The following is a 144,179-nucleotide window of genomic DNA, read 5'->3' on the forward strand; positions in this document are numbered from 1 at the left end:
TGTGAAATCAATTTTTGGCCTTCCTGCTATATTGTCCACTCACAGCCACCGATACCAACAGGCACGGAAAATTCCACCCCTTGTGTTTTTATGTTCTTATTATCCCTTTGAATTGGCACCAGATTTAAATTGCCATTGGGAAAGGGGAAACCATGCCACAGAGGTTGCTAGGTCATTGTAGCCAGCTTTCTTTGAGGTGAGCAGAAACTGACCACAAAATCCAGGCGGTTTTAGACTATTACCTAATGTCCGCCCTGTATGTTTAAACAGAGAAGAAACATCAGTGTTGAGGTGTGCTGGTACTGCTGCAATCGCCTGCTGTGCATGACCTAACTACATACCCACACAGGGACAGAGCAAAGCAACTAATCAGCAGGAAGAAACAACTTGCTTTGAAATAACTTCTAATAAAAGGTCCCAAGGCACTTTGGAGGAGCGTTATCAAACAAAGTTTAACATCAAGCCACATAAGGAGACCATTAACTTCTGAAAGAGCTATGTTTTAAGGAATGTCTTAAAAGAGGAGCAAGAGGTGGAGGGAAGGGTTAGGGAGAGAATTCCAGCACTTAAGGACCTGGCAACTTAAGGCATAGTTGCCAATGGCGCAGCAATAAAAACAAGGAATGAGCAAGAGTCAGAATTGAAGGACCAGACACGCCAGTGGGTTGTAGGGCTGAAGGAGGTTACAGAGAGAGATGGGGAGAGGCCATGAAGGGATTTGAAAGAGAACCAGATCACAGTCACATGGTTCAGACTGGCAGTGGTGACACACTGCAAACAGTTCACTCACTCACTATCTCAATTGCAGGACCTGCAACTTCAGTGTTTGTTTGGCGCAGTTAATACCAGTCTCATTTCGGAGGCAGAAAGCAGCGGGTTCACTCTCCAGGGCCTCAGCACATAATCTAGGCTCACGCTTCAGTACAGTACTGATGGAATTATCACCGCTACTTGATTTATTTCCTAGTTATAGCTCCCTTGCAACCTTGATGGTGTCCTTCACATTCAATCTAAAATATAGAGGCTGCTAAACTATACAGTTAACCACCATTGAATTCCTATACAAGTACACAGGGGACCTTAAACCATTAATCATGGACTGTAGTTGACAATAAACATGCTGTTTCTATTTACATACATATAAAAGTGTATTAACGGGGGATATGTAATTCAGAGAAAACATGATTTAGCTAGTTATTTTAATCTCCACATCGAGATTGTTATAAAGACCCTTCCTCAGGGCTCAAATTAGCACGTTTCAGGTTGGATTATAAATTGTCACTTGAAAATTCTCATTTCTCCAGGATAAACCTATCAGCACTGTGACAGGACAGCAACTAATCAACTAAAATCTTGTGGAGTCTGCTCGTTGTCGTCCTCAATTTACTAAAGCCTGAGATAACCGGAGTTTAGGACAAAGATATTTCCCAAAGACAGCCCAAAGGTTCCAAAACACAATGTTTTATTGGTATTTCTCACAGAAATTCATCAGTAAATTATTTTCACATGGCCCGAGCTCTGTATACAAATGATGAACGGCCTGGTCTGGAACACTGATGAGCTGTAACGTGAAGTAACAGGGCTTAGGGACAAGGTTATGATTTCCTACATAGGGATTTCCTGATCCCAGCCGTTTTATTAAACAGAGGTTACCAGGCACCATCCCAGAGGAAGGAAGTAAGATGGGGGTGAGGGAGAGTTGAATGAAAAAGAGTGAGAATTTATTCCCAGCCTACTCCTGCCTCCCAGCGACTGAGGCACTGGTGAGAGCTCAGAAGAAAGTCTTTAGTCAAGTCCCTAATAATACAAAAGCAAAAGACTTGTGGATGCCAGAAATCTAAAAGAAAAATAAAAAACGCTGGCAAAACTCAGCAGATCAGGCAGCGTCTGTGGAGTGACCTTTCATCAGAACTGAAGAAAGTCATTCTCCTTGGGAAGAATTGCAAAGATTTGCATCTTTCTCCGAAAAAAAAAAGAAATTAAGCTCAACAATAGGCACTATGATAATGTAAAACCACATTTACGGTAGCTTTGTCAAATAAGCAACAAAGTACAGCCAGGCAAGCAGCTTGACCTAGACTTCAGGGAATGAGTCCAGGGTTCAACATCCTCATGAAACAGCGCAGGATTAATGTGGCTTCCTACATGCACAGGCTGAACCACTGCTCATTGCTGACCCACACAGTACCCTACGCATTGCTTCTTGGAAAAGCTGATTCTCTCTCTCCCTCCATCAGTTTTAAGGCATCTTATTTTCTCCCCCTTCTGCACAGCGTTTGAATTTCACACCTTGTTTTGCATTTTCTCTATATACATGAGGTAGGAAACAGAATGATCATAGGTTCACAAGGGAGACAAGCTTCCTTTCGGTGAAGAAACGATGTGGCTGAGCTTTCGGGTCTTCAGTCTTCCTTTGAAAGTAGGACAGTACTGAAGGCGTATCCTTTGTGTTGTCATCCTCATCGTCATCCCTACAAAGATAAAGCAGGTTAAAAAGATGTACTCCAGAAAGCACAGTAGTTGAGGCTGCAGCTGGCATCAGAATCCCAGGATAGAGACTAGGAAGAAATGCTCGGGAGTTCTTGCTTCTGATCGTGACGTTGGAAAGTGCCGAGGACAAAGTTGGGCTTAATTAACACTTGGACGATGTGGGACATTAAATCGCTTGTTTTTCAAATCAGGCACAGGCTAAAGTTGGGATAAAAAAATTTATTTGGGCTGCAAGTGTCTTGTGTGAAATAAGTCTGGGCAATCTCAATCCAGTTCCTAGATGGCATAAGCCCATAACACAAAACTGTCCCTAAGCCTGAATTAACTTACAATCTAACTCAGAAGCCAAAGGATGGTGTTGGAAATGGAAAACATGTCAGGCTGGAGAAATAAAGGGCTGTTCATCTGGCACTGAAGCCGAGGCATGTTGTTGAGGCATATTTACTCCCTGTCTAGTTGTGCTACATCTGACCTGGGGAAGTTTGATTGCCAACAACGGATGCCTGAAGTGGGAAGAGCTCCATTCCTCAGCACTAACATCTGTCACCATGATCTTGCATTGCAGGATGCTGAAGGTATTCCAGTGACATGTTACCAGCAGGTATTTGCACCCACATGAGCATTTTTGTGAATAATTTCTGGTGTCTGATAAAAATAAATCTCTGTGGCGTAATTTTGTTAAGAAAAAACAAAGGCACTAGAAGACTTCAAGTGAAATAATTTCTTGTTGGTTTTATAGTCATTTGGTAGTTCAGAACTTTAGTATTGCTGGAAAAAAAGACATGCTGTCAAAGATTTTCATCTTTCACTCGTCAGGACAGATTCACAAGAATACCAATAGTAAAGGGAACAACTCTTCTTCTCATTCTTCTCCTCTCTTCTCAAGCAATATAAATTGTTGTTCTCTTTACAATTGGTATTCTTACGAATCTGTCCTGATGAGTGCAAGACAAAAAGCTTCAACAGCATGTCTGTTGGTTTTATCTTAGATTTATCTGAATATTTGATGCCACTCAGCACTTGGCCAGCAGCAACCTGTCCTTCACAATCATTCAAAACAAAGTGTTCAGTACAAACCCTTAAATTCAGCGATGAAAAATCTGCTGGACTGCAGGGTTGAAAAGGACACTCCAACTAACCGGAAAAATAAGGAGATGGAGTGCAGAGAAATCAATAACAACATAGAGGCTAATGCAAAACCAGCAAAGGAAGGACACCTAATATTTCATGAGTGGGAATATTGTGCACCTGAGGTCTTTTCATAATGGAAACGGAAGATGGCTAATCATACTGCCCTTTCCTACATCACTAGCAGGCCTGTATCACAGCTCGATTTGGCAAAGAAGGGAGAATTTAGAGGAAGCATCGTACACATTACACTGGAGTTCAAATTATTTGCTTCAGTGTTTTTTCTTGCAGACCCAAAGTTTGAATTGCATCCGAACTATGTTTGAGTTTCACATTTTTATGAACTGCCCTAACACTACACTATTGAAGTTTGCATTATACTGTGTTTAAAGTAACTCAAAATATCCCAAAGAGCTTCATATTCAATAAATTACAGTTCCTAAAAGAAATTTGGCAAACTAGTTGATTCTATAAAAAGCAATGAGATTAATAACAAGATAATCTGTTTTAGTGGTGCTGGCTGATCGATAGATATTGATCAAGATAGTGGGTGAACTCCTCTTTAAGTAAGTGGCACAAGTTCTTTACGTCCACCTCAGAGGGCAGATTGAGACTGGTTTAACATCTCATTCGAAAGATGGCAGCTCCCACAGTGCAGTGCTCCCTCAGTACTGCACTGAACGTGTCAGTGTGATCACATGCTCAATTCTTGTGAGCAGCTCAAAGATGAAAATGCTTCCAAAACCAATCCTGATGTCTAATTTGGATTAAGAATCAAAAAAAATAATAATTTAGGTGGGCACATGATCTGCAATGGAGTCGATGAATTTTAATCCTGCCATCTGCCCTAGATACTGGAGCTGTCCTTCTGTTCCACTATCCTTGCCCTCAATTCAAAAACTCAACTGTACTCCATATTAAATTTTATTTTCCATGGTGATAAGCAGTTGATGTAGAATTTCAACTGCAATCAACATTGTAGGTCGGTATTCATTTTTTAAAAGACATAATATTGCCCAGCTCAGAATCTGCATTATTAAATTTATGTACAGTAACTTTCAAATTGATAACAGGTCACTGGCAGCTTATCACTGTTATTGGGTACTAAATTAAAATATTTTCTACAATAACAGCTATGGTTCCATTTGTTTTTTTAACTAAAAGTTAGAACAGGGATCCACAGAGCTGTGTCAATATTTGCTGGGGGGGAGGGGGATGGTTTCATATTGAAATCATTCCAAATATGCATAGGTAGATAAACAATGTATAAGTTGGAATTGAAGAAACCATGACGCAATATTCTCAGTACGCTCTACATTGGGGAATATGGTAAATTGTGATGAGGGTTACGAAGGACAGCAAGAGTAAATGTATAAGCTAGAAGCACTGCCTGATAAGTGGCTGATGCAGGTTAGTGCAGAAAGGGGAAACAACATATTTTGAATGCAAGGAAGGAAAAGCATCTTAAATAGCAAGATTGTAAGGGGGAACTTGCTGTGCACATAGGCAGGTGATTAAGGGCTTAATATGAAAGTCTTAATTATACTACAGTTGATTTACTCTGCGTACATTCGGGCACTCCATTGATAGGAAAGTTATAAAAAATAAGGAAAATGTGCAACATAGATTCATCACACTATTACCAACAATCAGAAGTTATAATTATGAAGATAAAATTGAGAAGGTGGAGCTTCCCCCACACCCCTTTACTCTAAAGATGAGATATGCAAGGTGCTCATGGATATTAGGATTTGGCAAGTGATAAAATTATTTCCACTGTCAGCAAGGCAGTGACAAGAGTGTACAAATTTAATATAAGAATTAAATGGGAAGTTAGAAAATTCCTTGGCACAGAGGGTCGTTAGAATACAGACCTTTCTGCCACAAAACATTATTGAAGCAGAGTCCATAAATACTTTTAAAATGGTGTTAAAACTGTTCTTGAGAAAAGGCAAAATATTGAAGAGCATATGGAGTGCAAGGTGAGTGGGATTAAATTCATGGGTGGGTGTGGGGATGTATGCTGGTGCAGACCTGATGGGCCAAATAGTCTGAACAGTTATGAGTATAAGCTTAAGGTAGGGCCTTTCGCCTTACCCCCACAGGAGCTGAGAAGGGTAGGAGTGACCAGAATGATCAACATGTGTAACGGACTAATGGGCAGGGCAAGGGAGACTGAACTACAATCATTTAAGATGCCAGTTGCACTTAGGATTACTGGGATTTCATTTTGGCACAGAAATGGGTTACACTAAACAAGGCTTCAACTTATTTTTCACTTTACAAACAAACAGCAACAAGAGTCACCACTGTGAAGGTTAAAAATATGGAAGGTGACAGCAGCTTCCTTTTCTGAATGTTCACTCCTGCCAGGCAAAAAAAACACACACTGCCGGTTAGGAGCTGGGAGAGGGACACAAACAATAAATAAAATCAATGTGAATTACTTAGTGATTCCATCAGCCAGAGCATTTCATTTAATGAAGGGCAAGGTGGATATGGGGAGAACAGTTCATCTATCAGTCTGCTGACAGCAGAAATTGACTGGTCAAATCACACAAACTTCTTGTTCCTGGACAGTTAAAGAAAGCGCAACCCCATTTTTAAAAAAAAAGCTTTAATGTATAGTTTTCAACATACTGCCTATAAATGAAACTCCCTTCTCCAATGTCTGCTAGCACGTTTTGTTGAACAGCTCACCTTGCAACATTCCTCCCTCCCCTACTCTTCCCCCCCCATCATGTAATGCATTGAGTATCACCACAATGAACTACATTAAATTCAAACAAAATCTGAGGATGATGGGTGTCCAAAATGAAAGGAGAAATACTCAACAGGTCAGGCAGCATCTCCAGAGAGAGAAACAGCACTAATGTCTCAGGTCTGACAAAAGGTCTAAACTATTAACTCTGTTTCTCTCTCCACAGATGCTGCCTCACCTGCTGAGTATTTCCAGCATTTTCTATTTAATCATTCCAGAAAATGTAGATTTTTTTTTTGTTGAGAAGCATTGACAGGAAGCTGCAGAACGCATCACACACAAAATCAACAACAATGACAACCATGCTTCTTCGTGGTCAATAAAATGCTGGACTAGAAATTCCAGCTGTCAAGGTACGAGTGGTTCATAACTGGAAATGTATGACGGAACTACAGAAATAGGGTCAACTTCCTTTACAAATAGTGAGAAACTGTTCCCTTTGGTGCAAGGATCGAGAACCAGAGGGCACAGATTTAAGGTAATTGGCAAAAGAAGCAATGGCGACAAGGGGAAAAATTTTTTAAGCAACCAGCGGTTAGGATCTGGAATGTATAGCCTGAGGACTGCAATGTGGTGAAGGCGGATTCAATTGAGGCATAAAAGGGGGGTTTAGATTATTATCTGAAAAGGAGAATTTGCAGGGCTACAGGGAGAAAGCGGGGAGTGGCTCTCGGTGAATTGCTCCTTCAGAGGGTCAGCACAGTCACAACGGGCTGAATGGCCTTAATCTGTGCTGTAGCCATTCTACGATTCTATGAATTTAGTTGTCAAATAACTTCAAAACCAGGACTTGAGCACATAACTTAGGCCAATATTTCAGAACAATAACGAAGGGGCACTGTATTCGCAGAATTGCCTTCCTCCAAGTGAGAACAATCGAGGTCCCATCTGTCTAGTCAGGTAGGCATTAACGATCCCATGACAATTGGAGGGAATTTGCACCAACTTTATTCCCTTAAGCATGTACCACCATTAAAAAAATGCTCATGCACCTCATTGCTCTTAGTGCTATGTTCCTAACGCAACTGGCATTCTTGCCTACACACAAGCACTCCACTCCAAAAGCAATTCCTTACGGGGAGTTTCAATGCGATCAGCTCCTACATAAATGCAAGCATGTCTTTTTCTTCCTAAAATCCATGAAAAAAAGCAATTACACATCTTATAAATTCCACACTGTCTCTCATATGAAGATTTACCTATACCACTTTATTGTTTGCATTTGATCATTATGTAGCACACTGCTCGACTGCACGGCTCCTAATCACCAGAGCAACAGAGCCATCTGCTGAAATTTGGAATCACTACACAGTATAGTGCAGAGTGAGAATTTTCATGACACAAATATTATGAGCGCCTTTAGTAATTTAGTGCTGTGGCACAAAGACAAAGAAACAAAGGTCCCACATTTGATGCCAGGTCTATTCCCAATTAGCTGATAGCAGCCAGAGCAACATCTGAGATACCACAACCGGCCTTGGCACTTCTGGGTTACAGCACAGGCCAGGGTCATCAGTCAGAGTTATCTCTCCTGGTTTCTATTAAGTTAGCCTTAATAGAAAGTATGGGTGTAAACATCAGAGAAGAACAGGATTAAGCTTGGCAATGCTTTTCAAAGTGATGGATTGCCGAACCCTAATGCCAAAGGTTAAAAATGACAATATGCCACTGGGATGAGGTGCTGAGCAACAGACAGTATCTGGACAACTATATCCCAACAGATGTCTGTATTTACTGGACAGGAACAAAGAGAAAAAAATTGACATAGAACTAGTAATATTCACTATCTTTACATCTAGCACAACGACCGTCATTACATATTAGATAAATTAACTCGGAGCAGAAGTGTTACAAGTGATTCTGAGCTAAAGAGAAAAGCCAAAAATCCCCCTTAGAAAAGCTATCCAGTGATCACCTGCTGGAAAATATATACCTGAAGAGCCAGGTTTGAACAGAATTGGATGTGGCGATGATGCAGCTCAACATAAAGACTGGCAAACGACAGAACCATGTTCAGGGCAGAGGCAGTACATTCAGGTGACAGAAATAGGAAGAAAACTGGCAAACGTCAACTTCTAACAGGGCTTATAAACAGCAAGACGTATTCTAAAGAATTGTTACCCAATGATGAGATTCATCATGCAGGAGACAAGATTCTCTCCTTAAATTGAACTCTGTAACTTGTGGGCTAGCTAGTTATGTCATTTGCTACATACCAGTGCACAGGTACTGCCCGAGCGTCCAGAATCACTTGGGCTGTGCTCCAGCTAAAGCGCACAAACTGCGGAAACCCAAAAACAGGGTCTACCTGTTTTTCCAGCCAGTCCTTTGTTTTAGGGTCTGCAAGAAAATTACAAAAAGAAACAATTAAATCCTTGAAAACAAGGCAATACTCACAATAGCACCCTGATATAAATCCCCACTATGTAAGGGCATTGACAGATGCAGCCACTGTTTATGGTGCTGGACTTAGTTTAATGCTTAAATCTGTCAAAGCGTCCATCCCATTATTTGCACAGTACCATACTCTGGGTGGAAGGTGGCGATGAACTGCAAACCCTATAACATATTACAGGGGCAACCATCAAAAAGAATTACAAGATTAAATCTCTAAACAATTTACATCAAGAAAACCTAGCAATTAGATTAAACCCACCGGTTATTTGTTGCTGCAAATTAGATGTGAATAAATTATCCATTTTAATTAAACTAAAGTTTAAGAACAAGCATTTCATGCTTTCTGAAAATCCTGTAAACAGTGAATAAAGGCCAGTAAATTTTAGTTGGGGTTTTTCTTGTGCATCAATATATGAAACTCTAGGGATTCTTCAAAACAAAAGATCCCATTTTCCACTTTATTTGATTTCTTCCCAAGCAGCAAGGCTATGATCATCAATTCTGATGTGCTGAGAATCCTGGACACAAGTTCACATCCCATTGCTCTGACAACAATTCAATATGACTCAACAGAGTACATGGCTGTAGGCACAGGGAAAGCAAGAGTGGGGTAGGATCCATGCACTATTATGTGTGCACTTCACATCATTTGCAGCCAATATGAGAACTGACAATTAAAGGACATAGCATGAGATCTTTCCTTGGTGTAAAACCGTAATTTCTATCACACACAACACTCAACTGACTTTCAGACTCTGTGTACTACAGAATCTTGTATACTTGATCTTTATCGTGGATATAAAACCTCAATATTTACGCCTTGCCCATTAAGAGAGCAATATTTTTACTTCAACATGTCTGCTACTCAAAATGTATCATGCTCAGCACCAAAGGTAACCTAGTCAACATTCACGAGAAACCAGAGTATGACTTTCTAAATGCAATATCTGGCATTGTACAGTAACCAGTAGTGATCAAGGCACCTTACTTTTTAATATTTTTCTGGAGCTGAAAGAAGTTCTCTTGTTCTCTCCTAGTCTCCTAATTGAAGAATAAGCATTCTCTTCAACTCAGGGTATAAACAAGAGATCAAGTTCACTTGGGAAATAAAAAGTAGACAGTTGTATCAAGCCAAGACAGGAATCTGCACCAGCTCAGGCATAAATACAACACACAACGCTTAGGTAACTGCCTTTAATGCTAAACTTGGACCATTGTATGAAAAAGGTCGTTGTCTACCTGCCATAGGGTCTCTGTGAGCCATTTGCATAGAGCTGCAGTACACTGGTGCAAGAAATTTCAGTTTGGGTCAGTTGGCAACACTCTCATCTCCAAGTCAGAAGATTGTTGGTTCAGGTCCCTTTAACGATGTGAAAACAATCTCAGCTGATACTTTATCACTATTCTTACGGAGTGCTGTACTGTCGGAGGTACCGTAGTCAGGATTAAAACAAGGAACCTCTTGCCTGCTCAAAGTAGATGCAAAAGATCCCATGGTATTATTTAGGAGAAGAATAGGGTTTTGCCAGTGGTCAACATTTCTCTCTTCACCAACACCAGCAAGAACAGGTTATCTTGTCACTGATAGATTGGGTGTTTGTGGGACCTTGCTGTGCACTGCCATGTTTGCCTGACAGCAATAACTGCACTTTAGAAGTAATTTGTTATTTGTAACACATTTGGGGAATCTCAAGGACATTGTATAATGTCATATGAGTGAGCTGGGAGCACGCTGCACCATTTGAGGTTCAAAACTGAGTTACAGGAAATCAAGAGGGTTTGGTTTTGGGAAACTGGTGAGCAAAACTTATCAAACTAAAATATTGAATTCTTGATACTTGATCTCAGCTGATTTGCACGTGTTCTGTGAACTAACATTTGAGGTTTTTTTTTTTACTGTTCTATTATAAATTTGAATCAGTCATTCCTAATACATCAACAAGTTATTCCTATGGCCACTTTCAAAAGTGGGTCAGTTCTTCAAAAGGAGATCGTTTTAGAGGGGGGGATACGGGTCAAAGAAATGGAGGTGTCAGATGTCTTCAATCTCCCCGCAACCTCAAAATATACAAAATAATAAACCTAAGGTAGCTGAATTAACAGCACAAACAGATGTTAATGGGCGTGATATGATTGCAATTACGGAGACATGGCTACAGGGTGGCCAAGGCTGGAAACTGAATATCCAAGGGTATTCGCTATTTAGGAAGGATTAACAAAAGGAAAAGGAGGTGTGGTGCTGTTGTTAATTAAGGATGAAATCAGTGCAATAGTGAGAAAGGATACTGGCTCAAAGTCTAGATGTAGAGTCAGTCTGGGTGGAGCTAAGAAGCAACAAGGGCAGAAAACGTAGGAGATATCTATAGGCCTCCAAACAGTAGTGGTAAGGTAGGGGATGGCATTAAACAGGCAATTAGAGATGCATGTAACAAGGGTGCTACAATAATCATGGGTGACTTTAATCTACAAATACACTGGGCAAATCAAATTAGCAATGATACTGTGGCGGATGAATTCCCGGAGTGTGTACAAGGTGGTTTTTTAGGCCAGTATGTCAAGGAACCGATTAGGGAACAGGCTATCCTAGATTTGGTATTATGCAATGAGAAGGAGTTAATTAATAATCTTATTATGCGAGGTCCTTTTAGGAAACAGTGACCATAACATGATAGAATTAATCATTAGGATGGAAAGTGAAGTAGTCCAATCTGAAATTAAGGTCCTAAATCTAAACAAAAGAAACTACAAAGGTAAGAGGGGTGAGTTGGCTACAATAGATTGGGGAACTTCATTAAAAGGCATGACAGTGGATAAGCAATGGCTAATATTTAAGGAGCGAATGCATGTATTGCAACAGTTATACATTCCTTCCTGGGAAACAAAACAGGAACAGCCCAGCCATGGCTAACAAAATAAATTAAGGATAGTATTGGATCCAAAGAGGAGTCATAGAAAGTTGCTAGAAAAAGGAGCAAGCCTGAGGCTTGGGAGCAGTTTAGAATTCAGCAAAGGACGACCAAGAGATTAAGGGGGGGAAAAAATAGAATATGTGTAAACTTGCAAGGAAGATAAAAGTGGGCTATAAAAGCTTCTATGAGTATGTAAAAAGAGAAAGATTACTGAAGGCAAATGTGGGTCCCTTACAGTCCGAAATATGAGAATTTATAATAAAGAATAAGGAAATGGCAGAGCAATTAAACAACTACTTCAGTTCTGTCTTCAGGAAGAAGACACAAATAACTTCCCAGAAATGCTAGGGAACCAAGGGTCTAGTGAGAAGGAGGAATTGAAGGAAACTAGTATTACTAAAAAATGTGCTGGAGAAATTACTGGGACTGAAAGCCGATATCCCCAGGGCCTGATAATCTACATCCCAGGGTACTAAAGGAGGTGGCCATCGAAATAGTGGATGCGTTGGTTGTCAGCTTCCAAAATTCTATCAATTCTGGAACAGTCCCGGCAGATTGGAGGGTGGCAAATGTAATCCCATTATTTAAAAAAGGAGGGAGAAAACAGGGAATTACAGACCGGTTAGCTAACATCAGTAGTAGGGAAAATACTATACTCTATTATAAAGGATATGATAACAGGACATTTAGAAAATATCAACAGGATTAGACAAAGTCAACATGGATATATGAAAGGGAAATGATGTTTGACAAACCTCCTGGAGTTTTTTTGGGGAGGTAGCTAGCAGAATAGATAAGGGAGAACCAGTGGATGTGGTGTATTTGAATTTTCAGAAAGCTTTTGATAAAGTCCCACATAAAAGGTTAGTGTACAAAATTAAAGCACATGGGATTGGGGATAATATATTGGCATGGTTTGAGAATTGGTTAACAGGCAGGAATCAGAGAGTAGGAATAAATGGGTTTTTTTCGGAGTGGCAGGTGGTGGCTAGTGGGGTACTCACAGTTCAGGGCTTGGGCCCCAGCTATTCACAATATATATCAATGATTTGGATGAGGGAACCAAATTTAATATTTCCAAGTTTGCTGATGACCCAAAACTAGGTGGGAACGTGAACGGTGAGGAGGATGTTAAGAGGCTTCAAGGCGATTTAGATTAAATGGCCAAATACATGGCAGATGCAGTATAATGTGGATAAGTGTGAAGTTATCCACTTTGGTAGGAAAAACAGAATGGCAGAATATTATTTAAATTGTGATAGATTGGGAAATGTTGATGTACAAAGGGACTTGGGTGTCCTTGTACACCAGTCACTGAAAGCAAGCATGCAGGTGCAGCAAGCAGTTAGGAAGGCAAATTGTATGTTGGCCTTCCTTGCAAGAGGATTTGAGTACAGATGCAAGGATGTCTTACTGCGGCTGTACAGGGCCTTAGTGAGAACACACCTGGAGCATAGTGTGCAGTTTTGGTCTCCTTACCTAAGAAAGGATATACTTGCCATAGAGGGAGTGCAGTGAAGATTCACCAGGCTGATTCCTGGGATGGCAGGATTGTCGTATGAGGATAGATTGGGTCAACGAGGTCTGTATTCACTGGAGTTTAGAAGAATGAAAGGGGATCTCATTCAAATGTTTAAAATTCTGACACGGCAGGACAGACTGGCTGCAAGGATGATATTTCCTCTGGCTGGGGTGTCTAGAACAAGGGGTCACAGTCTTAGGTTCCGGGTAGGCCATTTAGGACGGAGATGAGGAGAGATTTCTTCACTCAGAGGGTGGTGAATTCTCTACCACAGAAGGCTGTGGAGGTCAAGTCACTGAATATATTTAAGAAGGAAATAAATAGATTTCTAGACTCAAATCGTCTAGGGGTATGGGGAGAGAGCAGGTGTATGGTGTTGAGATAGAGGGTCAGCCATGAACATAATGAATGGCGGGGCAGGCTTGAAGGGCTGAAAGCTCCTATTTTCTAGAGTTTCCATGTTTGCATAGACAAGATAAACCCAGATTATTATTTCACATTACTCCAAGAGAGTAATGCTGCAAATGGAAACAAATTGAAAGCAAATATGGAACAAAAGCATCAGGAGAAACAACATTACACAATGTGATGTTTGTGAAATGTTTGAGTAGGAAGGAATGGAGAGAATGCAATTACTCTCTATTCCTTCCCTAAGAAGATGCAGTGTAAACCTTAACTCTTCCTGCTAGCAAGAAGTCAATTAGCTCTCATTACTGCTGTACTGTGCCGACCACGTGACCCTCCTGCTACTAGTGATTCTTACCATTTGGATATCCCGAACCATAATCCATATTTACGTCGCCTAGATCTTCAACAAACTTCCACGACTGAACAACATGGTCTCTCGCAACCTGAAGAGGGTACATGAGTTAAGGGACTTGGTGAACGTGACTCATCAACCCTCTGAGGACTGCAGTTAAATTTCAATATTACATTCAAAAATATAACAAGGACATTCGCCTCATTTAATAAAGGTAATTAATGGCAAACCAGAATTTATTTAAATAAATGAGAAAATGTTATGTCTGAATCCCATTTCTCCCTTGAATATTTCAGTACTTTTAAAACGTTCACATATTGAATTATTTCATGAAAAAAAGCACCCTACATTTGACATTTGTTTTGGACTGAAAGACATTCTACACTCAATGCAATTTCATGAGATATCATAAACTGCAAGGATCAAGCATTAAATTCAAATAAATAATATACCTTTTTTAAAATTTGGACCACCCAATACTGCCACCCTAAGGCCATAGCTTTCCAGTCGAGCTTTTCCTATGCAACAGGAAGGTGCACTAGGAACCTAAGCCTAGCTCATTATGCATATGTTACCTGTCACAGAGAAAGTTTTAAAAATTAAAACTAACATGCCGATGACATTTCTATGTATACTGTAGTTTAGGGAATATATTTGACAGTCGATCATACAACTGACATGTTTGATCAGTTATTTCTGACTGTTGCACCTCAAGTGCCTAAATAATGCCATCTGATGGTATACAGTCAGATGGTTAAACAGACTGATGAAAAGCTGAAAGCTAGCATGGCACTGAACTAGTTATATCTATGCCATCTATGAATACATTAGTCAAATAATACATTTAAGGGGGTATAGTTCACCAGATATGGTGAACCTAGATGTCCTTGCAAATACTTCATATCGATTTCAAGTAGCACTTGACTTATTCCATGTGCTATGTTCCACATGGCCAAGTGCAGCAGGGCACTGCTGCCCACCAAGACCTTTCTCTTCATGCAATATCTGGGGCAGTGAAGCACACTGGGCTCATTGGCATACCCACTCCTGCTAATGGGGAGGTAACAGCGACTGGGTTAGGGGGCATGACTGTAATTATACCCAAAATACCTTTCTCTAAATGGTACTTTGTGGGAATAAGCGTGCAATGTGTGCAATACTTTGAAGAAAAATTCTGGAGTTAGTTTTTAAATTCTACTGAGATACAAAAACACATTTTACTCAGGGGAAACACAAAATGGCCAATTTTAGAAAGGGTGAAAATGAAAGATCATGGGGTTGCGCAAGTGGCTGAGTACTGTCTTGTGCCAACATGTTGAATGCAGGGCATAAGTTGTCCTCCGCAAATACTCCTCACGATTTCACCATGCGGTGAAGGTGCTCCCACAACTGGAAGAGAAAACACATTCCTAACAAACCAGCACTCACTTTAGCACAGATGCTGGCTGCACTGACTATCGGGAATAAGGAATCAGCCTTTGATCTGACTGTGACCTCCAGCCCTGGGAAACGTTCCTTCAGCTTCGCCTCATACTTTTCAGCAGGTCCCACTGTATCTACATAAACCTAAAGATAAGCAGAGGTTTGGCTATTAATGCAGCAATAGAAATTTCAAGGTTAATTGTTGTCTACTTACTTAATATAAATGGTAACTGTGGAATTCATGTAGCTAGGCAGAGAGATTCTACCACAAGAGCGACTGGAAACTGTGCCTTCAATATGCTTAAAAAATAGTTTGAAAACATGCAACTCAGTTAAGATTGGGAATGCACTGTGCATGGAAACACAGATGTGACCTACAATCTAATGCTCTGTATGTGTGAATACCTAAGTTGCTTTACAGAGAAGGAAAACAAATTTAAAAGACAATTTCATAGCAGCTGGAAATGAGTGCTGCATTAATGGATTTCGGATAAAAGCAACGGGGTTAATTTATTGTTGATATATATGGCAAAATGGTGATTCAATTCCAGCCATTAATGAAAACTCTCTAGGCTAATCATTCACATTGATTCACAGTTGAATCAATTCTTCACACTGCAGCTCAATGGGCCTCCATGACCCAGGTGTGAGCTAGAAGCAGAAAATGAAAAGTGGCCCAGGCTCTAACATGAAAAACCAGAGGGTTAATAAGTTGGTGTACTCCTGGATATTCAGATGGTCAAACCGTTCTCGAAGCAGCTACCATATGTTGCATCAGGAGACACAGTAAAGAATACTGCTTCCCAGTTGAAAGTAGTGTTGCAATGGTAAAGCGCCAAGGTATTTCGCCACTTTTATACAGAGGTGAGCAAGTATCCAGTTAGAGACTTGAAAGCATCACTGCATGCTCTAGTCTGGGTGCTAGAAATTTAATTCTGTAACCACGAGATAAAATTTATTTTAAAAAAAAAGCCATATTGATTGAGCTTAAACCTTAGATAGTGCTAAGACTAGAACACCGGAAACAGGTAGTTGCAGCAGCCAATGTGAAAGCAGAGTTTTCAGAACAGGATATTGCAAGAAACGAGACAAAGGAGTCTGCCCAAAACCCCCCATTGATTCACCAGCAGTCTGCAGACAGCAATAATGAGGATCAGGTTATTAGATTATAGCTATCTTTGACATCTATTCTAGTAATCATTCTTGTGAGCCACTAGAATTTTCTTTTTAAAAAGATTTCTTGTGTCTACCATGTAAGTTGTGCTCAATGTACTACTTTCTCAATCCTCCTCTCTTTAGTTACCCTGCCTATTACCACTAGGTGTCTGTATTTTAAACTCAGAAGCATTTTGGGTAGCTTTGGTGTAGTGAAGACATTACATAAATGCAAAAGTTTAAATGTGTGTTTTTTTGTCCTTTTTGAATACTGATCAAAAGTAGAAAGGAACCATGATAGCAAGCAACCCAACTGAATAACATCAACAAAAATCTATCTAACCACATCACAGGAAATTCTCCCACAGCACTAAGTAATTTTATAAAGAGTGCCATCATATAAAAATCAGTCCTGGCTCAAAGGCATCTTCCCTCTTCTTTGCAGACATCACATCGCTGCCTTTCACCATCTGATGAAAGCTCACTGACCCAAAACATTAACCCTGTTTCTCTCTCCACAGATGTTTCCTGACCTGCTGAGTATTTCCAGCATTCCGGACTCAAAAGTTTGGCCTTTCTCACACCTAACGTGAAGAATAAAACAATTGCAGCAAAAGAAGTATAAAATTAATTATTCAGAATGTACTCCATCTGCCTTAGTTTTATTCTCCTTCAGTTGTACACAGTGCATCATAATAACTCTGCAAAATGTGAACAGAATCATATATACATTACCTAAAGCAATGTTCAAGAATAAACAATACCTCAATTGGCCAACCACTAAAGCTAAACAATAAACCTACAGATCAATGTTTGTAAATCACAATTGATCAGCAATTGTCAGTAGAACAAAATCTAGGTTAGACAAAGACCAGATCAATTACAAGAGAATTAATTTCATTTTCTGCTGATAATTTTTTTTTATAGGCTTTACATGCATTTTAAAAACACCGTCCTTAATTGGCAAAAATCGAGCATTGGGATTCCAAGAGCAGCAGAAGATCAGAGAAAGACCACAGTATCCCAAGGAATGCGAAGCTCATTGATAGGGGAGAAGGCAGCATCCATAGGAGACTTGAGCAACAAGTCAGCATCTTTAAGAAATTTTAAAAGAGGAGTAGCACATCATTACTAGTTGCGAGACGGTTATCTCCTTCAGCGGAGTATCTGCAGAATATTTCTCCTACTCACCTCTTTCACTTGAACACCACTGTCCAGCGCATACTGAATGAGTCCGATGGCAGCATCATGAGACAATGCATTCAGGTTGTATTTTGTTCTGATTTGGGAACATGAAATGAGTTAACCTTGGTCAGTAATTAGTGGTTTCAACCTCAGCACTGGCTCAACTTGTGGAAGACTTTTGCCTTCCTTTTTGACTACTAGAAGGGAAAACTGTCCCCAATGCATTAACCTTGCCACAGCAACAAAGGGAGTTTCCTTATTTTTTAAATTCAAGTAACAACAAATCTTTAAAATCACAAAATGGCAGAGCAATCTGCGGGGTTGTCTCATATGGATACTGTGTAGAACTTTCAATGCTGCTGGACATTTTTTGAGCAGCCGTCGGGAGGTGAACAACTCCAAACAAAAAAGATAGCAGGGTTTCGAATAACATGAGGTGCTGCTGTTGCTGCAAAGTGAGAGTGCACTCCACTTCTCTTTTGAATTGCAAAATGAATGAACTGCCATTCATTTTGTTTCTGCATTTACTGCTGATACTGTTATAAAGGAAGGTTTTCATTCACACGAGTAGTGCATAGATTTCCACCGCATCAATTATAACTAGATTTATGAAAAGATGTGTGTGCAGCTAATTGCATTGTGCCTCCTTGTGGGGTATGATTTCATGTCCAAACTCATATACTGCAGCAGTGCTCAAACCTGTGGGAAGCTGTTAAAGCTCTAAAGAAAGGACAGGAAGATCAGAAAATCAGAAGGTGTACACACTCCAGAATGAAGTGATTTTAGCATCTTACCTATACAAATTGACAACATGCCTACTGTGTGATTCTACCCAGCTTAGATCTGTTCCTTCTGGTGTTAAACAGTGTGTGGGGCACCAACTGAAGTATAACTGTGACCAGTACAAAGCCTACATTTTAAACTCTGAAAGCTCAAGCATTCTGCTGAACTAAGGTTCGAATGACAGAAAAGAAGGCAATCCTGTCAGCTCTAACCTTAAAGATGTCACCAGTTGTTGAGGGGCCTGTAAACACAGCGCTGCTCTCCTTGTTTGGAGATCAGTAGAAAGGAGCAATATCACTCCTTTCTAGTCCACTTGCACTGTGGCCAGCACCTTGGCAGCAGCCTAGGTATTAATGTACCATAAAGTTCCCGATGATTTGCAGTAAGACTGCCAGATTCAGATGATCATTTTATTAGTCTTCCAATTGGTGTGGAAGCTTCTGTATAGCGATGAGGATTTGGGATTATGCATTAGCAATTGACACCTGACCTGACCAAGGAAAAAGATTAACGAATGGCCATCTGAATCTGGAGCCATTGAAAGCCAGCTGAAAGCTGGGCAAACCCTAATGTCATAACTGCCACATAGTTGGATATATGAATTAAGGCAGAATCTCAATTAATCATTTATAATTTCAGGTTGTCGACAAGAGAGCATTTCATTCATGATGGATTGGGAGGGGAGGAAGGAGGAGAGGGTATTCAACACCTTCACTGTAATATTCTTGCAATATCTCCAGCACCAGTCTACAAGGTAAACTGGCAAAATCAGCCCATTGCAACATCTATGTGATCAGTTGCCTTCACCTTATTGCAGCCTTGATGTACCTCAAAGCATCCCCTCCATGAAGTTAATATGATGAGAAGTACCTTTGTTGCATAGTGGTTGAGATTACATTGGGCGAAAGGACCTGCAGGGCCCAGCCAATAAAATCATTCGCTTCATCTAGTTTAGCAAACAGTTTCTCTCTCTCTTTCTCCGTCAGTGTCTTGGAGTCTGTAAGAGAGATAGAAAGGGAAATTAAATTAACCCACTGGAATCGGCATTTAGCTCGACAGCTAGAATATATCCTTCATGAGGTATGGGCGACAAAGAAAATTCTGAAACCAAATGTAACACACAGTAGTGGAACAGCAGACAAAGCATATTAGACACTGGGAAATCACAGGGCATGCTTGCAATTCCCACACAATGATGCTCTGCTGTCAGCTGGGTCACCTGAAGGAGGCATATCCCAGAGGGTAACAGTGAAACCAAGGTGAATGGCATAAAGTATCGGACACCACAAAAGACAAAAATAGATTAATCAGAAAGTGACAATTGGGTGGCTCCTAACCTTAGTTTTAAGTGCCTACACAGAAAAGGAAAAGCAAGTTTCTGGGACAGAATAAATTAGAGTTAGAGATGGTGCGACAAACTGTGATTTCAACACTGCGAGGCAAATACATGCATCCTTGGAGGTACAGCAACCTCAAGAGACCTTATCGCAAAGGCCCAGTTTATTCCAAGAAAATAATTCTGGGAAAGATAAAAAATCCCATCAGCTTGATTTCTGCTCTATTCCCAATCTAAACCACACCGAGCAAGGAGCCATCGAGATTATGGTATTGTTCTGGGGCAGGGAAAGAAAGTCAGAGATCACAAAACCAGGAGCTCTGGCCAGTTTGATTCGGGAGCTTTTTAGAAACAGCCCACATACCACTCCTTGGTTAAAAAAAAAGCTATGAAGGTCACGTGGACCTGAGGACAAGGGTAGCTTAGAGAGATAAAATTAAAAACAAAATAGTTAGTGAATCTTACAACACTTTTCCATCCCTGGGACATTGTGCAGACAAGATACTAGGGAACAGTGATGTTTCTCTAAAACTTTTGTAAACAGCAATGTGTCACCAATACTAAATATGTACATTTGATATATAATTCACAATAGAGATTTTGGATTAGTTCCAGCCATCATCAGAACTTTACTGAATAATCAGAAACACCATTACAAAATGCTGCAGCATCCTGGAGCCTGGGATGAGCACTGAGTATTGATACCATGCTAAAGAGCAAAGCTCATATCACGAAATTGTTTGTCATTTCTGCACTTGGGTTTTGGCGCCATTCGACAGTTTGATTGCACTATGAGCCGCATTTTGACTTTTCAAAACAAAAAAAATGTTTTGACTTCCATACCTGCAACCTTGAGCTCCTCAAGCTGCTGATGTTTAGAAAGCAGGCAATAGCAGATTCCATACACCATTGGCCCTGAGGACATAGCAAAACAATAAGTGTTAGGCACAACACTTAGTCCTGAACACTGAACACAGGTGAAGAAGTCAGTGTGTGATCCTCAGGACACACAGGGACGTATAAATAACTAAGTTGGAGACCATCACATGGTACTGAGATTCAAATGACAATAGTCATCTGGGGAGAGTACAGATTCCGCACATCACTGAACCAAGGTTCACAATTTTAGGTGTTGGAAACACTAGGCAAAACTAGTTATAGCTGTTTTAAAAGAAATCACATCCAGTAGAAATGTTTAGTAAAGATACTTAAGATTCTTTATCTGTCTAACATACACCATCACTTGGGAAAGTAGCTTGCAATAAGCCTTTACCAAGTAGATTCCCGTTTATCGAAACACAGCACACTAAGTAACCATTGTTGCTGGAATGCATCGGCCAGTTTTAAAAAGGTGCTTGGTTTCGTTCTGGGAGACCAGTGTCTATTTTGACTCCAGTCAATTCGGAGATTGTCTTCCAATCATTTGTGTCTCAGGTACAAATCACCGGCAATACAATGGCCATTAAATCATTCAAAACCCTGCCAATTGTCACAAGTTTCAAATAAACTGAAATGGTGCCATCACAGAATTGCAGATGTGGGGTTTCTACCCATAGCAATCTACCAAATAATGTTTCAAATGGAGCAATGCTAAAGCTCACGCTCACGTAATTTGCTCCTGTTCGTATAACCATGTTCCCCCCGATCTTAAACTTTACAGAGTATGTGCCACCTGTTGCCAGGCCTTTACTTGCATTGCTTGGAAAGTGACTGCTAGATGAGGAAATGGCTTTCTGTCCTTTCCTCCTTCAATAGACCACAGCAGGCCATTCACTACATCATTCCTGTTGCTGGCTCTTTGAAAGAACTATCCAATTAGTCCCACTCCCCTGCTGTTTTCCCATAACACTAAAAACATTACTTTTTCAGGTATTCAATTCCCTTTTGAAAGTACTAGTGACTCTGCTTTCACCACCATTTGAGGCAGCGCTACCCAGACCGTAACAACTTTTGCACAAAAGTATTGCTCCTCATCCCCATCTGGTTCTTTTGCCAATTATTTTAAATGCGTCCTCTGGCCGCCTGCCAGCAGAAAGGTTTCTCCTTAGTTCCTCAATCAAAACCTTACAATAGGCGTTAGTCTAAATTTTGCAACCAGCCCGAATGCATTTAAAATGAATTTAAAATGGTTAGACTGCACATGAACATAGCACCAATGAGAGACTGTGAAGTGCTCCCCTGCAATGAGAGAAAGAGGTTACGAGCTCTGTGGCGTTTCTAACCAGCCTGACAAGTTTTTAAAACTCTTTTTCTTCTATAAACAGAATGATTAAAAGTACTCTGCTTAGACTTTCCCTCACTTGTTAACAATCGTATTCTTGTTGACACTTTTGTGCACCCGCAGAACTGACCTGCAGCAGTTAACGTGCTTGAATGGTGAGGGAAGACAGTAGTAAGATAATTAACTTCAGAGTGCATCCATCATTTTATTCCATCTCCTGCACTGTCTGATTCAGTGAATGCATCAGTCAGGCAATGACTTTAGAAATTACAGCTTAAAGAACATCAGAGGAATTGTTCAAATGAGCACTATGTTGTGATTAATATTGTTAATTACTACTAGCCTCTTGTCTGTTCATTTTCATTTGGCAGGAAAGAATTTACTGGCTACAAAATAACAGGCAAACATTTCCACTTCATCAGCAGAGCACAAAACTGGAACTATCTTTTTAATGTTGTTAGCAACCATCAGAACTTCCTACCACAATTATTCTGTGACTCTGGAATTATTCACTCCAGAAATCAGTCGTTCTAATGGTCTGACCAATGCTACCAAATTAGCGGTCTGCTTTTGCCAGTAGCTGGTCAACTTGGAGGGGGCATTTTAAATGCTGTATTTAGTGGATCAATTGACATTCTAGGTACATGTCAAAAACTAGTTTGGGGACTTTTCAATGTATTTTAAATATTACCAAGTTCTTTTACTGACACCACACTGTCCCATTAACTGCCTTTTTCCATTTTCATCAATAAGGGATGGGGTTGGTGAGGAGAGATGGGGTTGGTGAGGAGAGAGGGGGCAGGATGAAGAAAAGAAAGGAGGGGGTAGTGTTGAGGGGAAAGGGCTTGGGAGGAGGTACAAAAGGAGGGAACTGGTTTAGAAAGGAGCAAGGGAGAGTGCAGGCTGGGATGGGACAGGTTAGGAGAAGGGAGAGAGGAGGAGCCAGGGTCAGGAGGAGGGGGCGGGGCCCCGGGGAAGGGAGAGGGGGCGGGGCCCCGGGGAAGGGAGAGGGGGCGGGGCCCCGGGGAAGGGAGAGGGGGCGGGGCCCCGGGGAAGGGAGAGGGGGCGGGGCCCCGGGGAAGGGAGAGGGGGCGGGGCCCCGGGGAAGGGAGAGGGGGCGGGGAGGGAGAGGGGGCGGGGAGGGAGAGGGGGAGGGAGGGGCTGTGGAAGGGGGAGGGGGCGGGGCCACGGCGAGGGAGAGGGGGCGGGCTCCGACGAGGGAGAGGGGGCGGGGGGAGGGGAGGGGCGGGGGCGGGGGGAGGGGAGGGGAGGGGGCGGGGGAAGGTGGAGGGAAGGGGGCGGGGGAAGGGAAGGGAAGGGGAAGGGAAGGGGGCGGGGCCCGGGGGGGGGCAGGGGGAGGGGGCGGCAGCAGAATTCTCGTTAGGGGCGGGACTACAAACCCGGGATCGCTCTTGCAAGTTACGGGATCCCGGGTCCCGGAGTCGGAGCCTCTATTACTCACCCAGCACCGGCCCCCTCCCGGCCTCATCGATGCCCAGGCAGCAATCTTCAGTCCGACAGGCGGCTGGAACCACAGACACCAGCCGGCAGCTGCTGCTACTGTCCCGCTCAAACTCACTAAGATCCATTGCTTTACCTCATATGCTTATTAAAGCAAACGAAAGAAATCTCAGGTTTAAAAAATGACCCAATCGGCGAACCGCGAGACCAACCGCCACACAATCTCTCCCGCGCCCAGTGATGACCCGCCCTCTGACCTTTGACACAGTCCTGAAGGCCACATCTTACAATTTGTTTTTTTAATTCATGGTGTACAGGGTTACAACAAGTTCAACGATGAAACTTTACAATAGTTTTTTTTTTAATTTAAGTTTGAATTTAATTTGAAGTTAATAGGGACGCGATGCCCATTATTGCGCATGCGCGGGTGTGCGAAATACCTTCTGGGAGTTGTAGTTTTCGAACCCCAGATTCACATTTTGTGCTAAATAGGAAAATTAGATGCAGTAATTCAACAATAAAGAAGCTTACAGGGCTCACAAATCATTCATTCGACGCATATATATGTATGAGCTATCTGATTTTTTATTTGCAGAATTTGCTTTATAAGGATTTAGCTCCTTATTAGCATAGCATATTGAGCTCTCTCTCAGCCTCAAAAGTTCTTATAAATTATTCCAGCTGAAATATTAGCCCAGATTTTTCTTTCAAATGCTGATAAGCCAGCTTTGCATTTCCGTTTCATTTCAGATTTCCAGCGTATGCTTTATTTTTATCTCTGCAATAAGATCAACTACCTCACAGTTACCATGGGAGCAACATGCCTGTTTAATCAGATGGATGTTGGCGAGAGTCTCTTGATGCTGTTCAAAGGAGAGCAGGAAATGAGACTCTCAGTGACTCAGCCAACATTTTTCCTTAAACTGTATACCAACAAAAAAACTGATTAACTGCTTGTGCATTTATATAATTGCTGCTTGTAACCCAAACTCTCCTGGCTGGTCTCCCACAACAAATTTATGTTGCTCTGCCGCCCAAATCCAGACCTACATCAAGTTGCATTCAGTCATTGATTTATATTGGTATATAGGGATCCCCAAGCATCCGGATATTAAAATTCTCGTCCTTGCGTTCACCTCCCTTCTGAATCTCTGTAATCGTCTTTAGACCGACAAACGCGTCCTCCAGTCCCTTCCCTCTCAATTCCTCTGACTCTTCCCATTGCTCCATCCTTGATACTTAGGCCCCATGCTCTGTAATTCCCTCCCTAATTCTCTCTGCCTCTTCACCTCTCTCCTTTAAGACACTCCTTAAAAGCTAGTCCTTTGACCAAGCTTTTGGTAACCTGACCTAATGTCTCCTATGAGGCTTGATGTCAATGCTTAGTCTGAATACACGCCAGTGAAGCATCTTGGGACATTTTACCACATTAATGGCACTATACAAACGAAAGCTTTTGTATGTCATTACCAGTACAAAATGACTGCCTACAGAATCAGGCTGCCTGCCAAAATTAATTAATTATGCAAAGTGTTTTGAGACTCCCCAAAGTCCCTGGCCTTCAATTGCCATAAACTTCCTACTGCATTGAAAGTGTGTCGGAAACAATTTAACAGTCAAATGGGACTTTCACTGCCCACAGTGGCAACTGGTTTGAGAAAATTCACGGCCTGTATTGCTCCTAAAAATTAGAGGTCAGAGAGCGCCACCAACTGGGGATCCATCATCAAAACTCTCCTTAATTTGATTAAAGGGGCAACTTTGGTTTTAGGAACGTCTCAACATAGCCTTCCAACACATGACACAGTGAGGGATGAGAGAACAAGCATTGCTTTGTTTGCATGTGACACCCCTGATCTTGACCATGAATAGGGGCATTATCAAATAATCTGTCTCTCAAGGTAAAGATAACCAGAAGAAAAATACCATGTAGTGTTGAGCAGAATTCCCATTTCCAGCATATCTAATCCTCCAGCATTACCTCTTGCACAGTGGATGGTAAATCCGAGCTGCTCAAATCCCAGAGGGAAACTTGAAACAGCTGCCAAAATGTTTTTTGCAATTTGTATAGTATGAGGAGCGGCTCTGAACTCAGGGAATTATGTCCGACTATTTGTGATGATTTTATAGTAAAGTAAACATTTATTAAAAGAATAAAGAAAAAAGCAAATAAAACACAATTAATTTAAACACACAAATGGCTTCACACAGTACTTTAAAACAGTTCCATGAATCTTAACTTAACTACCCTCAGGGCTAATCTTTCTTTGTTTAGCAGCTACCCTTATAGATTTTAGAATCCATAGAAGTCCATTAGGTTTTACCACACAGTGCTTTTACCGTGGGGTGTCCTCTGAGGCTGACAGCAACTGCCTCTTTCAGTCTGGCTTTGTTCACACTGTTTTCTGGGAGTTCTGACCAGCTGTCTACTGGGAGATCTAAGCAGGTACCCCCTCACGTAGGCATCAGTAATTCCTTAAATGCATTCCTTTCCTTTGATCTCTCTATTATCTCAACCAGTCTCTTCAGAAATGCCTCCTTCCCAGAATTGATTAAACTGTTCTTTACTTTAGCTCTTAGACAAAACAAACTCACCCTATCTTTACCTTAATTCCTTATATCTTTTTACAATATACATATACCCCCTTTGAACTAAAACAACTCAATTCAAAACTATTCTTGTTACTGCTCTATGTAAAACTCTGATTGAAGTTCCTCTTGGTTAACATATCAAAACTACTGTTGGGTTTAGACCCTTGCTGTCACTCTAGCTCTTACTCCAATTACAACCTGACTTCTAGTGCATAAGAAAATATGCCAGAGATAAAAACAAAAAACTACTGCGGATGCTGGAAATCCAAAACAAAAACAGAATTACCTGGAAAAACTCAGCAGGTCTGGCAGCATCGGCGGAGAAGAAAAGAGTTGACGTTTCGAGTCCTCATGACCCTTCAACACCCTTCAAGGGTCATGAGGACTCGAAACGTCAACTCTTTTCTTCTCCGCCGATGCTGCCAGACCTGCTGAGTTTTTCCAGGTAATTCTGAAAATATGCCAGGGTTATTACCAGAATAAAAATATTACAGTTTCTTGTTTTCTTGACACTCTGCAGCTCAGTGGTGAACACAATTGCCTCTTGAGTCAGAATATCCTGGTTTCAAGCCCCACTGCGGAGATTTAAACCCCTAATCCAAGCTAACATTCCAGGGAGTACTGAGGATGTGCTTCAATGTCACAGGTGCCATTTTAGAGATGCAATTTTAAACCAAGGCTTTGTCTGTCTTATCAGCTGACCATAAAAGATTCTATGGCACTATTTTGAAGAAGAGCAGGGTAGTGTCCTAGTCAATATTTATCCCTCAATTAACGTCACTAAAGACAGATTATTAAGTCATTATCACATTGCTACCTATGGCAGGTTACAGGTGAGTTGCTGTGGCAACACGCACTTTTATGCACATGTTGTAGTCTTGGTAGAGGCACCAATGTTCTTTCCATCACCAGGAATCTTTCCCACTTTTATCGCCTGTCATTGGTGTGTATGGAAGGATTTGCAGGTTGATAACCAACCATGTTTGACCATGTTATGAACACATCTCCTTGGCTTTGGGTGGGGACTTGAACCCAGAGCTTCTAGCTCAGAGGCAATGACTGTACCCGCTGCTCCACAAGATCTCATCCTTATAGGAGGTAAGTGCACAAATTGGCTGCCATATTTCCCTATATTACAACAGTGACTCCTCCTCCTTCAGGTATCATGCCCTAAGAAGGCGTTGGCGACCATGGACTTCCATTGAACTGGTCCATGATTGTATTTGGCAAAGTACTGTAGTGGCCATTTTACATGGGCGGGCCAATTAAGGCCCACCCAGCGTGACATCCACCAGGAAGCGCTATGCACTCCCTGAGCGGGTGGGGGGGTGGGGAATCCCTGAAATCGAGAGTGTGCTCTTTCGCGCATGCGCATGAAAGAGCGCACATCTCCCCGAGGCTAAGTGCTGCCTCAGGGAGATCGCCTGGACTTTGAAAAATATTAAGAATAAAAAATAAAAATTCCCGTACATGTCCCCTCATGTGACAATGTCATATGAGTTGGGACGTGGTCATAATTTACAGAACAACTTTATTACAATTTTTAAAACGCTGCATGAAACCTCATCCCGCCGCTGGATGAGGTTTCATGTTTTCTCTATTTACCGCCGGGGCTCCTGGCCGACCCGCCAACCTTAAGGTTGGACGGGCAGGTCCTTTAATTGTTTCGATGATCCTGTCAATGGTCTCAAGTGGCCATTGACAGGTCAGCAGGCCCGCAGCTGATTTGGCTGCGCCCCCGCCTTCCTGAAAATTTGAATGGGGCGGGGTGACGTTGGGGGTTCCGCCTGACATCATCCCGCGTCACTTTACGCATCGGCCAGCGGGCCCCGCCTCCTGCTCACCGACGGCAAAATTCTGCCCATTGACTCTGTCTTCCTCTCCGGTTTTCCAGCATTTTTTGTTTCTGTTTCAGATTTCCAGCATCCGCAGTATTTTGCTTTTATATTACTGCAGTGGTCTGCTCACCTCCTACAGTATGGCTGACCAGGAAACTCACAACAGAGACTACACTTCAAAAGTATAACTGTAAAGTGATTTGGGACATCCTGGGGTTGTGAAAAGTGCTATATTAAAGTAAGTTATTTCTTTAAGAAATAATTATAACTAAAGTTCCAGCCTTGGGTTAATGGGTGGACCTCTCACCTGTGTTTCAGGAGATTATATGTTCAAGGCCCACTCCAGAGCCATAAACTAGGCATTTTTCCAATCAAGAGAAGGCCCAATTTTTTAAGACTTTGCTTTCTCTTTAATTTAGTATTCCTTCACAGCACTAGTATGCCTCTTTGCAACAAGAAGGTTTACCCTATTTTCTCAGGTTCTCCTCGATTTTTGGACCTGTTATTTCTGAAGAGTTGCCACAGTTCATGTTCTCCAGTGAGGGTTCTGTCCATTGTCCCTGTGAAGCTACAGCTGACTCTATCTCCTTCAGCCATGCCACTAACAAACCAGCACAGACTCCTCAACCCCCACCTACGGCACCTCCCCATGCAAACGCAAAATATGCAACACCTGCCCCTTCACTTCCTCTCTCCTCACTGTCCAAGGGCCCAAACACTCCTTTCAAGTGAAGCAGCATTTCACTTGCACTTCCCTCAATTTAGTCTACTGCATTCGCTGCTCCCAATGCGGTTTCCTCTACATTGGAGAGACCAAACGCAGACTGGGTGACCGCTTTGCAGAACACCTTCGGTCTGTCCACAAGCATGACCCAGACCTCCCTGTCGCTTGCCATTTTAACACTCCACCCTGCTCTCTTGCCCACATGTCTGTCCTTGGCTTGCTGCATTGTTCCAGTGAAGCTCAACGCAAACTGGAGGAACAGCACCTCATCTTCCGACTAGGCACTTTACAGCCTTCCAGATTGAATATTGAGTTCAACAACTTTAGACTTTGAACTCCCTCCTCCATCCCCACCCCCTTTCCGTTTCCTCCCCCTCCCTTTTGTTTTTTCCAATAATTTACATAGATTTTTCTTTTCCCACCTATTTCCATTATTTTTAAATGTATTCCACACATTGTTTATTTCACCCCACCCCTACTAGAGCTACCTTGCTTGTCCTGCTCTCCACTCTTAATTAGCACATTCTTTTAGATAATATCACCACCTTCAACACCTCTTTGTTCTTTTGTCTGTGACATCTTTTGGTTATCTCCTCCTATCACTGCTTGCTTGTCCCAAAAACCCCCCCTTCCCTCCCCCCCACCCCCTTAAACCAGCTTATATTTCACCCCTTTCCTATTTCTACTTAGTTCTGTTGAAGGGTCATGAGGACTCGAAACGTCAGCTTTGCTCTTCTCCGCTGATGCTGCCAGACCTGCTGAGTTTTTCCAGGTGTTTCTGTTTCTGTTTTGGATTTCCAGCATCCGCAGTTTTTTGTTTTTATCAGTATGTTCCTTCATTTGCTCGTAACAGGCAGCAGACAGAGCGTACTCAACCAGCCCATGCTTGCAAAACCCAAAACAAAACGCCTACTGTTAGAGGTGATTCTGTGATGAGGCAGCAATTGCTGAACAACCGAGTGCACTAATAGCTACACAAACACCAATTTAAAATAATCAGTCAAGCTCATAACGTGGCTTAATTTTCACTTGCTAGAAACGATACACATTCATACGCAGGGACCCATTCTCAGCAAACAAAAGGAATATGTTCAAGTCTTGCAGCCTTTTTGAATTTCCCAGGAACATGGGGAGCCTATAGCCCCCTGTTGCTTTCTCTACAGCAACACCTCGGCCAATGAGAGTCGACTTGCCAACCAATCAGCACGTTTCCTGTTGTATAAATTGTTTTGATTGTTTGAAATTTGGCATCCTTGCATCTGTCCTGATAAGTGCAAGGTGAAGAACTTTTGGCAACTTTCAGCAATATTCAAATCAGCAGAAGTTTCAACTGATGGGGCAACCTGGGATGTGAAACCCAATCTTGCCTGTCATATGCAACTTGAAGTGCTGCCTGGATTGGGGTGAGCAACTGACCTCAGCAGGACTGCCAAAGGTACAGGGCTGGGCAACTGTTTGTACAACTGGGTAGAATACTGTGCTGAGGATATGGTTTGGAGGGACCGGGGCATGCATTAGAAACCGGAAGGAGTGAGCGGCTATGGTGAAAAGAAAACTGGGAATGTGGGAGCGATGCTCCCTCTCCATTACAGGTAGGAACCTGGTCAGCAACTCTCGCTGTTGCTGTACGTGGTGCAGGTCTGGCCCATTCCTCACTCCTGCGCAGTGGCCATCACCCGGGCCATCTTTCGCTTTATCTGGAGGTCGAAAATGGATCGTGTTCGCAGGGACATGATGTACAAGCCCCTAGATAAAGGGGGAAAAAACGTGCCCAACTTCGCCCTCATCCTGATGGCCACCTTTGTGTGCGGCTGCATCAAGCTGTGCGTAGATCTTCGGTACGCAAACACCAAGTGTCACTACGTGCTGAGGTTCTACCTGTCCCCGGTGTTGCGAAGGATGGGTCTGGCCACGCTGCCGTGGAACGCTCCAAGTAGTTGGACCGTGCCGTACCACCCGTCCCTCATGGAAAAATTTATGCAGAGAAACACCTTTGACCACAAGTCCATCAGGCAGTGGTCAGCACGTAACGTCCTAGAGACCCTGAGGGAAAAGGAGAGGGTGGATCCTGTGGGCTGGTTCCCCGGGCAGACTGTCAAAGTCATTTGGCAGAATGCCTCATTGTCAGAGCTTTCCAACAAGCACCAAGATGTAGCTTGGCTGGTGGTGAGAAAGGCCCTCCCCGTCAGATCCTTCCCACACGCCAGGAGTCTCACCCCCTCGGCATGTTGCCCTCGAGGTGGCTGTGGTGGGGAAGAGGCTGTTGTTCACCTCCTGGTGGATTTAGCCTTTGCAAAGAAGGTCTGGAGAGAGATGCAGTGGTTTCTGTCGAGGTTCATCCCGAGCAGTGCTGTGACACAGGACTCTGTGCTCTACGGGCTGTTCCCAGGGACACACACCGAGACAAACATCAACTGCAACTGGAGGATCCTCAACTCGGTGAAGGACGCTCTTCGGTCTGCCCGAAACTTGTTGGTCTTCCAGCGCAAAGAATTATCCCTGACCGAGTGTTGCAGACTGGCACATTCCAAGGTCCAGGATTACATGCTGAGGAGCGCATTAAAGCTTGGGGCAGCCGCCACAAAGGCGCAATGGGGAAGGGTCGCTGTCTAAGACCTTTCTGCCACTGTGCACCGAGGGGCTGGCAATTGTATAGACCCCTCGGGCTGTACGACTCACAATGAAGGTATGCAGTGAATACTAAATGTATCATAATTGCGTTGAATCACCTCAGAGTGCAACATGATCTATGTAGATAACTTGAATACCATTGCACTGTCTGACTGTCTGACTGTCTGTAATGATCATATTGAGATGTCTGTAATGTTCATTGATTGTATTGAAGCACCTCATGATCTATGTGGAAAAGTTGAATCCGATTGCACTTTTTGTGATGGCCAGCTTGAAATGTTTTGTAATGTTCTTTCAGATATTTTATGAATAAAGTATATTTTTCCAAAAGAAAAAATACACTGCTCCATCCCATACTTACCTGGCAGGGGAGAGACCTTGATCATGGTTGTCCTTTGATGTCAGTGTTTTTTTTGTGGGTTTTTTTTTAGGGGGCAGTGTTCAGCGAAGACTTTGGCCTTTTGCTCTTTGGTGTTGAAACTCCTCTGGGGTTGTTTGTTCTCCTTGAAGGGGCTTCAGTGCCTAACATCGGAATCTTAAAGATGTGATGGCTACAACCAATAGGGTCCCAAAACAAGGGGGTACGTCACCATTAGGGTGACGGTGAAAGACAATGAAGGAGGTGCACCCATTGACCATGCCTTCTTCATTAAGAGAATCCTTTTGGAGTCCTGTGGATTCGAAGTTATGGACATCTACAGTCTGCAGGACTTCCTCACTGATACTTTGACGTGATCTTCAAGAATGTTGCAGGGTGTTTGAGGAGAAGAGAAACCTGCCACAGTTGAGAATCGCTGTTTACTCTGCTGTCGCAGCAGGATTGTGTGTTGACTCTGCACCTCTACAACCCCCATGTTCCTGTCGTTGATGTGCTCACCTTCCTCGCCAGGTATGTCGACAAGTCTGGGAACTGCACTGAGGTCAAAGACGCCCTCAGGATTTGGAGCAGCAAACGCCAGGTCAAGGTGACTCTGAAGATGGATGGTAAGGGAGAAATCCTCCAGCCTCCCTCCAGTTTTGTTACCAAGGAAGCCGTGGCTACCTTGGCTACGCCAGGCAGCCCAAAGTTTGTCGTCTCTGCGGAAAACCTGGTCAACTGCAGCGCCGTCGTCTGCAAGAAATGCAAGTGGGAAGGGTATCAGACAAAAGACTGCAAGCAGACTAAGTGCTGCAACCTGTGTGGTGGGGATGGCCATCTCTACAAAACCTGCTCAAAATGCTGCCTCGGTTATGCACAGGTGACAAAGGAGGGGCAAGCCAACAGAATGGCGAACGTGACTACCACCAAGGAGACTTGCAACCACCAAGGCCTCAAGTGAGCAGAATGGGAGAAAGAACGACTCAGACTGAGACAAGACGAAGGAAAAGAGTGAGGCAGAAGATGGCCAAACACCAGCACTGCCCCCGAACCTCCTATTCCTCAGCAGACCGAATCAATGGAGGAGGAACCAGCAGAGGATCAACTGGGGGAGCAGCAGCTGGTGAAGAAGAACAAAAAGAAGAAGGGGCCAAGAAGGGACAAAGCCACTTTCCAGACTAGCAGCAAGAGGCAACTCCCATCCGACATAAACGGCAGGGCCTGCTGCACATCGGACGAGGAAGGTGAAGAGTGGCACCTACAGAAGAAGCGGTAAAGCTCAGGGAGCTGGAAGAGGAGACACCTGAGTTTCAAAACATTGGAGACAGCAAAGAGGCCAGTGCACCCCAACCACAAAGCGAAGATACCAGTGCACCCCAACCACAAAGCGAAGATACCAGTGCACCCCAACCACAAAGCGAAGATACCAGTGCACCCCAACCACAAAGCAAAGATACCAGTGCACCCCAACCACAAAGCGAAGATACCAGTGCACCCCAACCACAAAGCGAAGATACCAGTGCACCCCAACCACAAAGCGAAGATACCAGTGCACCCCAACCACAAAGCGAAGATACCAGTGCACCCCAACCACAAAGCGAAGATACCAGTGCATCCCAACCACAAAGCGAAGAGGCCAGTGCACCCCAACCACAAAGCGAAGAGGCCAGTTCACCCCAACCACAAAATGAAGAGGCCAGTGCACCCCAACCACAAAGCGAAGATACCAGTGCACCCCAACCACAAAATGAAGAGGCCAGTGCACCCCAACCACAAAGCGAAGAGGCCACTGCACCCCAACCACAAAGCGAAGAGGCCAGTGCACCCCAACCACAAAGCAAAGAGGCCAGTGCACCCCAACCACAAAGCGAAGAGGCCAGTGCACCCCAACCACAAAGCGAAGAGGCCAGTGCATCCCAACCACAAAGCGAAGAGGCCAGTGCATCCCAACCACAAAGCGAAGATACCAGTGCACCCCAACCACAAAGCGAAGAGGCCAGTGCACCCCAACCACAAAGCGAAGATACCAGTGCACCCCAACCACAAAATGAAGAGGCCAGTGCACCCCAACCACAAAGCGAAGATACCAGTGCACCCCAACCACAAAGTAAAGAGGCCAGTGCACTCCAACCACAAAGCGAAGAGGCCAGTGCACCCCAACCACAAAGCGAAGAGGCCAGTGCACCCCAACCACAAAGCGAAGAGGCCAGTGCACCCCAACCACAAAGCGAAGATGCCAGTGCACCCCAACCACAAAGCGAAGATGCCAGTGCACCCCAACCACAAAGCGAAGATGCCAGTGCACCCCTACCACAAAGCGAAGATACCAGTGCACCCCAACCACAAAGCGAAGATACCAGTGCACCCCAACCACAAAGCGAAGAGGCCAGTGCACCCCAACCACAAAGCGAAGAGGCCAGTGCACCCCAACCACAAAGCGAAGATACCAGTGCACCCCAACCACAAAGCGAGGAAACCAGTGCACCCCAACCACAAAGCGAGGAAACCAGTGCACCCCAACCACAAAGTGAAGATACCAGTGCACCCCAACCACAAAGTGAAGAGGCCAGTGCACCCCAACCACAAAGCGAAGAGGCCAGTGCATCCCAACCACAAAGCGAGGAAACCAGTGCACCCCAACCACAAAGCGAAGAGGCCAGTTCACCCCAACCACAAAGCGAAGATACCAGTGCACCCCAACCACAAAGCGAAGAGGCCAATGCACCCCAACCACAAAGCGAAGATACCAGTGCACCCCAACCACAAAGCGAGGAAACCAGTGCACCCCAACCACAAAGCGAGGAAACCAGTGCACCCCAACCACAAAGCGAGGAAACCAGTGCACCCCAACCACAAAGCGAAGAGGCCAGTGCACCCCAACCACAAAGCGAAGATACCAGTGCACCCCAACCACAAAGCAAAGATACCAGTGCACCCCAACCACAAAGCGAAGATACCAGTGCACCCCAACCACAAAGCGAAGATACCAGTGCACCCCAACCACAAAGCGAAGATACCAGTGCACCCCAACCACAAAGCGAAGATACCAGTGCACCCCAACCACAAAGCGAAGATACCAGTGCATCCCAACCACAAAGCGAAGAGGCCAGTGCACCCCAACCACAAAGCGAAGAGGCCAGTTCACCCCAACCACAAAATGAAGAGGCCAGTGCACCCCAACCACAAAGCGAAGATACCAGTGCACCCCAACCACAAAATGAAGAGGCCAGTGCACCCCAACCACAAAGCGAAGAGGCCACTGCACCCCAACCACAAAGCGAAGAGGCCAGTGCACCCCAACCACAAAGCAAAGAGGCCAGTGCACCCCAACCACAAAGCGAAGAGGCCAGTGCACCCCAACCACAAAGCGAAGAGGCCAGTGCATCCCAACCACAAAGCGAAGAGGCCAGTGCATCCCAACCACAAAGCGAAGATACCAGTGCACCCCAACCACAAAGCGAAGAGGCCAGTGCACCCCAACCACAAAGCGAAGATACCAGTGCACCCCAACCACAAAATGAAGAGGCCAGTGCACCCCAACCACAAAGCGAAGATACCAGTGCACCCCAACCACAAAGTAAAGAGGCCAGTGCACTCCAACCACAAAGCGAAGAGGCCAGTGCACCCCAACCACAAAGCGAAGAGGCCAGTGCACCCCAACCACAAAGCGAAGAGGCCAGTGCACCCCAACCACAAAGCGAAGATGCCAGTGCACCCCAACCACAAAGCGAAGATGCCAGTGCACCCCAACCACAAAGCGAAGATGCCAGTGCACCCCTACCACAAAGCGAAGATACCAGTGCACCCCAACCACAAAGCGAAGATACCAGTGCACCCCAACCACAAAGCGAAGAGGCCAGTGCACCCCAACCACAAAGCGAAGAGGCCAGTGCACCCCAACCACAAAGCGAAGATACCAGTGCACCCCAACCACAAAGCGAGGAAACCAGTGCACCCCAACCACAAAGCGAGGAAACCAGTGCACCCCAACCACAAAGTGAAGATACCAGTGCACCCCAACCACAAAGTGAAGAGGCCAGTGCACCCCAACCACAAAGCGAAGAGGCCAGTGCATCCCAACCACAAAGCGAGGAAACCAGTGCACCCCAACCACAAAGCGAAGAGGCCAGTTCACCCCAACCACAAAGCGAAGATACCAGTGCACCCCAACCACAAAGCGAAGAGGCCAATGCACCCCAACCACAAAGCGAAGATACCAGTGCACCCCAACCACAAAGCGAGGAAACCAGTGCACCCCAACCACAAAGCGAGGAAACCAGTGCACCCCAACCACAAAGCGAGGAAACCAGTGCACCCCAACCACAAAGCGAAGAGGCCAGTGCACCCCAACCACAAAGCGAAGAGGCCAGTGCACTCCAACCACAAAGCGAAGAGGCCAGTGCACCCCAACCACAAAGCGAAGATACCAGTGCACCCCAACCACAAAGCGAAGAGGCCAGTGCACCCCAACCACAAAGCGAAGAGGCCAGTTCACCCCAACCACAAAGCGAGGAAACCAGTGCACCCCAACCACAAAGTGAAGAGGCCAGTGCACCCCAGCTGCAGGAAGTCAGGAGCAGTGAAGCACTCGGCACACATGAGCTCCAGGAAACCGGGAGCAGCAATGCCCCCGAGGGGGAATGGATTGGAGAGACTTCTCCAACAAAGAACATTCCAAGCCTTGCTCCTTGCATGAACCCCACAATGTCACCCGGGCGGAGCATTTCCAATGGGGCGGAACAGGACGGTTTCCTCAGCCCATCACAAGTGAGACAATTTGTGAACACTATAGGTATGCAGGAGCAGACCCAAGGACTGGAACGGTCAAAGACAATGGGTCTGGTAAGCGACAAAACGCTTTAAAATGGGGATAAAGATTTTTTTCCATAACGTACGCAGTGTTAAATCAACAATGCAATGTGTCGCGATCTTGGCTTACCTTGTCAAGGTCGAAGCTGACCTGCTGTTTCTGCATGAATTTGCAATTCTGCACCTCAGCTCCTACGGGCAATGGTCGCGATGGTGGTCCACTGGGCCATCGATCTGGCTGGGAGGAAACAACTCACGTTCCTCCAGCCTGGATATTCTGCTGTGGGAAGGAAACTTCACCATCTCTGAAGTTAAGGAGGTGGTGGTTGGGCACCTCCGCGTAGCAGATGCATTGTACACGGATGGTCCACTCCGGTTAAGTAATGTGTATGCCCCGTCTCAAAACAGCCAGAAGAGTCCATCCGCTCCAGGGTAGACTTCCTGTTTGTGTCCCAAGCGTTCACGGTCAGATCCACAGACGTCAGGCCAGTGTTCTTCTCTGGCTACTGCCTCCTACTGGCTGACTGCCACCTAGAGGAAGACCAGAGGGTTGGCAGGGGGACAGGGAAGCTGAACTCGGAAGCCATTGATCCCAGAAAACATTGAGGAACTGAAAAGGGATTACAAAGGTTGGAGAACTGTGAAACCCCTTTTTGAGTCCCCGACGTACTAGTGGGAAGCGATCAAGGCAAACATCAAGAAGTTTTTCATCCTCAAAGGTGTTCAGAAGGCTAGAAAGGAACAGAGGGAAATGTCCAGACTCCAGAAAAACATGCAGAACCTGCTCCGGCTGCAGTCGTTGGGGGTCGATGTCAAGGAGGAACTCCAAGAGGTGAAGAGCCAGCAAGCCTCGCTCTTTGCCTCGGAGGCCTCCAAGATCATCTTCTGATCTAGAGTCCGCTCCGTGGAGCAGGATGAGACGTGCTCACGTTTCTTCTTCCAATAGGTACACAGAAAGAGATCTGTGATCAGCGACCTGAAGGAAGAAGACAGCTCAGTAAAGTCATCACAGTCTGACATTTTGAGGATCTGCAAATCCTTTTATGACAGATTTTATGACGTGAAGCCCACAGACAGCACAGCCTCCCAGACCTTCCTGTCCTCTATCTCGGAGGTCTCAGATGAAAGGCATCATCACCCTCATCAACTAGCGGAAGGGGGAAAGGGAGGAAATTAGAAATTTGTAACCCATTTCACTGTTGAGCTATAAAATTCTGTCAAAGGTCATCGCCAATTGGGTCAACTCTGCTCTGGAGTTGGTGATCCACCTTGACCAGACCTGCGCTGTGCCCGGCAGGAAGATCTCTGACAGCCTCGCGCTACTCAGGGATACGATTGCCTATGTACAGGACAGGGGTGTGGATACCTGCCTCATCAGCCTGGACCAGGAGTAGGCCTTTGACAGAATATCGCACACCTACATGGTGGATGTGCTCTCCCAAATGGGGTTTGGAGATGGAATCTGCAATTGGATCCAACTGCTCTACAGAAACATCTGTAGCCCAGTTGCAATCAATGGGTGGGAATCTAAAAGCTTTCCAATTATATCTGGAGTCAGGCAGGGCTGCACTCTCTCCCCTGTCCTGTTTGTGTGTTGTATAACCCGTTTGCTGAGTCCATCAGGAAGGATTCGGGCATTAGAGGAGTGATGATTCCTGGCAATGGAGCACTCTGGTCAAAGTCTTCCTGTACATGGATAATGTCACTGTCTTCTGCTCGGATCCGCTGTCAGTGCTTTGACTGAAAAGCATCTGTGACGAGTTTGAACTGGCCTCAGGAGCCAAGGTAAATAGCGGCAAGAGTGAGGCCATGTTCCTTGGGAACTGGGCTGACCGATCCTTTGTCCCCTTCACCGTCAGGTCAGACTACCTGAAGGTGCTTGGGATGTGATTCGGAAGGACTTGGGCATGCGCTAGAAACTGGAAGGAGCGAGTAGCTATAGTCAAACAAAACTGGGCATGTGGGAGTGATGCTCCCTCTCCATTCTGGGTAAGAACCTGATCCATCAGGTGTGAGGCACTCTCGGTGTTGTGTGCGCAGGTCTGGCCCATTCCTCACTCCTGTGCGGTGGTGATCACCCGAGCCAACATGCACTTTATCTGGAGGTTGAAAGCGGACTGTGTTCACGGGGACACAATATACAAACCTCTAGATAAAGGGGGAAAAAACGTACCCAACATCACCCCCATCCTGGTGGCCGCCTATGTGTGTGGCTGCATCAGGCTGTGCAAAGACCCTTGGTACGCAAACACCATTTTTACGGAAAATAAAAGCGCATGGTGTAGGAGGTAACGTATTAGCATGGATAGAAGATTGGCTGGCTGGCAGAAAGCAGAGAGTATGCATAAATGTGTCTTTTTTGGATTGGCAGGATGTGACGGGTGACACCCCACAGAGATCTGTACTGGGGCCTCAACTTTTTACGATTTACATCAATTACTTAGATGAGGGGAGAGAAGACATGGTAGCTAATTTTGCAGATGACACAAAGATAGGCAGGAAAGTATGTTGGGAAGGGGACATGAGGAGGTTGCAGATGGATATAGATAGGTTGAGTGAGTGGGCAAAGATCTGGCAAATGGAGTTTAATGTGGGAAAGTGTGAAGTTGTTCACTTTGGCAGGAAGAACAAAAAAGCAGAGTATTACTTCTGAGGTGCAGAGGGATCTAGGTGTTCTAGTACATGAGTCACAAAACGTTAGTATGCAGATACAGCAAGTAATAAGGCGGCTAATGGAATGTTATCCTTTATTACGAGAGGGATTGAACATAAAAGTAAGGATGTTATGTTTCAGTTTTACAGGGCATTGGTGAGACCATACCTTGAATACTGTGTGCAGTTTTGGTCTCTTTTTTTAAGGAAGGATGTAAATGCGTTGGAGGCGGTTCAAAGGAGGTTTACTAGATTGATACCTGGAATGAGTGAGTTATCTTAGGAGGAAAGGTTGGACAATCTGTGTCTTGTTTCCACTGGAGTTTAGAAGAGTGAGGTATACAAGATTGAAGTGATTGAAGTATACAAGATCCTGAACGGCCTTGACAAGGTGGACGTGGAAAGGATGTTTCCTCTTGTGGATGAGCCCAGAACTAGGGGGCACTGGTTTAAAATTAGGGGTCACCCTTTTATGACAGAGATAAGGAGAAATTGTTTCTCTCAGAGAGTTGTGCAACTTTGGAATTCTCTGCCTCAGAAGGAGGTGGAGGTGGGGGTCACTGAATATTTTTAAGGTGGAGGTAGATAGATTCTTGTTAGGCAAGGGAATCAAAGGTTATCGGGGTTAGAAGGGAATGTGGGAATCGAAACACAAGCAGATCAGCCATGATCTTATTGAATGGCAGAGCAGGCTCGAGGGGCCAAATGGTCTACTCCTGTTCCTATTTCTTAAGTTCTTAAGTGTCACTACGTGCTGAGGTTCTTCCTGTCCCCAGTGTTGCGAAGGCCACATTGTTGCAGAATGCTCCAAGTAGCTGGACTGTGCTGTACCACCTGGTCCTCGTGGAAGAATTTATGCAGAGAAATACCTTTGACTACACGTCCATCAGGCAGTAGTCTGCACGTAACATCCTAGAGGCCCTGCAGGAAAAGGAAATGGTGGATCCTGTCAGATGGTTCCCCGAGCAGACTGTCAAAAGTCATTTGGCAGAACGCCTCATTGCCAGAACTTTCCAACAAGCACCAAGACGTAGCTTGGCTGGTGGTGAGAAAGGCCCTCCCCATCAGATCCTTCCAACACGCTCGGAGTCTCACCCCCTCCACATGTTGCACTCCAGGTGGCTGTGGTGGGGGTTTCTGAAATGTGGCTTTGCAAAGAAGGTCTGGAGGGAGATGCAGTGGTTTTTCTTGAAGTTCATCCCGAGCAGCTGCATGACATAAAATTCTGTACTCCAAGGGCTGTTCCCAGGGACACACACCGAGACAAACATAAACTGCAGCTAGGGGACCATCAGTTCAGTGAAAGGTTGAATTCTATTGCACTTTTTGCAACATTCAATTTGAAATCTTTGGGAATGGAACTTTTACAAATTTTAAGAATAACGTGTATTCTTGGAAAAAAAAGAATGCTCTGCACCATCACCTGCACCTGCCTTCACAAATGTGAATGGCTCCCAAAGCCAGGGACTGTCAGAACCAGCTGCCTGACACTGTTAACCTTCAGAGGACTGATTGTCATTTGCAGCTTTCAGTGTGCCGTAAAACCCGGTGCATAAGTTGCACCTTCAGATCTGCTTTGACATTCTCGCAAAATAGAACAACTTGCAATTTTATATCGTGGCTTCTTTCGTCTCTCAGTAGCGTCCCGAGTCACTGCAGTTCGTGCAATGGATTGTTTCGAAATGCGGATACTGTAGCATTATATTGGTGTCACTTTTTTTTTAAAATGTATTCTTCCATGGGATGTGGGCGTCGCTGGCCAGGCCAGCATTTGTTGCCCATCCCCAATTGCCCTTGAACTGAATGGCTTGCTAGGCCATTTCAGAGGGCAGTTAAGAGGCTGTCGATCTGGAGTCACATATAGGCCAGACCAGGTAAGGATGGCAGATTTCCTTCCCTAAAGGGCCATTAGTGAACCAGATGGGTCTTTACGACCATCAATGATAGTTGTCATGGTCACTATTACTGAGACTAGTTTTCAATTCCAGATTTATTATTTGAGTTTAAATTCCACAAGCTGCCTGCCTATAAGATACCCAACCCTACTGATGGGTTTCTCAGTTCTCCTACTCAACCCTATTCTAGAAGCCATTGGTGAATATGAAAGATGCATTTATACAGCGAAATTCACAATTTCAAGACATAGAATCATAGAATGGTTGCAGCACAGAAGGAGGCCATTTGGCCCATCATGTCCGTGCTGGCTGTCTGCAAGAACAACTCAGCTAGCCCCATTCCTTTGCCCTTTCCCCGCTAAGTGTGCAATTTTTTTTCCTTCCGGTACTTATCCAGTTCCTTTTTGAAATCCACTATTGGATCTGCCTCCACCACACTCGTGGGCAGTGCATTCCAGATCCTAATCAATCGTTATATAAAACTTTTCGTCACGTTGCCATTGGTTCCTTTGCCATTCCCCTCATATACCTGTCCTCCGGTTCTCAACCCTTTCACCAATGGGAGCAGTTTCTCTCTGTGTACTACGTCTAGAACACTCATAATTTTGAACACGTCTATCAAATCCTGAAGTACGTCACGCCCAATGAGGTACTTTTGATGTATCATCATTGCTATGACTGTTGGATATTGTTGTAGGGAAATAGCAGCTAATAGGCACCCAGCAAGGTCCAAAAACAGCAGCCGGATTAATGACCAGATAATTTGACTTAGTAGATATTAGCTGAGGGGTAAAGGTAGCATTATGGGATCTTTACATCCACCTGAGAGAGCGTGTGGAACTTTAGTTTAATGTTTCAGCCCAAAGACGGCACTAGTGACAGTGCAGCAGTCCCTGAGAACTGTGCTGAAAGTGCTGGCCTTGATTATGCGCTCAAACACCTGGGGTGGGACTTCAACCCCATGCCCTTAACTGGAATCGTTGATGACTCACATTATGAAAGCCATGGATTGCAGTGAGTTCACTTTGCTTTCAAATCATGTGCTGGTTTCACATCCTCCCTCTTCAAGGCCTGCCAGAGATGTCAAGTTGATGGCACTTAAAAACCTTTGCTCAATGCAATAAACACATCTGCCCTGGCTGATCTGTATATCTTAAGAATAAACAGGGACCTCGCCAGTCCTGCTTTGGGAAGGTTCCCAGGCACTTGTGTTCACCTCTTTCATCATCTGTTCTGTTGAAACTGGGATGGTCTTCAACAAATTCTTTGCTGCTGTTTCCTCAAATAACCTGCTGTTTTTCCTCTCTCGGTCCTTGTGACTGTGCCAATCAGGTCATTGATATTATAACTGGCAATGGAGGTTTCAAAACCTCACTCGGCCCAATCCATTCAATCCGACACTGCATAGCTTTTCTTATTTATATATATTTTTTCAAGACAAAGGTAGGTTGAGGAGTGACCTAATAGAGCTCTTTAAGGTTATGAAGGGGTTTGATATAGAATAGGCTCAGAGAAAATGTTTCCACTCGTGGGTGAGATCACAACAAGAGGCCATAAATGTAACAATGAATCCAATAGGGAATTCAGGAGAAACATGTTTACAAAGCGTGATGAGAATGTGGAACTCATGTAGTAAGGGGTTGAGCGTAATCCTGGAACTCCCTTCCCAACAGCACAGTGGGTGAATCTACAGCACATGGACCACAGCGGTTCAAGAAGGTGACTCACCACCACCTTCTCAAGGGCAACTGGGGATGGGCAATAAATGCTGGCCCAGCCAGCGAAGCCCACATTCCGTGAATGAATGAAAAAATAATAATTGCATTTAAGGGGACACTGGCTAAACACATGAGGGAGAAAGTAATAGAAAGACATAGGGGAGAATTTTCTCCCCGTCAGTGGGGGAGCTGAGCGGGAGCGGGCAGGCGCACTGCCGATTGCCGCCTGCGAACGGCTGTGCACCACCATTTTACATGGGCGGGGCCAATTAAGGCCCGCCCAGTGTGATGCGCACCCGGAAGCGCTGAGCGCTCCCTGTGCGGGCCGGGGAGGGGGGAGGAGGGAGGGTTGGGGCCTGCGAAATCTCTCTGAGGCATGGAGAGCTGCCTCAGGGAGATTATTTTCATTATTAAAACTTCAAAAAAAAATGGGAAAAAATTATTCAGCCATGTCCCCTCCTGTGACAGTGTCACATGGAGCTGGGACTTGTCAGTAAATTTTAATAAAAAATTTTATTGGATTTATAAACACTTCATGAAACCTCAGCCCACCCGTGGATGAGGTTTCATGATAAATGCGAAGGCCGCCTGGGCTCTTCGCCTGCCCCCCCCCCGCCAACCTTAAGGTTGGATGGGCAGCCCAGACAATTAGTTCAATAATGACCTTAATAGGCCTTTGACAGTTCAGCGGGCGTGCGGAACTGAAGATCAGAATGACACGTGGTGACATCAGGACGCACGCCCGACAATAAGGTTAGATAAAACAGGATGGGAGAATGTTGGTGTGCAGCATATACCAGTATGGACCAGTTGAGCTGAATGGCCCATTTCTGTGCTATACATTCTATGTAATTCTAAGTAACCTCGCACATTATTCTGCTGCCCCACTACATTTCTGCCTGAAGATCTGAAGTATGAATGCTGCATCAATTTTGACTGCCCTTGAAACTTAGTAAGCCTGTTACAATCCAGCAGACACACCTTCTAGCCTCTTAACTTAAGGCATTGCTCAACAATTCGGTTAAACTGTTTCCCACCCCTTTCCATCCTGCTGGTTTATCTATTAGCTCTCATAACATAAAAGATGACATATTTTGCTTCCTCCAACTCTAGGTATGATGATCTTGACAAAACAAACACTCCTCCCTTTGAACCATTCTATTTTGCCAGCATGAACAATGTATAATATTAAACTTGGCAGTTTGTTGGCTTTTTTTTAATTCATTCACGGGATGTTTGCTTTGCTGGCTGGACCAGCATTTATTGCCCATCCCTAGTTGCCCTTGAGGAGGTGGTGGTGAGCTGCCTTCTTGAACCGCTGCAGTCCATGTGGTGTAGGCACACCCACAGTGCTGTCAGGGAGAGAGTTCCAGGATTTTGACCCAGCGACAGTGAAGGAATAAACCATAAAAATACCGTGGCTGCAAGAGCAGGTCAGAGGCTGGGAATTCTGTGGCGAGTTATTCATCTTCTGATTCCCCAAAGCCTATCCACCATCTACAAAGCACAAGCCAGGAGTGTGATGGAATATTCTCCACTTGCCTGGATAAGTGCAGCTCCAACAACACTCAACAGGCTCAACTCCATCCAGGACAAAGCAACCCACTTGACTGGCACCCCATCCACCACCATCAATAAGCATTTAGTTGGGGTTCCACATTAGTACACAAGGGAAAATTGTACTCAAAAGATGAATATTTAAATCCAAACATTTCAATGAGCACTGGGCATTTGAAACAAACTTAACTGTCCCTCTTTGTTTTCAGAAATGGGTGGCCTTTCAAAACAATGCCTGGTGACATGGAAAAGTTCAATGCAGAGTTCAGCCTTTTACCAAAATCATCACATTGAATCTCAGCAATATATATCAGCACCGGTCACAGTCATCCCAGTTGGTATTATTTGAACACCTTTTACCTCAGGCCTGAATGTGCATCGTTGACTCCCGACGCAGAACGTTTCAGAACTTCTGCACACTACCCAAGTACAAGGAAAGCACCAACGGATGCGACACGGTCAGCTGCCACTCCTCACAGTGAAACCAAATCAAAATTCAGTGGTGATGTAGTAAATTATCATAAGCAACACCCACGAGTAAATTCTACTTAATACAACACTGAGGCATGACTTCACAAGCAAGCCTTTTCGACTGCTCTCTAAAGAGGGGAAAATATATATGCATTTATATGGTGCCTTTTATGACCTTGGGATGTGCCAAAGCGCTTGACAGCTAATGAAATACTTTAATAGTGTAATCGTTATTGTAATGTAGGAACCGCAACAGCCAATTTGTGCACAGCAAGCTCCCAGAAACAGCAATCTGATAACGGCTAGATAACCTGTTTTTGTGATGTTGATCAAGGGATAAATATTGTCCCAGGACACCAGGGAGAACGATATATAGGATCCACAAGGAGGGTTTCCGTGACTGCCTGCCACTCTTCCCGAGCCTTGTGTACACCTAGCGACACTGGAGAGAGATCCACTGGCATGCACGAAGCCTCTCATGATTGATGGTGGACACGTTCAAAACCAAATCACAAGTTAATTGCAGACGTTTCATTTATACCAGCTGGCGCCTGCCTCAAAACTTGTAGTGGTATTTTGTCCTGCTGGCATTGAGTAAGCCCAGTGCTACTTTAATAGTCTAAAACTCAGAATAGACCTAAGTCCTGGTTCGATCAAGTCTTTATTCACTGTATTATCTTCCCTGCTCTCATCACTTTTTTAAAGGACGAAGTACAAATTACTCTTGGGTGTTAATGTATATGGTATCACGTTGGTTGCCTGTTATACTCACTGCAGCTCAGTTAGTAGCACTCTTGCTGCTGATTTCACAAGGTTCTAAGTTCAAGTCCTACTCCAGGACTTGAGCACAAAAATCAAGGCTGACAGTGCAGTGCAGTGTTGAGGGTGTGGTGCACTGTCAGGGGGTGCTGTCTTTCAGTTGAAACGTTAAACTGAGGCCTCCAGCAATGTGCTTGTGTGGATGAAAAAGATTTCATCGAATGGGGGAGTTCTCCCCAGTGCCCTGGCTAACATTTATCCCTCAGTCAACATCACAAAGAAACAGATTTTCCGGTCACTACCACTTTGCTGTTTGTGGGAGCTTGCTGTGCACAAATTGGCTGCAGCATTTGCTACATTACAACAGTGACTACATTTCAAAAGTACTTCATTGGCTGTAAAGCACTTTGAGACATCCAGTGGTCATGAAAAGTGCTATATCAATGCAAATCTTTCTTCCTTTTCCCCACATGAGGCTTTGTTTTGTCTTCATGGGCTTGGCAAACACATTATATAAACTTTTAACAGGTGCAGAGAGGTATGGCAGATCACAGTTAAAGAGCCTAAGTCCAACACTAATGTGGAAAAAACGGGACTTTCCTCCTCTCTGAAACCTGTTTGCCCAGTATTCCTTTTCGGGAAGCCAGCTCCCCTTTAAATGAAAATTAAATCAATACAAAGGAAAAAGATTGTGCACATAAAGGCTAATTGTTTTATGACTGTTTACCTTCAAAAGAAGCATTCTTGGTGAAACTTTGAAGGCTTAAGACAGATGCAATGAATTTACCATGTTATCTTGTGACAGATATACAGACACACCCTCGGGTGTTGTTCTACTACTATCAGTATATAGCTGTTCTTCCTTATTACAACATGCCAAGAATATGCCATTGCTCTTATCTATGGGACCCTGCAAGAGGTGTCATAAGTCAGGCTTAACTGAAACAGCACATTCAAACAAGACACCTTTATAAAAATATTGTATATTTAGCCTGTAATGCGGTTTTACAGGAGCTACAGGGAATTTTTGCAGGTACTTTACTGGTCCTGGGATATATTCCATGCATCCTTTGCAGCTCCAAAATGGAGCTAACAAATGGTCAACGTCATGACTGTTCATATTGGGTGGAATCTTCTGCTTTTAGGCTCTGTAGTGAGCCTGGACCATTTCCAGGTTCCAACCCTGCTCCGCCTGTCAGGGCGCCCACCCGCCACATCTTCCCAGAGACAGCCAGGTCCGCTGTCCTATTAAGGGTGGAAAGCGAGTTCCCTAAGGCTGCAGGCTCAATCAGAGGATATGAAGAATGGCAGCCCCACTGGCAGAGCCGCCACTACCGGAGTTGTGTGTCGGGGGGGGGGGGGATTGGAATGCGAGGTGCCTCCAACTCGAGGTGCCCTCTGAAGAAGGTTTCTGCTTCACTTAAATAAATGGTAGCCACAGCAGTAAGGCCACCTCAGTAAAGGGGGAATCCCTCCCTAGGATGGCTGACAGCAGCATTCTGCCAATGGCTGATGGAGGAGTTGGTGTTGGAGGCCTCATGAGCCCCCTCATGACCAGCCACCTCCAGGCACCTGCAAGGCCTAAGTTGGGGGACCGGATATGCCAGGAAAATCCTGGTGGCAGCCTCTGGCAACCCACAAATGGACAATTAATTATGTCGATTGGCTAACCAGTGCTGCCAGGCGGGTAGACCCTTCAGCTGCAGATTTCCCCGGGATAGGAAAGTGTCGGCCCACTGACCCAACCTGTATTTCTCATCAATTCCTCCCCATTGGGTTTAAGCAGGGATTTAAAGAAGGAGAGGAGTGCGCGCATTACTTGCACATTTCTAGCAGTGAGCCACACAAGACCCCTGTTCCACAGGTAAGGGTCTCCCTCTGGAACCTGGCTCAAGGCCTTTTTGACGTCCAGTGCAGTATTGAGGGAATGCTGGACTGTCAGGGGTACCACCTTTTGGATGAGACATTAAACCATCTGCCTGCTCAGAAGTGCAGGGGAGTTCTCCCCGGTGTCCTGGCCAACATTTATCCCTCAATCAACATCACTAAAAAAAAAACAGATTATCTGGTCATTATTACATTGTTGTTTGTTGGAACTTGCTTTATGCAAAATGGCTGCTGTGTTTCCAAATTACAACAGTGACTACACTTCAAAAGTACTTCATTGGCTTTGAGAAGTCTGATGATCATGAAAGACACTAATCAGTGCAAGTATTTCTTTTTTCATGTTTTCTCATGACAACATGTTCAATATTTGGCCACACTAGGGGAAAGTGAGACTCTTAGCCAAATATGACTATATCTTCATCCAACAGACACACACCACAATGGTGCAATAATAACAAACATAAACCCTGGCAGATAATTTCCCCTTTCTAACAGAGGCCATTTGTAGTGGTCCCCATCACCCTTCCAGCCAAGGTCTGCTAGTTCAGCAAATTCCAATAATTGAGTCTCAAGAGTTTTCTGGTTTGCATGGTTCAATATAAAAATAAAGGCTTTTGCTGTTTTTTTAAAAAAAAATAAGTATCTGATGTGAAACTTAGGTTTGAGAAGCTGAAAAAAATCTGCTGAGAACTATGTAGTACAAACACACTTAAAAAAACAAATACAGTCATTACAATTGGGAAACGTCATATAGTTTTTCCGCACCCAACAACACAACCTAGTCTGATTTTATCTGTATGTTACGGGAAGGAAAGACATAATGAAGAAAATCGCCCACTTATCCATGGGCAAGGCAGTGCAAATTTCTCATGTCAGATTGCTTGCCTCAGGTTTTCAAAGAACAAGGTTCAGGACTCCAAGTATGCGTAAGAGTATTTCTTCAGTTCTTTGCGTGAAGCCAGTCCCGGCCCACAGCACCACAGCTTCTACCATGGGTAGGGCAAGGAGGCAGATCCTGAATCCACCCCAGTTAAAATGGAGAATCAAACCTATGCTGTTGGCACCAACCTGACTCACACTGTTGCCTAGCCAACTGAGCCAACTGCACTCCACCTCGCCACCAACCTCCCCCTACCCCTACCCCTACCCCACCAAGGAGTCCAAGTTGCTGGGGCAACATACACTTTTATAAGCATGCTGTAGTCCAGAGCTATGAATAGTGATGGTAGAGCTCCAATTTTCTTTCTATCACACGGATGACCAGGAATCTCTTCTACTTTTACTGCCAGCCATTGGCGTGTGTTGGAAGGATTTTCAGGTTGGCACTCAAGCTGTGTCATAAATACACCTTCCTGACTTAGAGGCAGGGTTGCAACCCCCTGAGCCACAAGACTTCTCTGGAGTTTAATTATTTAAAATCAGTCTATTTACTAGTGGGTTCCCTGTTGTTCATTCAGCTTGGATCACACAGCCCATTAGGAGAAGAAATCCCACCACCTCATCCCCTATGTCGAGTCTATCTCTGCAGGTTCCATTAATAAACTAGGTTAGCTGTTCAATAGCACCATAGGATATTGTCTAGTCTATGAAAGCATGTTCTCAATTCCAATCTCTCCATTGTTAGATGATAACCTTGGAGACAAAGTGGCCCACAAGGACCCCGCTAGTGTCTCTCTCTCTCCCCTATCATCCATCTTCTCTGCCACTCTTTCCTCACTACCCACCTCCTGCTCTCTCCCTTCCCTCACTGCCCCCCTCCTTTTTCTCTCTGCCACCACCCACCCACTCTCTCTCTCTCCACCACCCTCTCATCACACTCTACCACCTTCTCCCTCTTGCTTCCCAGCTCTCTCTATCACCCACACTCTTTCTCTCCCATTCTCACGCCAGCATCCAACTCCCACACTCTCTTCACCTCCCTCCCCCACCGAGCCACTCTTCTCAGGAAGTGGCTAATTATTAAAGTACTAACTATTAAAGTTGCATCATGATGAATGGATCTTGAAACTCTAAAGTCATGCTGACGTTGTCCATACTGTGCCTGCCCCTTTAAATGGCTGGAGTGGGATTTTTTTTTTTTGCTGAGTCATTCTGGACGCAAGCTGCCTGAGATGTTTAAACCTCGCGAGTTCTGCTTCATTATAAAGAGAAGCGGCAAGGCGGAGTGAACAGTAGCTGCAGGAGCAAAGTGTGGAACCTGTGTAAGTATGGCAAAACATTTTTTTTTAAACAAAAGAGAGAGAGAGAGAGAGAGGGAGGTGCTTCTGTGCTGGAAGCAAACTTAGTAATGGGTTGTCTATTTCTGCTAGCGTGTAATTGCGTTTGCACGATTGTTTAATTTTTAAAGCTTTTGTTTTTAAAAGGTCGGTGGACTTGTTTCATTTTTGCAAAACAAAAAATAGTGTAATTACAGAGTCGAGCAGGGATCCTTTGTAAGTGCTGTGGCAGAGTTTGGAGTTTTGGTGGAGGGTGGGTTGAATGGTCTAGGAGCTGGAGCAAAAACACAAAGGACACTGTGTGTGTGTGTGACGCAAATCCTCTTTGTTAAAGACATGTCGAAGCTTTTGTTTCCCCCCCCCCCCCCCCAACTTGACTAGGGGGAAGGGAGCTAGACCCTAGCTCAATTTTTAATAACTTTAGTAACGTTTTTATAAATTTAAAATATGGATGATTTGGGTCTTAAAGTATCTGTCCTACAAGATCCACTGGTTATCGACAACACGTCCTCCATTCATTTAAAGCAACTTCAGTATTAATTAAGGTATCACCCTAATGTCTATGTATCCGTAGCGGCCGAGGTATACCACATGGATTTAAAGCTAGCCATCCTGCAACGTTTAACTTTAAATGTTGCCAAACGATTTTTTTTAAAAAAAAAGCAGTTCTGTCTGGAAGCTTAGCGATGGAAGCTCTTATATTGTTAAAAATCAGGTCCTGGAATGTTTCCCTTGGTTAATGTAACTTGCTGAATTGTTTCAATTCGTGTTAGCACGTGTTGACCTTTGTGCAATTTCACTCTTTCGTGTGTTTGTCGTTCTGGAGAGTTGAGAGGACATGATACTTCCTCTTCAAACTTCTGCAATAACTAAACCCATCACGGTGATGGAAATGATATCTTAAAATAACTTCGCTGGTCAGTATTTCCTTGAGCTAGTATCATTGGACTCGTGAGCACCCTCCCTCTGCAGTTTCAGGGGGGAAATGAGGCTGTTATAAACGCAAAGTAATTAAATGGCTGCCATTAATGTCAGTGCCTACCTGCAGTGCAAATGAGGGAGAGAACTTATTGGCAGTTATTCCAACGTCAGGGTATTATGATTAATCCCAAATCTTTCAGAGCCTCAAGATTTCAGCTGCTCACTAACAGGAGGGAATCTTGCTCTTGAACAAAATATAAGGATTGATTTTAAAATGACATTGAAGTAAATACACATTCTCTGGCAAGTGCTGCTGTAGTCAAACGTTTAACTTGCTTGCTTGTGTGTGTGTGTGTGTGTGTGTGTGTGTGTGTGGTCTTAAGTCTGGCTGCACCACTTCCAGTGGGAATTGAAGAACAGGTCTGATTTTTTTTCCCCCCTGCATACCAGTGTATGATGTTTACTTAGATAAAAGCAAAAAACTGTGGGTGCTGGAAATCCAAAACAAAAATACCTGGAAAAACTCAGCAGGTCTGACAGCATCTGCAGAGAGGAACACAGTTAACATTTTGAGTCTGTACGACTCTTCAACAGAACTAAGGAAAAATAAAGAGGTGAAATATAAGCTGGTAAAATATAATATAAAAATAAATATAAGCCTCCCCTTAAACCAGCTTATATTTCACCTCTTTTCTATTTTTCCTTAGTTCTGTTGAAGAGTCATACAGACTCAAAACGTCAACTGTGTTCCCCTCAGCAGATGCTGTCAGACCTGCTGAGTTTTTCCAGGTACTAATGTTTTTATGTTTACTTCACTGTTCCATGTCAATGATCCTAATCTCTAAGGGGGCTAATTTACATTTTTTTAGGTTACTGACAATGCTTTAACTAGGAGGTTGAATCTATTTGCTGGTTGGCCTTTTTTTTTTACCTACCTAGTAAAGTAAATGGGTGGTGATGAAGACTCCCTATGCCCAAGAACCATGGTTGTAGGAAATGCACAATAACTCTTTGTTGATCTAAAACAAGACCAGTGTACAAAACAAATTAGTTCTTCTGCAAATTTGAGCCTCAAACTGGGTGGGTTTATGTTTTGTAACTTCTGCCACTGACTCTGCTGACTTTTACCTGGAAAGGCAGCCCTGTAGTGCCTTCTGAGAGTAAGGCCAGATATGAGCATTGACAGGCTATCCTGCTGCAGAGGACACCAGAATTGGGTCAATGAACACCCTTGGAGCAGGGTTCATTGCATAGAATAGATTAGAAATCCTGGCAGTAGTCCCTGCATAAAGTCAACAATGTTTCCATTTCTGAGAATACTTGTTCCCAGCCCAGGCTGGGAGGCCAACTCCATGCTAAGTGTAAAGGAAGAAAATATTTTAACTATACTTCCTTGCATGTGACTTTTTTTAAAATTTGAGCATAGTCTGTTACTCAGAACTTAGCTGCTGCAGCATTTAGTATGAGGTTTGGATCTGTTGGACTTTGGGCCAGGTCCTCTTGGGTTACTTAAAGCTGTAAATGTGTAATCCGACCTATGGGGCACCATAAACTGGTATGAATTCTTTCATAAGATGTCCAGGAGTGCCTGTTACAGTAACTACTGTCCATCCCAGTGACTTAAATGCTGACTTTGCCTTGAATAACTCTCTCTCGCCTTCTCTTTTTCCCCATAAAGTAACTATTCAAAATGGCAGCTGGAAATGCTAAAATTGGTCACCCTGCACCTGATTTCACTGCCAAGGCAGTGATGCCAAATGGAGAATTCCAGGACCTGACCCTCTCCAGTTACAAAGGTAAAAACAATTGAGATACTGATTTATTTTTTTTTCTAGAGCCCCTTTTAAATGTTAACACTGTTTGCTGTATTGATTGTGGAGAAGTTTTTGCTTCAGTGTATTGAATTGCAGTAATCTCTGAACCTGAACAGTACTTTGTCCTAATGCTGGAATCTGTGCAGAACAACTTTGTAGTAAATTGAAATACAAAGTCTGCTTTGGCTCTGAAGGCTGTACAGATCAGGTTGCTATTCTTTCCAGTATATATGATTAAGGGTGATCTAATTGTTTAAAACTGAAGATTTTGATTGGGTAGAAACTTTTTTTTGTGTGGGTTGGGAAGGTGCTGGCAAAATTGCAGACGTACCTCATATGCAATAATGACAGTTATAAAACTGCTTCCCTCCTGGCTGTAGAGGGTGGGGACAGTTGCTGAGTGGTTAGTTCTGCCATGAAAGCCTAAGTGATGGTGTTAATGGTTTCTGGCCAGTCAGGTGTGCACCTTTCGTAGGATAAACAAAGTGGTAGGATAGAGCCAGAAGCAAAGAATGAAGCTCTCTAATGGAGTTAATTTTAGACTGTTCTGTTTGTATATTGCAGCAGAGGCCATTTTATTAATTGCACCTGCACCAACTCTTGAAGGAGCAATCCAATTAGACCTGCCTATCCCTGGCCTTGTCCCATAGGTTTTGCAAAACCACCTGCTTCCACCACCTTTTCAGATGGTGCACTCTGGATCACAGCTTTGTTAATTTATTTAAAATTAAACACTTCTTACTGGAGAGTATTGGGTATGACTCTAGGTTCTTTTGGCATAGTAGCCTGCACCTTGGGATGAGCAGGGCTGCAGGGAATCAGATCCCTCTTTCTTTCAGTACAGGAAACCATTTGGCCAATCTTGTACAAGTTAAGTTGGAGTAAAAACTGTATTTTCCCCATAGTCCTATGTCTTGGCACAATTTTCCAAGGTTGATGCTGTTTCAGTCACATGCTATGGTAAAGTATTCCATGTTTCCAATAAGATGTCTTGTCCCTCCCTTTTTTGCTAGAAATTGTAAATTGACTCTCCAATAAGAAGTGAGCATGGAAATTATTTTAACAACTAAACCTCCACTTGGCTTTCTCAAATTTTGTGGAATAAATTGTTTTAGATGGCCTTAATCAGTATCTGAAGCTTAAACTGATCTTTCTCTTTCGTCCTGTCTCAGTTTATAAAATCAAATTACAATTGACCATGAGGCTTTATTTACTTGGTGATTTTTGAGGCTTTTGATCCCTCTTTCAGTTCTCTTCCATGTTAAATTGCATTTGCCATCAATTTCATTTTTGATCACCTACCGAATATATTTTTAAGTTTTTGACAATTAGTTGTTTGGTAGTACAGAAGAGTATTGCTGAAGAGACACATCTAAGCTTTCTGGTACTCATCAGGACACTAGCAAGAATACTAATATAAAGGGGAAAGCCTTTTATATGGTGTGTGAAGTGATTGGTTGGCAAGTGGTATTGCCATGGAGAATGCACCACTGGTGACTGACAGTTAACTGCCAAGCCCATTGTTTGAAATTTAAACCAGGCAGCTTGGCCCTGATTGGTCAAGGCATTGATCTGAGGAATGAGTCAGCAAATGGCTGTCACTTTGAGCCTGTTTCAGCTAAACAAAATATGTACATGTTCCTTTCTGTGCAAAGAACAGGGCCCTGTGTATTAATATATGTAGTTTCCAGTACATGCAAATGCACCACACAGCAAGCCCAACTGGTAGTCTTAAATTGGTTGCCAGCATAATTCTTAGCACATTGGACAACATTTGCTAAATAACTCTGAATCGCATCTAATGGTGGAGGCTGTTTTGCAAGTATGGGCTGGTTGGGTACAGTCTGTGCCCAGACTGTGAACTGTGGCTGGAGCATTCTTTTTGATGCAATCTGCCAGTTTTTGGGATGTACAGCCTACACACCTAGCATTGCGCTGAAATTCATAGACCACATTACTCATGAGGCAGAACACCTTTTTTGGCTTGACAGCAGCATCCTGTTGGTGGTGACTGCCACTTGTGTTACTACTGCATATGAGCAGCATGGAACAGCTAGCTTCACCTGTTGCTCAAATTGGCAATACCTTGCCTTTCCAGGGTAATCTGAGGTGGTCTCAGCACTTTTCAAGGCTGAAAGTGATGGCCTTAAACCCATTTGAGTTTACATGATGATATACTGTGTGAAATGATTGGTTATCCTGCAGGATGCCTTTATGCCCTATTTTGGCATCAAGCTTGCGTGGTATGAAAATGGCTCGGCCTTATTTACAAAGGTCCCAATATTTAATCATTCATGGGATGTGGGTGTCATTGGCCAGGCCAGCATTTATTGCCCTTATTCAGAGGGCATTTAAGAGTCAACCACATGTAAGCCATACCAGGTAAGGACAGTAGATTTCCTTCCCTAAAGGACAGGTGGATTTTTACCATCTCATATATATTGACCAGTGAAGGTGGACCATGGTAGAGAATCCTCTGGCAGAATTCTCATTAATATGTCAAGGGAGGGGAGTTCATTTGACTGCTCCATTCATAAGTGAATTTGAGTGCAGGATGGAGCCCTTCAAGGCATGTAAGGAAAACTGTTACATGCAGCTGTGGTTTAAGCAAACATATCATCCACATATCAAGGGGTAGGAAGTTAGATGTCATTCCATCAAGGACACATTTCTCATGGAACCCAACAAAGATGTTTGCAAGAGCTGGGCATAGAGGGGATCCCATGGCAACACCATTTATTTGGGCATACATGGTATCATTAAAACTGAACTCCCTGCATGAGTTGCTGAGTTTATAGTTCAATAAATACTAATTCACACAATGGTGGTGGGTCTAGATCAGCATGATATAGTGCTGCAGTGCAACTATATCCTTGACTTCCTTAAGTGGAACAATGGCAATGTCAAATGAGCACATGGACACAGCATTGTTATTGATATGTAAGTTCTGTATGGCCTTTGCGAATGTGAAGGAGTCTTCACTGTTTGTGGGAAAACTTGATCAAACCTGGTTGTAACAATTCACCAACCATTTAGCCAATTTGTGTACAACCAGTCCTAGATAGGGTGTAGAGGGACATTTGTCTTGGGCAGCCCATACACATGCAGATGTATCAAGCAGAAGATGAACCCTGTCATATATATCTCTCAGTAACTCATTGCTCTTACACAAGTCCGGCAAGTGTTTTGGTTTACTTTCGAGCAAGGCTGTTCAGTCATGTTGAGTAGTAGGCCCAATGGATATGAATTTGGACTTGCCATTTAAAAAATCGTGTGCATTTTAATCCATCACCGCTTGTGGTTGTTACCCATTATCTTGTCCATTGATGACCCAAGGCTGCAACTAGCTGAGTGAATTGGGTAAAAATGCATGTCAATGTCGTCTTACCAACTTTTTCAAACTCTAGGAAAGTATGTCGTGTTTTTCTTCTACCCCCTGGATTTCACCTTTGTCTGCCCAACGGAGATCATTGCATTCAGTGACCGAGCTGCTGACTTTCGCAAGATCAACTGTGAAGTAATCGGTGCTTCCACAGATTCTCACTTCAGCCACTTTGCCTGGTAAGAATTCTGTACTTTCCATTGGCAATGGGGCTTCTTGATAGCAAGCAGTTTAAGACAGTATTTAAGACCAAACTCCCTTTGGCTTGTTGCTAGCTGTTGACATTATTTGATATTTCATGGTGAATGACTATTCCTGCCTGTCTCACAGTTTTTGCCCTCCTGCAGCTTTGTCCTGGGCTAATTATCTACTGGATACAGTACAGAACTTTTGGATCTAGAATAGATTGGCTGCTTAGGAAATTAAGTCTCCACACCTAGCACTGACATTTAAGATTACCAAATCATTATGGAGCTGAGTTATTAACTTGGTAATTTAGCAGTGGCACCTTTAAAACTTCAGATCACTTCTTCCTAGAAGGTGGGGAGTGGTAAATGAACTCCATTAGAACAATTAATAGACTTTTCTACTGAGCTCTATTCTTGAGTTGTGCTGAAAATCTTCTACTTGTAAAGAGATATTGTTTGGACTTGATTTTTGATTTAGGGTGGTGAGATTAATTGCCTTCTGCCAATAAAGGGAGAAACAACTCCTAGTTAAGTAAACTTGAGTTACAGCTGTACCTCCTCCACCTGTGGGACTGATCATCTTTTGGGCCCCAAATAGATCAACTGCTTTAAACTGGCCCTGCCAGTTTGTAGCCTGTGAATAGTATGTTAGCTGCCTGAGTATAAACCATTAACATCTAAAAGGAGGTTTCAAAAAAGCATAGTGCATGTTGTCTCTTAATGACCATGAGTTTGGTGAGTTTGCTTATTTGGGAATTGAGTATTCAATATATCCACATTTTCTTGAATGCAATGAAAGTAGCTTGGCAAAGTAAGCTGAAACCTGTTGACCGTAGTTGATCTGTTACACCTTTTTCAGGACCAAGACTCCTCGTAAACAGGGTGGTATTGGCCAAATGGATATCCCACTGGTTGCTGACCTGAATCAGTTAATTTCCAAAGACTATGGTATTCTGAAGGAGGATGAAGGAATTGCTTACAGGTTGGTACAGCACAGACTGGGATCTGGGGTCTCTAGGCTCCACATTACTTGTAAATTGCCCCCATTGATGTTCCTTGGGCTATTATCTGTTCAGAAACAGAAATGGTCAGTTCTGAAGATTACTGATTGGGATTTTAGTGAAGTGTAATAAGCCAGTAAGTTTTTTTTTCATGATGTGCAGAATATCCAAATGAAAAACCCTCCTGTCTTTCATATTTGGTGGTGGTCATACAGTTTGATTCCAGTGAGGTTTTAAAATGAGGGAAGATATCTCCATTGCCTCAATTCATGTTGAGAAATAGTGGCCAGTGGACTTGAGGGATATTCAAAATTGAACAGTATTTTTGGGGTGAGCTTTCAGATAAATAACCTAGTAACTTTGTTTCTTTCCCCTATTCAGAGGACTCTTTATTATTGATGATAAAGGAATCCTGCGGCAGATTACAATCAATGACCTTCCAGTTGGCCGTTCAGTGGATGAGACTCTAAGGCTGGTGCAGGCGTTTCAGTTCACTGACAAACATGGAGAAGGTGATTTGTATCCCATTACTTGTTCAGACTACTTCATATCACAGATGTTCCATCTTTAATGACTAAATGAAAACTACCAGTTGTACTAGCTGCTGTCTGGCCTTTGCCATCTCTGCATTTGTGAACTTCAAAAATTTCCACTTGCAAGAATAGTTGCTAGCCAGCTACCTTGCAATGCAACACCTTGCTGATGGTAGCTTTTGATAAAGTTGTACTTTGATCTAAAACTGGATGTTAATATTTAATTTAGCATGTTCTTGTAGTTGAATGACTTCTTGGCACCTATCATTTTAAGACCTGCTGAAGTGAAATTGGCCAGAAGGTTCATTTTTAAGGGTGTGGGTGCACATAAATTGATAAAGGGACCTTGGCTGGTAGCCTAGTGACAGTAGTAAGCAGACACTACTAGGCTTTGAAATGAAAGGGTCATTTTCATTGGATGAAACTAACATGTTCTCTTGTCATTTCTAGTTTGCCCTGCTGGTTGGAAGCCTGGCCAGGACACCATCAAACCTAATTTGAATGACAGCAAAAAGTTTTTCGAGAAACAGTCCTAGATGTTTGATCCAATCCTAGTTATGGAGGATTAAATAATGAAAACATTGTATTTTTGTTATGTGGGCACTTATGAAGACCTAATGTAGATTGCACACCAAGATGTTGAATTACCAGTATTTCTTCTGTGCTCAAAGTGACGAGGTCCAGTCATGTTCTTGTAAAATGTTTTTTTACTGTGCCAGAATAAAACTTGGGATTGAAGTGCAGAACTGCCTTTGGATCTAATGCTTGGCTCAATTGGAGCCTGGTTTGCAGGCAGCACCCTGTAGCTAATTGAATGTATTAAAATAATTACTTTAATGGCAGAGCCAATATTGGATCACTTATACCACCAGGTCACAGTACATATGTTGGAACTTAATCTTCCACACAAGCTAACAATTCTACATCAGCGATTGAGGCATTCTTGGGTACGCAGTGCCACAGTAGTGAGGACATGATGACTAGTGAAATTGAGCCAAGGTGGCTCTGCATTGACTTTCCCTAGAACTCGACCTAGATGAGCACTTGAAACACCATCAGCATTCAGGGCTACAGGCCAAATGCTGGAAAAAGGGATTAAAATAGCTGGCACAGACATGATGGGCTGAAGGGCCTGTTTCTGTGCTGTATGACTCTGGCTAACTCCAGGAAACTTGATCAGCCATCTTTAATGCAACTAAGGATAAAGTTCCTGGTGATCCTAAGTGTTCAGGAAAGACTCTACAGGTCCATCGGCAGCTAGAGGGTGGACATTTCAAGTCCAATATGCCTGAGTCTGAGGAGTCCTACTGGATTTGAAACATTCATTCTTTTCTCTCGCTCCAGCTCTGAAGTTCCTATGCTAGCAGCAGATAGCCCTGAAAGTCAATGCCTTGGTGCAAAGGTCAGCGACCTTTCAGAAGTGGTATGCTAAGTCTTCATTTATTCACTGTAAGGATTTTGCATGCCAGTAATAGACCTCAAATTTATACGGTCTCATCAAAACAAAGGGTGCCAATCTTGCCACAAATTAGCCAGGTTTGCTGTTGTGAAATACAATGTCATAAGCACTGCCCATCTCTTCTAGCAATCCTTAAAGCTGAGAGTCAAAGCAGATCGAGTAAGAAGGAAATTCACGTCACTGGATTCATTACATTAATTCTGAATTGAAATTTTAGCGCACAGGCTTTCTTAATAGATAGTCAAATTTGACTGTTGGGTTGCTGATTTTTGATCTTCAAGTAACTTTAAATCCCCTGATGGCAGGAGTACCATCTGGTGCCCCACACTTTCTGATATCAACACTTCATTCTTCAAAGTGGCTTAACAAAAGTTTCCACTGTATACTCCCACCCCCACCCTCCCCAAGCCCCCTTGTGCCATGCGAGAGTTTTGGGCAACGAACTTCCTTTTGGGCAACAAACTTCCTTTCATGAGAAGCACAATATTTTGCAACAGCTGTCAAACCTGGAATGTAATTTATATCCACGCTCTCATTACTAACCACAGTCTATTAACAGTTGTCTGCTTTTGTTAACGTTCTTGCCACTCCACTTAAGGGTGTCTCAATGGTTTTCAGATGGGCAGTTTTTATTCTCAGTATGATTGCCTTTATTTGGCAAATTATTCAATATAACCTCTTTCCTAACTGCTGAGGAAAGGCTTTTATAATTCCCCATCTGTAAATGGCTTTTTTGCTATGCAATGCACTGCAATTTTGTAATTTCCTTGTTTCCTTCTGTGACTTGGTTTTTTTTAAAAATTGCTTTGATCTTTTTGAATGATTCAGTCGTGTCCACTTCAAGAAAGGGTTTTTTTGTGCTTTGTTTGAAGGTAGTGCTGAACATTTGACATGCAACAAACAATCCTTTCGTGACAGACCGTCCTTATAAATAAATCCAAGTTTGTCTGAGAAGGCTGAAGTGAACAGACATCTAACTTTGCTTTCTTAGAAACTGATATTTTGTCAAATGTGCCCCTCCAATTTACAGTGGAAAGTTCACAACCAGTGACATCACAACATCAAACACACCACACTCCTCCTTGCTACACGATACTGATGTAAGCAGGAAATTGGGACTTTAAAATATCCCAGTAATGAATAAAACACAGCAATTACTATTTAAACTCTATACATCTTTTATCAATGCATATACCTTCTTGTGATGAGTAAATGACAATTAATTTTTAGAACTTTTTGTGTGCACTCCTTTAGTACATGTGCTGTAGATTGTGAGCCTCTGCCTTAATGGCTAGTTGATTCCAGCTACAAAAGTACTACAACCCCCCAGCTATGTACTTAATGTATAGCTCTGCTAGCCTCAACCTAACCTCCTTGGACCCATAAGTGGAGTGTTCAGTTTGTATTGCAGATACAGTTCTACAAGGGTAGGTTTACACCTTGAAAGTTTGGTGCCAGATTAAGTGAGTTCAATGTCGTGAGCACTCAACGCATTGAACGGTGCTCAACTTCTGAAATCCAGAATGCAGTGACAAAGAATAAGACGTTGGTCAGTTTTACTTCGTTACATTGGACATTTTGCCACCTGCAACTGAAAATGGGACACCATACCTTCAGTCATACTTAAGTAAGCATTAAAAATGCCATGAGAACTAGACTAGTAGGTAGGCATAGCTCAGTGCTATTGGGTGACCTTTTTCACAGGTGTAGACAACATTAACTAGTGGCAGGCAGTTTGCCAACAAGATTAAAACTTGGGAGCCTAAAGTCACTTGTGCCATCACTCCACTCAAGTAGGCAGTTACCTGTAGAGTTCTGTCAGGATAGAGATGGGGGGAGGGGAGAGAAGAAACAAGAAATTCCAGAGTTTGCTACACTTCAGTCTGGTTGGTCATCACCAGAGTTTTCTTGAAGGCAAGGCATCTTGTTTTCAATCAGATCACACGATAAGCAAGGCGGCTTTCGTGAATTTCAGCTGCTGTATGTAATATGCAAATAATTTCTATTGGAACACTGTTGCTATGGAAACAAATCTGTTCAAGGGATTGTTCAAAGATAAAAACAAAAAACTGCGGATGCTGGAAATCCAAAACAAAAACAGAAATAACTGGAAAAACTCTGCAGGTCTGACAGCATCGGCGGAGAAGAGCAAAGTTCTTCAACAGAACTAAGTAGAAATACTTAGGGGTGAAATATAAGCTGGTTTAAGGCGGGGGGGGGGAGAGAAGAGGGGGGTTGTTGGGACAAGCAAGCAGTGATAGGAGGAGATAACCAAAAGATGTCACAGACAAAAGAACAAAGGTGATGATATTATCTAAAAGAATGTGCTAATTAAGAGTGGAGAGCAGGACAAGCAAGGTAGCTCTAGTGGGGGTGGGGTGAAATAAACGATGGGTGGAATACATTTAAAAATAATGGAAATAGGTGGGAAAAGAAAAATCTATATAAATTATTGGAAAAAACAAAAAGGAGGGGGAAGAAACGGAAAGGGGGTAGGGATGGAGGAGGGAGTTCAAGATCTAAAGTTGTTGAACTCAATATTCAATCCGGAAGGCTCTAAAGTGCCTAGTCGGAAGATGAGGTGCTGTTCCTCCAGTTTGCGTTGAGCTTCACTGGAACAATGCAGCAAGCCAAGGACAGACATGTGGGCATGAGAGCAGGGTGGAGTGTTAAAATGGCAAGCGACAGGGAGGTCTGGGTAATGCTTGTGGACAGACCGAAGGTGTTCTGCAAAGCGGTCACTCAGTCTGCATTTGGTCTCTCCAATGTAGAGGAAACCGCATTGGGAGCAACGAATGCAGTAGACCAAGTTGGGGGAAATGCAAGTGAAATGCTGCTTCACTGGAAAGGAGAGTTTGGGCCCTTGGACAGTGAGGAGAGAGGAAGTGAAGGGGCAGGTGTTGCATATTCTGTGTTTGTATGGGGAGGTGCTGTAGGAGGGGGTTGAGGAGTAGGGGGTGATGGAGGAGTGGACCAGGGTGTCACGGAGGGAACGATCCCTACGGAATGCATTTCCCCCAACTTAGTCTACTGCATTCGCTGCTCCCAATGCGGTTTCCTTTACATTGGAGAGACCAAATGCAGACTGGGTGACCGCTTTGCAGAACACCTTCGGTCTGTCCGCAAGCATTATCCAGACCTCCCTGTCGCTTGCCATTTTAACACTCCACCCTGCTCTCTTGCCCACATGTCTGTCCTTGGCTTGCTGCATTGTTCCAGTGAAGCTCAACGCAAACTGGAGGAACAGCACCTCATCTTCCGACTAGGCACTTTACAGCCTTCCGGACTGAATATTGAGTTCAACAACTTTAGATCTTGAACTTCCTCCTCCATCCCCACCCCCTTTCCGTTCCTTCCCCCTCCTTTTTGTTTTTTCCAATAATTTATATAGATTTTTCTTTTCCCACCTATTTCCATTATTTTTAAATGTATTCCACCCATCGTTTATTTCACCCCACTCCCACTAGAGCTACCTTGCTTGTCCTGCTCTCCACTCTTAATTAGCACATTCTTTTAGATAATATCACCACCTTCAACACCTCTTTGTCCTTTTGTCTGTGACATCTTTTGGTTATCTCCTCCTATCACTGCTTGCTTGTCCCAACAACCCCCCACCCCCCTTCTCTTCCCCCATCCACCCCCCCCTCTTAAACCAGCTTATATTTCACCCTTTTCCTATTTCTACTTAGTTCTGTTGAAGGGTCATGAGGACTCGAAACGTCAACTTTGCTCTTCTCCGCCGATGCTGCCAGACCTGCTGAGTTTTTCCAGGTATTTCTGTTTTTGTAAGGGATTGTTCATGTCTGCTGGAGGAGATTTTATTTCTCCCTAAGCTATAGCTTTTTGAAACCAGGGTCTGAGGGGTTAAAAATATCAACTTTCTGTCTGTTATCTCCCATGCCCAGCCACTCCAATGCTCCCTTGGCTAACCTCCCACTTTTTAACCTCCATAAACTTGAGCTCATCCTAACACTCACCAAGTGCAATTCATCTATCACCCCTGTGCCCACTGATCTACATTTCCAATCCTCGTTTTGGAATCCCTCCATGGCCTCATCCCTCCCCATCTCTCTAATCTCCTACAGTCCTTGGATCTCTGGGCTCTCTTAGATCCCTGCTTCCAGAGTCTGCTTGAGCCTGAGCAAGTAGCCAGAGAAAGAGATAGAGTCTGTGACATGAGAGTGGAATTTGTGACAGGAGCCTTAAACATTTAACTGTTCACTTCCCAACATGCAGTTGGAGGAAAAGTGCAACAAAAAAAAAATAACTTGCATTTCCATAGCATCTTTCACATCCACAGGTTGTCCCAAAGCCCCTTACAGCCAAATAGCACATTTGAAATGTAGCCACTTACAGGTTTCATGGCAGCCAAATTGTGCACAACAAGCTCCCACAAACGATAATGACCAGATAATGTTTTTTGTGTTAAAAGCAAAAAAACTGCGGATGCTGGAAATCCAAAACAAAAATAAAAATACCTGGAAAAACTCAGCAGGTCTGACAGCATCTGCGGAGAGGAACACAGTTAACGTTTTGAGTCTGTGTGACTCTTCAACAGATTTTGTGTTGTTGGTTAAGGGCCAGGACACCAGGGAGAACTATCCTGTCTTCTTCAAAATAGTGCCATGGAATTGTTTATATTCATCAGAGAGGGCAGACGGGGCCACAGAAGCTGTGACCTAACCATGACTGACGGTGTGGAGGTGATTGTGGAGTCAAGGGAGGTGATGGTCAGGTTGAGTCAAGTGGTGCCATCACCGTATCAGTGGAAGCTGACTCTAGACCTAATGGATCAGTGGGTAGTGGCAGAGCCCAGAAGAAGAGGCTGCAGACGGTGCCAAACATGGGCCCGGGGGGGCTAGACGGGGCCAGGCTAGGTGTTACAATTGGGGTCCTCAAGTTTTGCACATGCAGCAGCCAGAGATGTAGACCTGGAAGACAGGGTTTAACAAAATATCGGAACTATCAGCCTGAAGGTTCGATTTTTTTAAAGCTGGTCTGTCAGGTCAGTTTCACTAGTTACTGCGTTGCTGCTTCTGATCTTTGTGCAGCTTTGCGGTTCCCTTTTTTTTTTTAGTTTTTGAAAAGCCCACCAGAAAACCACAAAGCTGCCTGTAGGTCATTAGCAGAGCAGCAACTGTCTGGAGAATGCTCTCAGTTAAAAAATGCTAAGTGAACTCCATTGTAATTTTACAACCAAATGGATGCTGTGTGTATGTGTGGGGTGGGGAGGAGAAGGTTGGGGGGAGGTTGAAGGGATGGAGGTTGGTGGGTGGGGGGATGGGGGTGGTTGAAGGGGGCGCAGGGGCGTTTGGAGGGGTTGCGGGAACTGAAAGGGGGCTATTGGGGGAGGTAGGAGGGCGTTTGGGGAGGTTGGAGGGGTTGCGGGGAGGTTAGAGGGGTGGAGTGGAGGTTGGGGGGGTCGGTGGGAGATTGAGGGGGGAGGGGGTGGGGGTAGGTTGGGGGAAGGGGGTAGGTGGTGGGGAAAGGTTGAGGTTTTGGGGGGAGGTTGGAGGGGAGTTGAGGGTGGGAGGGGGGGTTCACTTTTAAGGATTAGTGCCACAAAATTAAATACTGTACACTTCTCAAATGTTTCTTTCAAATTTAAACCAGCATATATACTGCAGTCTAAATTTTTACTATGCCCTAAAGTAGTCACAATTCTGATGAAATGCTGTGTTAATGTACCAGAGGCTTGAGAAGCTTGGGCCTCATCAAAATAAATGTAAGAAACTAAAATTTGGGAGCGATGCAAAACAGGGTGTTGACTGCCTGTCGCCCATTTTATTACTCTTGGAAAATTTGGGAATGAAATCCCTATTTATCACTAGGAGATTGCTTAAAGGAAGGTTTTTCAAATCTCTACTCCATTCTAGGTTCACCCCACCCTGCACCATTCTGTTTATAATCGAGCAGAAGGTGGTCACACTGTGGGACTAAAATTTCTCTTGGGGGGGTGGGGGGGCAAGGATTTCTGAGCATCCCTTGTAATTTTTGCAAAAAAAAAAATTCATTGAAGTCTCAGAGAAACAGCATGAAGGGCTTTTACCATAAGGGGTCTTTATAGAAACCCAATCCTATGACTTAAGTGCTTATAGAAATGTTTTCTCTCAGGATTTTGCTGTCACACTCTTTTTCTGCTGTTGGAGTTCCTTATTTACATTTACATTTGATTTTTAATTACATTTTTTCACTTAAATTGCCTGTTTCCCTCACACCTCAAACAATTAGAATTATTTTAAATGCTATTTGCACATTTATTTAACACAAATATAATTCAACATCATATGAAATCTGTGGATAGGCCATAAATTCACAGTGTACAGTGGGTTGGCACCAGAGAAGCCTGAATGGTAAGGTTGTATTATCTACAGAGTTGAATTGTTTCATAAATGTAGTGATTTCTTTGTAGCTACTTTCCTAACATCAGTTAATTGCTCTGTGATTAATTATCCCTTAGAGACTCAGCATTAGGCCTCCAATTTCACCATTTCTACAGTCACTCTGCCTACTTCATGTAGGTGTAATGAAAGAAATACAAAACCTACATTTATACAACACCTTTCACAATGTCCCAAATCGCATTACAGTCAATTAAGTACTTTTGAGTTGTAGTCACTGGTATAATGTAGGCAATGTTACCAAATGGCAGAGTAGGCTCGAGGCACCGAATGGCCTACTCCTCATCCAAACATGTATGTTTGTATGTCATTATGGGATGGATGAGATGAACTGGGTGAGATAGCCTTTGTCATCCATAATTATCTTGCGAACGGAGGATGGAATCATGGCTGGAGTTCTGTTTATTTTGTTGCTAATGGAAGCTCAGTGTGAGCGGGCTTTGTGGGGTGAAATTGCCAGGGCAGGAGTGCATAATGGGCTCATAGTGAATCAGTAACCTGTTTTACACTGCACATGATTCTCAAGAGTGTTTTTCATTAACTTCAATTTTGTCCTTTTGTCTACTTATCTATTATCCCACTCTATCTTGGTGCTTTTGTGAATTTTTTGATGTACTGAAATACCGTGATAAAGTTGAGTTGCATAAATTTGCAAATATATTGTAGTGAGAAGCAGCAATCAGCAGAGCCCTCAGACTTGCTGATCAAGAAAACACCAATACAACTGTGTACCATTCAGTCTTTGTCCTCTGGCCTCTTTTTTTTATTTTGTCATGGAACATGGATGTTACTGGTTAGGCCAGCATTTATTGTCCATCCCTAATTGCCCTTGAGAAGGTGGTGATGAGCTGCTTTCTTGAACCACTGCAGTCCATGTGGTGTAGGTACACCCACAGTGCTGTTTGGAAGGGAGTTCCAAGATTTTGTCCCAGCGACAGTGGAGGAACGGCAATATAGTTCCAAGTCAGGATGGTGTGTAGCATGGATGGGTACTTGAAGGTGGTGGTGTTCCCATGTATCTGCTGCCCATGTCAATATAGGTAGTAGAGGTTGCTGGTTTGGAAGGTGCTTTCGAAGGACCCTCGTTGAGTTGCTCCAGTGCATCTTGTAGATGGTACACACTGCTACCACTGTGTGTCAGTGGTGAAGAAAGTGGATGTTGAAGGTGGTGGATGAAGTACTAATCAAATGGGCTGCTTTGTCCTAGACAGTATCCAGTGTTGTTGGAGCTGCACTCATCCAGGCAAGTCAATGTGTTGTGTCACACAGAGACACCTGAGGGCTCCAGCACTTCTCGCTGATAGTGAAGACCTATGTTGTTCAATCATTCCACTCTGCTGCTCAGAAGTCATGTGATCTTTCTACCCTATTAGATTACTGATAAAATAGAATCCAACTGCACCCCTGTATGAAATAATTAGATTAAATAATATCATGCACCGAGGCAGAAGGAAGTCTTCTTCTACTTCTACAGAATGGAAAAGATCTTGTGCAGATTTTCTAGTTGCAAGTCTTGAATCTTTCCCCAAATATGAATTTACTGTCACTGTTTGCATATGGTGCAATGTACAGAACATGTTAATGAGGGCTGATACAGTCACTGAAATCAATGTTATCATCTGCACAGTGTTATAAATAAGCAGTGGGATATTTTCCTGTCAAATTAACAATATTGCATGATGCTGTTAAAGTAAAATTTGTATTCTCTGGTTTGTTTAATAGTCATGGTAGGACCATCTATAGGGTGCACCCAAACTAACACTGCATTGCATTGTTGCTGCTCTTAATATTAATGACCCATGTTGCATATGTATATTGGACGATATTTGTAACCAGGTGCCAACAATGGACGTTATCATTTTACCAGGACCTTTCTCTGATTGTTTGGTGAGTCTTGAAAGGGGAAAAAGTATCATGTATGATTACAGGGGATGGTTAAAGTTGTGGGGCGGGGGGGGTGGGGAATAAGGGGCCCGGAAACAGGAGAAGCACTGGGGCCCATGATTTCTCTCCTTGGCCCTGGGTAGTGATATTGTGCCTGGGCCATAAGGAACAAGATCCCAAATTCTATTCCTGTTTTGTGTTGCATCAATTGAGGGCAGTGGGAACACAAAAATGGCCTGAGTGTTCCTGGGCTAAGCAAAGAGCAAATTACCCAGGCTCTCAGCTGATTGTTATTCAGCGATCTGTGCTGGGAAGTAGATATTAGGTCAGGATAAAATTTGGTTCTCAGGGGCTCTTCCTACCCTAATTGTTAACATTAATGAGTTAATTAAAACTACCAAAGACCAGCAAAACATTTGCCATAAGATTAGTATCTTTTTTGCAAGGGTCCTTCCCATCCCATCACTCTCATGCCGTACCCATCCCATTCCTATCATCTCTCTCATATTCCCAGCCCATTTTTTCCCTTCTTCCTATGACATCCTTATCTCCCATGCCAACCTTCCCATGCCATCCCAAACTCATCTCCCATTCTATCCCTGCCATTCCACCGCTCCATGCTGCCCCCATCTTCTGCTGCCATCAGCCATTGGCAACCGGAGATGCGTCATGCACCCCAGTCCTCCGTGAGTCCCACATACACCGGACTCAGCCCACCAAATGAACCCACTGACCAATCAGGATCACACAATGGTTACAGCACAGAAGGAGGCCATTCAGCCCAATGTCCATGTCTGCTTTTTGCAACTGCCACTCAGCTAGTCCCGTTCTCTGCCTTTTTCTCGCAGCCCTGCAAGGTTATTTGTCTTCAGATAATTATCCAATTCCTTTTTGAAAGCCACAATTACACCGAAGTTATCTTGTCTCAACAATGCAGGCAAGATAAAATATTATCACAATAGATTATAATACATTTTTTCAGAAACACAGTGGATGAAACCACATGAAGAGCGGAAATCAATTAGGTTAATTCTTCCCCTCCTCTTCCTGAAAGCACTTCCTCATGCCAGGGCTGATCATCCTCACCACACTAGCATTCTTCATGTCTAAGTCTTAATGGTGAAGAATAAGAGGAATTGCTTGTATAAAGCACCCTTCATGCTACCAGTACCTGTCAAAGTGCTTCAAGCCAACAAGGTTCCTTTGAAGTATAGCCACTGTTTACTATTCACTGGCAGCAGCCAGCTTACAAACATCAATGAGATGAATGGGCAAGTAATTTGGCCAGAACATGTGGGGATAACTCCTCTGCTCTTTATCACATAGTTGCTGTGGGATCTTTGGCATCCATCTGAGGACAGATGAGGCTTTGGTTTAACATCTCTTCTGCGTTGTGAGAAAGATACATATCTTAACATTGAGAGCGGAGGTCAGGAAGTTCAACTCCCGATGAACCTTGGAGCTTTTGCGCATTTGCATATCAGGAGCGGGCTGCACATGCACAGATCAGCATTTTTACGTTCTTTGGTCTCAGAGTGCCTGTGCATAAAGAAAAAATGGTGCAAAAACCTGGGTCACGTGACCAAGAGCAGAGTGCCATGGAAGACTAGAGTTCCAATCAGGAGATAGGGAGAGGTCCTAAAGGGGAGAGGAGACAGGGAGAGGTCCCAAAGGGGAGAGGGGACAGTGAGAGGTCCCAAAGGGGAGAGGGGACAGGGAGAGGTCCCAAAGGGGAGAGGGGACAGGGAGAGGTCCCAAAGCGGAGCGAGGACAAGGAGACGTACTAAAGGGGAGAGGAGACAGTGAGAGGTCCCAAAGGGGAGAGGGGACAGGGAGAGGTCCCAAAGGGGAGAGGGGACAGGGAGAGGTCCCAAAGCGGAGCGAGGACAAGGAGACGTTCTAAAGGGGAGAGGGGACAGGGAAAGGTCCCCAAAGGAGGGAGAGGTCCTAAAGGGGAGAAGGGACAGGGAGAGATCCTAAAGGGGAGTGGGGACAGGGAGAGGTCCTAAAGGGGAGAGGGGACAGGGAGAGGTCCCAAAGGGGAGAGGGGACAGGGAGAGGTCCCAAAGCGGAGCGAGGACAAGGAGACGTTCTAAAGGGAAGAGGAGACAGTGAGAGGTCCCAAAGGGGAGAGGGGACAGGGAGAGGTCCCAAAGGGGAGAGGGGACAGGGAGAGGTCCCAAAGCGGAGCGAGGACAAGGAGACGTTCTAAAGGGGAGAGGGGACAGGGAAAGGTCCCCAAAGGAGGGAGAGGTCCTAAAGGGGAGAAGGGACAGGGAGAGATCCTAAAGGGGAGTGGGGACAGGGAGAGGTCCTAAAGGGGAGAGGGGACAGGGAGAGGTCCCAAAGGGGGGAGGGGACAGGGAAAGGTCCTAAAGGGAAGAGGGGACAGGGAGAGGTTCCAAAGCAGAGAGGGGACAAGGAGAGGTCCAAAAAAAGAGTCCCAGAGAGAGGATAGGGACAGGAAAAATGTCCCCGTTCAGTTAAAAAAGAGAGAAGGAGAGAAACAGGCTTCAAACAGGAAAATGGCTGCAGGAAGCAGGCCTTAGTGAAGAAGGCAGCCAAAGTTTGGTGATTCCATGCTGTGGGCCACTGGGGCAAAGGTACCTCTTTGGGCCAGTCGTGCTCTGCTTAGCCTGCCCAAAGAGCTGATGTTGTGCTTGTGGGTTGACGCTTGAGTGCACACTTGGGAATCCAGGGGAACAGAATCTCAGGAGAAGAGATTGAAACCTTGCAAGGTGGGCTGTTGTTGATGCTGTCCGGGTTGGAGCCACTTTTGGAGGGTATTCCCAGATCTTCAAAGGTGATGGCTGGAATTCCTCATGAGAGACACAGGGATTCCGTGAAATTGATCGACTCGCAGTGTTTACTGTCGTCTAGGTGGAGAAATCCATGGACTCTGCCTTGGTCGCATCTGCCACTTATTGTGTAGTGTGATGTATTTGACCACAGCTTTCTTGTTAATTCACATGTACCTCATATTGACCATGAATGTTGAGTATAAGATACATATTATAAATTGTTTTATCTTTCTGACCTTGGATAGTAAACTTTATTTTTGTTTGTTCAAAACCCATGCAATCTTGTGGCTTTATTCACTGAACAAGTGTCTTAAATCTCAAATGCTGTGCACTTTAAACAAAATGTTATTGGTCCCTAACCTAACCTTACCAAAACATTTGGGGTCTGGTCAAGGATCATAACAGCTGGAAGACAGCACCTCTGACAATGGAGCTCTTCCTCGTTACTGCCCTGGACTGTCATGTACAAATAGAAGTCCCTAATCCTTAATTTGTTGAGACTTCCAGTCATGTCCTATTCATCTTCCCCTTTTTTTCTACTAAACAGCACTTTGTAGTCCCCCAAATTGATGGCAGAGTTCAACACTATTGGGTTGAAAACATGGGAAAACAAATTGCAAGTGGCTCAAATGTTGTTCAAACCTCTCCCTGGACCATGACCCCACTACTGAACATCAAGCCATTGTTTCCAGGACTGTCACTGATCTCATCTCCTCTGGAGATCTTCCTTCCACAGCTTCCAACCTGATAGTCGCCCAACCTCGGACGGCCCGCTTCTACCTCCTACCCAAAATCCACAAACAGGACTGTCCCGGCAGACCGATCGTGTCAGCCTGTTCCTGTCCCACGGGACTCAGTTCTCGCTATCTTGACTCCCTTCTCTCTCCCCTTGTCCAGTCCCTTCCCACCTACATCCGTGATTCCTCTGACACCTTACGTCACATCAGCAATTTCCAGTTCGCTGGCCCCAACTGCCTCCTCTTCACCATGGACGTCCAATCCCTCTGCACCTCCATCCCCCACCGGGATGGTCTGAGGGCTCTCTGCTTCTTCCTTGAACAGAGGCCCGAACAATCCCCATCCACCACTACTCTCCTCCGTCTGGCTGAACTTGTTCTCACACTGAACAATTTCTCCTTTAACTCCTCTCACTTCCTCCAAATAAAAGGTGTGGCTATGGGTACCCGCATGGGCCCCAGTTATGCCTGTCTCTTTATGGGGTATGTGGAACATTCCTTGTTCCAGTCCTACTCCGGCCCCCTCTCACAACTCTTTCTCCGGTACATTGATGATTACTTCGGTGCTGCTTTATGCTCTCGTCGGGACCTGGAAAAATTTATTAATTTTGCTTCCAGTCTCCACCCCTCCATCATTTTCACATGGTCCATCTCTGACACTTCCTTTCCCTTCCTTGACCTCTCTGTCTCAATTTCTGGTGATAGACTGTCCACCAATATCCATTACAAGCCCACCAACTCCCACAGCTACCTCGACTACAGCTCCTCACACCCCGCTTCCTGTAAGGACTCCATCCCATTCTCTCAGTTCCTTCGCCTCCGTCGCATCTGTTCTGATGATGCCACTTTCAAAAACAGTTCCTCTGACATGTCCTCCTTCTTCCTTAACTGAGGTTTTCCACCCACGGTAGTGGACAGGGCCCTCAACCGTGTCCGGCCCATCTCCCGCGCATCCGCCCTCATGCCTTCTCCTCCCTCCCAGAAACATAATAGGGTCCCCCTTGTCCTCACTTATCACCCCACCAGCCTCCGCATTCAAAGGATCATCCTCCGCCATTTCCGCCAACTCCAGCATGATGCCACCACCAAACACATCTTCCCTTCACCCCCACTGGCAGCATTCCGTAGGGATCGTTCCCTCCGTGACACCCTGGTCCACTCCTCCATCACCCCCTACTCCTCCTCCCACGGCACCTCCCCATGCAAACGCAGAAGATGCAACACCCGCCCCTTCACTTCCTTTCTCCTCACCGTCCAAGGGCCCAAACACTCCTTTCAAGTGAAGCAGCATTTCACTTGCACTTCCCCCAACTTAGTCTACTGCATTCGTTGCTCCCAATGCGGTTTCCTCTACACTGGAGAGACCAAACGCAGACGGGGTGACCGCTTTGCAGAACACCTTCGGTCTATCCGCAAGCATGACCCAAACCTCCCTGTCGCTTGCCATTTCAACACTCCACCCTGCTCTCTTGCCCACATGTCTGTCCTTGGCTTGCTGCATTGTTCCAGTGAAGCTCAACGCAAACTGGAGGAACAGCACCTCATCTTCCGACTAGGCACTTTACAGCCTTCCGGACTGAATATTGAGTTCGACAATTTTAGATGTTGAACTCTCTCATCCATCCCCACCCCCTTCCCATTTCTTCCCCCTCCTTTTTATTTTTTCCAATAATTTATATAGATTTTTTCTTTTCCCACCCATTTCCATTATTTTTAAATGTATTTCCACCATTGTTTATTTCTACCTTTTAGTATTCCCCCACCCCCACTAGAGCTATCTGTACCTTATCTGTCCTGTCTTATACTCTTAATTAGCACATTCCTTTAGATAATATCACCACCTTCAGAGACCTCTTTGGTCTTTTGTCTGTGACAGCTTTTGGTTATCTCTTCCTATCACTGGCTGCTTGTCCCAACAAACCCCCCCCCCCTTAAACCAGCTTATATTTCACCCCTTTCCTATTTTTACTTAGTTCTGTTGAAGGGTCATGAGGACTCGAAACGTCATCTGTACTCTTCTCCGCCGATGCTGCCAGACCTGCTGAGTTTTTCCAGGTATTTCTGTTTCTGTTTTTGTTCAAATGTTGGGCTTGTTTTCAGACATGGAGGGACTGTGAACCTCAACCAGAAACAACTTTGAAGATCTATCTCATGCAGCAATCAGGAGACAGCAAATTCTCTTCTATCTTAACTGATGTAGCTGATGTAACTGGAGGGGGCGCATGGTGGGATGTTCTCAGCACTGATGTTTGACCTTTGACATTTGAGTCGTATTAATCTCATTCCACCTTTTTTAAAAAAATATTATTGCTCATCAGCCATCAGGGATGAATTTGTCAAGGAAACAGGCCCAGTAGTCAACAAAGCATAATTGAGACAGAAAATGCAGGAGGTTATTTACAGCAGGGAAATAGGACTGACTGGATTCCAAAGAGACCAGGCATGGGCTTGATGGGCTGATTGGCCACCTTCTGTGCCCTAATGACTCTAAGAGGTTCTGGCAACATTTATAAAGGGAAAAAGCAGGCTTTCAGTGTAGACTCATTATCTGAACTGAAATTGAGAAGAAGGCCCATCACTAACTGAGAGATTAGGACTTGCAAGCAACATCCACATCTGGACAATAAACCTAAAACCTAATCAACAAAACGGAGGAGGATGGGAAAGAACATCAATTGCCCAATTAAAGATAATATTTGACTTAAAGGCATGCAGCATCACATGTCTATTACTATGGTAACACTAAGCTTTTTTAAAGGTAGTATGGGCACTGACTCATGGTGAATAGGGTTTTATAGATTTGCACCTTCCAGGTTTGAGACTACACGTCGATCACCATTTTCACTAAATGACATTTGTATCAGTTGTGGCTCAGTGGTCAACACTTTACCTCTGAGTCTGAAGGCTGTGGGGAAGTGATGGTGTAGTGGTATTGTCGCTGGACTAGTAATCCAAGAGAACCAGGGTAATGCTCCAGGGACCTGGGTTCGAATCCTGCCACAGCAGATGGTGGGATTTGAATTCAATGAAAAATCTTGAATTAAAAGTCTAATGATGACCATGGAGCCATTGTTGACTGTTGTAAAAAAACCCATCTGGTTCACTAATGCCTTGTAGGGAAGGAAATCTGTGGTTCTTACCTACATATGACTCCACACCCACAGCAATGTGGTTGACCCTTGCAAGCCACTCAGTTGTAACAAACCACTATAAAGTCACAAAAAAGGAATGAAACTGGATGGACCCCTGGCATTGACCTAGGCACCAGAAATGACAATGGCAATCTCAGCCCTGTTGACCCTGCAAAGTCCTCCTTACATCTGGGGGCTAGTGCCAAAATTGGGAGAGCTGTCTCACAGACTAGTCAAGCAACAGCCTGATATAGTCACCCTCATACATTACAGATAATGTCCCAGAAACCACCATCACCATCCCTGGGTATGTCCAGGCCCAGCAGAGCTGGTGGCACAGTGGTATACAGTCAGGAGAGAGTTGCCCTGGGAGTCCTCAACATTGACTCTGGACTCCATGAAGTCTCATGGCATCTGGCCAAACATGGGCAAGGAAACCTCCTGCTGATTAACACCTACAGCCCTCCCTCAGCTGATGAATCAGTGCTCCTCCATGCTGAACACCACTTGGAGGAAGCACTGAGGGTGACCAGGACACAGAATGTACTCTGGGTGGGACTTCAATGTCCATCACCAAGAGTGGCTTGGTAGCACCACTACTGGCTGAGTCCTAACTGACATAGCTGCTAGACTGGGTTTGTGGCGGTGGTGAGGGAACCAAAAAGAGGGAAAAACATACTTGACCTCATCCTCACCAACCTGCCTGCTGCAGATGCATCTGCCCATGACAGTATTGATAGGAGGTCCTTGTGGAAATGAAGTCCCACTTTCACATTGAGGATACCCTCCATTGGCACTACCACTGTACTTTGAACAGATCTAGCAACTCCAGACTGGGCACCCATGAGGTGCTGTGGGCCATCAGCAGCAGCAGAATTGTACTCGAACACAATCTATAGCATCATGGCCCAGCAAATCCCTCACTCTACCATTACCATCAGCCTGCTTGATTGACACACACAAACATTCACTCCTCCACCACCGACGCACAGTAGCAGCAGTTTTTACCATCTGCAAGATGCACTGCAGGAATTCACCAAGGCTCCTTCGACAGAACCTTTCAAACCCATGACCACTACCATCTAGAAGGACAAGGGCAGCAGATAAATGGGAACACCATCACTTGGAAGTTCCCCTCCAAGTCACTCACCACCCTGACTTGGAAATATATTACTGTTCCTCCACTGTCACTGGGTCAAAATCCTGGAACTCCCTCCCTAACAGCACTGTGGGTGTACCTACACCACATGGACTGCAACGGCTCAAGAAGGCAGCTCACCATCACCTTCTCAAAGGCAACTAGGGATGGGCAATAAATGCTGGCCCAGTCGGTGAAGTCGTTAATCCCATGAATGAATAAAAAAAAAGTCCTACTTCATGAGATTTGAGCCTGTAATCCTGGATGGTACTCCAGTGCAGGACTGAGGGAGTGCTGCACAGTTTTTGTTTTTTATTATTCATTCACGGCTTGTGGGCGTTGCTGGCTAGACCAACCCTAATTGCCCTTGAGAAGGTGAGCTACCTTCTTGAATCATTGCAGTAGGTACACCCACAATGCTATAAAGAAGGAGTTCCAGGAATTTGACCCAGTAACAGCGAAGGAACGCAATATAGTTCCAAGTCAGGATGGTGTGCGGCTTGGAGGGAACTTGCAGGTGGTGGTATTCCAATGCATCTGCTGCCCTTGTCCTTCTAGCTGGTAGAGATCGCGGGTTTGGAAGGTGCTGTCGAAGGAACCTTGGAGAGCTGCTGCAGTGCATCTTGTAGATGGTGCACACTGCTGCCACTGTCCATCAGTGGTGGAGGGAGTGAATGTTGAAGATGATGAATAGGGTGCCAATCAAGCGGGCTGCTTTGTCCTGGATGGTGTCAAGCTTCTTGAGTATTGTGGGAGCTGCACTCATCCAGGCAAGTGGAGAGTATTCCATCACACTCTTGGCTTGTGCCTTGTAGATGGTGGACAGGCTTTGGGGAGTCTGGAGGTGAGTTACTCACTGTAGAATTCCCAACCTCTGACCTGCTCTTGTAGCCACAGTATTTATTTGGCTGGTCCAGTTCAGTTTCTGATCAATAGGATGTTGATAATGGGGGATTCAGTGATGGTATTGCCATTGAATGTCAAAGGGCGATGGTTAGATTCTCTCTTGCTGGAGATGGTCACTGCCTGGCGTTGGTGTCGCTTTTTAGATGAGATGTTAAACCAAGGCTCATCTACCTTCTCAGGACATGAAAAGCCATCTGGTCCCAGTCAATATTTATCTCTCAATCACCATCACTAAAACAGATGATCTGGACATGTATCCTGTTGCCTCTTGTCGGGCATTGCTGTGCATTAATTGGCTGCAGTGCTTCCTACATTCCAACAGGGACTATGGAAGCACTTAGCTGGCTGTAAAGTCCTTTGGTACATCTTATGGTTGTGAAAGGCGCTATATAAATACAATCTTAATTTAGAAAGTGAATGCATCCAAAGAGTACAGGAACCATGAGGAGTCCATTCCCTCCCTCACCATGTATCCCAGTAGGGGGCACTGGTCAACAAGGCTGAACGTTTGGTCTATCTTCATACTTCTGTAGCCCTGGGGTGCAGAAGCTGATTAGAAAGCCGCACAAGTCATAGAATCACATAATTGTTACAGGGCAGATTGAGGTCATTTGGCCCATTGTGTTGGCACCGGCTCTCCGAATGATTGGATGTTGAACCTGGAACCTTGAAATGAATAGTGTGAAATACCGGGAACATAGACAGCAACAGATGTAATGTTCGCATTCTTTGATTTAACCTGCAAGAGGTGCTGTCGGACAGGAGAAGCTGTGGTCATGTTTAAAAGCATTAGTTCTCAAATATGCCACTCTTTCCCACCAGAGGGCACTGAAGCAACATAACCATTTTACTATAATAAAAGCAAAATACAGCGAATTCTGGAAATCTGAAACAAAAACAAAAATAGCTGGAAAAACTCAGCAGGTCTGACAGCATCTGTGGAGAGGAACACAGTTGACATTTCGAGTCCGTATGACTCTTCATCAGAACTAAGGAAATAGAGAAATGAGGTGAAATATAAGCTGGTAGAGGGGTGTGGGATAGGTAGAGCTGGATAGAGGGCCAGTGATAGGTGGAGGCAAAGAGATTGCCAAAGATGTCATAGACAGAAGGACGAAGGGGTGTTGACGGTGGTGATATTATCTAAGGGATGTGCTAATTGGGACATTAAGGGTAGCAAGCAGGACAAGCTAGTGGCAGATGGCCCTAGTGGGGGTGGGTGGGGGGAAGGGCTAAAAGGTGGAGATGAAACAATAGATCAAAGTAAATTTAAAAATAGGTGGGAAAAGAAAAATATATATTTTTTTAATTATAAATTATTGGGAAAAGGGGGATCGGAAAGGGGGTGGCCATTTTAAAATGGACTCAAAGCAACCCGTCACTTGCTATCAAAGTGTAAAGACAGAGATTGAGGGATAACTGGGAATGAGCAATCACACCAACATTTTCTGATCATCTCAGGAAGGATCGTCACCCTCAACAGATTCTATTTACATTTAGAGGCTATCGAGTGGTTTGCAAACTTCTGGAGCACAAGAGCAAGAAAGGGAACCAGTCAGGCAAGGGGTGCTTGCAAGGTCAAAGTGGGAGAGTGCAAGGTTTCCTTCAGAAAGCTGGGAGAGAGGTACCAAGGCTGAGATTGGTGAGGGAGGGAGTCCCAGAGGTAGGTAGAGTCACCACAGCTCCTATCTGTGGAATATGGGAGGAGGGATGGAAAAGGGTGCAGATAAGGAGGAGATAGAGGAGGTGGGGTGAGAGGGAGACAGAGAGATGAGACAAGCTCATGGGAGAATTTGAGGGTAAAGAGAAGAACCTGAACGTCTATTCCCTTGAGGAACGAAGAGTCCAGAAGGATGGAAATGAGTTGAACTGGTTATGAGTGTAGGTGAGTAAGTGGACTGTTGTGTTCTGGATAATTCTCTGCAAACAAATGGAATATGTTCCAGCCTTGTGCCTTTTTGAATTACTGGAGAGCTTAGGGAGATTTAGTTTCCAATTGCTTTCTCCATGCCAACATCTCGGCCAATCAGTGTCAACTTGTATTGGGAGAGACGTTGGTGTAGTGTCAGTATCAACTTGTATTGGGGGAGATGGTGCTGTAGTGGTAAAGTCACTGAACTAGATCTCCAGAGGCCCATGCTAATGATCTGGGGGCACAGGTTCAATTGTTCAGTGTAAACCTAGTCCTAGTAACGGTGACTGTGAAACTATCATCTTGTTATAAAAACCCTTCTGGTTCACTAATGCCCTTTAGGGAAGGAAATCTGCTGGCTTTACCTGTTCTAGCCCACATGTGACTCCACACCTACAGCAACGTGGTTGACTCTTAACTGCCCTCTGAAATGCCATAGCTGGGCAATAAATGTTAGCCTTGCCAACATCCCATGACAGAATAAATAAGGACTTGCTGACCAATAAACAGTATAAATTGTTGTGATCGATTGAAATTTGGGATTCTTGTGTTTGTCCAGATGAATACAAGTCAAAAAACTTCAGCAAGATGTCTCTCTTGCCAGCAATGTTCTGGATATCCTGGAGGGTGGGAGGCCAGCAAGGTGTATGTTGGAGGAAAAGAGCCTTGAGGTACTCAAGTTACGGCCTGGAAGTTTGAGGTAGAAGAGAGTTCGGGGCAACGACGAGAGATGATTTGAAAGTAAAAGAAGATGATCTTGCTGACCATGGGAAGCAGGGATTGACATTAAAGTTGAGCAGAGTTCAAAAACCTTCTTCAGCAAGTAGTTTAAAATGCAAAATACCTCACTGGCATTTTTCTTCAAATTTATGTGGTTGCTGGCACTCCTGTTTACCACAATAATTATATCCAAAATGTATATCAAGTATAAAATACAAAAAAAAATTCTCCTTTTGAAGACAGAACAAGTAAGAATTGAACAATTTTAAAAACACATCATGTTGCTCTGTTTCAAATCACCCCTGGTAAACATTACACTGAGAACAGGCAATGTGGTCTTCACGGAGAATGTTTGGGAGTGACTTTGTTTTGTCACCACAGGGAGCAGCAGCCAGCGCACTTTGTCTAATTGAGATGCCACAACGTTCACACTGAACAAATCCACAATCACTACAACCTGACTAATCACAGAATCTGTGCAAGTTTGAATGTCTCACATGAACTGCCAGAGTTAAGATACAAATCGCGCAACTCGCAGGCGAATCATACATGTTGATGAGCTGGAAGATAACTGGGTCCTACATAGCGCTTGCTTAAGCCCAGGAACCACATGCACCCCATTTCCCCTTCGCATTGGCAAACTTGATGACTCATGTCTCTATGCTTTCACTCATGAAGGCTACCACAGCTGGGACCTTTTCATAAGAACATAAGAAGTAGTAGCTGAAGTAGGCCTTTTGGCCCTTCAAGCCTGCTCAGCCATTCAACAAGATCATAGCTGATCTTTTACCCCAACTCCACCTTCCCACACTATCCCTATATCCCTTAATTTGCTTAATACCCAAAAATCTATCAATCTTGGTTTTGAATATATCCACAGTTCTCTGGGGTAGAGAGTTCCAAAGATTCACAACCTTTTGAGTGAAGAAATTTCTCATCATCTTGAATGGCCAACCCTTTATCCTGAGCTTGTGATCCTGTGTTCTAAATTCCCCAGCCAGGGGAACCATCTTCCCAGCATCTACCCTGTAGGAATTCCCCTTAGGAATTTTAAATGCTTCAATTCGATCAACTCTCATTCTTCTAAACTCCAGAGTTATCCTACTACCCTTAGAACAGGTCAAAGATTCCAACATAACTATTGGACAGAGACTTATAATGAATCCATTTGTGGTGAGGTGTTTCCTCTTTCCCCTTTGATTATGGGGCATTTGGGGTAGTGAAGTGCCTAACCTCCCATAACAACAACACAAACATTTGTATAGCACTTTGCTGAAAAGAGAGACAGGTTGCTGAAGCTTTATGTTTTGCACTCATCAGACAAACATAAGCATGCCAAATTTCAAACCATCCCAACAATTTATACAACCTTTTTAACATAGTAAAATGCCTCAAGTAGCTTCACGGAAGAGTTATCAAAGAAAATTTGACACCTACGGAAATATTAGGACAGGAAAGAGGCTGGTTTTAACAAACTTCTTAAAGAGGAGAACGAGGTAGAGAAGCAGAGAGGTTTAGGGAGGGAATTCCAGAGCTTAGGGCCTAACAGCTGAAGGGGAATAAAGGCCTTGGCAATGGCCCATAACAGCAACTTGAAATCTTATGAAGGCATAAGGCACAGAAGGAGGGAATTGGATAAATACTTGTGAAGGAAAATTTTGTTGGGCAACATTAAAGAGCAAGGGAATGGAACTAATTGGACAGTTGTTTCAAAGAGCAGGCATAGGCATGAATGGTCTCCTTCTGTGCAATATTATTCTATGCCTCTATGACTTAATGACTCCTGCTGGAATATGAAGGTGGGTTTGGCTTCAATTCCTCTCAGGCTCATAAATGAAGCATAGGCTCAGGGGTAATGTACCAGAGGATAGCTGGGCCTCGTTAAAACGGATTCTATGCAAGTGGCAGAAAATGCATAACAAAATCCCTCTTATTAGACAAAGAAAAGCCGTTCCCAATTGCTGATGGTGCAAGGCCTAGGGGACACAGATTTAAGGCTTTGGGCAAGAGGCGTAAGGGGATTGTGAATGACCTGGAACTGGTGGAATTAGAGACAATTAATGATATCAACAGGAAGTTGGATGGGCACTTGAAGGAAATAAACCTGTAGGGTTGCAGGGATAGAATGGGGGAAATTGGACTAACTGGATTGCTCTACAGAGAACCAGCATGGACTTGCTGGGTCAAATGGCCTCCTTCTGTGCCATTATGACTTTATAATGTCATGTGACCCAAGGGCAAAGACCCTAAATTATTATTATCATGCATTTGTACACTATCCACTCACCTAGTTAATTCCTATTTATCCAACTCATGACTATTTCTTTCCTTGATCTATAAGTTGCAGTTTATGAATGGTTTCATATCTGCCTGATAAAGGTGCAACGATCTCTCTCAAGTTGCTACTAAGGACACAGGCATTTGCTAGGGTAAAGTGTCACCCATGGAACGTACATCAGCCACATTGTCTTAGTGGCCATTCTAAGTGGAAAGCTGGTTATCTGAGCCCTTACCCTTATCTGGCAAGATACCTTTCCCTGTGAAGCTGAGAAGTTGGACAGCAATCAGGAGCAGGAATCACACCTCATCTTCTTCCAATCCCAAATGCACTGGAAGAAAGACTTACATTTATATAGTGCTATTCATGACCTCAGGAAGTGCTTCACAGCCAATGAAATGGAATCACATTGTAATGTAGGATACATGGCAGCCAATTTGCACACAGCCGGCTCTCACAAACAGCAGTGTGATAAATGACCAGATAATCTATTTTAGGTATAGACTGAGGGATAATATTGGTCAGGACTCTAGGGAGAACTCCACTGGTCTTCTTCAAAATAGTGTCGTGTGAGCTTTTAGCTGAGGGAGAGAGCAGGCCAGCACACCAGATTTAACATCTCATACAAAGGTCAGCACCTCTGACAATGGAGCATCCCCTCGGCATGACACTGAGGGTTACTGCTTCATAGCTGGCTATGATCCTAGCCTAAGACCAGCTAGTTTAGCACCGACTGGGAAATGAGAGCATCATATTAGGCACTGTATGCAGTCAGGGAGGATAGAATCATAGAATTTCTTTGAAAAACAAATATTTTATTCATAAAATTTGTAAATGTGCTTCACGTAACAGTTCAAATTTTATATTTTCTTTATTCTTTCTTGGGATGTGGGCATCACTGGCCAGGCCAGCATTTATAGCCCATCCCTAGTTGCCCTTGAGAAGGTGGTGATGAGCTGCCTTCTTGAACTGCTGCAGTCCATGTGGTTTAGGTACACCCACAGTGCTGTTAGGGAGGGAGTGCCAGGATTTTGACCCAGTGTTACATTAAGTGGAATCCAGTTTCTTTCAACACAGTACATGGCATTGTGAGGTGCCTTGCAACACTTATAATTACCAGTTGTATTTACAATATACATGTTATGTCAAACATTCTCTGGTGCATCCAGTTCATGGCTTTCAGCCCCTCAGTATACAATGACAGGAGGGCCTTAGACTATGGCCTTTCCCCATTGAGCCTTTGCAACGGCTGCCCCAAGGTTTATTGACTGGTACTGGACCTTGGAATATGCCAGTCTGCAACACTTGCTGGTCAACAGCTCTTTGCACTGTGGACCAGCAGGTTTTGGGCAGATCTTTCATTGAGCTGATGGTCCTCCAGCAGCAGCTGATATATGACTCAGGTGTGCCTCCCTGGGAACAGCCCACAGAGCACAGTGTCCTGTGTTACGGAGCTGCTCGGCGTGAATCTCAACAAAAACTACTCTTTCATTTTCCAGACCTGACTTTGCAAAGGAACATGCCAGAAGGTGGTGGGCGCACTGCAGCTGCCTTGAGGACAGGTGCGATGGCAGTGAGACTCTGGGCACGCACGAAGGATCTGACGGTGGGGAGGGGGACCTCTCACCACTTGTTTGAAAGTTCTGGTGATGAAGCATTCTGCCAAATGAATTGGACGTTCTGCTCAGGGAACCAACATCATCCACCATCTCTTTTCCCCTACAGGGCCTCAAGGATAATATGTGCGGCCCTTTGGCTGATGCACTTATGGTCAAAGGTGTTTTTCTGCACAAACATTTCCATGAGAAATGTGTGGTATCATACAATCATAGAAACAGCTTTTTTCCCCCCAGAATATACTTACAATCGTAAAATTTGTAAAGGTAGATTACATAACAGGTCAAATCTGACATTACAGCAATTGCAATATAGGTCAGTTTCTTTCAATACAGTACATGAGGTGTCTCACTGCATTTACCATAATAGTTTATAGTTACAGTATACATTTACATTTCTTGTTGCAGTTTTACATGGATTCGAGCCCCTCAGTATAGAATAGCAGGAGGGTCTGAGACTGAATCACTGAATAGCATGGCACAGGAGGCCATTCAGTGCATTAAGTCTGTACTGGCTCTTTCAAAGAGCAATCCAGTTAGTCCTGCGTTAGTGTTTACAAGTGAGGAGGTCCTGCGGTGCGGTGCGTAGCTTGGTCCTGCTTCCGAGCCAGAAGCTCTGGGTTTAAGTCCCACTCCAGGGGCTTGATGGCCACGAGGTGAGTTCATAACCTGGCCAAACAGGTGGAGTATCATCAGCCTGCAAATCCTTCCAGCACACGGCAAAGGCAGGTGGTAAGACTGGGAGAGATTGCTGGTCAGTGATGCGATGGAAAGAAACTCGAGCCTCTGCCATCGCTATCCACAGCTCCGGACTACAAGATGCACGTAAAAGCAGCTCATATTCCTCGGAGAGCCGGGTGGCTGCTGCGGATTAGATTGGTGCCAGCAGTCTGGCTTTCAATCCCTGTTCTGGCAGGGATGGATTTGGGGACCTGCCTGTGTTGGCACTTGCCCTTGGGCAGCGAACTGGAGAAGGTCACGGTTCAAACAAAGGGGCATTGGGGGGTGGCGGGGGGGACTTTACAGACAGGGCACAGTTAAAATAAGGATTTCACAAAACCAACCAGAACCAGCATTTTTGGACATCTGTAGAATATTTTTGTACTGCTTGTGGGGGACGAGATGGGTGAATCGGGTGTGTCCTTGTTAATGTCAGAGGTTCTGCCAGAGTTAGCGTAGTGAGTGAGGGAGGGAGGGAGGAGGGAGGTGGATAGTGGGGGGTGGGGATGAAGCGGAATCGATTAACTCACTGAAACGCCTCCTCCGCCATCACTTTGACGCACATTGGGACAAGCCGAGGCTGCGAACGATGCAACCTTCAGAGCAGACGCGCTGGGAAAAGGCAGTAACGTCACTGCAAACGCCAACATGTTGAAAGCTCTAGTGGGAGGGAGGAGGAGAAGAGCTGGTGTGAAGGTTGCTGAAGGGAGGGAGGGGGTGGGGGGAAAGCATGGACGCACAGTCCACCCCGTACGCCCCCACCTCCACCTCCACAACTGCTCTTAACATTGCCTTTCTTAACGCTTGGCTAAATGTTAATTGCACAGGGCACTGGAGGACGGGAGGGACTCGGTGCGTTTGCAAAGGCAACTGTGGCTGTTCGATCAGATCCCCGCCCTTCAGCTCATCATATAATTTCCCTGATAGAGCCAAGCATAATAATACCAACAATAATAGCCTCGGGTATTGCAGGCAGCCCCGCCACAGCAAAAGACAACATTTATGCCGAATTTGCCATTAAAGGGTGAAGGCTTTTAAGGGGTTTTATTTATTTTTTTTGCTTTAAAGGGCTGTCAGACTCTGTATTTTCAGCAGTTTATTTATAATCCCCCCCCCCCTGCCATTCCAGATGGGCACTTAACGATTAAGGGCACCTCTGCTCCGGGTTGTTCGACCCCCCCCATAAAGTGGGCACCCACCAAACCACCAACTCACTCTTTCCCAGGTCCAAAATGGTCACAGGTCTGGAAACGTTATTCCCCGGCAGTGCCCCCCCCCAATGCTTGTGCTGACCCCGGTGGGCGCTGCATGTTCCTGTTTCCCAGGGTCGCCTGGGGGGCCCAGGTACTTACATCCTGGGAAGAGGGAAAACTAGCCAGAGATCCCACCCCAGCCTCCGTCCGCCCGAAGATTGGCAATGTGCGCCATACCCGGGCAAAGTGCTCACGTTAAATGTTCCGTCACGCCCCTTAATGGGAACCTTTTCAGGCTTCGAAGCCAGTATTTACTTACTCTTCCCACTCCTGCGCCATTTATTTGTAAATGTCAGCCCAGTACACAATAAATTCTAAGCGTCAGCGGTGGTTCAGCGGGTAGCCCTCTCGCCTCTGAGTCAGAGCGAAGCTGTGGGTTGAAGTCCCCACTGCAGAGACTTGAGCACATAATCCAGGGTGGTGCTGAGGGAGTGCTGCACTGTCAGGAATGCTGTCCTTTGGGTGAGATGTTAAACCCCCATCTGCCATCTCAAGTGCTGGTAAAAGGACCCCATTTTGGCAGTGAGCAGGGAAGTTCTGCCTGGCATTCAATGTTAAATCCCTCAACCATTATAACTAAAACACACTACCTGGTTATGATTAGCGATTGCATCATTAACGTCATTATTATGAAAGGTGGTGGAGCAACACTTATCTTCCCATCACAGCTGTACGTGGGATTTTGCTGTGCACAAATTAGCTGCAACTTTTCCCGGTTTACAACAATTCTTCTTTTGGATGAGATGTTAAACCAAGATCCTGTCTGCCTTCTCAGATGGATGTAAGAGATCCCATGATACCCTTTTGAAGAAGGGCATGGGAGTTCTCCCCAGTGTCCTGCCCAATATTTATCCCTCAGCCCACATCACCATTAGTTTCTGGTCATTATTGCATTGCTGTTTGTGAGAGCTTGCTGTGCACAAATTGGCTGTCTTGTTTCCTACATTACAACAGTGACTCCACTTCAAATGTACTTCATTAGTTGCAAAGTGCTTTGGGAAGCCCTTAGATGTGTAAGGCACTATATAAATGCAAGTTTTTTTCTTCTTTACACAAATTACAGGAATATAAAGACAATGAGAATGAAATGTCAAGTTGCATAGTTAAGAATTGAGGAATCTCAAGGTAGGATTTAAAGGAACTCAAACCTAGAGCACAATACATTACTCTCCAGTCTTAAATGTCCTTTAGTGCATTTTTAAAAAAACATGGGCTAAGGAATTTGACCACGCACACTATGGATGAACACAACATGCATTATTTCTAAAACATGAGGAACCCTAGTAATCTAAAAACTTGACTGTCATAAATAAATCTTGTTTATCATTAAAACTGAGAAGCTATTTACCTGGATTCCTGGTAAGCAAAAGGCATTTAATGAAAAATAGACCATTTGTTTCCAGATCTATTGTACTGGATGATCACCCATGGTATTTTTCTTGGTAGGTCTTTTTTTTCATTCATTTACAGGATGTGGACACTGCCAGCATTTGTTGTCCATCCTTAATTGCCCTTGGGAAGGTAGTGGTGAGCAGTCTTCTTGAATGCAACTGAATGGCTTTCTTGACCATTTCGGGGGGACACCTATGAGTCAATGACACTGCTGTGCATCTGGAGTTACATGTAGGTGAGACAGGGGAAGGGCGGCAGCTTTCCTTCCCTAAAGGATGTCAGTGAACCAGATGGGTTTTTACAACAAACTGGTAGGTTCATAGTCTCCATTATTGATACTAACTTTGTATTCCAGTTTTACTGGCTCCACTGGTTTATCAGGGTGGGGCACTATGATATATAGCCAACAATGTATTACTTGTGCTGCTAATGTGGATCTGAACTGATTATTTAATGTCACAAGGTTTAATTGCTGTGAGCAGATACACCCTGAGGTCAGTTAGAACATAATTCTTTCTTTGTAGCTTGGCACCAGTCTGTAGATCCCTGGCTCCTGCACAAGGTCAAAAAGAAAAGTAGGAAATGACTGTCTTTCTGTTTTACACGTTTTTTTTTAAAGATCACTCTCCATTTGTAACATATTGTGGCATCTAAAGTATGGCGTCTGACCTGTGACATTTGCAGTGTGACACATGAAGTGTGATGTCTTAAGTGTGACATCTGCAATGTGACATGTGAAATGCGGCCTCTAAATGATGGATCCTTTCTCAATGCAGGGTTTTTAAATGCAGTGGGTTATAAGAGGTTTTTTTCTAAGTACCATAACCATGCGTAATCAATAAAAAGTTGGCATTCATATTTTGCATTATTGCAAAGCTGATATTAGTAATCTCCTTCTATCTCATAGATGTACATGACGAGGCTTCACTTTAATATACAACCTCATGGGGACGAGAAGCAAAGAAACACACCTTTAAAGCATTAGCAAAGGCTCCTATCCCATCATGGCTCACCCCTGCCCATATATGTAACCTCCTTCAGCCCTACAGTTCTCCGAGATCTCTGCACTCTTCCAATTCTGGTCTTTTGCGCCTCCTTGATTTCCATCGCACCCCCATTTGTGGCCATGCCATCCACTGCCAAGGGCCAAAGTTCTGGAACTCCCATCCTAAATATTTCTGCTTCTGTACATCAGAAGATGCTCCTTAAAATCTATCTCTTTGACAAAGTTTTTAGGCACCTGCTCTCATATTTCCTTATGTGTCAAAATTTGTGTTTGACAGTGCCCTTGCAGCAGACAATAAACCTCATCAAATGATATTTAGAGCTCACTGAAGGCCAGCCCTCGTAAACCTTGGGATACCGTGGTAAAGGCACTATACAAATGCAAGTTGTACTTGTTAAGGAAAAAAATGAATACCCAGCAAGTCAGCATTCTTGTAGCCGGGAAAAACAGAACTTTCTACCCACGAACAATATTAAACTACAGTATTAAGGAGAGATTAACATTAAGTTTAAAAGCTCCCAGCCCAAATTTTTAAGCATGACTTGTGCACCAGACAGTTATAATACAGTTGGCAACAGCTTGCAAGTGAAGCAATTGTGGGGAATTCATTCAGACTCTAGGAGGACATTGCAGAAATTACCGGTATATTTTTATTAATTTACGCCAACCCACATGGGCAATTCTCAGATGCAAAATACAGTAGGTTTAAAAATGCTGTTGATGCTGATGGTGCTAATTATTTTGCAAACCACGTAAATAGCACTTAATACAGCAGCACACAACAAGCAGAAAAATGCTCTCACTGGGCAAAAGTGCAGGGAATTTTTACGACCACGTATCTTTTTCACAGAAACAGCTCGTCGTCAGTGTTTACCTTACAAACAAAACCTGCCGGGAAACTGAAACCACTCAGCATCAACAGACTTGCAACAACCTACTCCAGGACTTCATGGGTCATGCTCCAGTTGCCTTTAGATCATCTCTTATACCTACCGTCATTTTACTGTAAGAGGACTGGCCTTCAGTAACTCTAATTATCATTTGGTAAGGCTTGTTGTCTGTCACATCCCTGCTTGAATAACCACAAAAGCTAAGATCAATTATTGCTGATCTTATCTGGATACTCTATTCATAGTCAAGGAAATGATCATTTAGATTAAAAGGGCATAAAATGCTGACTTTGATTTCTATATAGCCCAAGGTGCAAATTTGTAATATGATCAATGACAGATAGGAAAAAGCCTTTTAGTCCATCCAGCCTGTTCTATACACATACACTCTCCACCCCACTGAAACCAGGAGATCTTCTGGGAGTGGAGAAAAGCCTCAATGACCTGTTGATCTCGGAGGGGTTTGATTGATCTTATGCAACCTGGTGGGCTCTCTAAGATCATTTAGATCCTGGTAGACTCACTGTGACTCTATTAGTCCTGGAGAATTTCAATAATCCTATGGATACTGGGGGAGGGTGGGGGTTCAATAATCCTATGGATTCTGGAAGTATCTCAGTGATCCTAGAGGGGGCTCAATGATCTGATGGATTTTGGAGGGGTCTCAATGATCCTATGGATCCTGGGAGGGGAGATCTCAATGATCCTATGGATTCTGGAAGGGTCTCAATGATCCTATGGATGCTGAAATGGATGGGGGGGAGGTCTCAATGATTCTAGAGGAGTCTCAATGATCTTATGGACACTGGAGGTGGGGTCTCAATGATCCTATGGATTCTGGAAGGGTCTCAATGAGCCTATGGATCCTGAAATGGGTGGGGGGGAGGTCTCAATGACTCTAGAGGAGTCTCAATGATCTTATGGACACTGGAGGTGGGGTCTCAATGATCTTATGGATTCTGGAAGGGTCTCAATGATCTTATGGATCCTGGGGGCATGGGTGGTCTCAGTGATCCTATGGATCTTGGTGTGCTCCCAATGATTCTATGGGTCCCTGTGGGCTTTCTAAGATCTAGGGACTTCAGGCTATGGTGACCAATGGTATCTTCCTTTTTGGTTCTCTGCCTGAAGGCAGGTCCTTGGTGATTATTTGTCAAACAATGGCTAAGTGCCATGATCTTTTACTACGGCTGGGGCAAGGAGGCAGGTCCTAAGTCTACTTCAGCTGGAACAGGGATCGAGTCCCATGCAGTTGGCATGAATCTGATCTGTATGTTAGCTAGCTAGCCGACTGAGCTAACCAGCTGCCACAGCCCTCACTCTCCCACCCGAACCAATAGTATATGTTCACCAGTAAAAGACAGCAGATACCTGACAGTAGCTGATCCACACTAAACAACAGTCGTGAGACCCGTCACCCCAGTCAGGAGCTGAGGAGAGAAAAATGAAGCGAAAGAGACTTTGAAAAAAAAACGTCTTTGCAAACTGTAAGGGACCTTGCCTTTACGGGAAAGAATGTGGGACAATATTCTAAACACGTTAAACGAACAATAATTCCTTGATGCTACAAACAAATCATTTTGGAACAGTTCAAGTTATTTGATGATCATATAATTATTGTTTCTTTGAAAAGGCATGTTGTGGCCCATCCAGCATTCTATGTATTGTGTTACACTGCTGGGAAACAAAGGAAACAAGCCAGCAGCACCTACACATTCTCATTGAAGGGCATGCTCCAGTTATACAGAGACACTGGGGTTTTTTTTTCTTGTCCCATTTATGCTGCTATTACTTAAAGAGCCTCAGATGATATTCATATCAGTTAGACTCCACACATACAGACCAACGATTACCATATTAGTTACAGTGGTCAAAATAGCTGTACAATACAGCAAAATTACATGGCTCACCATTACTTCCCTCCTTCGGAAGCTGCTATCTTTTGCTGCCGGGATGGGCCTGTAGGTGCGGACTGCTCGTTTGGAACCTCAACCAAGTGACCATTCTTCAATGAGCGAGCCGAAACATTAAGGCTGGGGGTTTGTGATTCTCTCTGGTGTTCCCAAGTCCAGGATCAATTAAAATGGACAAGCGGAAATTTGTGGGCGGGTGAGCACAGAGGCAGAAAGCCTTGGCTCAAGGGTCATCATGCTATCTGGCTGCAGAGGGCATCACGGGTGAGGAAGTTTCTATCTTTCGTCGGAAGTCCGCACATACATAGGACATACAAAACTCACTCTAAACCCACTCACTTATGCAGAGTTAATATTGGGCCCTCATGGTTCCCAGCAGGGCGGACTGGATCAGCAATTGGGGAACCTTAGACAATTGTTCCCACCCTGGGCCAGGAGCAGTGAGGCAAACTGTGAGATATGCTAACTCTGCTTCCCTGTAGATGCAATTGAACAGACTTCCAAAGGTAATGCAGGGCAGTGAGGTTCTGCCTCAGTGCAGTTAAATAGGGCTTGGGTTTTGAGACTTGCTGTGTAAGATCTGAAGGAGCATTTGAGAATGCCTCATATTTCTCCTGGGTAAATGAAAGTTAAATTTTGACTTCAGCCCTTTCCAGCTTTGTACTGATCAACTTTCTGGTGAAGCACTGAGTCGGAGAGATCAGATTGAGTCCCATTCAGTAGTGAGTTAGAATCATACAACGGTTATGGGACAGAAGGAGGCCATTTGGTCTGTCATGTCTGTGCTGTCTCTCTATAACTGCTACTCAGATAGTCCCATTCTCTGCCTTTTCCCCACTGCCCTGAAATGTTTTTCTTCTTCAGATAATTGTCCAATTCCCTTTTGAAAGCCACAACTGAATCAGAAGTTAGCTGGAATCAGGCGGAGTTAAGGTGAGGTGCGATGATTCATAGTGCAGCCCTGGACTAGAGTGGAGAAAATCAAACAGGGCTCCTGACCCTGATGGGTGGTCCCAACAGGTCTTGGGATGGAGTAGATTGTGAGTTCGTGCTTTGGATGGGGGTTCCCCATTGGTACACGGCTGGTGTGCACCCCTGGGACTAGCTGAGTAGCAGTTATAGAGAGACAGCACAGACATGATGGGCCAGATGGCCTCCTTCTATCTTACAACTGTTGTATGATTCTAAGTCATTACTGAATGGGACTCAATCCTTAGAGCTTCCGATCTCTCCGACTTAGTGATTTGCCAGAAAGATGATCAGATACAAAGCCGGAGAGGGTTGAAGTCAAAATTTAACTGTCGTTTACCTGATTTCATTTAGCTGATCCATCTCCATCTGCCTTAGCTCAGTGGGTAGCACTCTGCCATCTCTAAGTCAGAAGATTGTGGGTTCAGGTCTCACTTCAGAGACTTGAGCACAAAAGTTCCAGGCTGCCACCTCAGTGTAGTACGGAGGGAGTACTGCACTGGTACATGAAACCAAGGCCTCCTCTGCCCACTCAGCTGGGCATCAACGATTTCATGGCACTATTTGAAAAGGAATGTGGGTGTTCTCCCCAGCATCCTGACCAATACTTATCCCTCACCATCACCATACCAAATTATTTATTCCATTGGCTCTTGTGGGATCTTGCTGTGCTCAAATCAGCTGCCATGCTCCCCACGTCACAGCAGTGAATACATTTTGAATATTCTTAGATAGTTGTAAAGACTTTTGTGACACCCTGAAGGCATGGAAAGCCCTACCTAAATGAAAAAAAAAGCCCAGATTATCTGGTCACATCACATTGCTGTTTGTGGGTACTGGCTGTGTGAATATTGCCTACCACAATTCCTACATTATAACAGTCACAACACTTCCAAAGTATTTCATTGGCAGTGAAGTACGTTGGGACATTCTGAGGGCATGAAAGACACTACACAAATGCAAATTCTATGCATATATTTAAAGCTGTGGTAATGTCAGATATTCCACTCACTTTCTTAAAGACCCATTTTCCCTGTCACTTAACATTTAAGTGTGAATTGGATTGTGCATTTGAGATTATTGTGAGTTGCCAAGGAGATATGTCAGCAAGTATCATAATACTTTAGCAGCAGACATTGAAGTATTAAGCCAAATAAGACTACAATGTTTTTTTCATTCGTTCATGGGATGAGGGCGTTGCTGCCTACGCCAGCATTTATTTCCCATCCCTAATTGCCCCTTGAGAAGGTGGTGGTGAACTGCCTTCTTGAACTGCTGCAGTCCATGTGGTGTAGGTACACCCACAGTGCTGTTAGGGAGGGAGTTCCAGGATTTTGACCCAGCGACAGTGAAGGAACGACGATATAGTGTAATTACTCCTTTGCTAATATTCTATAAGGTCTTCTTCACACATTGTGTTCTAATCTTAAAGGAACATTAAGAGATTCTTGGCTATTGTGAAAATAGTATTGTTTCTCTGACCTTTACATAATAAGAACATAAGAAATAAGAGCAGGAGCAGGTCATTCAGCTCCTCGAGCCTGCTCTGCCACCCAAAAAAGATCATGGCTGATCTGAATGTGGCCTTAACTCCACTTTTCTATCTATTCCCCATAACCCTTGACTCCTTTGTTGATCAAAAGTCTAAAGAAATTAAAGTTCATAAGAATCTGATTTTGGATTTTAGAAGATGCAACTCACGATCGGAAATGCTTGTCTGGTCGCTATGAAGAGAAACTAGCATGTTAACAACACTAATTGTAACAACGTATTATGCAATATGGTTACTGAACAGGATATTCCTGGTTTGATGCCTGATCTGAGCTGAGCTGGCTGATCTCGGCCAAACCAGGAGTTAGCATTGCATGGAAAGTACAGTACAGAAACAGGCCATTCAGTCCAGCTGCTCCACACTGGTGCTTATGCTCCACACAAGCTGCCTCCTGCCCTTCTTCATCTCACCCTATCAGCAGATCTTTCCATTCCTTTCTCCCTCATGTGTTTGTCTAATTTTCTCTTCAATGCATCTATGCATTTTTGCCTCAACTACTCCTTGTGGTGGCAAATTCCACCATTCTTATCATTCTCTGGGTAAAGAGGTTTCTCCTAAATTCACCAGTGGATTTATTAGTAACTCTCTTAGATTTATGGCCTCTAGTTCTGGTCTCCACAACAAGTGGAAATATCTGCTCTACATCTTTTTTATTCTTTCATGGGATGTGGGTGACGCCAGCATTTGTTGCCCATCCATGATTGCCATAATTGACTGGCTTGCCAAACCATTTCAGAGGGCAGTTAAGAGTCAACCACATTGCTGTGGGTCTGGAGTCACATGTAGGCCAGACTAGGTAAGGATGGCAGATTTCCTTCCCTAAAGGACAATTAGTGAACCAGATGGGTTTTTATGACAATCAATGATATGGTCACCATCTACCCTAGCAAATGCCTTCATAACTTTAAAAGCCTAAATCTAGTATCCCCTCAGTCTTAAGAGAAACAGGGTTAACATTACAGGTCAAGGACCTTTGAAATTTTTTGTTCGTTGGTGCTGTTGGATAGAGAGGTCAAGTGCGTACGTGTGGTGGTGCATGGCACTGAATGTGGATCGCAGGATGCAGCAAGAAGAGCAGTTCAAGGAATGTTGAATATCCCAGGGATACCTGTACATATATGAGGATGGAATTTCAGCTAAAATCCAAATGGAATAAGTCAGGGCCGGAGACAGTTGCTGAGGAAGGAGAAGTGGCTGTGAAAGCGAGATTTGGTAGACACCTTATCAAACACGAGGTTGGAAATGGAAAGCAATGAAGGTGAACAAGGTAAAGAAGACAAGCAGAAATCCTGTCTTAGAGCAGAGTGGAACTTCTTTAAGGCAAGGCGCTCCTGGAAGAGAAGTGGCAGTGAGTTAAACACTAAAATAAAACCAAAATACTATAGATTCTGGAAATCTGAAATAAAAAACAGAAAATGCTGGAAAGACTCAGCAGGTCTGGCAGCATCTGTGGAGGGGGAAACAGAGTTAACGATTCAGGTCAAGGACCTTTTCCCACTCAGTTCTTTTCTAGAGAAAAGAACCCCAGCCTGTTCAGTCTTTCCCGACATGGCATTACAATTGGTCACAATATTTCTTGGGTTAGGAGGAAGAAAGTTGGAAAAGTTGTATACTATTGCTATACAATGACAGCTGTTGAAAAGCACGTGTGTGTGCGAGTGTGTGTGCTTGCATGCACATATGTGTTTGCAACAGGCCTGGCTGTGGTATGTCCCTAAAATTCAGTCTAGGCTCACACAACAAACACTTGCATTTATACAGCACCTTTAACATAATACAAGGTACTTCACAGCAGCATTATGACATAAAAATTGCCAACAAACCAAAGAAGGAGGCATTAGGTCAGGTAACCAAAAGCTTGGTGCAAGAGACAAGTTTTAATAAGTGCCTTAAACTTAAGAGGGAAGTGGAAAGGTTTAGGAAGGAAATTCCAGAACTTAGGGACTAGACTGGCCTGGCTGCCAACTGTGGAGCGAAGGAAACTGGGGATGCAGAAAAGGCCAGATTTATAGGAACACCAAATTTGGACATGTCTGGAGTCACATTCGGGCATTTGGTACTGTAATCCAATTATGAATCAACATCTTCAAGAAAGGAGGGAAACTAGGAAAAACAAACTTCTCATGGTACATCAAGGAACCTTTCAGTTTCTACTAGGTGAGTTAGGCCAACTGACATGTCAGCTATTCCTTAAGGCTGGACACTGAATAAAGCAGCGCCCTGTTTGTATCCCTGAAAGCGAGCAGTGTCTGTACGTAAACACAGGTACAGCATACAAAGTTCAACCCACATATCAAGTTGTGGAACTGGAGACATTCCTCAGACTATTTGAAGGGACACTGTTCACTAAGCAATATTTGAGAGATGCTTTTTTCCCCCCCATGTGTTTACAAACAGACAACATCATGGCACGAATCACATCAAATCTCACAGTGTGTCATTCACCCCTGACATCATAACAGAAATTATGTCATTTATTTAAGTCACCCCCAAACAAAAAGCCTTGCCTAACCAAACACAGTCAAAACTGGAAATAAACATTAAAGCTTCACATTAAACTTTCTCTTCACAGATTTGAATCAGGCTTCTTGCGTTTTTCTGACAATTTCTGAACCACTAAATGGGGGTAGGAATCTCTTGTATGAGGACAATGAAGAAATGTACAGGGTATGCCTTATCGCATCAACTGAAAATGCTTTTTTCTCTCTCTCTGGATGAATTACTTTTGGTCTGAGGCGACTGCCGTTCTATCAGCGAGATAGTACCAGCCAGAGTGAGACCTTTAAATGTTCCATCCAACCTTGGGTTATTTCTAAGGGAACAGGGGGGTCATTTGTCGGCGCTGGCTTGTCAGACATGAAGCCGCGCTGCTGAGAGACGATTTTGCTGTAAAGGCTTTTTTTTTTTAAAAATACAATTATTTTCGGCCACATTTCACATTTGTTTTTGAGCGTCACTTTTTAAAAATAGATCTATTTGCAAATTGGAGGGTTTTTTTTTTGTTGTTGTTTTTTTGCTCTCTTTTGAGGATTGTACGCATTTGAAATGCCAGACTGGAAACTCCCAGCTGCTCGGGATCGGCACACCTACGAGGGGGTTCCCGGAAAGCGAGCTGCTCAGACGTCACGCGCCGTTCCGCTTTTGCCCATATTTGGACTTGGTTTCCGCACGTCAGAGCGGAAAGCCCCGGTCACCCGCTAGGCGTAGCACGTCACGCTGCCAAACACTGTTGCAACTTCACCAAGTTTTTACCCAACTTCAGGGTAGGGCAGGAAACGACTTGTCAGCCTTTGTACCGTCAGCGGATTTTGCAATAACCTGCCAGCAACAATCTATACGTTCAAATATATGTCAACACAAATTTAAAGTCAATTTTTAAAAAAAAAATCTAAAAAACTTTGAATTAAATAACTGAATTTGTAAAGTTCTATCATTCTCCATTTATTAAATGAGACATTAAAAATGCTGATGTTAAATAAAAGGAATGAAGGCAAAGGTTGTTTTTAATGTATTGACATATATTTAACCTGAACCTCTATGGAGGTAGACAAGAGGTCTTGAGGTAAGAAACTCCGGGTTCAAGTCCCACTTCAGGACTTGATGGCCAAGGAAGATGTGTTCATAAAGTCGCCAATCAGGTTGATCATCAGGACTTAAATACTTGCAATATGCCTGATGGCAGGTGGTAAGAGCAGGAGAGTATGGTCAGCCATACTGGAGAAGGCAATGGCAAACCACTGAAGTACTTTGCCAAGCATAATCATGGACCAATCGAATGGAAGGCCATGCTCGTCAACACCCTCTTTGGGCATGGTGACTGAATGAGGAGGAGGATGTAGAGAGCTAGCAAGCGCAAAGTGAAAAGCCAATCTTCCTGTCATGGCATTTAGAAGTGTAATGGGAAGAAACCATTTTGTCTTGCTTGTGGTTAATCCTAATATTTGACAGCAAATAGTGACTACAGAGGGATTTCCCCCCCGTAACTATTCACCAGCAACAAGGAAATTCAGTCAGCATTAGTAGGGATTTGTAAACCCATTATCTTCCAAAAGGCACTGGCAGTGGACAAGATTCCTTGTGGCTAGAATGTACTGGAAGCATATCAGACTCGTACCCATCCTAAACTTCCCCTGTTAACACTATCCTCTCCCACTGTCTCACCCGACAGCTAGTCTATATATTCACGTGGGAATCGTTAGATGAAGAAACGTCAAGATCTATCTAGTTTGCCTTCCATCTTCCTGGCAGATGCATGATACAATGAAAATGAAATTGTCGACTAAAATCTGCCAAACGCACTGCATAAAGTAAAAACAGCACAACAGACAAAGTTCTATCAAGCAGCAATCCACGCAGAATCGATCGATTCTCCCACACCCTCAATTCACTGGCTTTTCAACTGGAGATTAAAGTGAAATGGACCGTACAAGCCATTCAATAGATTCCTCTCCCACATTAAAAAATGACACCTTAAATTTCTTCGTGTTCCGTGCTCCCCCCCTCCCCACTTCCTGACAGAGCACGGCCCTTTGCTGATCTAAACAACAACTTTTTTTGGAACAAAATGTAAATTTGGCAGGTGTAAAATATCCTGCATTGAGGAAGAGTCATGGAATCATTACAGCACAGAAGAAGGCAATTCGGCCCATCAAGCCTGTGCCAGCTCACTGTAGAGAAATCCAATCAGTTCTTTTCCTCCACTCTATTCCTGTAAATGTATTTACTTTAATAAGAGACTCTTAATGTACTTTAGCACAAACTATAGGCCGACACTCTATTATAGTACTGAGGGTGTGCTGCACTGTCAGAGGTGACAGCTATCTTTTGGGTGAGCATTAAACCGAGGCCCCTTCCCCTCTCAGTGGACATAACAGTTCCCGTGTCAGTATTTTGAAGAAGAGCAGGGTAGTTCTCTCTGGTGTGCTGACCAATACTTATTCCTCAACCAACATGGCTAATATAGTTCATCTTGTCATTATCACATTGCCCTTTATGGGAGCTTGCTGTTGCACAAATTGGCTGCTGTGTTCCCTACATGACAACAGTGACTACACTTCAGAAGTATTTCATTGACTGTAAAGTGCATTGGGATGCCCAAAGGTTGTGAAAGGCACATAATAAATGAATTTATTTATTTTTCATTAATGCAAGTTCTTTCTTAGAAGAAAGACATTCATTATTTTTTGGTGATGATGTCAAAGTACATTTAGGGGTCAATTATTTGCTGAATTATTCAGCTCCTTACTTAGCCCAGGGTGATTGATGAGTTTAATCCCAGCCCTGTAATGTAAAAATATAGTGCTGGATTGATTTACAGTCTGTGCTGTCTGTGTTCCTGGTCTCAAGTGGGGTGTTGGCTGAGGTGCTTTAATTGGCCTAACTGGCTCTTGGTTACTGGGCGGAAGAATAAACCAGGACTTTTTTCTCCACTGGATCACTGTCCAACGACTCCTGCCTAGAAGATGGAGTGTGGGGGTTAGTGGGCGGGAACAGGGTCGATTGAGGTTGTGATGCTCTCCATAGTTTAGCGTGTTAACATGCCATTTTTCACCCATGGCCAGTTGGACACAAAAGGCTTTTGGGCCACTGGGATTGTAATCCAGCATGAATAAGTGCTTTCAGTGAGATGGGAAACAAACAGTGGCCAGGCCAAGTGTGAATCTTCCTTTTATCCTGTGATTCAACAAGGCTTTTTTTTCCCATTCAGTATACTGCACAAGAACTGGCAGCTAAACACATGGCTTTCATTTCTTTAATGAGCTTATATTATTATTTCCTAACCCTCAAATTATGGACAAATTATATGTTCACGGTTTCATTTTCTTGCAAACTTAGTTATGTCTTTTACAAATGAGTTTCTCGTAAACTGAACTTCTAAAGTTTCATGAGGGAAAGTCTTATAATTATTTAGTAAAATAGTGTTTCTTCAGGCTCAATGTGGCTCCAGTAGAGTTTAATTGGTTAACCCTTTGAAGGTGCTCTAAAACAGGTAGGCCACATTGGGCTTAACTTGTGGGTATATGAGTGCATAGGTGCTTCTTCACTCCTCTCCCCATAATGACTCAGTTTGGGGTCCAATTCTACAGGCACCTGTGTTCCTCTGATGGCTATTTTAAGGTGAGAACCTGCGCAACAAGCATTCACTGGTCAATCAAGTAGACAAATATCACAGCTAAGGGCTGATCCTGTGCTCAGCTGATACCCGTGGCAGCCCTGGCTCATTAGTGCTTGGAATCAGAAGATTGTGAGTTCAGCCCCACTCCAGAGACTTGAGCACAAAATCCCCTACTGCACTGTTAGCTGAGATACTGAAGCTTGGGCTGCCCTCCCGGGTAGATATAAAAGTGCTACTTGAAGAAGAGCAGGAGTTCTCTTCGTGCCTTGGTCAATATTTATAGCTCATAGCTAAAAAAAAATCACCTGGTTACTCCTTACTAATGTTTGTGAGATGTTGATATGTGAAAATCAGGTGCCATCTTCCCTACATTTCAGCAGTGATTACACTTCACAAAGTTAATTAATGTCCCAAGGTCATGAAGTACCCAATGGAAATATTTGTTTCTTTTCTTCCCTCTTTCCAGAATGGATCATTTGATAGGGGTCAGGAGAAGGAATCCTGGCTGAAATTTCACCCTTCCTAGCCCCGAGGATGCCGAGGCTCAATGAAACCTTCACAAGACCTATTTAAAGGTTTCTGTAGATAAAACAAACTGTGGTCTGGCACCTCTTGGGAGTGTGAGGTCTCCAATGTGGACACCTGTAGCACGTCCAGACAACAACATTCTGTTGCAGCTATTGAATGCCAGTAGGCAAACAGACCATGATTCAAGGGACTTTGACTAATCCTTTGTTTAAATATGTTTATCACTGCATCCACAGCTGGTGGACACGTCATTACTGGACTTTAAGGAGGCACACATTTTTTTCCTGAAAGAACAAGGATCAGCCAAGGATGGGAAAAGGCCATCTGTCCCATTAAAACTCATCCCTGTAATACCTTCACCCCCTCAGCTTCCTATTTTTAATGTCTTGAAATAAGCTATGATGTCTTACCTTGAAGATTGCTCTAAAGATCTATCAGGTGAAGTAATTCATTTGATTATGTTTCAAATATACTTGTTTATTTCAATCCTCTGGAGCTAATACTTTGGTTAAGATTCTAGCTTTACCCTTGCTATGCAATTTAATATTTTATACATTTCAGTGAGGTGCCCTCTCAATTTGTCTCGAGACAGTTCTTGAGTTTCTTTTATTTTCCCTTACATAGAATATACAGCACAGAAAAAGACCATTTGGCCTATCCAGTCTATGCTGGTGTTTATGCTCCACTCAAGTCTCCCCCCATCTTTCCACATCTAAATCTCAGTGTAACCCTCTATTCCCTTCTCCCTCATATGCTTGTCTAGCCTCCCTTAAATGCATCTATACTATTCGCCTGTGGTAGCCAGTTCCATATTTTCATCAATATTTGGATAATAAATTTCCTTCTGAATTCCCTATTGGATTTCTTGGTGACTATCAAATACTGACGGCCTCTAGTTATTCTCTTCCCCACAAGAGGAAACCCTCTCTCTGTATCCACTCTATTAAAACCTTTCATAATCTTAAAGACCTCTATTAGGACACCCCTCAGCCTTCTTCGGCCCATTCCTTTTTGCTCAATGCCTGATTCGTCCTACTCTCCTTCACCAATTTCCTCACCTCCCCTGCTGAAGAATTGGAATCCTCTAGAGAAACGTTTAAATAAGTCTGCTGGGATGTGAGATGACAGGCATTGGTCTGCCTGTGGTACCTCAGCCAGCTGTTCTTCAGACAAGTACAGTGTAGACCTCAGATGTGTGGACAGGCTATGTGACCACATGGGGGCATCACAGCCAAGTCCAATCCCACCTTCACCCAATACCCACAGCTTTGCTCCTAGGAGAGTCTTGCTGGGTGACAATCAGGAGCAGGAGCCCATTAGGATCTCCCTCTCCGTAACCCAGTGGGCCAACTGTGGCATCACTAACCAAACATTGAACTAGCACGGACTACAAATGGGACCCAGGACACGTCTGGGTCCCAATTAAACACTAAGATAAACGTCTGGGTCCCTATGTCTCAGGGACAACTCTTCTAATTTGCCACAGTCACCTTTCCTCTCCATTTTTATTTCTTTTTTACAAATAAGCCTTTTAACCTGGTCCACCATAGCTCCAGGGCGTTTGTATAAACATCACGACAAGTTTTAATATCAGACCCACTTGTTTTTTTTTTGGCAATTCAAGTTTAGAAGGCTGGATCACGGAAAGTTGGGTGGGATCAGGGTGGTTGGGATGGCGGGGTGTAGCTGAACTAGGTGGAAAATAATCTATTTGGCAATTTACACTGATTATCCCGAACCTTGAGAGCTCCCATTATTAATCCGTTCCCAGGGAAGTCTGGGGTGCCAGGCTGTTAGCACTAACTAACATAAATAAGCTCTGGAAGTCAAAATGGTATCGTCGGGGGTGGGGAACTCGGGTCAGTTGCTATCTATCCCTTGCGCTTCAAAGAAGAGACCAACAGCGCTGCGAAAGTTCACAGTTCAAAACATTTACTTAAATACTTAAAACATGAACTTGTCCAAAAAAAAAACACACAACTTTAGCACAGTTTGTTACAAACTAAACCAGGAAATCATTTTAAAAAAAAAACATGATGAAATAATAATTTACAAATTTAACTCGTGTGCAGCTTCGAGAGAGACATTTCAGTGTTCCTTTTAGTATGTCAAGTCCATAGAGGGGGGGTGGTGGGTGGGGGGGGGGTAAAAATGACCATTTATTTCCCCCCCTTCCACTTCTGGTGGGAGTTTGTGGTCTGCCCTTGTACACTGGACAGTTCTCTCTGCCTCTGTTTACCCGGTGTACAGGCTTGTAAAGTTCTGTCGAGATTTAAGTCCCACTTGCAGACCGGACCAGGGAGTTCCAGTGCGATTTACAAAAGCTTCTTTTAACACCCCCACCCCCCCACCCAACCCCACCCCAAAACCACCCCCTCCCCTTCTTCCTTCCTTCTGAAGAAAAGCTTCAGTCTTTTTCGCGTTAGTCTGTGTCTCAGAAGCCCTGTAGTTTTTGAGTTAATACTATTTGGCAGCCACTGCTGATGTGAGTCATGACTTTCTGTTTGAGCTGAGAGACCTGGTCCCTCAAGACGGTGGCGGTGGAGGCCAGGCCGGCGTTGTCGGATTTCAGCGTCTTCACCTTGTCTTCCAGCCTGGCGATCCGCTCCAGCTTCCTCTTCCTGCACTTGGAGGCGGCCACCCGGTTCCTCATGCGCTTCCTCTCGGCCTTGATGCGCTCCTGGTTCTCCATGTCGATGGGGGAGAGCGGCGGGGTCTCGCCGCGGCTCTGCACCTCGGGCACGATCTGGGGTTCCTCCTTGAGGGTCTGCAGGCGGGGGTGGCCCACGGGCACCGCCGGCAGGCTGTAGGCGTGGGGCTGGGGCAGGTAGCTGATGGTGGCGGTGGGGTGGTAGCCGCCGCCGCCGCCGCCCGCCGAGAGGGGGCTGGAGGTGTTGTAGGCGGTGAGGTTGGTGTAGACGGGGGGCACCTCGGCGGGCACCGAGGAGCCGTAGGCATTGCTGGGCGCGGCGCTGCAACTCATGCCAGGGTTGGGGATGGACACGTTGGGCGCCACATGGTTGATCTTGTGCAGCTCCTCCAGCGCCTTGACGAAACCGTCTGCGAACCCTTCCTGCTCGTCTGTGATATTCCTCCCGCAGAAGTATTGCCCGGGGGTGGGCGTGGTGGTGATCACCCCATTGCTGGATTGGATGATCAGGCGCTCCAGCTCCGGAGAGGCCAGCTTCAGCAGCCCCACGTCCGGGCCACTCAGCAGGTTGTCCTCCACGCCCCGCAGGTGAGGCTTGAGGGACCTGGACGGGTCGACCAGGTTGAGGTTGAGGTTCTGCTTCAAGTATTTGGAGCTGTAGTCATGGAGACCGCTCTCTGAACTCGCGTAGCCGGCCAGGAAGGTATCATCGTGGTAGAATGGTTGCTCCATTTTTGTAGACATAGAAAAGCAACACAAAAATCTGTAGTGCTGGGAGGGAGAGGGATAGAGAGCTGTTCTTAAAGAGTCCCCTCTTGGGTAAGGACCTGTTCTGGAGAAGGGCAAGTGCAAAGTCCTCTCCCCAGCAGCCAGAATCCGTCCTCCTTATCACCCTCTCTTCACAAATAACAACAAACTGTCCGCAGCAGCGACTTCTCCCCTTTCAAGCCAAGGCGTCTTCACAAAATCCGCAAGCGGAGTTGGTAAACACAAGTGTACTTTGTTTTTTTTTCCTTTCCCCCCTCTACTCCTCCTCCTCCTCTCTCTCTCTCTCTTGTTTTGCTTGTGGATGGATGTTAACTGGTGATGGTGCGAACTGGCAGCCAGTATTCTCTGTTCCAGGAAGCGAGCTGGGCGTCTCTGGGTCTGTACTACAGTAACATTCTCCAGTCTAATGCACTTTCTTGTGAAGCCATGACTTCTTAAATAGCCGAGGTGATGTCACTATTCCTGCCCACCCATTGGTTCGGTGTGTGTCTGTGTGTTTCTCTGCTCTCTCTCTCTCTCTCTCTCTCTCCTGACTGTAGATGCCACCAGAGGGCTTCCGACATACTTTTAACCCTCTTCTAGCTGAAGGTCCTTCAGCGAGGATTAAGATATTTTCTACTGCACTCATATTTGTGGGCGCATTATGTTTTTTTTTGGGGGGGGGGATGTGTTAAGTACAGAATCACCCGGCTACCATCCCCATATATAAAACTTGCATTTATATAGCCACTTTCATGAACCTCCCCGAGCACTTGCAGCCAATGGTGCACTCTTATTTTTGAAGTGTGGTCACTGTAGGGAACGCGCGTCAGCCAAATTCGCGCACAGCAGGATCCCACAAGCGTCAACGTGATAATAACCAGATCTAAACAAAAAGCTAAAAGCTAAAAACAAAAAGATAAAAACCTTAAACCAGCTTATATTTCACCCCTCTCCTAACTATGCTTCAGTTCTGCCGAAGGGCCGTGAAGGCTCGAAACGTTAACTGATTTCTTCTCCACCGATGCTGCCAGACCTGCTGAGTTTTTCCAGGTAATTCTGTTTTTGTTTTTAATAACCAGATCATCTGTTTTAAGCGCTGTCGGTTGAGGGGGAAATGTTGGCCAGGACATTCCTTCCCTGAGCTGAAATCGTTAAACCAGGCGAGGCTGGAGGGATAGTGCAAGCCGCACAGATAGATTTCAGGTAATATCCAATCTATAATTGGCGCTCATGCCTATGGACTAGTGGGGCGAGGGGGAATGTGTGGGGTTGGTAGTCTAGATTTCTTTCTGACCGACCTGCTTGTAACACTGGCAAGTTAGCCGTCTCGCCTGTGTGTTAAATTATCAATGATCATAACGTTTAGATGGTGACCCCATTCCTTGATGGGCAATGCAAGGATTGGGCTGAACTCCGATGCCCTTCACAGTCAAATAGCTGGCCAACATTCAAGTGTCTAGGCTGACAAGCCTCTCAGATAAGCAGAGCTGGGGGAGCTGAAGGAGATGGGAGATGGTGGTCTCATTTGACCCAGTTAGTTCACAGCTCTGCAGAAAACTGCTGTCCCATCACAGCATCTAACTGCCTCCACTACCACATTCAATGGACATTCCAGATATTCGTCGCCCTCTGCATGAAAAGGGATCTAGTCTTGGGTTTGTATTTTTACCAATTTGTACTTATGTCCATCCCTTGTCTTGTAATCCTGATTTGCCAGTGTTTGTGTTTAATCTTTTCCTATTCCAGTTTCATCCTCTCTGTCTCTACAGCTTTCCATGTTGGTTGAGGGATAAGTTGTCCAGGACACCGGGGAAGGGCTCCTCTGCAGTGCGTTCAAAGAATATCAAAGGATGTGTGACATCCCCCTGCTTAAGGTCTCATCGGAAAAACAGGACCTCTGGCAGTGCAGCGCGCCCCCAGTGTCAGCCTAGATTTTCGAATCGGACTTGAGTCCACAACATCTTGACTTAGAGGCTAGAGGTCTACCAACTAAGCCTCAGCTGACTCAAGTACTCAATGCAGTACTGAAGGCGTGGCCTGACGAGAGCTCCATACAGCTTCAGGCTAACTTGTACCTTGCTGATTTGGCAACATAGCCCAGCTCTCTTGTTTGTCTTGTGGGCTGCTGCTCTGATTGTAGTAAGTGTTCAGTCCAGGTCGCTTTCATCGTCCTCTCTGGCTAGTTTCAGCAACATCACACAAAAAAAAACTGTTATCTGGTCATTATTGCGCTGCTGTTTGTGCGAGTTTGCTGTGCGCAAGTTGGCTGCCAGGTTTTCTGCATTACAACAGTGACTACACTTCAAAGTGCATTTCATTGGCTGTAAAAAAGCACTACATAAGTGTAAGCCTCTCTGTTTTTTTTAATTCATTCAGTATGTTATCCATTTTACTTACAGATACATTCAAAATAAAGAATGACCTTTTAGGTGAGGTACTGGAGGGCTTTCGTGCCTGTGGGAATGTATCCCAGCTGGAGTCAGCTCCTTCGGGAGATTTAGGGGACAAATGGGAGGAAAACTGGAAAAATAACTTGGAGGAGCCGTACTGAGCTCATCAACTTGAAGTTACACACTTCCTGTAGTCTAATGGATGATTCAGCAAGCCAAGTTCAAAATGTGACTGCTGGCATTGTATTAAAATCTATACATACATCTTGGTGTATTGCAGAACCTACAAGTACTCTCAGCCACTTACTGAGATGGGGAGAAACGTCTTCACTCAGAGGTTTGAGAATATTCGGAATTCTCTACCCCAGTGGGTTGTGGATATTCAGTCGTTGAGCATGTTCAAAACTGAGGTTGATGGATTTTTGGATACTAAATGAATCACAGGATGTTGGGATAGAACAGGAAGGTGGAGTTGAAGATCACCCCATATCTCACTGAAAGGCCTGGATAGAGTGGACGTGGGGAAGATGTTTCCATTGGTAGGAGAGACTCGGACCCGAGGGCACAGCCTCAGAGTAAAGGGAAGACCTTTTAGAACAGAGATGAGGAGAAACTTCTTTAGCCAGAGAGTGGTGAATCTATGGAATTCATTGCCACAGGAGGCTGTGGAGGCCAGGTCATTGAGTGTATTTAAGACCGAGATAGACAGCTTCTTGATTGGTAAGGGGATCAAAGGTTACGGGGAGAAGGCGGGAGAATGCGGTTGAGAAACTTATCAGCCATGATTGAATGGCGGAGCAGACTCGATGGGCTGAATGGCCTAATTTCTGCTCCTATGTCTTATGGTCTTATAGCACAGCATGCTAGATGGGCTGAATGGCCTAATCCTACTCCTATTTCTTAATGATTTTATGTTTTTATTCTCCATCTTATCAAGTGATGTGAATCTTACCACTAGGGATGTTCTGTAGATAGGATGAGGATAAGGGCTGTCACCTCTATAGACTAGATCCAAATTCACCCCATTCAAAATAGAATTGAAGTCTTGCCTATCTGCTGGTGGGAAGTACCTTCTATCTCTTACAAACATGCAAAACCAGTTGGCCCATCAAGCCTGTCCCATGATGGTGGAAGCATCATGAGCAGACACTTCCTCCATGCACCCCACCCCACCCCCCAACTACCCCCACTGCCGCCCTCCCAGTGTTCCAACCCCCAGGAGAAACAGAAGATACCCGGGGCCAATAAAGGAAGAAAATTCCCTGCCACATTCCTCTCCGACCACCACCCACCCCCCCCACCCCCCCACCCCAACCCCCTCCGTAAGGTGATCAAAACAAATCCAGAAAATCACATGGACCAGGTCTGGACTGCTTGAATTCATTTCCTATATTAGGTATGGCCCAGATCCAAAATCTGCCCTTAGTTGGCAACTGACCTGTTAATCCCAGTCAGACAAGCCAAAGAATGACTGGTGCAGTAAATAGCAAAAAGGTCACCTTGGAAGAATAGGAGATGCATCGCTGGGTTTGGACTGAAGCAGAATGTGGAAAGTGTTGAGTTGCATGTAATTTTGTGGACCTAACCTGGGAATGCATACTGCTGCAAATGAGGGTCCAGAACAGAATGTCTTCACCACACCCCACTTTCCTCAACTCCTACCACCTCCCCCCCCCACTCCCTCAACATCCTTCATCTTGATGGATGCAAAAATTCCCAAGAAAAAAGTTAAAAAAAAGAGGGGAGAAATTGGGATCGGCAAATACTTATCAAGTTAACTGTAGAAGGTGTGTAGCACAGGCTTTCCTAGAGAGGGGAGACGCAGGTTTATTCCTTGATCTCAAGGCAAGGACCAGTTCTCCATCATAAGAAAGGAATTAATTCGGGCTGAACCCATGGATGTGTCAGTAGATGGATCTTATTTTTAAAAAAATGAACCCCCAGAGAAAATTAACTGTAAAACGTAGATAAAACTGAATTTTACATCTTGTCAGTCCTCAACCATATTAAATTGTGGGTTCAAGTCCCTCCACCAAAGACTTGAGCACATGCAGTACTGAGGGAGTGCTGAAGTTTTGGAGGTGCCATCTTTCGGATGAGATGTTGAACCATGTGGATTGTACATCACAATTCAAAGAAGGGCAGGGGAGTTCCATCTGGTGTCCTGGCCGATATTTATCCCTCAACCAACATCAATAAAATAGATTATAGAATCATAGGATTACAGAAGGAGGTTATTCGGCCCATCGTGTTCATGTCAGTTCTCTGCAAAGCAACTCACCCAGGACATTATCATATTTCTGTTTGCAGGGTCCTGGCTCTTGGCTCTTTGTTTCCTACATTGCACCAGTGACCACATTTCAAAATGATTTTCTTGCCCTGGAAAGTGGCACTGAGAGTATCCAAAAGTCAGAGATCCAAGTTTATGGAACCTACTTTTTAATTCATTCATGGGATGGGCATGCCACTGGCTGGACCAGCATTTATTACCCATCCCTAATTGCCCTTGAGAACCAAGTGGCTTGCTATGCCATTTAAGAGGGCAGTTAGGAGTCAACCACATTGCTGTGGGTCTGGAGTCACATGTAGGCCAGGCCAGGTAAGGACGGCAGATTTCCTTCCCTAAAGGGCATTAGTGAACCAGATGGGTTTTTACAACAATTGACAATGGTTTCATGGTCATCACTGGACTTTTTAATTCCAGATTTTTTCATTGAATTCAAATTCCACCATCTGCTGCATTGTGATTCGAACCCAGGACCCTAGATCATTACTCTGGGTCTCTGGCTTTCTAGCCCAGTGACAATACCGCTACACCACTGCCTCCCCTACGGGCACATATATGTTGTAAAATGGGTTCGAAAGTTCAATTCACCACACTGCTTCAAGTTAAACAGTGGAAGGGATGCAGGTTCAAACTGGCAAGTGGGACTTTTTGGGTTGGTGTTAGGAATCTCAACCCCACTCAAAGAGTGACCAATGCTTGGAATAGTCTTCCAGGTATGGCGGTAGGGGGCGTACTGTTGGATACTGCGATTGGGGTTTGGGGGACAGGGTGGAGACTGTAGCTTCTTTCTGAATCAGCGAGCTAGAATGGTGGGAAAGACATTCCTTGTGTCAATCTTGTGACCAATTATAAAATAATCTGAGCCCCAAGGTTGTGCTAGAACCTTGGACACCCTCTTTACATTTTGCTAATCTCTGTACGAGTTGTACAGTCCAATGTTCAGACTTGCTCTATTATTCACATGCAGTTTTGAAAAGCACAGTATATGTACGATGTTCGTGCTTCTCACTTAACATTTCTTGTTTACAACTTGCCTACGCAATTAGTCCATAATGCTCCTTCATTATATTATTCTAAAGATAGACTGTAACATACAGTAAATATGGTGACATTATTATTACATGTATAAATCTTTGCAACATCATTTGAACCCTGAGCTTTGAATTACAATTTACTTATGCTGTTCGATATAATATCCACAGCTGCACTCCATGGTACCACCTGTATTTTCTTTTGTGCAATATATTTTGTCTGCAGTAAATTCTGCGGTGAATAGCAGTAGATAACTGAGTCATGTGATATGAACTAAGGTCACATTTTTTCCAACTCATTTCAGAGTATCACACCCTGAATATTTTTTTACAACAGAATAACCTCCTGCCTTACACAGAGACAGCACAATCCTATATATTTATCTAGGCATGTACCTGCTTTGTTTCTAGTATTTGTCACACATGAGTATCTGCACAGCAGGCATAACTCTAATGTCACACATCTGGCATCACACTCAGATGGCATACAACAAGCATTCACACTTCTCTCGTCACATTATAAATGGCGTGTGTCACGTACCTGACATCAGCTGTGGCAATTTATATTGGGGGTGATGGTGGTGTAGTGATAGTGACTAGTGATCCCATGGCCCAATCTAATGCTCTGGGGACATGGGTTCAAATCCATGGCAGCAGGTAGAATTTGAATTCAATTAATTAAAAAAATCTGGAATTTGAAGGCTGGTATAAGTAATGGTGACCGAGACACTATCATCGATTGTTGTAAAACTCCCATCTGCTTCACTGATGCCCCTTTAGGGAAGGAAATCTGCTGTCCTTACCCTCTCTGGCCTACTTGTGACTCCAGATCCACAGCAATGTGGTTGACTCTTAACTGCCCTCTAAAATGGCCCAGAAAGCCACTCAGTTCAAGGACATTATGGATGGGCAACAAATGCTGGCAAATGCCAGCGATGCCCACATCCCATGAATGAATTTTTTTAAAAAGCCTGCTCTGATATAGAGCTATATACTTACAAGCCAACACAACCTGAAAGCAATTACTCTCGAATTGACTGCAGGATGTCCCTATTTACAGCAGCTAAACTTTGAGGCCTTAATAGAGTAGTCACCTTGCACACAGCCCCAGATTAATAGAAGCAGAATGATACATTCTGTTTTACATGATGTAACACTCCTGTTAACAGCTCCACAAGCATGCAGGCAAAACTCCTGCAAAATCAACTCCGATCTGACCACTGCGACCAAATGGCTAAAAAGCATCTCCTCTGCCAGGTCCTGTTTTCTCAACCCACGGATGATCAGCTACAATGGCACTCAGAAGCCCCACTCTGAAGCTCCCCCGTTGACTGGGAGGAGCCTGCTACCAGTCGTTTAAAATGGCAGCAACTTGTCCATTGAGTCCAAACGCCCTAATCGTGAGGCAGGGCAGCGGCAGAGAAAGAAAGAAACGGAAGCAAATCCTGCACGCTGGATCCCACTACCTCACGGGACGTCCTGCCCCATAGGCCTAAAGATCTGTGGGTCGGGAATATGGCTGTTCAGTTACACGAAGACCCACAGCAGGGACTCGTGACCCTGAGTAGACGTCATCCTCGAATCAAGGGACAGCCGCTGTCGGCGATTGTAAAACATCATTAACGGATTTGCCCTGAGCAACCCAAAGGATATTTTTCTCGTAGACTATAGGCACAGTGTCTCAAAACCAGCCATCTCGGGATGGAGTCTGTGCCAGGTTTTGGATCTTGCTGGCTTTCAGAAAATAAAATCGTAACCTTAATTCAATTAATAGAAGACACATTAAATCAAGTGAATAAGTCACTATCATTATGAAGGCTTGCATTTTTTTTGCTCTGCACAGTGTATCACTTTTAAGACTTATCCGTTTCATTAGCTGTTGGGCCCGTGTTGGGTGGTCCAATATGGGCTGGGCCAAGCTGGCTCGGGTGGGGCCAAGGGTCACGCGGGAAAAGACTGGCACGCAAAGCCGATAACAAGTCTGGCGCTCTGCCACGTTAATATAGTACCTTGGCGAATTGTCCCGCTGACTTTGTTTATTCATCTAATAACAATTATAATTGTGATGCAAGGAAGCTTTTAAAAATGTCCTGTTTTCAGGTAGCCAGATTTCAGAGACGGCACCTGTGTAATAAAGCCAACCTGTACCCTAACGTGCTTGTAGATCTACAAAGGCTCCTGGTCCAGTATGCCTTGATTTTAAAATCCTCATCCTTGTTTTCAATCCCTCCATGGCCCTGCCCCTCACTGTCACTGTAACCTCCTCCAGTCCAATAACCATCTGAGATCTGTGCACTCCTCCAACCCTAGTCCCCTGCCCGTCCCCAGTTTTCATCGTTCCACTATTGGCAGCCGTGCCTTCAGCTGCCTGGGCTCTAAGCTCTGGAATTCCTTTCCTAAACCTCTCCATCTCTGTTCTCCTCCTTTAAGACACTCCTTAAAACTTTCCTCTTTGACCAAGCTTTAGGCATCTGTCCTAGTTCCTCAGTGCCAAATTTTGTTTGGTAAAACTCCTGTGAAGCAGCTTGGGATGTTTTACTACAGTAAAGGTGTACATGATATAAATGTAAATTGTTCATTATTAAATGCTGATTTTTAGAGGGAAAGCATTCTGTATTGATATAACATTCCCTCTTATTTATGGAGGTACAACTCCAGGTTCCTATTTCATTAAAATAATGATATTTTGACTGAACTACCAAGGTGCTTGCAACTCCTTGTTAGCTTCTGGCTTAAATATATGGTGAGCATTGAGCGAGATGACCAAAGTAACCTTGAGCTAGGGTTCCATGCATTTCTGTAATACAACCCCCCAGCATGGTATTTTCCCAGACTCAGATGATGGTAGGCGAGTTGCTATCAATCTTATTAAACTGCTCCATTCTTTAATAATTATTTTATCGTTTCAGCTCAGTGCGTCTTCTTAAAAACTCAGTTACGAAGAATTCTGATTCTTAGCCTTCTATTCCAAGCCTTCTATTTGTTCCTGTTTATTTCACTCCCTCCATCGATATGCTGCTGAGTCTTGTCTCTTTATGATTCCACAGCTTCTGACAGTCCTCCAGCCCCTCATCAATGGCCATTTCTCAGACATGACAGTGGGGGCATGCAAACTATTCCATCATTGGCTGAGCGAATCTCACCCTCCACACACTGACAAAGGCTCTCTGGCAAATACATAAAGTCATTATGGCACAGAAGGAGGCCGTTCGACCTCTGTCAGATAGTGGTCAGGAGCAAGCACCTTGGGTGATGTTTCTCCGAGCTCTCCCAACAACAACTTGCATTGATAAAGCACCTTGTCATGTAGTAAAATGTCCCAAGGCACTTCATGGGAGCATAGTCGGACTCAAAATTGACATGGAGCCAAAGAAGGAGACACAAATCCAAAAGCTTGGTCAAAGAGATAGGTCATAAGCTGAGTCTTAGAGGAGGAGAGAGAGGGGTGGAGAATCAGAGAAATTTGAAAAAAAATGGAGGACTTGCATTTATATAGCACTTTTCATGACCATAAGATGTCTCAAAGCGTTTTACAGGCAATTGAGTACATTTGAAGCATTGTAATGCATGAAACACAACAGCCAATTTGCACACAGCAAGCTCCCACAAATGGCGATGTGATCATTACCAGATAATCTTTTTTTGTGCTGTTGGTTAAGGGATAAGTATTGGCCAGGACACTGGGGAGAACTCCCCTGGTCTTCTTCAAAGTACTCCATGGGAGCTTCTAGATTCATTGGAGACAGCACCTCCGATAATGTAACACTCCCTCTGTACTGCACTGGAGGGTCAGTTTAGATTTTTTTATGCTCAGGTCCTGGGGTGGGACTTGAACCCAGAACCTTGAGAGTCAGAGGTGGAGGTGAGAAAATTCTAGAGCTGAGAGCTTAGGCAGCTGAAGTCACCAATGGTGAGAGGGATGCACAAGCTGGAGGGACTTGGAGGGTTGCAAGAGGTTACGCAGATAGAGCTATTTCAGCACTCTTGCAGTTGTCACAGCTGAGATCAGTTAACTAACCGTTAGAGGCTCCAACTTTCTTTCCGTCACATCGATGACCAGGAATCTCTCCCACTCTTACTGCCTGCTATTGGCATGTGTTGGAAGGATTTGCAGGTTGATAATCAACCTTTCTGTCCATGGTATGGATACACCTTCCTTGCCCATCAAGGATGGGCCTTGAACCCAGAGCTTCTGACTCAGAGGTAGGGACACTACCTGCTGCGCCACAAGACTTTCAGAGACCAAACGCGGGGGTTTTTGGGTTCTGTGTGGCCCAGTGCGCTGCATTTGCAAGAATCATTAAGGGATGTCTCCACTCCTGTTCCTAGGGCTATTAAAGTGTCTGCTGCAGATACCACAATGGGATCTGGCTAGGAGAGGATACTGAGCCCAGCAGTGTGCTGAGCAAAACTTAAATGGCACAGACACCCTGGGGTTAATGAGCATAGCTGTACTGATGTTAGTCCAACCTTTATGTACGACCAGGCTTAATAATTCCATACAGCAGCAAAAACTGCTGTTCATATAAAAATACCTTCGTAATTTGAATTTGAGAAGGTTACAGCATTAGTCACAATTCTATCATTTACATTTTAATGTATAATTATTGTGTTGATCAGAATCAGGGACGGTAGTACTGGGAATCAAGTAGTTTGCAGTTTTTACATGCTTTGTCAGCATTGAGCACTGGTGCAGAATAAAACCTCTACACTGTGATATCAAGTGCTTCCAGATCAGTAGAATTAGATAAAAAGAGAAAAAAATGCATTTCTGTAGCACCTTTCACAACCGAAGGAGCACTTTACAGCCAGTGAAGATCGTTTTGAAGTGTCATCACTGTTACAATGAAGGAAACACAGCAGCCAATTTGTGCACAGCAAGCTCCTACAATCAGCAATGTGATAACAACAGGCTAAACTTTATTTTAGTGACTTTGGTTGAGGGATTAATATCAACACAGAGAAAGAATACAGAGTAAAGCTCCCTCTGCACTGTTCCATCAATCACTCCCAGATGAAACACAGCATAGGTTACAGACAAAATTTCTCCCTGTCGCTTGCCATTTTAACACTCCACCCTGTTCTCTTGCCCACATGTCTGTCCTTGGCTTGCTGCATTGTTCCAGTGAAGCCCAACGCAAACTGGAGGAACAGCACCTCATCTTCCGACTAGGCACTTTACAGCCTTCCGGGCTGAATATTGAATTCAACAACTTTAGATCTTAAACTCCCCCTCCCCCCATCCCCACCCCGTTTCTTCCCCCTCCCCTTTTTTTTCAATAATTTATATAGATTCTTCTTTTCCCACCTATTTCCATTATTTTTAAATCTAAAACTAAAACTTTGTTAGTCTTTCCACCCCACCCCCACTAGAGCTGTACCTTGAGTATCCTGCCATCCATTCTTAATTAGCACTTTTCTTAGATAATATCACCACCTTCAACACCTCTTTGATCCTTTTGTCTGTGACATCTTTTGATTATCTTCTCCTATCACTGCTTGCTTATCCCCACAACCACCCCACCCTCAACTTCTCTCTCCCCCCGCCCCCCACCTTAGACCAGCTTATATTTCACCTCTCTCCTAACTATACTTCAGTTCTGCCGAAGGGTCGTGAGGACTCGAAACGTCAACTGATTTCTTCTCCACCGATGCTGCCAGACCTGCTAAGTATTTCCAGGTAATTCTGTTTTTGTTTTGGATTTCCAGCATCCGCAGTAGCTTTTAGCTTTTTGTTTTTAAATTTCTCTCTACACTGTTGTATCAAACAGTCTCATGTCCGATTCAGCACAGATTAGATATATGGTAAAGCTCCCACTATACTGTCCCACCGAACACTCTCAGGACAGGTACAGCATGAGTTAGATATATATTAAAGCTCCTTCTACACTGTCCTATTAAACATCCCAAGGGCAGGCACAGCACAAGTTAGATTCAGGGGAGTTTTGTGTTGTGGGACCACACACAAAAATAATTGGGATGACTCTGCCCCAAATAAAGTTCTGTAGGAATAAGGGCAGAAGAGGGAGAAACTTTAATTGCATCAGTCTGAGCTGGAATCCATCCCAACTGGCAGAGGATTAAGCAAAGTCTGCTAACCCAGTGAACCACTCATTCCTTTAAGGTTGATCAAATCTCCTGCTACAGTTTGATGTTCCAATGGGCTCTGATAATGAAGCTGCTGGTTATATTGATTGTGGAGTGATGGAAGTCCATCAGAAGATGCCGGGCTCTGAACCGCCTCCTCCCCGCCCAACATTAAACAGTGTGCCACTGTTCAACATGATCGTTCTGCTCTCCCCGAGGCAATTTGGACACCATTGGAAGTGTGTGAATCACCTCTTTGGTGAATCTGGTAGTGAGTGGGAGTGTTGTACCTATCAAAGAAACATATCTATCAGGATTCCTCTCCAGTTCTGATAAAGGGCCCAGGCACTTTTCATCACTCAGTTTCCCTCCTGCCTGTTCTGAAGGTGTTGACTCCTTCCTGGGAAATGGCTTTGTAGACAATTGGTCCCTTGCACAAGTGACCATCATTTGTAGTTTAGTGTTCTTAGGAGGCTATTCGGCTGAGGTCCAGGCCCGTCCTAGCCAACATCTACATGCTCGCAGCACGGCTTTAAGGAAGTGAATTAGGGTTCCACCTCTGCACCCTCGCCTTACCCTGCCCCTCGATAATCCATGTGAAATAGGGTTCAAATGCTGGTCAGCATGGCTCCGCTACACACTGGACAAACTCACCAGCAGAATTTGTGCTGAAGGGGAATGCCTGAAATATTCACGTGGCTTTTACCTTTCAGGAGCTGACCGACTTGCCAAGTGTTTACTGCCTTTTTCAGTGAGTGCCACTTGTCACCTCTGAGTCAGCAGGTTGGGGTTCAAGTCCTCTAGTATAAAGGGTTAACAGAATAGATGTGTTGATCTATAGGGCACATGACGTTAGGCAGTCTTGTACAGGGTACTGTAGGGAGCAGGTGGGCAGCCCTGAGGGGCAATGTGCCTTCCTGATAACTCACTCTGTTCACACTGTAAATAGTGTAAATAAACTAGTTTTCAAATAGGTACCCTGATATGCCTGTGGCCCCTACTTGCTAGAATCCAGGCCTATCGCCTACTACAACAAGTCCCACTCCCGGGACTTGAGTGCAAAAATCTAGGCTGATATGCTCAGTGCAGTACTGAGGGAATGCTGCATTGTCGGAGATGAGACATTAAAGTGAGGCCCTGCTTGCCCTCTCAGGTGGACACAAGACACATTGCACTATTTTGAAGAGCTTCGTGCAGGTCCCCAGTGACCCAGCCAATAGTTATCTCTCAACAACACTATTACCTGGTTATTAGCACATTGCTGTTTGTGGGATCTTGCTGTGCTCACATTGGCAGTCATGTTTCCTACATTACAACAGTGAACCCACTTTAAAAGGTAATTCATTGACCAAAATGCTTTGGGACGTCCTGGGGTTGTGAAAGGCACAATACAAATGCAAGTCTTTTATTTTATGCCCAATGTATATTATATTCCACTTTAAGGTTAAAACTGTAAGGACTGAGTCAAAGGCTCAGACAGTGGGGGAATTCACTCCCAACTTATACGGCACATGGGAAGTCTTAACATGCTGGTGCAGTGTGAAATCACAAGCCTGCAGCCAAATCCAATAACAACTGAATCATACTTGTTTGATTCCCCACAGAGACAGATTGTTGTAAACAGCCTCTAGTGTGTCAGAATCTCAATCTGTTTTCAGTGATCGTCCAGTACTAATAACTCCTCCATAAGGTTGCCATGACCTTTTATAACCTGTTTAGAGGCTTGTTAGTGGGTCAAAGAAGCCTGTTTAAATGTTGCTGAGAGTTTACAGTACAGAAACAGACAGTTTGGTCACTCAGTCTCCACGCATGGCGCCTCGCATTTTATTTGCTTCAATTTACCCCAGCAATGTGTCCTTCTATTCCTCCCTCCCTTATGTGTTTACCTAACTCCCCCTTAGATGCGCCTGTGCTATTTGCCTCAAACACTCCTACTTCCACATTCTCACCACTCAAGGGGTAATTACATGAAGGGAAAGAAACTACCGAGCTATCGGGAAAGAGCAAACAAAACTAATTACCTGGGAGCAGGCACAGGCACAGAGGGCTGAATGGCCTCCTTCTGTGCTGTATTAAGACTATGATTCTATGATAAAGACCTTTCTTCTGACCCGTGGTTTTGGATTTCCTCACAATTGGACCCAATCTCTTTTGTTCTATCTTACTGAACACCTTCAGCATTTTGAAGAACTCATCAGGCCACACCTCTCAACTTTCTATTTTTTTTAGCTTGTTCGGTCTTTCCTGATGGTTATAACCTCACAGTTCTGGCATCGTTCTTGTGCATCACTCTCTGAGTATAAAGTGGCTGACCCTGCAGTACTGAGAGGGATGTACAGTTTCCTAAGGAGAGTGGAGCCTGCCAGGGGCCTGGCTGTGGAGTCCAGTGACTTCCAAATGGTGGAGGGAGAAAGGTTCCTGAGCTAAACTTCCAATCTAGACACTCCCCTGTACCGTGTAAAGGCTATGACTTTGTTGAAGGGGCATGCCTGAAATATTCGTCTGGCTTTTACCTTTCAGATGCTGGCCAACTTGTCATGTATTTACTATCTCTTTCAGTGAGTACCACTTGCCTCTGAGTCAGGAGGATGGGGTTCAAGCCATGGGGTATAAAGGGTTAACAGAATAGATATGTTAATCTATATGGCACATGATGATGGGGCACTGATGTTAGGCATTGAGGAAATGCAGGCTCCCAGCTGGTTTTCAGGCAACAATTTTTTTTTTCAATCCTTACTGCCACAGCTAAAATGGACAAGAGAGGCCAGGAGAAAGAAAAACAGTTTTAATTTGATTGAATCATTCTAGGGGTGTGGGCATTGATAGTTAAGGTCGGCATTTCTTGCTCATCCCTAATTGCCCTGGAGAAGGTGGTGGTGAGCCGCCCTCTTGAAATGCTACAGTTCATGTGGTATAGGTACATCCACACAGTGCTGTTAGTGTGGGAGTTTTGACCCAGTGACAGTGAAGGAACGGCGATACAGTTCCCAGTCAGGATAGTGTGTGACTTGGAGGGGAACTTGCAGGTGGCGGTGTTCACAAGTTGCCTTTCACCTTCTAGATGGTGGAAGTCGTGGGTTTGGGAGTAGCTGTTGAAGAAGAAACTAAAAGGGTTTTGGGAACAAAATTAAAGGTTGACAAAGATGGGATGGTTAAGATTCAATAGAAAATGTAATAATAATTGAATAGATAGGGAACACAGCGTAGGGAATCTTTGGAATTCTCTACCCCAAAGGGCTGTGGAGGCTCAGTCATTAGCATCTGTTGAGGTAGGTGATCAGCCATAATCTAGGAGCAGGCTTGAGGGGCTGAATGGCCTACTCCTGCTGGCTATGTCCCTATTTTCCTCAAAGAAAATGAGGGAAGTAGGGATGAGAAGAGGTGAGCTGAATTACTTGTTATTTTCAGGCAAGACTGTGTTTATTTTAATGCTTTAAAGGCTTATCTTATAGTCATAAAGCTGTTTTATTAGTTGCAGTTGGGTTTGTGATTGCATGTCACTGTCAGTGTCATAGTGTATGAGCTCAAACAAACAAAACTATCTGGACTGGAGATACAGAAATGTCCCTGATGTGTAGGCAGTCTAAGATTTAATGAATGTTCAGGGATTGAACAGTGAAGGTTGTTGCAATATCTAAAGGGTGAACAACATTCCTGCTGAGATCAAGTAATTCAGAACATACTGAGAACTGAACCAGGGACCTTCTGCTCTGCACGACTCTGTGCCCCTAACCTTCTAATTCCACTCCCCACCAAGACGCAATTTCAACTGTGTTCCTGGCCTAGCAAGAGAGGCAATCTGGCTGGGCCCAATCCTCACTGCTGCCAATTAAAAAGAAAGAAATAATTTGCACTTCTATAGCACCTTTCATGACATGTGGGCGTCTCAAAGCACTTTACAACCAACTGAATGCTTTAGAAGTGGAACCACTGTCGTAATTTAAGGAATTCAACCACCATTCCGTGCACAGTAAGCTCCCACAAACAGCAACGTGATAATGACCAGATCACCTGCTGGTGTTGGTTGCAGGATAGATACTAGAACTCCCCTACTCTTTCAAATAGTGGCATGGGATCTTTTTCATGCAGCTCAGCTGGCAGACGGGGTGTTGGTTTGGCTTCCCATCCGAAAGATGGATCCCCAACAATGTAGCACCCCGCAGCGCTGCACTTGGAGCGTCAGCCTAGATGCTGTGCTTGGAAACCTGAATTTGAACTGACTCGGGGGCCAGGATGCTACCCAGTGAGCCACTGAGCTGCAGAGGGGTGGGGGGGGGAAAGGTAGATGTATAAAATGGCCAATGAAGTACCACTGGCACTGCTGCACCCCACTAATACATCATCAAAATGATGCGACAAACTTGAATCAAGTCGAATCCCGGCACCATTTGACAGGATCCCCATTCCCAAACCAGGCAATTAAACTGTCATGAATCAGGCACGTGTGTTATTGTGGGTATTTTGCTTTACGCTAGTAACTACTAACATGAGGTGAATCTTTCAGTAATGTGTTAAATACTGGGCAAACCCATGAGGCTATTAGATCATGGGTGTGTTCTCCAATTGTTCTTTTAATGTGTGATTTATTTCTGGCATCTTTAATGCGGATTGATGACAGATTCAAGGAATCTGGGCAAGGATCCTTCTTTGCATTATTCTGAGCTACTGCAAACACTTCTATATGCTTTTTTTCAGATCTCCGCACCTGTAAGACCTGCTCCCCACCAACCCCCTCACCCCACACCCCTCCACCTGGTGATCCACAGACACCTGGCGCCTTCCCTCTTATCATGCCTAAGTGGCTAGTTCCCACATACTAATCTAGACATTGGCCAGCTATTCGACTGTCTGGGGCATCGCATTCTAGCCTGATCCTCCTTTCACTGAGTCGCTGGATAACGATCAGGAGCTAGAGCCCTAGCTAACGTCACAGCACAACCCTAACACCGCCCCCCCCCTCCCCCGCCTAGCTCAGTGACACCGAGTTCCATTTCTGTGCCCCACCCCGCCTCCCATCCCAACTATCTTCAGCTGTGATTGGCAAAGTCAACCCAGACTGGGGGTCGAAAGCAGACCCTTTTAACCCTTGTGGGGCTGGACGACACGTTAACTTCCTCCTTCCCCAGTTCAAATTAGCCCAGGGTTGCCACACTTGCCTGTAGTGAGTGACCCTGCTGGAAAGGGTACACAAGCAGGCACTGAAACTCACTGTCTAGAGAAAAGGGATGGCAGTGCATGTGAAATGGAGCCCAACAAGAAGAGAAACCAGGCAGCATGAGGGACTTTTTTTAATATGCTTGTATTCACTTCTATTAAACTGAAGCTAATAGGTCAGGTACAAAGTGGGAGATGGTCACTGTGCACTATGGTAAATGGCTGATGGGGAATTGGCAGCCTGTGCTAAACCTCTCCCTGATTTAAATTTCTACCGACTTCAAATCAGGGAGAGATGTAAAACATGCTTCCCAATTTGCTATTTAAATATTAAACACCGTCCACCACACAAAAGATCTACCCCCCCCAAAGCACTCCCAGACATTGAGCGAGATTTGAACCCACTCGAAACCCATCCACTTGCACAAAGTTAAAAATCGCGCAGTGACTTCAAAGTTCAGAAACAAAAAATTCCCCCCCCCTCCCGTCGCTGTGAGTTGATTTTTTTTGGAATTCCTGCGAGCGCAGGAGGGTTTTTTTTTTGTGTGTTGTTAAAAAAACAACTCTCGTACTGTTCACACTGTCAACATCTGGTTGCATTAGCTCAACCTGTCAGAGCTGCCTGAAGTCGTTATGCATTCAGACGGTTTACACTCGAACCGCAGCAACACCAGGCTGGATACTGTTGGCATACCTGACCCAAACATGGAATTCCAATGGAGCAGCTCACTTCCCATCCACCCCCACTCCTGTGTACAGCATTCCGATGTTAACACATCACTTCCTACCCAGTCCCAATTTGTAGCTATTCTGACTCGAACAGCGCTTTATTCAAACGCTTACTCCCAATCAAAGTGTGAAATATTTCCTGTGAGTCATGTTCACCTTTTGCTTTACTTTCTAGTTAACCCCCCCGCCCCCACCACACCCCTCCATAGGCCTGTCCCATTCCCCCCCCAAACCCCCTCCACGACACAGAATCTCTGGCTCGGACTAAAGACCAGCTTCACATCCACGTGCTGACCTCCTCTGCCTTGCCCATCCAACCATTCTTCATCGGCCATAAGAACATAAGAATATAACAAATAGGAGCAGGAGTAGGCCATTCAGCCATTTGAGTCATCTCTGCCATTCATTACGTTAATGGCTTTAGCTCCACTTCCTGCCTGCACCCCCACCCCCACCCCTCCACCAATCCCCCCCTTTAACCCTTCACTCCCTTGTCAATTAAAAATCAGTCTAACTCAGCCATGATTATATTCAATGACTCAGCCTCCACTGCTCACTGGGAAGAGAGTTCCAAATACTAACAACCAGGTCAATGGGACTAGCGGAATAATATTTCAGCACAGACTAGAAGGGCCGAATGGCCTGTTTTCTGTGCTGTAGTGTTCTATGGTTCTATGGTTCTATCTCTGTTTTAAATGGGAGATCCCTTATTTTGAAACTGTGCCCCCTGGTTCTAGATTCCCCCATGAGGGGAGGCATCCTCTCAGCACCCACACCTGCCGAGCCCCCTCAGAACCTTATATGTTTCAGTAGGAATCACCTCTCGTTCTTCTAAACTCCAATCAGTATAGGCCCAACCTGCCTGGCCTTTCCTCATCTCAGGAATCAACGCAGTGAATCTCCTCCGAACTGCACCCAATGCAAATATATCCCTCCTTAAGTAAGGTGACCAGCCTTAGCTAGTCGAGTCTTCTGTCTGTGGTGGGCATCAGATCTCTGTGGGTCCCAACCCTGCCCCCCCACCTGGCACCCACACATTTGGACTTCCAGCATGGGCCATGGGATGGGGCAGGAGGCAACCCATGGAAACTCACAGCCATACCCTGGCTCTGGTTATGAGAGTCAAGAGCAGAAATCAACAATAAGTTCCGATAATAGTGGGAGCCTCCAATGATATTGAGAGTTCCAGCGGCAGTGGGAGTCTCCATGATAACATTCCTGGGCTTCTTCTTGTCTCTTCGTAGACCGTCCCTCGGGTTCGAGGATGACTTGCTTCCCCGCCGATTCGATGGGTTCTGAGGTGTCTGCTAAGCCCAAGGCGCAATCTGCAGACTCGGTCACACGGGGGGCGCGGGTGGTGCTTGAAGGCTTGGGTAGATGGGTTGTTTGGAGGTTTGTGCACTTCCCCCACCGCCCCCCCGACCGACGCCTTGATTTTGCCCCTGCATGTTCCCGACAGGGGTCTCTTGACGTGTTGGGTGCCTTCCCAGATGAGCCTTCTCCATTGTTGTCAGCCACAAGCCAGGGACTCCCATGGCCCCATGAATTTTTTCGGTCGTCAGGCACGCAGGAGCGGGTAGGCCCAGGAGCAGGGCCGGGAAACGGACCCCACCCCGGCCGCGATCGGCTCCTGACCGCGGGTTTCACGCTGGCCGGCCAATTAGCGGGCCGCCCGGCCGATGAAACGGGCACTGAAAAGCTCGGGGCGGCCGGGAAGAGGGCGGACGACGAGGTCACCGCTAGCACGGCCGAGCGCTTCGAGAGAGCTCCCCGAGGGCAGATAGCTGCCCCCAGGGTGCTGCAGACCTGCCAACAATTAAATCGAGCTCCAAAAAATCTGCAAAAATGCCCATGCATCACAACCAAGCACCTGAAAGCACACCTCATAAAAATGCTGTCCCCCAGATACCTCTTTTTATTTTATTTTCCTAACGGAGCTTTCAACCCGACCTTGGATGAGGTTTGATGAAAGATGCAAAGGCTGCCTGGCTGATTCGCCCCATCCGCAGACAATCGCGCCAGTCGTGAGTCGGCGGGGATGCTTTGAAAACATCCCGAAAGTGTTTCCGCTGTCCCCCCTGGGAATCTCTTGCCGTGACCGAGTTCCGAGTGGAGCAGTTTCTTCAAGAGTCTGGTGTCGGGCATACGGGCTACACGTCCTACCCAGCGGAGCTGATTTTCGGGCAATTAAAGCTGCGATGCTGGCTCCCAATCCACCAGCAACTTGATTTCGAAACTCTCATTCTCATGCTTTTAAAAAAGAAATTCCCTCTCCTCCCTATCTCTATATACACTCCTCGAGCCATACAACCCACTGAGACCTCCTGCATTCCTCCAATTCTGATCTCTCCCACATCCCCCACCCCCGGCTTACTTTCACCACACCAGCAGTGACTGAGCCTTCAGCTGCCTGGGCCCCAAGCTCTGAAATTCCTCCCCAAACCTCTCCGCCGCTCTCTCCTTAAAACCGACCTCTTTGACCAAACACTTGTCCTCACCTTTCCTAACGCCTCCTTCTTTGGCTCGGTGTCAAACGTTGCTTGATACTCAACCCTGCTGTTAAAAAGAAATGAGAAAAAACAGCTTCGGGACCACTTCCTCAATTAAAGGCGCTATACAAATACAATTTGTTGTTATCTTTGTGCATTATTTGTCCAAGAGCGAAAGAATGCAAGGAGAGCTTATTTCCTTCAAAGCGAGCGGCTATGGTTTCCCTCCACCCAAATCTGCTACTCTTCCTACTTCAGTTGGAGTTGACAACCTTGAGAAAGCCCAACTTACAGTGGATAAAGGCAGTCCTTGATGTGGCACTAAACCACAGAGACCAGAGCATGCCCTTGGTTCAATTTTCGCTCTAGGATGAGTGAGTTGATCTCAGTGGGAGTGCGGAGGTTGGATTCAATGCCCCTGGCACTAAAGAGGGGGAGACAGCCAGGGTTCCCAATCTCAGCTGTGGCTCAGCGTGTAGCTCTCGCACCTTTGGGTCAGAGCACTTGTGGGTCCAGTTCCCATCCCAGGGCTTTAAGCACAAAATTCAGGCTGACACGCCAGTGTAGTGCTACACTGTCGCAGGTGCTGCCTTTTGGATGAGATGCCAATCTGAAGCCCAATTTGCTCTTTCAGGTGGTCATATAGGAATCCCATGGCACCATTTCAAAGCAGAGTCGGGGAGTTCCCCTGTTGTGCTGCCCAATATCTATTCTTCAGTCGACATCATAAAAACAGGTTATCTGGCTATTATCACATTGCTGTTTGCGGGAGCTTGCTGTGTGCAAATTGGCTGCCATCTTTCCTACATTACAACAGTGTCTGCACCTTATCGCTTTGGGATGTTCTAGGGTCTTGAAAGGTGCCACAGAAATGCAAGTCTTTCTTTTTCAATTCCCCTGGCAAAAACTTTCATTTAAATACCTCCCTTTTAGATTAAGCTTCCTAACATCTTATGTAACTCGATGTCAAATTCTGTTTGACAATGCTCCTGTGAAGTGCCTTGCAATGTTTTACTATGGTAAAGGCGCTGTATAAATCCAAGTTGTTGTTGTACTTAGATGTAATCTCCCTGGGTCAAGCCCTGACTGGGTTTAAATGTAATCTCCCTCCCTCCCTCCATCCCTCCCTCCACAGACAAAGTACTTGCCAGCACAGTGTCTAGACTCAGGCATGAAGGCATTTGGAAGAGGCACTGGATGTGGAAGGGGCTGTGGGGGTAGGGGAGTGGGTCTGAAGGAAAGCCTGCGGGGACCCAACCCCAGAGGCGACTTCATGGGCCGGATTTTTCGGATGGAGGGATTTTCCGCCCCCATTGAGGAGGAAAGCCCGCCTCAGAGAGCTGCCAGCCAATCGGATGGCCGGCAGCTCTGTAGTTCCATTGGCGCCATGCGGTGACCACTGCTGGGACTACACCCGGACCCTGCAGACGGTTACGGAGCTAAACTGAAGGTAAGTCTGGGGTGTCGGTGAAACCTGACTGGCAGGTCTGAGAGGTGAGGGAGTTAAAGTGGAGTATCACCTTGGTGGTGGTGGTGGCAGGAGGCTCTGATGGGCACAGGGGTCCCCCGCCTTATCCGACACAGGACCCCCGCTTGGTGTGGGCATCCCCTGAAGCGGGTAAAATAGCGGGCGTGGGTGGGACGAGCCACTTACGTGGCCGTTAATTGGCCACTTAAGGGCCTCAACGGACCCAAGGGCGGGTGGGTTACCCGATGCCTCCACTGCTGGGAGACAGGCAGGTAGGAGGCGGGCAGACCCCGTGCTGCACTCTACCAACCCCCACAACCACCCCCACCACCTCTCTCTCTCTCCCCCCCCACCCCCATCCACCACCTCACCAGCCTTAGCGTCAGTGGGGGAAACCATAAAGGTCTGCCCCAGCAGGTGAATGGGGAGGGAAATGAACTGGGGCATCTCCTGGATAACAGGAGCCTGGCTTTCCCTCCATCTCCGCTCCGCACCAGCGGGTAAACAGAACATGTGGCAATTTTTCACCTTGCACCCGGTTTGGTGTAGGAGAAGGAATGGCGGGAATGTGAGCCCCACCCCTAAGCCTGAGGGAACCAGAGGGTTGTGAAACACCACACCGGCCAAGTTGCCCTGTTAGCACGGAACCAAGGTTTACATGGAAGTAGCGCTTTGCATATCAAGATAAAAATCACTGACGCAGTTGAAGCTATGGATTTTAGTGCATTTTAATTGCTTGACAAACGCCTCCCAGTCACCATCTGTCACTGGGAATTAATGTTTTAAAACCAGGCTGACCAAGCTTATCATGTTGTGTGTCACAGAGCTTCAGAGGGAGATCGAAAGGTTAAACCCATGCTCCCTTTAATTTTAACGTATACTGTGGTGCTGGGACGAGTAGACTTTGATTTTGGGAAACAGAACTCCCTCTCCAGGGTCAGAGGCTTCAGAGAACACAGACGAATGTTTAAAAATAATTGTGGGGATTCTCAAAATCCTTCTGTGGCTTGAGCAGGCAGCCCTCCCGCTCTTTCACTACCTCTCCTGTACCACTGTAGGTTGAATTCCTAGATCCTACATGCCGAGCACGGCAAGGCTCCGGGAATCAAGGAGAGAGGACAGGAAACACTGCCATAAAAGGAAAAGCCGGTAATATGAAGCCAATGGGTGGGCGGGTCCCTGCTTTCCTGGCTCTGGTTGGCAATAGCTGACAGGATAAGAGAGGGAGTGGAACTCCACTCCTTAACCTCAGCTGCGTGCAGCCATCCCCACACACACAGCAACCTCCACCCACCCCCACCCCACACCCTGCACTTCCACCAGCCCCGCCAACTCCCTCCCAGGCATGTTTCCACCTGTGCAGCTTGTCACATGTGGTGTTTGTATTTCGCAATGGCTCAGCACGGGGTTTATGTTTTTAACCCTCCACACGGTTTCTTAGATCGCAGCGGCCACTCATTCAGCTCCTCACGCTTGATCCAACGTACAATGAGGTCGTAGCTGAGCTGCACCTTAGCTGCGCTGCCCTTGGCTGAGAAAGCTCTCAGGGTTTAAATCAGGCCACGTTGGACACCACGCCACATGAGGCGGTATTAGGACAGATGGTACAATTCTGGCAAATCTCCTCCGCACCCACTCTAAGGCTGTCGATGACCAGGACTGGAGCCAGGATTGAACAACTCCCCGCTACCTGTTCCGCCATTCATCCCGATCGGGTTGGATCTGTATCCCGACTCCATTTACCCGCCTTGGCTCTGTAACTCTGAATGCCTTCCCTCCATTAATCCTGGTCTTCAGAATGCCCAATTGGCCCCTCTCCAGTCTCAAACTTTTTTTGTGAAGAGGTGCTTTTGATTTCACACTCTCATGGCATAGCACTAATTTTAAGACCCTTATGGCCCTCTCCTCGGTGGGTCTTGACCTGTGCCTTTGAAAGGAAGCTGCTGAATTCTGTGTTGGCTGGCAGTTCAAAACAAGCTTAGTTCGGCTCTGAGAACGGTGAACAATTGCCATTACCTTGGGTTTGCTATGTCTCACTGTAGGCATAAGACAAGCGTTCTGCTCTTCTATTTGTTCACTTGCCTCTCCCTTCCCCTGGCACTGAGGGCCCTGCAGGGGCATGGCTCCACATGGGCTCAGCAGCCTGTGGGCACTGCCCTCAAACAACAACAGCCTGCATTTGTATAGTGCCTTTAACATCCCAAGGCGCTTCACATCATCAGACAAGAATGAATGTGGAGCCATATTGAAAGAACGAACTTGCATTTATGTAGCAACCTTCACAACCACAGGACATCTGGAAGTGCTTGGCAGCCAATAAAGTCCAGTCACGTAGTCACTGAGGGAATGCTGCACTGTCGGATGTGCCATCTTTCAGACAAGCCATTAAATCAAGGCCTGGACTTCCAAAATGGTTGTAAAAGATCCCCCATAGCACTAATGAAAGAGGAACGTGGAGCTCCCTTGGTCCACCTTTATGCCACAAATTATGCCACCTACAACAACAATAACTTGTATTTATATAGCGCCTAAAATAATAAACTGCCCCAAGACCCTTCACAGGAGCATCATAAAACAAAATTTATATATAAGGTGACTTTAGGGCAGATGACCAAAAGTTTGGTCAAAGGGGTTGGTTGTAAGAGGTCTAAAAAGGAGAAGAGAGAGGCAGAGAGGTGGCGAGGGTTAGGTGGGGGGAATTCCAAAGCTTAGGGTCAAGGCAGCTGAAGGCACAGCCGCCAATGACAGAGAGATTAAAATAGGGAATGCCCAAGAGGCCATAATTGGATGAGCACAGATATCTCAGAGGGTTGTGGGGTTGGAGGAGATTACAGAGATAGGGAGGGACAAGGGCCATGGAGGGATTTGAAAACAAGGATGAGAACTTAAAAATTGAAGCATTGCTTAATCAGGGGCCAATGTACACCAGTGAGCACAGGGGTTATGGGTGAATGGAACATAGAAACATAGAAACTAGGAGCAGGAGTAGGCCATTCGGCCCTTCGAGCCTGCTCCTCCATTCATTATGATCATGGCTGATCATCCAACTCAATAGCCTGCTCCCGCTTTCTCCCCATATCCTTTGATCCCTTTCACCCCAAGAGCTATATCTAACTCCTTCTTGAAAACATACAATGCTTTGGCCTCAGCTACTTTCTGTGGTAGCGAATTCCACAGGCTCACCACTCTCTGGGTGAAGAAATTTCTCCTCATCTCAGTCCTAAATGGTCTACCCCATATCCTCAGACTGTGACCCCTGGTTCTGGACTCCCCCACCATCGGGAACATCCTTCCTGCATCTACCCTGTCTAGTCCTGTTAGAATTTTATAGGTTTCTATGAGATCCCCCCTCATTCTTCCGAACTCCAGCGAATATAATCCTAACCGACTCAATCTCTCCTCATATGTCAGTCCCGCCATCCCAGGAATCAGTCTGGTAAACCTTCGCTGCACTCCCCCTATGGCAAGGACCTCCTTCCTCAGATAAGGAGACCAAAACTGCACACACTATTCCAGGTGTGGTCTCACCAAGGCCCTGTATAATTGCAGCAAGACATCCCTGCTCCTGTACTCGAATCCTCTCACTATGAAGGCCAACATACCATTTGCCTTCTTTACTGCCCGCTGCACCTTCATGCTTACATGATGTGAGTTAAGACACGGCAGCGGAGTTTTGGAGGACCTCAAGTTTACAGAGGGTAGAATGTGAGAAACCAGCCAGGAATGCATTGGAATAGATTAGATAAGAGATTAATTAATCAATGCCAATTGTTGACTTACATGTAAGCCAGCCACCATATTTGCATTCAGAACAAGAGATTATACTTCAGAAGTAATTTATTGCCCTTGAGGTGCTTTGGGTTGTTGTGAGAATGGCAAAGGTGCTGTTTCTCTATCTCTTTCTGTCTCCTGTCAGCACGAACATGAACGCACAAAGGAAGAGCATGATATGAAAAAAGTCATCTCGATCTAAAATGCTAACTTTGTTTCTCTCTCCACAGACGCTGTCTGACCTGCTGATTATTTCCAGCAATGTTTTGTTTTTGCTTCAGATTTACAGCATCTGCAGTAAAGATATGATTCCTTTCATTTTCTTTATACTTGTTGCTCTTGCACATGGAGGGAGGTTATAATGGAGAATGGCCTTTCATGCAAGAACTGTTTGGGTGAAACTTTCCTTTTTACACTTTTGGGACATAGTCAACCATGTGTCACTCTTAGCAATGTCAGGCATTTGTAAACAAACAGCAACTGTTTGCCAGACTCTTGTTCATGAAAACCAACGTCCCTTCAAATTGAAGGCAAATTAATATTTAATTAAAAATAAAAATACCTGGGAAAACTCAGCAGGTCTGGCAGCATCTGCGGAGAGGAGCACAGTTAACGTTTCGAGTCCGTATGACTCTTCAACAGAACAGATGCTGCCGGACCTGCTGAGATTTTCCCAGGTATTTTTATTTTTGTTTTGGATTTCCAGCATCCGCAGTTTTTTGCCTGTAATGTTTAGAACTTCTGTTTGCCCGGAAACGCTTTCTTCTCAATCATTTTGCGTTCTCTTGTTTTCTTCCTCCATGTCACTAATTTACAGTGTCTACCGAAATGGTAGAACTGTGGAATTTGTTCCCCCCACTCCCTGCCCCCACCCCACGCTTCAGCGAAAATTCCACGGAATGGAGGCAAGGCGTGACTCTTAGACTCTTCCACACGCTGTAACTCAAAGTTCAGCCCAGTCCCCAGGCAACTGAGCATCTCACACTGGTGTACATCACACACATTGACATCCCAACAGTAACTCACACTCCTTCCCCCACATCCCCCACCTCCATGGCCGCCCCGCCCTCCACCCCCACCCAGGGCCACTCTCCATTTGTGAGAATCAACAGGGAATTTTAGCAAGCTATTCAACTATGGATGCTTCATTACAATCGAGCTTGATCTTCTCCCTCACTCAACTTCCAGCGCCCACACTTTCCAGCCGTAAGGGTTGAGGGGCAGAGGGTTCACAATCAGGAGGAGGAACCTTCATTTTCCCCAAAGGCACTGAGGTCAATTGTAGCACATTTCTTCTTAAGGTATTCGTTCTTGGAATATGGGTGGTATTGACAAGGCCGAATTTATTGCACATGCCTAGTGGCCCCGATGGCAGTAGGAAAGATTTGCATCTGTACATAGTGCCTTTCCTGACCTCAGGACATGCAAAACCATTTCACAGCCAACGATGTACTTTCTGAACAAAAACAGAATTACCTGGAAAAACTCAGCAGGTCTGGCAGCATCGGCGGAGAAGAAATCAGTTAACGTTTCTTCTCCGCCGATGCTGCCAGACCTGCTGAGTTTTTCCAGGTAATTCTGTTTTTGTTTTGGATTTCCAGCATCCGCAGTAGCTTTTCGCTTTTTGTTTTTATCGATGTACTTTCTGAAGTGTATTCACTGTTGTAATGTAGGAAATTTACACACAGCGAGCTCCCACAAACAACAATGTGATAAAGGCCAGATAATTTGGTCTCGTAATGTTGGTTGAGGAATAAATATTGGTCAGGGCACCAGGGACAACTTCCCTGCTCTTCTTCAAAGTGCCATGGGATCTTTTGCATTCACCTGAAAGGGCAGACAGGGACTTAGTTTAATATCTCATGCAAAAGCCAGCATATCTGACAGTGCAGCACTCCACTAAAGTGTTAGTATAGATTTTGTACTCAAGTCTCTAGGGTGGGATTTGAACCGGCAAACTTCTGACTCAGAGGCAAGAGTGCTGCCCACTGAGTTGCAGCTGACAGGTTGTGCTTTGCTTTAAAATTTCCATTTTGTGAAAAGCCTTTCGGTCCTTATCAGTGTCAGACATTCTCTAGCCCTCCCGCCTCTGCTTTCTGGGGGCGGCGGGGGGGAGGCAGGTCAGAGGAGGGGTGGGGTGGGGTGTAGGACACGCCTCTGGTGACGCGTGCACCCCCTGAGGTATGTCTGTGAGAGCAGTAGCCTCTCAGCTATGGTGGCTTAGTGTACACAGAAAGGAGGAAGTGGGAGGGCCGAGGCGATGACCCATGCTGGGAATGAGAAACGAGCAAGTGGAGAGAATGTGAAAGTGGGTGAGGCAATGGCACCCTGCCCAGAGCATTTCTGGAAAACAACTGGCAGCCTGCCCAGAATCAGGACCAAGTCTGATTAGCAAAACTGCTCATCTTGCATCTTTTCTCATACATTACAGGGTTGCCAACTTTCCAGGATTGACCTGGAGTCTCCAGAAATTGAAGATCAATCTCCAGGACACTGCCGTGTGCCACCCTGGAGATAAAATCATAGGGACATTAAAAAAGGATTGCTTTTTTTCCTTAATTTTCTTTGAACATTTCTCTTTACCAGATATACAAGTATCAAAATGGAAGAAAAAAAGACTGTTTTGCGGACAGTCAAGCATCATCCAGTTGGGGTAATGAGTCTTCTTGCTTTCCAATTGGCGTAGGAAGGCCGTGCGTCACAAGGATGGATGTGTCGGCTGACCAATGGCTGGAGCATGGGGCAGTTAAGTCATGTGAGGAAACCTCCAGGAAATACATTTAATCACAGTTGGCAACCTTATTCATACAAACCGATGTGTTGAACATGGGTCATATATTCCTTTAGGCAGCATCATCTGGAAACCCACAGGACATAGTCTGGAGAAGGAGCAATCCCAACCTTTAACCTGGCGTTTGGCATTGTGTGACCCTTAGGAAAATAGCCTGATACTCTCTCTCTGAAGTCATTCTGGTCCTCAGACAGGCCCTCAGATTATTCCTCGCAGATAGCCCTGGCCATACTGCCTTTTGGGGAAGGGTTCCAGGTTTCAACCCAAGAGACTCTCCAACTAATACCCTAGACTCCAGACCTTCAGTCTGTCATCAAAGCAAAATACTGCAGATGCTGGAAATCTGAAATAAAAACAGAAAATGTAGAGAGAGTGGACATTTCGAGTCTAGTGTGACTCTCCTTCAGAGCTCTTTCCGAAGAAGAGTAAGATTGGACTCGAAACGTTAACTCTATTTCTCTCCCTTCAGGATGTCCCTGTCTGTCCAGCTCTACCCCACCCACCCCCCTTAAACCAGCTTATATTTCACCTCTTTTCTATTTTTACTTAGATCTGTTGGAGAGTCATACGGACTCGAAACGTTAACTGTGCTCCTCTCCGCAGATGCTGCCAGACCTGCTGAGTTTTTCCAGGTATTTTTGTTTTTGTCCCTGTCTGTCTGCTGTTTAGGCCCCTTGAGCTTGCCAGCAGGATCAAGTGGAGCAGCGGTACAGGGCATTCAAATCCCTCGGTGACCTCACCCCTCCGTAGTTCTGTAACCCTCCCTGACCCCACAACCATCCGAGGCCTCTGCATTCCTTCAATTCTGCCCTCTTCTGCATTCCCCCACCTCCTTCGCCCCACGTTTGGTGTCCGGGCGTTCAGCTGCCTAGACCCTAAGTTCCGGAATTCTTTATTTCGGTATTTCTATAGCTTTTTGATCATCAGTCCTAATATCTCCTCATGTGGCTCGGTGTCAAATTTTTTTCCTCTAATTTCAATCTGAGTTTATGGATTTTTTTGCCAGCCAAGATTACAGAAGGACAATGGAGTCAAAGCAGATCTAATATTTACAGCAGAGTAACAGGTCATTTGGCCCAAACCGTCCAGCCTGTTATTTCCTCCGACTTCTTCCTTAACTAACCCCATTAACATATCCTTCTACTCCTTTCAGCCTTGAGTTCGGAGTTAAGACGCAGATTAGCCATGATCTTGCTGAAAGGCGGGATAGTCGAGAGGGGCTGAATGGCCCTGTCCTGTCCCTCTTACACCCCTGTGAAATACCTCGGGATATCTTACTTGGTTGAAGGTGCTGTGTAAATGCAGGTTGTTGTTGTTGACTGCCCAGTTGCCATGTGCGGTTGATACAGCTGGGAATTCTGGAGTGAAAGCCAGTGAAAGCAGAGCTGATACTGCACGGACAGGGCCAAGGTAGCAAGCACAGGAATGATGTCATGAGTCTGCAAACAACAGGAAGTGTGATGTTAATCCTGAACCTTGATCGGAAGGCCTGGGTGGCAGGTACTTAAGATAAGGAGCTAGAGGCTGACGAGGTAAATGAACTCATTTACGTGTTCAGAAAGTACCAGGCAGTGGGAGAATGTTTATACTCTGCTGGGCTGATGCTAACCGAGGAGAGTGTGGGAGGAGGGAGCGGCTGCACTGTACATGCAGAGTGACAGGGAAAATCAAAGTTTATTCTATGAATAATCAATCTATGTGCAGCAGCGTGATATCAAACCTGCTAAACTGCACGTTCTGACCATGAGTCTCAAACAGTTACAGCTTAATCCAAAACTCTGCTGCCTGCATCCTAATTCACACTGTCCTGTTCCCCTATCACCCTTGCGCTTGCTGACCTACATTAGCTCCCAGTCAAGCAAAACCTTGACTTTAAAATTCTCAGCCTTGTTTTCAAAGTCCCCCCCCTTGTCCTAGCCTCTCCCTGACTCTGTATTCTCCTCCAGCCCCACAACCCTCCTCAATATCTGCGCTCCTCCAATTCTGGTCTCCTGTGCATCTGCGGTGTTAACTGCTCCAGCATTGCAACCATGCCTTCAGCTGCCTGGGCCCTAAGCCCTGGAATTCCCTTCCTAAACCTCTCTGCCTCCCTATCCTCCCTAACGCCATTCCTTAAAATGTACCTCTTTGACCAAGTTTCTGGTCACCTGTCCTAATATCTCCTCATGTGACTCAGTGTCAAATATTAATAATTCCTCCTGTGAAGAATCTTGGGACATTTTATACCAGTATGTTAAAGGTGCTATATAAATGCAAGTTGTTGTTGTTCCTGCCTGCAACCCAGCACTTTTCCCAATATTTTTAATATGTGGAAAAAAACAAAGGTAAGATAACAGACAATTTATTCTAACATCCATATGATTTTCTTCCCCCTGGATTTCCTTGCAGCAGTATCCAGCAGATTAATCTTCAAATCCTTGAGATCCCAGGACAATGCAGGAGGATTTGTGCGACCGAATGGAAGATTACAAATGTAAACAGAATTCAGAATTGAGGTAGATCTTGCGTGAATTGAAATGAGTCCAGTTTATTTATGCATGGGGGGGGCTGGTTGGGGAAGATTGGACATTGCCTTTGAACTTGGCAAACAAATGTTCCAGTATCCTAATGGCATTGATTTCATAGAATAGTACAGCACAGAAGGAGGCCATTCAGCCCATCGGCTTTTTCGACGAGCAATTCAGTTAGTGCCGCTCCCCCATTCTATTCTCCATATTCCTGCAATGCTTTGTTCTTTGAACATTCATCCAATCCCACCTGGAAGCTTACTCCTCCTCCCCCAGGTACCAGGCCTGTTGGTGACCATGGAATTACATTGGATTGGTTCATGATTATGCTTGGCAAAGTACTGCAGTGGTTTGCCGTTGCCTTCTGCAGTATGGCTGACCAGGAATCTCTCCCGCTCTTTACTGCCTGCCATCAGGCACATTGGAAGGATTTACAGGCTGATAATCAGCCTGTTTGGCCATGTTATGTATGCACCTTCCATGACCATCAAGTCCTGGAGGGGGACTTGAACCCACAGCTTCTGGCTCAGAGGTAGGGCTGTACCCTGAAGATTACCATTGAACCTATTTCTACCACCCTATTAGGCAGCACATTTTAAATCCTAACCAGTCCATACTGTTCCATTTTGCCTCTAGTTCTTTTGCCAATCACCTTAAATTTGTGCCTTGCTAGTTATCAATCCCTCAGACACTGAAAATAGTTCCTGCATGATTTTAACCATACCTATAATTTTTAAAAAATATTTATTTCACGTCATTGAAAATGTCATTATTTTCTCTGATATGAACTTTCCACCTCACGTCGCCCACAGATTATTAAACAGTTTGGAAGTGGGGGTGGGAGTTACATCCTGTGGCGTGAAAGGCACTGGGTTCATGCTCATATTCTGTTGTTGTTTGATGCAGAATGAAGAAACATTGAATGAAGGCTCAAATCAGTAAAGTGATGGAAGGGGTCATCAACTGTGCTATCAAGCGGCACTTGCTTAGCAATAACCTGCTCCCTGACGCCCAGTTTGGGTTCCGCCAGGGCCACTCAGCTCCTGACCTCATTACAGCCTTGGTTCAAACATGGACAAAAGAGCTGAACTCCAGAGGTGAGGCGAGAGTGACTGCCCTTGACATCAAGGCAGCATTTGACCGAGTGTGGCATCAAGGTGCTCTACCAAAACTGGAGTCAATGAGAATCGGGGGAAAGCTCTCCACTGGTTGGAGTCATACTTAGCACAAAGGAAGATGGTTGTGGTTGCTGGAGGTCAGTCATCTCAACTTCAGGACATCACTGCAGGAGTTCCTCAGGGTAGTCTCCTCAGCCCAACCATCTTCAGCTGCTTCATCAATGACCTTCCTTCCATCATAAGGTCAGAAGTGGGGATGTTCGCTGATGATTGCACAGTGTTCAGCACATTGGTGACGCCTAAGATACAGAAGCAGCCTGTGTCCAAATGCAGCAAGACCTGGACAATATCCAGACCACTATCGTCTAGAAGGACAAGAGCAGCAGATAGATGGTAACACCTCCACTTAGAAGTTCCCCTCCAAGTCACTCACCATCCTGACTTGGAAATATATCACTGTTCCTTCACTGTCACTGGGTCAAAATTCTGGAACTCCCTCCCTAACAGCACTTTGGGTGTACCTACATCACATGGACTGCAGCGGTTCAAGAAGGCAGTTCACCACCGCCTTCTCAAGGGGCAATTAGGGATGGGCAATAAATGCTGACCCAGCCAGCGAAGCCCACATCCGATGAATGATTTTTTTAAAAATGGCTTCAGCAGCTGGGGAAAAAAAATCTGGGAATCAGCCATTATATCGGAAATAAAAACTGAAAGAAACAGAAACTTAGGGTGGGATTTTACAGCCGTGTCGCGACGGGGGAAGGGCTGGAAAATGTGGCGAGCCTTTCAAAAGCCCATTGACTTCGGTGGGACCAGGAAACCCCACCGCGGGAGGGGCTGTAAAATTCCACCCTCATGTTTGCTGATTTTGAAGTTAGGGGAGATGGTGGCACAATGGTAACGTCACTGGACTAGTAATCCAGAGGCAAATGCTCTGGGGATGTGGTTTCAAATCCTGTCATGGTAGCTGGTGGAATTTGAATTCAATTAATAAATCTGGAATTGAAAGCTAGCCAACCATCATCTAATTGTCGTAATAAACCCATCTGGTTTGCTACAGAAGGAAACCTGCCATCCTTACCTGGTCTGGCTTACATGTGGTTGACTCTTAAATGCCCTCTAAAATGGCCTAGCAAGCCACTCAGTTCAAGGGCAATTAGGAATGGGTAACAAATGCTGGTCTTGCCAGTGACATCTGCATCCCAGGAAAGAGAAAAGAATTGAGGAATATATTGATGGGATGAAGTGTGGGAGGAGGTGTACGTTGGTATAGACCTATTGAGCCAAATGGCTTGTTTCTGTGCTGCAAATACTTTGTAATCTATGCATTAGTATTGTTGTGGTTTTTATAATGATATAAAAGCACCAATCATTCATAAGGGATTGGGTAAACACGTTGTGGGTTCATTTATTGAGACTAGGCACAAAGGAACATTTTTACAGAGGTATAAAGATTGAAGACACATCAACAGAAAAACTGTGTGTGTGTGTGTGTGTGTGTGTTCTGCATGAAAGCAAAAGTGAAACCAAAACTGGATCACATGACACACTTCCTTTCTAGTGATGCCATGCTGCAATCCCTTAAAGGCATATTACAACAAGTATAGCATCTTACGCATAGTAAAACAGCCTTAAGGTGCTTCACTGGAGTGCTGGTAGACGAAATGTGACACCAAGCTGCCTAAGGACGAATTAGGACAGGTGAGCAAAAGCAGGTAGATTCTAAGAAGCGTTTTAAAGGAGGAAAGAGAGATGGATAGATTTTGCGGAAGGGAATTTCAAAGACAGTTGAAGACACAACCACCGACGGTGGGGTGCAAGAAGAGAAGAACACAAGAGATAGGAGCAGGAGTAAACCATACGGCCGGCCGAGCCTGCTCTGCCACTCAAAACGATCAGGAGTGATCTTGCCTGCCCATTCCCCATATCCCTTGATTCCCTAGGAGATCAAAAGCTGTCTATCTCAGTCTTAAATATAGCCGCTTGATACATCAAAACTCGAGTATTGCTGAAAAGAGAAACAGGACGTTGAAATGTTTCATCTTGCGCTCCTCGGAACAGGCACAAGAATTCCGAATTTCAAAGAATAACAATTTATGCTGCATGAGTAAAGGGGTGCTGATTGGTTGGCAAGTCAGCTTTGATTGGTCAAGGCGTTGCCATGGCAGGTGCACCAGGGAGCTGTTGTCCCCACATGCTTTTGTTTATTCAAAAAGGTGCAATGTCTGGACATGTTCCTTTTGTATGCAGAGGACAGATCCCTGTATATGAATATATATAAGGTTCTAGCAAGCCTGAGTGAGCTATGTTGCGAACCTGGCTGATAATCTTAAATTGGCTGTTAGTGTAATTCTTAGCACAATCAAGACTGCTCAGCAAATGCTGTCCAATCGTGGAATCACATCTAATGTTAGATATTATGTTCTGAGTTTTGCAAACTCAGGTTGGTTGAGTACAGTCCGTACTCTGCCTATTGCAAACAGCCAAAGGGCGGTGCTGTTTGATACAATCCGCCAGTCATTGGGGCATACAGCCTGTTGTACCTGGCATCCCACCAGTACTGAAATTCACATACCATATTACTCGATATGTGGTAGGTAGAATGTCTTTTTGGCTTGATGGCAGCATCCTGTTAGTGGAAAACACCACTCGTGTTGCCAGTCCATAGTAGCAGCTGAAATGGCTAGTTTCACCTGTTGTTCAGATTTTTGAGATTCTTTACCCTTCCAGGGTAATTTGAGGTAGAGCACTTTTCTGGGCACTTTTCAGGCCCGAAAGTGGTGCCCTTAGGCTCATTTGTGAAATATACGGTGAGCAATGATCTGCTCAGGATATCCAGTATCCCACAGGATAGCCTTGACACGCTCTGTTTCAACGTCAAGCTTGCAGGGTGAGCAAATGGCTCAAGGCGCATCTAAGAGATCCCGAGTGTGCTAAGAATTACACTAACAGCCAATTTAAGATTTTTAGCCAGCCTCGCAGTGTGGCTCACTTACACTTGCTAGAAGGTACATATACTCATATACAGGGACCTGTACTCTGCAAGCAAAAGGGATATGTCCAGACATCACACCTTTTTGAATAAATAAAAGCACAGGGACAATAGCTCCCTGGTGCATTCACCATGGCAATGCCTCAAACAATCACAGCTGACTTGCCAACCATTCAGCGCCCCCCACCGCCCCCACCCCGAGCTTTTATCATGAAATATAAATTGTTTTTTCCTTTGAAATTTGGCATTCTTGCATCTGTCCTGAGGAGTGGAAAATGAAAAACTTCAACAGCACGTCACTTTTTCCAGCAATAGCCTTAAATGTATTCAATGATGGAGCATCTAAAGGTATCTGGGGGTAGAGGGCACCAAAGATTCAGAATCCTTTGTGTGAAGAAATTTCTCCTCATCTCAATCCTAAAGACTGTGCCCCCGTATTTTAGATTCTGCAGCCAGCTGGGGGTGGTGGGGGGAATGAACGAGAGGCCAGAGATGGAGCAGCATAGAGAGTTGTAGCAGGTCAAAAGCTGGAAATATACAACTGGTTGGCCAGCCAGATAATATTTCAGGTGTCATCGCTTCTTCAGAACCAAGGGGAGCTTCTCGGCACACTAAATAATGGAAATTAGGATGGGAGCCTAATAAGTATAGGTTGCTATTAAATTATGACAAATACAGAATCGACAGGTGGCTCAATAGCTTATTGATGGAGTTTTAAAGAATTTTTATAACCAATGCCACCAGTTTCTCCACAGCCAATTGGTAGCCGTAATGTAGAACTGCTGGGACTTGCTAAGGCTGATGGTTATAGAGACCATCTAAAAGCAGTTCAGTTCAAAAGGGTTCAAGTTCCATTCCATAAACTTGAGCACATAACCCAGGCTGACACTCCCAGTGCGCTACTGAGGGAGTGCTGCACTGTCAGAGGTGCCATCTTATAGACAAAACACCCGTCAGCACTCCCAGGTGAGCGTAGAAGTTCCCATGGCACTATTTCAGAGAAGAGCAGGGGGGTTCTGTCCGGTGTCCTGACCAACATTTATCCCTTAATCAACATTGTTTCTTTCCATTCATTTACGGGGTGTGGATGTTGCTGGCAAGGCCAACATTTATTGCCCTTCCTAATTGCCATGGAGAAGGTCGTGGTGAGCTGCCTTGTTGACAACTTGCAGGACCACTTCAGAGGGCTGCTATGAGTCAGCCACGTTGTTGTGGGTCTGGATTCAGATATAGGCCAGACTGGGGAAGGACAGCAGATTTCCTTCCCTAAAGGACATTAGCGAATTAGATGGGTCTTTGTGACAATCCTATGTTCACCATTTCTGAGAATAAGATTTATTGAATTAACCGAATCGCTACCATGGTGAACTTTGAATGTGTATCTCTGGATAATTAGTCCAGGCCTCTGGATTACTAATCCAGTAATACAACCACTTGGCTACCTGTTCCCTTATTAAGGATCTAGTCATTTTCACATCGCTGCTTGTAGGAGCTTGCTCTGTGTATATTAGTCGCTGTGCTTTCTATGTCATAGAAGTGACTGAACTTCAAAAGGCTGTATTTGGAACATTCTGCGGCCGTGAAAGCTATATAAGCGTGAATTATTTTATTTCCTTTACACTCAGGATAATTTTCATCTCTCCTCCACCATGCCCTCTCTCGTGCTTGCTTATCCCACTTGAGGCTCAGTGCCCAGATCAGTGCCCCATGGTCTGAATGTGGTCTAACTATTGTGTTGTTTAGCATAACCTCATTAGATCTGTATTTCACCATTGTGGCTGTAATATTGCCAATTCTTTGTGCTGACCTTTTTAAATTGCTTCCCCACATTGTCTAGACACTGCCAGAAATGAGGCCACCGCTACTCCAGATTTCTTTCTGAGTCAACTTGTGTTATCTCTATCTTATACATTTTGTAGTTATGATGCACATTGTTTTGTTCAACGTTATTTCATTTGCCACCTGTCCATTTGTTTGCGTAAATGATCTCAATCTTTGCTTGCTTCCTTTAATTTTGCTGCTCTATGTTACTGAAGTTCATAAGTGTGGCTCTCTGGCCATTGCTGGGTATATGTGGCCCGGGTTCATTTGGCGAACCTCTAGATAATACCGTCAAAAAGAAGGACTTGCATTTCTGTAGCACTTTACAAGAGCTGAGGACATTCAAAGTCAACTGCAGCCAATGAAGCCCTTTTTGAAATGCAGTCACTGTAATGTAATGTAGCACTGTAATGTAATGTAGCACTGTAATGTAATGCAGTTGTAATGTAGCAAACACAGCGGCCAATTTTCACACAGGAATCCCCCACAAACAGCAATGAGATAATGAACAAATAACCTGATTTGATGCTGTTGGTTCAGGGGACAATATTGGCCAAGGCACCAGGGAGTGAACCCTTCCTCTTCCTCCAACTGTGGGATATTTTATGTCCACCTGAAAGGCTTCAGTTTAATGTCTTATTTGAAAGACAGCATCTGCGACTGTGCAGCATTCCCTCAGTATGGCGCTGAGAATGTCCGCCTGGCATTTGTGCTAAAGTCTCTGCAGAGGGGCTTGAACCCACAACTTTCTGAACCTGAGCAGCGAGTGCTACAGTGAAAGGCACTATATGAACTATAAGTCTTTCTTACCAACCAAGCCATGATGATGGCTGAATAGGGTGGGGAGTTGGGTGGGCAGGGGAAAGCTCATGAATTGTGCTGTAGCTAACATCTAGTCAGCAATTGCCATTCAGGTCTCGGACTTTACTCAGGAAGTTTATGTTAAAAGTTTGTCCTCAGGATGGTGGAAAAATCTGCCATCTGGACACCCAAGTCTGATGACTAATTGTCAACTGCATAATTTAGTCTGTCTTGAAGGGATTTTGGCTAACTTCCCACTCTAATGCTGACTGCCCCTGCAGCGCACTGGTTTACACAGAGTTACTTGAGTATTGCAGTGCCGTACTGAGGGAGTGCTGCACTGTCGGAGGTGCCATCTTTCAGATCATTAAGCCAAGATCCCATTTGCCCTCTCAGGTGGAGGCAAAGAAACTCTCTGATAGTATTGATGCATCCCAGGGACCACTGATAAATACTGACACACTCCCGGGGTTGTGAAACGCACTATATAAATGCAAGTTCTTTCATTTCCTTTTAGCTGTCTGGGCGTTAACTTGCCTTTCTGTCCCTGGTGTCACTTTCCCTGCTGTTAGACATCAGCTGGCTTTGAGAGAATTGTTAACCTTCTAGCTCATTGTGATGTGCGAAGCTTCAGGAGCTGACGCTGTGGCATGCACAAGTCACAGAGTGCAAAGTGTGAGGAAATTATTATCTTTAACTCAGTTCAAGTTAGTGGTGGTTTTGAGACATAAACAAACTAGGAGTGTGAAATGTGAGTAAACTGTTACCTTAACCTTCCTTCCCCTCATTTTCCCCTCCCCATCTTTCCTGGAGCTACTGATTCATAGTGTACTTCACTGTAGCTATCCTTCACAGGTGACTCTAGACAGTGAGTTTTGGCAGACTATTCAACTTCAGAGTGCATCATGGTCTTTTCTTACCTGTCATCCATTGACATTGGAGAGCAATCAAGAGCAGGACCTTGCCAACAAAGCAACACAGAAAGGAGACATATGGTTCAATGTACCTTTGCCAGGGCAATCTAAAATTCAGCCCACTTCTCTGCCCTCACCCCAAAGCCCTGTAACACCCCCTGCTCCAATACTTACCGAATTTCACCTTAAAACATGCAGTGGTCTCTGCCTCCAACAATTACTGCTTCAACAACCCAAAGATTTTCCTCAAACCCTCTCCTCAGTCTCTTAATGATGATCTAAAATAGATGGACATCCCCCTCCTCATCACTGGTATTGTCACCTTCCTCAACCATGTGCAGTGAGGCCCAGTGAACTGACTCAAACACAGAACAAGGGACCATTTTGATAGGGAGGGGGTCCTGGTCTGTAAAGCTGAGATCTATAGCTGACATCTCTGTCTCGGCTCAGTGGGTAGCACGTTCACCTCTGAGTCAAGTCCCGCTACAACACAAAATCTAGGCTGACACTCCCAGTTTAATGCTGAGGGAGTGCTGCACTGTTGGAGGTTCTGTCCCTCAGATGAGACAATAAACCGAGGCCCCATCTGCTCTCTCAGGATGTAAAAGGATCCATTTTACGATTTCAAAGAAGAGCAGGGAAGCTCTTCCTGTTGCCCTGGATCCAATGTTTATCCCTCAACCAACAGGATATGGTCACTATCACATTGCTGTTTCTGGGGGCTTGCTGTGCACAAATTGGCTGCTGTGCTTCCTATAATAACAAGAGTGACTACACTTCGAAAGTGTACTTAATTAACAGTAAAGCACTTTGGGCCATCCAGAGGTAACAAAAGATGCTAGATAAATGCAAGTCTTTTCTACTTCTCTTACCAGCCGTGCCATGGTAATGGGTGAGGTGGGGAGTTGAATGGGTGGAAGGAGTCATAAATTATTACCGGGAGATCTTCACGACTTTGATCCCACTCCACAATGTGTGTGAGATATGGGGGCTGATTTTCAGTGCGGGGATAGGAATCCAAATACCTGGATGAACTCCTGCTCCTGACCCCCATGGCCGAGCTGTGTTAAATTTAATTGACCAGGAGGCGAACTTGGCGGCTCCATGAGGTGGGAGCTGCCTGCCTGGCAACAGTGCCAAAGGTAGATGGCAGCCATGTTTGGAGCTGCTGCTGCCTTGCTGATTACAGCAGGCAACTTGTGGAAGGCCAGGAGGTGGAACAAGGTGAAAAGTGGCCCTGCATGATAAAGTAGGGGGCTGATACTCATTCTCATTCTGGAGATAATTGGCCCCACAGATTCCTCTCAAAACCATATCCAAAGAAATTTATTCAGGTCCTGAGGTGGCCTTAATAGCTGTAAACTGATGTAGGGAGATGATGGTATTGTGGTAATGTCAATGGACTAGTAATCCTGGCTAATGCCCTGGGGACTATGGTTCAAATCCCACCATGGTAGCTGGTAGAATTTAAGTTCAATTAATAAATCTGGAATATAAAGCTAGTCTCTGTAATGGTGACCATGAAACTATCATCAGTTGTTGTAAAAAACCCATCTGGTTCACAAATGCCCCTTTAAGGGAATGAAATCTGCCGTCCTTACCTGGTCTGGGCTACACATGTCTCCAGACCCACAGCAATGTGGTTGACTCTTAACTGCCTCCAAAAATGGCCTAGGTATCCACTCAGTTCAAGGGCAACTAAGGATGGGCTGGCCCTTGCCAGCAATGCCCACATCCCTTGAAAGTTAGAAGTTTGGGCTTGCCAGGAAAAATTTTGAAAATCTCATTCCATTAAGGAGTCTACAGGGCTGGTAACTGGGGGCGAGTGGCTTCCCCACTGCATCGCCATCTGGCCCACTACCAGCCCATTGGAAATCTGGAACTGACCCAGAGGTTATTGTGATGCCAACATAACCTCCGTGACTTGTGACTTTCAAAGCCCGCCCACACCGAGTCCCAATCCCACAGCCCTTTGAAAATCCCGGCCAGGGGTTCAGTCCCCTGTGAGCATCCCTGAAGTACGATCGGAACCTTCGCACGATGCGGAGATAAGGTTCTCGTTGGCCTGTGGAATTCTTCTCCCCAGAGGCTGGATCATTGAATTTATACAAGGCTGGGTAGACAGGTTTTTGATAGACAAGAGAGTCGAGTGGGGGCGGGGTGGAAGGGTGGAGGGGGAGAGTTCGACAGGTGGGAGGTGGGCAGACAGGGAAGGTGGAGTTGAGACCACAACCGAATCAGCCATGATCTTATCAAACGGTGGAGCAGGCTCGAAGGGCCGAAGGGCCTACTCCTTCTCCTAAGTCCTGCGTTCCTATATCCTAGATTGCCAGACTCTCCCTACACACACGTCTCCCCGCAAACCAGTTTCTGCTCCTCTGTGCAGACATGAAGCATGGCAGGATTTTTTTTTTTTTTTTTGGTAACAGAAACCAGTTGCCAAGGCGACAATATCAACAAAGAAATCGGTGGCTTGTGTTAACCTCCCAAACAAACAAGAACCTAGACTCTGCCGGCATAACAACAAAAAGAGAAAGAGAAATAAAACCTTCTGCAGGAAACGCTTCGAACTTTAATGTTTTTCATGGTGTAATCAAGGGGGAAAAAAAAAACCTCGCAAAATAGAAAAGCAGGTTCGACACTGGCTGTTCCCATGGTACAAGTGGACTTTGAAAAATCCCCTGGCGCTGGTCGGAGAACAGGGAGTTCTCCTGCTTTCCTGGCCAATATTCCTCCCATAATTAACAGCACCTAAAACAGATTAACCGGTTATTCATCCCAGGGCTGTTTGTGTAACATTACAGGTGCTGAATGGCTCCTGCCATTTTCTGCGCCATACTGTTTACTCGTGGAAAATTACTTTGGACGCTTCGGCACAAATCGCACAATAAACGACTAATGCAACTTTTATAGGAGGCATTAGGGGAGGCCATTCAGCCCCTCAAGCCTGCTCCCCCATTTCAATCTGATTACAGCTGATCTGCGCCTCAGCATCATTTAACCCCCTGCATCCCACACACACCCCACCCCCCCCACCACTTTGCTCCATAGCCCTTGATATCCTTTCTTACCTAGCACAAACCTATCGATCATAGTTTTGAAAGCTCCAATTTCTCTAGTATTCGCATTTCAATGACAACATTCAAAGAGATTTAAATAAATACTTGAAGGGGAAAATATTTACAAGGAAACAGCAGGGGAGTGGGATCAATTGGATCACCCTCTCAAAGAGCCAGCATAGGCACAATGGGCTGAATGGCCTCCTTCTGTACTGATTTTACGATTTCATTTCTAAATTAGCCCTGGGGTTGGCTCTGATTTTATGGTTTCCTATTGTTTTCAGTTTAACAGTATTGTTGTGATATTCCGGGTTGTTTAAACCAATGCTAATAATATTGTTACTGTGGCCCCCAGAATTCCTTCTGGTAATGTATTTCTCTGCCTCACTTAACTCCTTTAAATCCATTACCTTGTTATCCCTGTTTTGCTAGCTATTGTCCCTCTGGTATCTCCCCACTGCTGTCTGCCTCTGAATTCTTCCCTCAAAAAAACAGAGTGAGAGGGCAACAATTTTTGTGCAGACGGTGTCGGTGATCGGAAGATTCTAAAAATGACAGACAGGAAACGGC

General features: G+C 44.9%; 3 protein-coding genes and 1 long non-coding RNA gene across 6 annotated transcripts; 2 read left to right on the forward strand and 2 right to left on the reverse strand.

Annotated features, from left to right (window-relative positions):
- Window positions 1-2,054: 2,054 nt before the first annotated feature.
- rnaseh2a (ribonuclease H2, subunit A) lies at window positions 2,055-76,468 on the reverse strand. 3 transcript variants are annotated; one of them, XM_078531410.1, is made up of 8 exons: window positions 76,400-76,468; window positions 20,692-20,763; window positions 19,383-19,509; window positions 17,736-17,823; window positions 15,396-15,533; window positions 13,971-14,058; window positions 8,596-8,719; window positions 2,055-2,471 (listed from the first exon to the last, which is right to left on the reverse strand). In XM_078531410.1, exons 2-8 carry the CDS (start codon window positions 20,756-20,758, stop codon window positions 2,336-2,338), a joined length of 768 nt encoding a protein of 255 aa, XP_078387536.1. In that variant the 5' UTR covers window positions 20,759-20,763; window positions 76,400-76,468; the 3' UTR covers window positions 2,055-2,335. The 3 variants fall into 3 exon arrangements, with proteins under 3 accessions (XP_078387536.1, XP_078387537.1, XP_078387535.1); XM_078531411.1 differs by lacking the exon at window positions 76,400-76,468 and adding an exon at window positions 46,262-46,281; XM_078531409.1 differs by lacking the exon at window positions 76,400-76,468 and adding an exon at window positions 23,532-23,769.
- Window positions 49,493-58,222, forward strand: prdx2 (peroxiredoxin 2). The gene is made up of 6 exons (XM_078531408.1): window positions 49,493-49,622; window positions 52,237-52,354; window positions 55,780-55,933; window positions 56,802-56,924; window positions 57,325-57,455; window positions 57,927-58,222. The coding sequence occupies exons 2-6, from the start codon at window positions 52,249-52,251 to the stop codon at window positions 58,010-58,012; spliced, it is 600 nt and encodes a 199-aa protein (XP_078387534.1). The 5' UTR covers window positions 49,493-49,622; window positions 52,237-52,248; the 3' UTR covers window positions 58,013-58,222.
- A 24,244-nt stretch (window positions 76,469-100,712) lies between the features above and the next one.
- On the reverse strand, window positions 100,713-102,638 carry LOC144668931 (transcription factor Jun-like). The gene has a single exon (XM_078531413.1). The coding sequence runs from the start codon at window positions 102,189-102,191 to the stop codon at window positions 101,232-101,234; it is 960 nt and encodes a 319-aa protein (XP_078387539.1). The 5' UTR covers window positions 102,192-102,638; the 3' UTR covers window positions 100,713-101,231.
- A 29,230-nt stretch (window positions 102,639-131,868) lies between these two features.
- LOC144669010 (uncharacterized) lies at window positions 131,869-134,301 on the forward strand. The gene is made up of 3 exons (XR_013573583.1): window positions 131,869-131,926; window positions 132,783-132,889; window positions 133,808-134,301. It is a non-coding gene; the product is annotated as an uncharacterized LOC144669010 (long non-coding RNA).
- The last annotated feature ends 9,878 nt before the right edge of the window (window positions 134,302-144,179 follow it).

Source organism: Cetorhinus maximus, chromosome 28, assembly GCF_964194155.1.
Source record: "Cetorhinus maximus chromosome 28, sCetMax3.hap1.1, whole genome shotgun sequence".
NCBI lineage: Eukaryota > Metazoa > Chordata > Chondrichthyes > Lamniformes > Cetorhinidae > Cetorhinus > Cetorhinus maximus.

What these genes read in the sequence shown, in the direction of transcription:
- rnaseh2a (XM_078531409.1), bottom strand. Translation starts at nt 23,658, where the DNA reads ATGGATCTTAGTGAGTTTGAGCGGGACAGTAGCAGCAGCTGCCGGCTG. An exon ending in CGGGAGGGGGCCGGTGCTGG is followed by an intron (nt 20,764 to 23,531) that starts GTGAGTAATAGA and finishes CTATGTCCTCAG; the next exon opens with GGCCAATGGTGTATGGAATC. An exon ending in CGGGCAGTACCTGTGCACTG is followed by an intron (nt 2,472 to 8,595) that starts GTATGTAGCAAA and finishes TTATCTTTGTAG; the next exon opens with GGATGACGATGAGGATGACA.
- prdx2 (XM_078531408.1), top strand. Translation starts at nt 52,249, where the DNA reads ATGGCAGCTGGAAATGCTAAAATTGGTCACCCTGCACCTGATTTCACT. An exon ending in CACTTCAGCCACTTTGCCTG is followed by an intron (nt 55,934 to 56,801) that starts GTAAGAATTCTG and finishes CACCTTTTTCAG; the next exon opens with GACCAAGACTCCTCGTAAAC. An exon ending in CACTGACAAACATGGAGAAG is followed by an intron (nt 57,456 to 57,926) that starts GTGATTTGTATC and finishes TGTCATTTCTAG; the next exon opens with TTTGCCCTGCTGGTTGGAAG.
- LOC144668931 (XM_078531413.1), bottom strand. Translation starts at nt 102,191, where the DNA reads ATGTCTACAAAAATGGAGCAACCATTCTACCACGATGATACCTTCCTG.